We start from the raw sequence: 118,873 nt of genomic DNA, 5'->3' as shown, positions 1-118,873 counted from the left end.
CCCAAACTGCAAATTTTTCGCTTATTTGACATTTGTACAGTTTATTTATCATTATATCTTACATTATCAAAAAATTTCATGTTAATATGAGTGACTTTTTCCAGGTGTGTTATTCCACCTTAACTCTGAAGAAGAGCTCTATACAAAGGTAGATAATTGTAAATTGTCAAAATTATAGAGCTAAAATGTTATGATTTTTCTTGACTAATTGTTAGTTTGAGGCCAAAAATATCATGGTAAAGTTTAAGGCAGATCTATAATTATTAATTTGTCGACCACCAAGCCACCTTAATAAAATGATTCTGTTTTTCGGGGTATTTTTGGTTTTGTTTTGTTTTTTTGCTTAAAACTTGCTAAGATGATGATAATTATATATGTAATGTAAACCCTCATAATGAAATTAAGTCAAATGATTGATTTTTTTTTTTAAAAAGATTGAGGTACATTGAAATATACCAATTTAATTCATGGGCTTAATGAGGAAAATGTATTTTTACTTCAATCAGAAATCCCATAAATACTGATCAAAGGAAGAATTAGTCAATTCGATCTGTCATTGAAAATATTTTTAAAAAACCTTCTGTAATATTATAAGGTATTTACTCAAGACCTATTTATCGGTTTATCATATGAAAAAAGGGTTTTTTTTTGTTGTTGTTTTTTTTACAGTTATTCATAACTATTACTTGTATCTTAATGAGCTACAAGGAGATTGGAGGAACAAATATCATTTTAAATTGTTTTTGTATTTCTTTAAATAAATAATAATCAGTTTCTTATATTCAGAAGATGTTTAAGAAGAGTGCTAGAATTATAATTAGATTGATTTGTTGTATCCAACATAATGCTGATTTTCTGTAAATTTGCCCCCCTTTGAAGTTGTGTTGTGTGTATGGGTGGGGAGAGGTGTACAGTAGCTGGTTATGTGGGTCAGTAGACACCCTGTCTCGATGACCACCCTCTCCTGTACACGGTCTGTGTAGTAGCCCCCTCTCAGGTAGTGCAGCTCTTTTGATGTTGGAGGGAGGGATGAGACGGAGATGTACCCTGTCCAGTAGGACTCTGTAGAGATACACTGGGTCCCCTTTGATGTGTGGATAGAGGGGGGACTCTGTATATCTACCTGAGATTCACACCTGTCTACAGGTATACTAGCTACTGCAAGAGGGGGCTCTGTGTACCCACCTCCTATACACTCCTGACCTCCAGGTATATCACAGGTAAACTAGCTACCTCAGAGGTAGAGGTATACACACCTGGTATACATGCTTCCCCTGGGTGCATGAATTCAACACAACTTCAAAAGGATTAAACAGCTATTGGGATACATGAACAGGAAATACATAATAGACATGTTTATTTCATGAAATAAACCAATTTACTATTATTTTTTGATTCACAAGAAATAATAACTTCAGCCAGAATACAAAACTGTTCTATATTTTCAATTCAATATGATTTTCATTGTATGAAAACATTATTTTTGTCTGAACACCTATGGTCTAGATTACATTAAAAAAAATAAAAGCAATATTCATCTTACCTAGACTTATATTTATATATCATATCACTTTTCGTTTTATTCCTTATTTTTTTCTAACAAGGCTTTCTGAAATAAATATAAATTCAACTATGTTACAAAACAGAAGCACACTGTCCAATGGAAATAAATGGATACCTTTGGTGTTAAATACCCCAGTTAAATAGATTATATTATCATGCTATATGTATGAGCAGTACATATATAGCAAATATATCATTCAAACTTTTCATTATTAAAATGTACAAAAAGTACAATAGCAGCATCGATATTAAAAAGATAGAACATGTTGTAATTTTACACAGTTAAAGCGGCCTAAAATAACAGCGAGGTTGGCTGATACATTTATTTTATAGAATAATATTTGAACAAAATTACAACTATTGTGTTTTCAAGCATGTTCATAAAAGCACAAGGGCTTATAAGAAGTGGCCTTACAGTTTAAGTTTATTGTGTAGTTGATGAAATGCTAGTTTTAATTTGTTTAAGAATTAGGTACAAATTCAGTCATATTTTGATTTGTTTTAGAGTGATTATCAAAAATATCATGATAAATTAAAATGCAACATTTATTTACTCAAAAATACCCATAAACTAAGAATCTATAAAGAGTTACCTGATTAAACTTTTACATGGGTAATTTAAACACCATTAACAGTGCATTTCTGTAATTTTCATAACACTAAACTAAAGATACCAATTCTCCAGTGTTTTATTGAATAGAAAACTATGTCCGTAGCTGTCACCCAGGATAAACTTTATCATGTAATATCACATAAAATATATTCGTTTTGTTAAGGGTGACGGATACGGACACATTTTCCTCTTCAAAAAACTACAATAAAATGTGCCATTTTTCATCATTTTTGATTTAATCTAAGAAATATGTCAAAATGTCATAATCATGTTTTGAAACAAGATCAAATTGCATAACTTCAGGTACTTTATATAAACACATATTTAGGATGTTATATGTGTATTTTCATGAGATTTAAACAACTTTTGATATTTAGGTCAAATATTGAAAGAAACTACCTTCTTTAATTTGATTGCAAAAAAAATATTTTAAAGCAGGTAAGCAATGAATGTTTTTGTCATTGTCAATATTAAACTTATTTGTGTAGTGAAAGAGGGGAAGTTTTTTTTTTATCTTATATATTTAATTTTTATTTATTTTTTTTTTTTTTTGGAGGGGGGGATTTTCCTATGCATCAATGTTTTTATTTGATAGTTTCTCTCATTTTAAAAAAAAAAAATTTTTATTTATTTTCTAAAATTTATTCAGTAACACTGTATTTTTTGTTCATTTTCTGATGCAGCTATGTTTAATGTGATTGGTCAGTTAATTGACATATCTGGACTGTGATTGGTCACTACATTTTCTATATAAACTGGTGATGGTCCAGCAGTGGCACACTTACCTGTGTTTACCTGCCTACCTGTCAGAAGCCAACACCTGTCAACAGATGGTGAGTACCTACCTGTTACACCTTAGCCCCCACCCCAACCCCCACCATCTCTAAGGAAATGGCACTTAAAAATTTTATAAATATTATTTAGATCTAACAAACTTCAATTTGACCAAAATTCTCCGTATAATGAGTTTTATTTCAAAATTTGATTGATAATTTTATGATTTTTAATACTGATGAAGGAACAATGTGTTAAATAAAAAATGACATAGATGCTAATAAAATATACAATAAGGTATGATGATACCGAAATAATTTAATTCTGGTTGTAACACACTTTCTGATTGGCTAAAAAATTATTTTATATCCTATGAAGAATGTTGCATACATCATAGTAAGACTAACGTCAAAACATATTAATACGCCTGACATTACCTTTAATAAATTTTGTACAATGTTATGTAATTTTAAAGATTAAATGACCGTTTTTATTTACAATGAAAATAACTAAATTATAAGCAATGAATTCAATATTCATAGTTTTAAATATTGAATTCATTCCTTAAGTGAATTTAAATGAATGTTAACATAAAGAAATAAATATTAAATGAGAAATTAAATACAATAACATAAATACATATCATTATTATTTAGATAAGTAGATAGTGAAATAACTAATTTGTTCAAAACCAAAGTTCTTAATGAATGTAATTTATTTTTGTAATATAGAAGTTTTATAGGTTTTTTAAAAAAAAAGTTGGATTTTTTAAATCATGTATAAGCACGTGAATAGGTTTATAATTTAAAAAAGAAATTGAATCTCCCAAAAGTTATTTCCAAAGAAGGTGAGTTAACAACTTGTTTTGCTTAGTAGTGTATTAAATAAATTAAGGGTGTTTGTTAACAGTGTTGCATCTTTAAAAGTTTGTAATAAGTATTCATGGATTTGTGATCAGAGTAAACACATATAGAAAAGTTTTTAAGGTAAAGAGAAATCTGCTTGTTGAGTAATACCTGATGCTCCATTTTTTAAAAAGTGTTAAAACAGAAAAAAAAAAATGGATGTGTAGAATTGAAAGGAATGTAATTGTAAATTTATCTGACTTGATATTTAATAATTTCTTGAAATTATGGTGTCTTGTTGGTTTTATTTTTAAAAAGTCAGGGTAAAAATGAGTTTCAATTCAATCTTTTCTGAATTTCTAAAATGATTGTAAAATTCAAAGTTGGATTATTGATATAATTGGAATTGCTACACAAAAATGCGAACATGTAGATTGAAAATGTTACAAGTCTTTGAGGTGTAATGGGACACCTCCATACTTTGATGTATTTCAGATTGAAATACACAATGAAATCAAAAAAAAATTATAAATATTGTCTGTCCCAAAATTGTTACCTTACAGCAGTATTGGTTTGACTACCAGTCTGTAAGTCATAAATTCGAATCCCACTTAGGCTTTTAAAATTTTTACCCTTCCAAAATTTTTTGGATTAGATATTGTAAAATTTTAACATTCTAAAACGTTATTTGGAATAATGTTTTTTTTTTATCCACATTAATATTGACAGGTATCACAAACCTACTTAATCAAAAAAGAGAGGTATAAAATAACTGGTTAATAATCAAAATATATAGAACGTGTACGATTTTGTCATTCAGCCGTTGGGCGGACTGGAGTACTATATGTGAATATATGTAAATTTATTTTTAAAAAAGTGGTTATTAAAGTAAAGGGAAGGGTGCAGTAAGCTCATAGTGTTAAAAAGTTTTGAATATTATATTATAAGGGTGTAATTATAATAGTTTTGTATTGTTTTTTGCAATCCAATTAAAATTATACTAGTAAAAATCACTCCTTCAAAAGGCAATTGTTTTAACATTACATTCCAAACAACATCACCTCAGTGTTTGAGAGGAAAAAAATCAGAATCTTTACTTGATGGGGATGCTCTTACTTTAGGAATAAGGAATCATTCTTTGAGTACTATGAGGTGATAATTTTGGTCGGGGCATGGTCAAATCTAATATAGCACGAAAATATATTAATTCCAATTTGTACATTTTAAAATAACATTATTTTAAAACCCCTTTTTTTCTTATGTATCACATCTTATGTATTACTAGTGGCGCAGCCAATACCGTTTTCCGGTTATGCTATAAGACACGCCCATTTTGCGCCACTCATGTTTTATGAAGTTATTGGGTTTAAGGGTTAAAATTGATTCTTAATGTTATCACAGACAAAGACAGTTGAAAATGTAATTATAATGGAAGACATACAGTTTTTGTCAACTTTTTGAACTCTTTCATGGTGGTTGATCAAGGACTGGGAATATGGTCAATGATATTTATCATCAGTACTTGAGTCATTTCATTACATGGTATTGTTGTTCTAGAATGCAAACTTAAAGATGTGTCTTAATTTTGGGTACATTTTTCAGAAATGTACCAAAATAATATTTTTCTCTGTCCTACTTGGTATATTATAAGCAGACATTTAAGGCTCATGTTATGATGAGCAAGGTAGAATGCCTCAACCAAAATTGTAAAATTCACGATCCCTGGGTTAGTGGTTTTAATATAAGAGAGAACAACACATCCCTATTGTATGAATAGTAAAAACAATTCTTAAAAAGTCTTATATACTATGGGCCAGATCAAGTTTGTATACAAACTATTCATGTAATTAGGTTGAGTCAAACATTCAGCAGAGTTATTGCCCTTAAACAGATTTTTTTTTGCATTTTTTGCATCTGCTCTTCTTACATTATTATAATGAACATGTGCATTTTTTTATTTTTAAAAGTCACTAAAACCCATTTTATTAATCACATGCATGAACATTTTTCAAGTTCTGCTCTTGTTTGTTATGAACATTTAACAGGATTCATGATAGGGAGGAGGAATAAATCTTGTGTATATGCAGTAAATAATGCAAATTATTAAAATTCTTAAAATCTAATCAAATAATCTCCTTTTTAAGAAACCTTTACCAAATTTGTGAAGATATACTGGTATATTGATATTCAGAAAAGAAAAACATTTGGCAAAGTTAGTGCTTAGTCTCATGATTAAAATTATCCAATTTAGCTGTATTTCAGTTTTTGTAGAAATTCCTTTTTTTTTCCTCTTCAAAGGCTTCTATTTTCATGTAATGAACATGCATGAAGTCTTCTTTTCTTACTACAGATGAGCATAAAGAAAACTGAATTAAAAGTTACATCAAATGAGCAAATTATAATTTTGTTTTGAACAATGCTGTGTTTTGAACATGACTGTAAAATATACCACATGAAATCACCAGGACAAGATTGAAAATGTAGTAAACGTTCTACGTTTATGTCAAAATGGTTCAAATTCAGCATCTAAAACACCTAGGCTGTTAATACACTTTTAGATCTTGACTGGGTTGAGTGTAATTACGATTGAAAAAATAATAAAATAATATAGTTTATAGACTAGAGTTATAATTGTGAAACAGGTTTAACACTGTTTTATAAACTTTCTTTTATATTTGTAAAGAATTTTGAAGGGAATTTGTAACTATATCCTGATTCTGTACTTAATCAAGTTTAACTGTAATTAGAAATTAAGTTTCTCTGAACCTGTCCATAACTCTTCATTTTTTACAATAATTGGCAACAGTACCATATCGAAAAAAGGTCAAATGAATAAAGAGCCTTTTGTTAAGATATCTGTATATGTATCACTTGGTTAGTAGTTAATTTATTTCTGGTTAGAAGCTGACCAAATTGAATGCTTTATTTAGCAAGCTATTGAAGACTCTACCGGTATTTTGAAATTTGTTATATACCATTACAACAAATATTCCCACATCTGTTGTAATCAATTTTAGATACATTTCTTATAAAATGTTCATTATCCAAGGACAACTCAATTCCAATATGGGATTACATTAATCCAAATTCTGTGTATATTGTAATCATAAGTATCTATTCAGTGTCAAACTGTCAAAGTTGGTGCAAAATAATGACAGCAAAGAGAATAGAGAACAGCTCTAAAAATAGGATACCCAGACAATATAGAGTTTGAATTATTTAAAAAAAAAACAATTTATTTGATTGGCTTCAAAAAACAATGTAATTGATTGGCCAAAGTAAAATTTTTATTTTCATGTGGTCTATTGTCTCAATGATGTATGGTTCAAAAGTTGTAAGTGTTTTAAACAAAAGTAAGAATCTTACAGAGACAGCACCTGCATCAGATCCTTTTGGTATGATAAATTGAAAGATCTTCAAAGTCAACTTTTAAATTAGACATTGGTAAAAGTCTCTAACAGTTTAAGAGGAGTAGCAGTGATAACCATTTCATACAATAGGGGCATAACTCTATAACTATCAGTATAGAGGCTGAAGGGCTCTATTTTGGAATGTCATAAGAAGTCCTTCTCATCCATGGAAAAGTTTTTCTATACCACTCTAGACAAAATAGATATGAACAATTATTATTTTACGGATTTTTTAATTTGACCTTTGACCAGATGATATTTTATGTAGACTGGGCCGAACAAGGAAGTTACATAATATATAAATAGTGCCTGTTTGGGAGGGTAACAGTGGAAATTGACACCTCGAGGAAACCATTGTCAACCGACGCGAAGCGGAGGTTGACAATGGTTTTTGAGGGGTGTCAATTTCAACTGATATCCTCCCAAACAGGCACTATTTATTTTATTATACCGAATGTCTTAATTTTAGAGAATTTTTTACTACTTTTATATAGAAATGACATGAATTCTTTGGCGAACCGTACGCACATGATTTACGTGCATGTAACAATTCGATGTGTTACCCGTTGCTAAGTGTGTTGCTAACGCTAAGGGTAATAGAACGGATTATCAACTGCGTCTAAACCAATCAGATTTCAGTATTTAACATGAAAGTATAATAAACCCAATTGGTCCAGTGGCTCTAAGTTGTATAGTATAAAAGGTTTTAAAGATAATTTAATAGGATCTCTTATGATTTCTAATATTAAGAGGGCTCAATAGTCACAGCCTTTTTTTAGACTGTATTGATCTCCTTAAGAGAAGAGCTCTGTATAAGAATGTAGGAAAATGCCCAAATTTTAAACACAAAATATGTTTACTTTTTCTTCGCTTAAGGATTACGTTTACTCAGGGGCGGAAAAAAATCCACTAATAGGAACGAAAAACTACTTATTGCACATTGTAGCCCCACTATTGTGGTGCTATTTTTAACTTTCAAATAACTAGGTCAATGACCTACTTTTTCTGCTAGTGACCTCTGAATGTTTTTTTAAAAAATTGTCAAAATTTGTCAAAATTGTCCACCATTTTCAAGGTTTCCTTTATTTTGTAATTATTAGAACTAACAAAACAATTTGTAGGTAGGGAAATGATAAAATACGAATAGCTTTACTAATTTTATATTTGACTGAATCGTTTTAAGCTCATATTTTAAGTTTAATTTAGTCCGAATTTCCTCTATCAATTTCCAAAATTGCACCCATTTTTTATCGAGTTTTACAAAAAACTGACTATTAGGAGCTCCAAACCATTGATTACCTAAAACTGTTTTTGTTGTCTGAATTATGTTGACATTAACATTATATAAGGTCAATGATCAAAATTTCAAGATATTTTATCTTGAATCGATTTTATGTATTTTAAAGATTTTTCCAATTGTGTGCCAGCCAGTGAAATAATTTTATAGACGAGTAAATACAACCATAAAATATGTAAAATGATATGAAAAAACATATAGAAACTTAACTTTCGCAATTACATTGCAACAGAAAGTTTTTAAGAGAAAAAAAGAAAATGAAAAAATTAGTCCGAATTTCCTCTGTTTTAATATTAATCTACCTTTGTCGGACCATATCTTCCTCAAATAAACAAATCATGGATATCAATATCGATATTTGTTAATAACGTTGTTATTTTATGTTTTTAAAACAACTTTGGACTTCAGATATTGAACTCTGTAAAAATATTTTTTGAGATCTGAAACCCTGAGTAAACGTAATCCTTAAGAATACATTAAAGCTAAATGCATTATATCTAAATTTTTAAAAAATGGATCTGATGGTGAATTTGTTGTCAACCCAGCCTCCTAAAATGATTTATGTCCAATATTGTGAATGGATAAAAAACACACAAGTTGGCTAAAATTCACACATATTAATCATATTATTATAGGGAAATATTCTTTTTATAATATCTTTATGTTTTAAACCCATTTGAATTAGTAAATCCCTTTTTAAGGTGGCTCTTTACACCACTTTTTTATGAAGCAGTACGCAAAAAAGTAAATCTGGAAGATTCCGGTACTTGCTGATTAAAACTGAGGCAAATTGTATGGGGACCGCTCTTTTGAAAAATTTGTTATATGAATAGATTTAATTTGATTATTGGAAAATTAACTTACAAGTAATGTGGTATGTGACAACTTCACGTTGTGTGATATTATTTATCGAAATAAACAATAAAATCAAAAATAATTTTTTAAATAGTTTCTTTCCCATTATCGACATCTTACAGCATAGCGCAGTGGATTAGTTGGTTCACTACAAACTTTAAGGTCATGAGTTTGAATCCCGTTGAGAACAATAAAATTTTTAACTTTCCAAAATTTTGTAAAACATAATTTTTGATTGAATACAGTGAAAGAAAATTCTAAACAGGTGAAAGTATTTCAACTATAATATAATAATCCACATTAATATCGACAGATGTTCCTTACCACCTTAAGGGGATGGAAGGGTGGCTTTGAATTTCTCTCAGGTGGGGATACATAAATCCTATAACATTGTAGTAAAAGAGTAAGAAAATATGAAATTATGTTTTGGAGAAATACAAAAAAAAAATTGCAATAATAACATTTTTGAATGTTAAGAAGTGTTATTTTTTTTTGGTGTCCGAAGGAAACCATCATATGACAAAAAAATTCTCTTATTTGTTTATAGCTAACTTTTTAAAAATTATTTTATAAAAACTTGAAAAAACATTAAAAAATTCTTTAAAAATACAGAATCCCTATCATCATTTTAATATTTGATAAGTATATGTTTCGTGGTCTTCTATTGAAAATGGATTAAACTGTGGGTGTAAAGAGACGCCTTAATTTCATCAAGGTGCAAAATATTCTAATGTCATTTCAATGCAATAAAAATTTAAATGTGTTGTGACTTACCTTATCAAAGGGAAATATCGAAAACTGTTACAGTATTACAAGGGTGAAATCCACAACATAACTAATGTTATGTGTAATGTTAATGTAATAAATTGAACTATATATTACATGTTTTGTAATAGGAAGTATAACCGTTACAGCTATATATCAGCTAATTATGGTGTAAGTTACCCAATTAAGCTCATTAATTAGGCATGCAATGTAATTCCCTCAGGATTGTAATTTTATGAAAAAAATAGTCAATTTGAAGCTTCATTATAATTTCCTATAACGAAAAGGCCCTGTTCTACTATAGCAAACATCCTTGTCTGTGGCATATCTTCTCTTTCCTTTGTCCAATCTGGCTCATACTTCTTTCACAGAGTGTCTATGGGTGTGCAGTGATTCTGAATGAAGTTTGTGGGTCTAGGGTCAAGGTCATACCAGACCACGCAAAAATCCTTTTCTCAGAGCATAACTACTTTCCACCTAGCCCGATTTGGTTCATACTTTACACAAATAGAGCTCTTAAGTAAAGGGTGTACAGTGACCATAAACCATTTTCAAGGTCAAATTTGAAGATCATACCAGAATAATAAATAAATCATTGTCCGTAGCATATCTTCTCTCCCTTTGTGCCAATCTGGCTTATACTTCACCTATAGAGTGCCTTTGGATGAAGGGTGTGCAGTGACCTTGAATGATGTTTGTAGGTCAAGTGTCAAGGTCATATCAGACAATACAAAAACAGCAAGATCCATTTGGCTTATACTTTACAGAGCTCTTTGGTTAATGGTTTGCAGTGACTTTGAACCAAGTCAACATGAAGGTCGTAGTGGATCTCTTTATAATCATTTTTAGACCATAAATTATTTCCAATTTGATTAATCTTTATTGAATAAAAATGCCTGTATGCAAGGGCTAATGAGATTGAATTTGAAGTTCAAAGCCAGCTAGAAAATTATGTGTCAAGGTCAAGGTCAAGGCGAAATTCTATATCTTTTCATTCTATTGTCCACAATTTAAGCTGGGCCCTTTGAGATGGTCACCATCTCAATGTTAAGTTGCATCTAGAGTGCTGGATTTTTTTCTTCAAATTTTTCAAATTTTCTTGAATATATATAATTCTTCAAATTTTATATAAACAGATCTCTTCAGTAAAACTACACTCTGTTTGCACTTATATTCATTTCATTTTGCTGAAAGTAATTATGGTTCAGAATATCAACTCGCTTCTCTTTGTCATCTCTCATGCAGGTTACCTGAATTTATATCACTTTATTAGTTATGACACAAAATCAGTGTCTAGGTTTGGTAAATCCTATTTCGACTGGTTCCTCGGTATCTATTTTTTGCAAAAAGAACAAACAGTTCAAAGACGGCTGTTTGCAAAATAACAAGAAAAGGTGCTAAACCACAATTTTTTTGTGGGCATTTAGAGGATTTCTTAATATGATTTCTGATGTTAGGAGAACTCAATAGTTGTGGCCTTTTTCAGACTATTGATCTATCAAAGAATAGCTTTATATAAGAATATAGGAAAATGCCCAAATTTTAAATATAAAAAATATGGGCTTTTTCTTTGTTAAGGAGTACTTAAGGCATCATATCTATAAAAATGGATCTGATGGCTAATTTGTGGACCACCTAGCGTCCTTAAATAATTTATATCCAACTCTTGAGCCTGAATTGGGAATTGATAAAATCAAAAACATACATGTTGGTTAAAATTCACACATAATCAATCACGAGGGTTGTCAGTTTGCGGACAAAGTAATTTATGGAAAAATTACTAGGTTCTATGTAGGATTACATATGTTTTATTAAATGGCTATCAACTGAAAAAAAAGTGTGCAAAACACTATATGATTTTTTTATATTTTTTTTAAATATACACCATGTTTTTTTTTGTGAGAGAATTACAGAGCACTATTTCATTTTTCAACAACGTCAGGTGATGTTAAACAACTGGAAGTCAGACGTGTCATTCTTTTCAAAGTAAACATCTTTCAGTTCCACACACTTTTCATGTCATTAAACCCATTTATAAAATGCATTTTCATACCATTATTTTCAAGTATTTGTTACAATAAATAAATGTCTTTTGTGGCATATCTTGGATCATCTAGGCCCAAAGTCTGTTCACACACTTTGGATAAGAAAATAAAGCAAACTTCATATTAAAGTACAAGATCCAGGTTGTATGGTATGGGTACTCAAGATATCAGTGTTTCAATCTTTTAACCTCTGATTCCAGTTGTAAACCTTTGTTTTATAAAAATGGACACATGTGGCCATTTCCAGTAGCATCTAAGGACCTTAAGGTCTCCATGGAAGATGTTCTGCTTGCACACTATATTTAATGATGGTCCGGTGTTTCAAGATGTCCTTAGATGTTACTATTTTTGACTCAATTTTGGCCGTCCATATTTGATGATAAAACAGTAAAAAAGTTCTTCAAATTGAAACTTTAATAAGTTATTGTAAAGTGTTATAAAATATTGTGCAATTTTATGGTACATATTTTAAGAAGGAAAAATGAGTACAGAATATAAAAAATAAAATACCTTCATGCTACATGAAGCATATCTTATCATAAAACCATAATTAATCTGTACATTTTTTATGATGCATTTAAAAAAACTAAATCTTTACATTCTAAAAAAAATTAATGTTAAGTTTAAATCTGAAAAGTTCCGCTGGTATTATGCGAATAGTCCACTCACAATCATACTTATCTACAAATTTTTTTAACAATCCTCGTATGTTTTATACCCTCTTGAATCAGTAAATCCTTTAAATTGCACCCAAGGTGCAAAATATCCGAATGTCATTTTTTACCCAAAAAAAATGCATTAAATGTATCGTGACATACCACAACAGAGTGAAATATCAGAAAATTTATTCCACAACATTACTAATGCAAATATAATAAGACCAAATAAGATTTATTTGTCCTGCCTCTATATAGAATATATAGACTCACAGAGCAAAAAAAAAAACAGAGATTTTTTTCTGTTGAAGAAAAAATGGCAAGAAAAAAAGATAAGCATTAAATTTCCACTATTTATTGAATTTTTTTTTACAATTTTAAATTAGTTAAACTTTTAGTTTGAAAAATTTCCTTCCCCCATAACTTGATCTAAAAACCCCAAGATGCAACTCCAAGCAAATATTTTTTTAAGGATGGCCTAAACTGAAGTAATATACTCTACATGTTTTTTGTAAGAGGATGTAAAACAGCTATAGATCAGCTAATTATGATGCCACATGTAACCCAGTTAAGCACATTTATTAGGCATGCCATGTTATGGCTTCCTTCAGCTTTGTAATTATACTCAAAAACAGTGGAATAGGAATATATAATTTCCCATAACAGAAAATCAGTCACTGGATTTTTTTCTTCAAATTTTCTTGTTTGATTCTGAGTATGAATATGTTTAATATAAACAGATCTCCTCAGTAACACTATATACTCTGTTTACTCTTATATTCATTGCATTTTCCTGGAAGTTATTGCTGTTCAGAATTATCAGCTGACTTTATACACATGCAGTTCTGTATATTTCATTTTTCAATGCAGAATTCCTTAATACTTACACAATATTGACATGCTGACAAAATCAAAGTACTGATAGTTCTGAAAAGTTGTTAGGAATTTAAGTATCTGTAAAATACATGTACCGTATTTTTCGGGGCATAGGCCGGTATTTTTTTCCTCCGATGAGCGAGCCCCGGCCTATCCCCCGGGATCGGCTATTCTTAGACTCAAAGTTAAAAAAATTTAACAGTTAAATATGAAATCCACTGTTTTTATCCGTTGTACTGTTGTAGCAATTTATTATGAGGGTTGGTTTTTTTCATCCGTTTGAACTATTGTTCGATAGTTGTCCCGTTGATAAGTTTTGTAATGACATCGTGAGTAATAAAATGTACAGTACTGTACAAGGTATTTCTTTACAATCCCAATCAAAAGAATTTTTTCCCATGTTCGTGTATGAACCCTGGAAACTATTATTGCGTAGTAAAAAAGAAAACGAAACCGGGTAGAATGTAATATGACGGAATTTTGGTGAATTCTTCATTTCTGCGTTCGTAGGAATCACTGGTCTTGGGTGTAGAATAAATCAAATGCTATGTGTTTTTACAATTAATTATCTGTTGGATGAAATAACGGTATTCTGGTGTCGTGTGTATATTCAAAGGTGTGAAACCCGTGACTAAAACACATCCTGGGGGCACGTAGTGTACACCGTTACACTTCATTGCATTAACTGTGTTTTTAACATTACAACTTCTCTGCATAACGGCAAGTAATTAATTAATGGAAAGAACACAAATTAAATATTTTATGTTTGGTATTTCGTTTTCTCATTCATAGCGATTACGGGGGATAACTATATTTGGATATGAAACCACGTGTTGAGCTAATGGACGCCATACCCCGTATTTACAAGTAGCTTTCAAAGTATAACTTGATTAAATGAGATTTAGCAATAAGGTATTAATAAAATATAAAAGGTTTGGTAAAATATTATACTTAGTTCTACCAGACAGAACAGCGGAGGTTGGTGTTGCAATTAAATTTACACTATGTAAAATTACGATACACAACGATACACCGACGAATACGGAAGAGACCAAACAGCCACAAAACACAGATTAATTTTTAAAAATTGCTTGAAATATATATGTTAAGCAAATTTAATAACTTTAATTACTCTTTTGACTTTCTACATCGACATTCTGAAAGTATATACTTAATACGGTGACTTTCTTAATCAGCGGTCATACTTTCACTATAGTAATCATCGATTGAAAATCGGCTTATCCCCCAATTAGGCTAGTCTAAGGATTTTTCTTGAATTTTGTCTAAAAATTAGCAATTCGGCCTATGCCCCACATCGACATATGCCCCGAAAAATACGGTATTTGCAAGCACTGCATATAAATTTCATATCCTGAAAAAAGTCAACATGTGTGTTTTTTAATAATAATTGATTGATATACATGTATTGCCAATATATTGCCAAAAAGTACATTTCAAGTTATATAGCTCATAAAGTACTGAGTAGGGTACATCATGATCTACCTTGGAAAAAATCAGTTTGCTCATAAAATAGAGAGATCTAACCCTCCCGCTATAAATAAAACAATAATTAAAAGATAGTGTTTACTCAATAATATATATGTATATGTATATTGATAAAATTTGGCAGCTTTTTATGGAAGATCAACTGTACTAAGTTGTGAAGATATTTTGATTTTGATACTGTAAGGCTGGTTTATTCAGAGCTAGGGCATCTTCCCAAGTCAAGGGTTCTGATCCGCTCTGCTCTACATAAACCATTGACCGAAAAGACACATATGCGGGTTAATGATTACGCCATCTAGTGAGAGTACTCATTTTTAAACCTTTGTGACCTCTTGTTCTGACCAATCAGAGAATGGTTTATAAACAGAAACAGCATAGCAACATGGCTGCTCCCATGAACAAAATCAAATTCGTAGAAAATATGGATTCACTTGGACTAAAAACCGATAGCAATAAATCAAATACCTACTATTCTGTCTCAAAGGACTATATATGGTTTCAGCCTAAAATGGCCCCCTTAAATGATTATCATCATTTTACTGTAATTCTTTGTTTTATTTGTACACCTATACACTTTAAAGTTTTTTCATGATTTTTATTTTGATTTAAGTGCTCATAATTTAAAAATATGACATCATGACGTTTACCTTTTCCCGTCCTTTTTAGCCAAAAATGGCTTGTTTTCAAGTAGTTTTTCTTTAAGAAAACATTGAGCGATTGCTTGAACAAACAAAATTATTCACCGTTGTCACGTACTTATCAGTGACAAAAAGTTTGTTCTTGTTCAAAGAGTCGCTCTATATTTCCCATTCGAAAAAAAAGAAAAGAAAAATATAAATTTTTGACTGATGATGATTAAGTTATAAAAATAGGGTCACTTCTGACGTCACATACTGCCCGCGAGTGCATATAAATCGGTGAAAAACATAATAACACAACAAATTAATGGACCTGAAACCTGAAAATGGCGAATTATAGGGGCCAAATTTGACTTATATCATATATTGTTCTCTATTTGACAACTGTTCAACATTGATCAATTTACAATAAACATCATTATTGAAACGTTTTTCATTGGATCATGCAAACCTGTATGACAACAACCAGCGTGCGAGGTTTATAAGCCCGTCAAACTCTGCCTATTCAGTCAAGGGTTTATGTAGAGTGGAGCGGAATAGAAACCCTTTGGGAAGATGGAGCCAGGGTGGCCGTTCAGCCTCTTGTTTGCTATATCATCACTTTCAAGTTTTTGCATAAGAATTGCACCATGTTAAAATTAAAAGAAAAAAATCTGGCATCTTTTATGAGATAAAAAGAAAAATAAACTTCCCCACTGGTCCCATTTGCTTATCTTTTTATGCCCCGCCATGAAATGTAGTTCCGTCTTTCCATCTTTCTGTCTTTCTGTCATTCCATAATCATTCACTTTCTGATCATTATCTCAATAACCGTTGCACACATTCAACTCAAATTTGATATATTGATGTATCTTATAAATAATTATATAGATTGAGTTTGAATTTGGTTCCAGTCCGATAGTTTTTGACAGAGTTATGCCTCTTGAAATGGAAAAATCACTTTCTCTTCATTATCCAACAACCATTGCACATATTCAACTCATATTCAAATTTGCTATATGGATGTGTCATAGGAATATGCATGTAAGGTTTGAATTTGGTTCTGATCTGATGATTTTTTAATGGTGCCTCTTGAAATATAAAATCTCAGTTTCCGCTAACTTTTGAAGAGATGCATATTTTAAGTTGATATTTCATATGCATATGTAGTTATTATGCCCCCCCCCCCTTCAAAGAAGGGAGGGAATATTGCTCCTCTGTCAGTCTGTTTCTGTCTGTCTGTAGGTCGGTCCACAAGGATTCCTTGTATTTTCTTCATAGAGGTTTCAAGTACTGGAATGAAATTTAATTCACAGATTTATCATAACAATATCTAGTTCAAGTTTAAATTTTGGTATGATCGAATAATTTTTGACAGAGTGATGCCCCTTGGACTTCCAATGTTGAAATTCCAATAATCTGCAATTTTCTTCACAGTGGTTGCACTTACTCAAATGAAATTTAGTATACAGATTTATCATAATAATATCTAGGTGAAGTTAAATTTGGGGTACGATAGAGCAATTTTTGACTGAGTTTTAAACATTGGACTTTTTTCCACTTTTCATTCATTTTCTTCTTTGATATCGAGACTACAGGGAGGGGTATAAGTGTTTCACAAACATCTCTTTACAAGAAAATACAGATCAATTTAGAATTAAGTTCCTGTCCAATGATTTAAGATTTATGCTTCTTGAACTTAGTAAAAATGGGGAATTCATAGTTTCTGCCATCTAACTTTTGAAGTAATTCATATGTAAAGTTGATATTTTATATAAGGTTAATAAGAAAATACAGGTCAAGTTTGAACTTGGTTCTAGTCTGATAATTTTTGACAGAAATATGCCTCTTGAACTGAGTAATTTCAGGGATTTATAACTTATTCATTTTGCAATCAAATATATTTTATATTAAATTTTTGAGTAATTTTCAACGTAAGATATATAGGTGGCTTATTTTAAAAATCTGCTTACTAGTATTATTAAACTTGGCTGATTTTCAAGGTTTTAAGGAATATCAGTTAAAGTTGTGTTTAGAATTTTAATTGATTTATTTGTATTCCAGATGGATCATAACCAACCAAATCCTCCTCAGCTCCAACCAGCAGAGTCCGACCTAGAAAGCTGTGACCTTCACCCAATTGAGCCAGTGAAAGTGAGGCTGACAACCTACACCCGACATTCAAGTCCGTCCCCTCTCCGACTACCTGTGGAGGAGACTCCGCCAACCTCACCAGAACCCAAGCCAGTCCATGACTTGCAAAAACTCATCATCCCAACAAGACGACCAAGATACCGTGTTCCACGATCCCGCATCCTGTCTCGCTGCCAGGTTCTGGAATCTAGTCCAACTCCACTACGTCTTGACAGCAAAGCCCAGCATGCTCAGTATCTCACACGATCTCAGACCAGGCAACTGAGTCCATCTCCTCTCACCCTTATGAATATTCACCAGGATGCTCGGTATCTCACTCGATCTCGAGTCAGGTTGTGGAAACAGAGAGGGAAACAGCCATGTCCTGTCCATGGAAAGATCATCCGCAGACAGCTGCCACGGCACCAGTCAACCCCCAAACTCCAATCAGGACATGCCATGAACCATCACAGACACAGTCCTGGCAAAGTGAAAGCCAAACAAGACCTCTTCAGGGATTCATCCAGTGATGCCCGCCGAAATGGACAAGCTGCCAGCTATGTTCCTTCACCTTGGAGAATGAAGACCAAGCTGAAGGACAAAGACACAGCACCAAGAAGGATGGGCTTTGTGAAGAAGATGAGAAACTTTGCCTCTAGAGTGCAGAAGACAGTATCCAAGGCAGTGAGCAAAAGAAGAGCAGTGGATGTGACGACTTTCTCCAATGTTCAGCAGACGAGTGATGTCCAGTGGGTGGAGCTGAACTCTAGACAGAAACAGAACTATTTCACAGGATCCACCGAGGACCTGGACTCAACTCTACCAGTCACGTGCTTCAGAGCAAAGAAGGTCAAGGTCACCAAGCCAAACCCAGCCAAGGCCCACATCAAGCGACTGATGAAAGTGAAACAGCAGCGATCAATTTCTACTCCAGCTCGAGCCAAACGCCTCTCCATGTTACAGTCCACCAGTCAAGTCCCTCTCATTAGATCACAAGATGACTCTACAACAAGCACTGCCTCTTGTCAACAGGAAACCTCAGCTCTCAAACCTTCCACCAGTGTGGATGAACCAGCAACCCAAGGACGTCCAAACAGATCTGATGGTCAGTCACCCTCTGTTCCTCCAATCATCATAAAGAAGACATCCGTTGTGACAACCAAGCCCAGCTGTGTTACAGAGAGAGTTCCCCCAATTATCATTAGGAGGACCAGCACTGTGGTCAACCCTCTTTCTCCTCAGGATGTCAGCACAAGCACCCAGGAGTCATCTTGTGATTCCTCCTGTCTGACAGAGGCCAGCCAAGCATCAATGGACGAACCAACAGAGAATTCTAGCCAATCATCACAGGAGGAACCACTAGAGAATGCCAGCCAAGCATCACTAGACGAACCATCAAAGAATGCCAGCAACAGTTCCTGTAGTGGACCAGACACCGCTAGTACAGCCCACCAACAGCCTAACTGCACTTCTAAAGTTCAGCGTCCAAGGAACTACAAATGGATTCCAACCATTGTTCGATCCAAAATACAGAGGATAATTGAAGGGGCCCAAGCTGAGTCTGAATCCAGTGCAACTCATCAACCTACCAGCATTATCCCAGGAATGAACCAGGAGCCACACAACCCATCTCAATCACCGCCACCGACACACCAAGGATCATCAGTGACAAACAGGCCACAACCTGCTCCCAGGGTATCAGTTTCTGGAAAGGGACAGACTGCTAGATCTCCATCTCCTGTCCAGACATCTCATGTAGTCTCAGTCAGCTATCAGCCTCCTGTACAGACATCTCATGTTGTCTCAGCCAAGCAACCTTCCACAGCTATAGCTTCATCTAGAAAAGAACCAGTTCCAGCACCTCAGCAGCAATCTCAACTTGAGCCAGCTAAACAGGTCACAGCACCATCAAGCCAGGGAGCACCAGCAACACCTCAGCCTAAGAAATCATCCTCAAATCAACCTGGCTCTTCCATTACCCTGCAATTAAACCTTTTGCCAAACACCACACGGTCCATCAAAGAGGAGGCAGCTACTTTTCTAGTTTACTTCACAACATATGGACAGACCAGGGAACAGTTGAAGTCTTTGATAGCCAGAACCTTCAGTCAGCACCTCATGCGTGGTCAAGTTCTGAGGCGGGAGACACTGATTGTCATTTTCAACTACCTGCTGAAGAAGAACCTTCTGAGACGCCAGGATGTCTACTCCATCCAGCTCTACATTCGTCAGCAGTGGTTGATGATACAGCAGTCCTCTGATGGGAAGTCTTCCTCCAGCCAAACCACCAACTCTTCTACCAGCCACCAAGTTGGATCATCAGCACAGACAGTTCCTTCTTCCCAGAAGATGCCCTCCAATTCTGCTGAAGCCACTAGACCAAGTACATCTTCTACTTCAAAGTCAACCTTGAGCCAACCTTCTAAGCAAAGTCTTCTAAAAGCTCTGCCATCAACACCTGTCCAGAAGTTGTTGGGACCCACTCCAAAGATACCAGCACCACAGATATCACCCATTAGCCAAGAGTCTACACCTGTTTGGAAGATGTCAGCACGAACACTGCCACTTACAGAACTTGCCCATCAGATACCAGCAACAGGCCAGGATTACTCAGCAGCATCTGCACAGCAGATGTCAGCAACCACACAGCAGAAACCAGCAACGACAGAGAAGAAGTCAGCCACAACCCAGCAGATGCCAGCAAAAAACCAGCAGATATCAGCCACAAACCAATTGATGCCATCAACGACCCAGCAGATATCAGGCACGAACCTGTTGATGCCAGCAACAACCCAGCAGATGCCAGCAACAACCCAGCAGATCTCAGCCACAACCCAGCCGATGCCAGCAACAACCCAGCAGATCTCAGCCACAACCCAGCCGATGCCAGCAACAATCCATCAGATGTCAGCCATGAACCAGTTGATGCCAGAAACAACCCAGCAGATGCCAGCCAAAACCCAGCAGATGCCAGCAACCAAACATCAGATGCCAGCAACAACCAAGCAGATGTCTGCACCTACTCAGCCCTCAACAACAACAGTCCCAAGGTTGCTGTCATCATCTACACTGATGGCACCACTTTCCATTCAGATATCGGCACCTGACCTGCAAGTGTCAGCACCTGTAACACAGACGTCAGCACAAAGGTTATCAGCACCAAACCTGCAGTTCACAGCATCAACACTGCTGATACCAGCTACTACCCATCCATTGACAACTTCCACACTTGACAACCATGCTTCGACCCAGCAGGCATCCTTTATCCAGCCAGCAACTCTGTCGTCTGCTCCAGAGAATCCAGCCTCTCCTAACATTTCTGCCAACTTGGAAGAGCCATTAGATGTTCACCATCAGATGCCACCAAGCTCACCCACCAGTGTCACTTCAAACCCAGTGAGGGCCTTGATGTTTCACAGTACCTCTACGTCCCACTCACAGCCCCTCTGGAGCCAAGACAAACAACCCTCCAGCCTTGGCCTAGTCATTCCCAGCATTCGAGTCCACCAGAATGAGCGGAGTCTCCATGATGACATCCGTGAACTGGACATCCTGTCTGCCTCCAAGTCAAAGAAACGTTCCTATCCAGAGGACTCAGATGATGTTGATCTCTATCCACTGCAGAAGAAGAGGTTCAGCTACTCCGACCTCCTGCCCACTAACCGTGCCTGGTGTTCCTCCAGTGTCAAGTCTGACCCCAAGGTCTGCAAGAAGTGTGACGGCATCAACGAGATTCTCCATGAGACCCCAGCAAACTTGGACAAATATTGGATCAGCAGACCAACAGAACGCTCCCCTGAGAAGAACTGGTGCAACATCATCCCTAGGCTTTGCTCCCAGACAGACGGCAGACCTCACCTGTTGGCCAAGGGCTTGGTTTGGAGGCTGTTTACCATTGGACAACTCTATGGGAACAGGTTCCACAGCCTGGATGACGCTGTTACGTCCAAAATCCGCCTGATTGTCCAATCCCGCACCGGATGTGACGGTGACTACTGGCGGCGGAGGTGTGTTCCATTCATCAACTCGTCCATCCGACAACTGTTCAACAACAAACTCCGCAAGTACGAGCATCTCCTGAACCACACCTGTTGTCCTGGCAACGAGCAGATGTCGTCAGCCACTCCCAACACGTGTACAGACATTGTGCCTTACAGAAGTTAGAAGTCCAAGATACCACTAAAGGAGTCGATAGCAACCTACATGGACTGTGCTAATTCGTGTGAATTCAATTTGATGGAGATTTTGTGTAACTGTGTGATGAAGTGATTATGTTTCAATCTGAGAATGTGATGACATTGAAAACTGTTTTAATTAATGAGAAAATATTTCATTAATTACCATGTGTTCTGTGAATAGTGAAAATCAATGAGTTAAACTGCAAACTACATAGAACATTTTCCCAGATGAAATTGCATGATGTTGAATGTTATTTAATATATTTAGAGCAATATTTCTGTTATTATTTATTAATAAAGTTTAGTTCTTTGAGACTTGTGTTTTACTTCAATGACTGGGATTTATACAGTGGTTGTGGTTTCATCTCTATTCGTGTACATCAATTTTCATAGATTTTACAAAAATTAGTTTCATGAAAATGTAAATTCAGTAATAATGACTATGTTCCTTCCTATACCATTGATGATGACTTCGATGAATTAAATTTTGTCGATCCACTTGACAACAAAATGTATTAAAATTGGTATTCAATGAATATTGATGAAACCACAATATATAAGAATAGTCCTCTTGTGTCACATTTTAAAAAGGTTTAATTGATCAAAATTGATCCATTTTCAAATTATGCCCTGAGGTTATTAAACTTTGTTGAGTACGATCTCGTGCTCCAAACCGTACTCGTATTCAAGGTATTGAAATTTCTTGTACTCCGGCTGTTTTATATGCTATAATTTCATCATAATTCCATGCATAGAAAAATGTAGGTTAGTTTAAAAATTACAAAGGATGGGGGCACATAAATATAGTAAACTTTCTATTATGTTTATTCATCATTTTATTCATTTATATTTTGTGTCACAAACTTTGAGAGGGGGTTTATAATTTAAGAAGATGGTGGAATAAGATGGCGCAAATGCCAATTTGGTTTAGTCGTGAAACACAATTATGAATTTATTTTTTTCCAATTAAATCTATTCAAATATATTAATAAACGAGTTTGCCAAAAATCAAAATTTCTAACTATATTCAGTTTTTAAATGTATTTAACAAAAAATACCTGAACTTTTGATGGTATTCAACCCATACCATAAACACTCTAGATATATAAGGTTAGCTTATGTCAGGAACTCTAACCACTGAGCCATTTCAGACACAACAAAGTGGGCTCTTTAAATATTATGTGTCACTTTGGCTGCAAATATACGGACTTGTATTATTTTCTTCAAAGCGTTCAATTGTTGGGATACAAAATAATATTTTTAATGTATAGTGGGTCATCTCGCCACGTTTTTGTTGATTGAAATCGGTTTGTTTTCCATTAGACCTTAATTAGACTCTAAAAACAATATGGAGCCCAGACCCACTCTATACAAGAAAATGCCTTAAAATTCTAAAGATGACACTATTTGCTGGTTTTGACACGTATACGCCAGTTTGAGTCAACATATTCCGAGTATTGAACATACCGTATTTATAGGTTTAAAATCAATGATATGTTAAATATATATTGCTTTAATTGACTCTTTTTTTTTTTAGATAATATAAGATTTATTGATATTTTAATTTTTCAGTAACTTGTCCGACCGTGTATGGGCATATTACACGCCTTATCCACCCATCTTCTTTTTTATAAACCAGCTATTTTCTGTCGAAAAAGTTGTTTTTCTCTGTGGTGGTGAAAATGCTTTGAAATATGATAATTTAGAACAATTTTGTACACGGTCCAACAACAAGAGATAATCTCAGGGTTGGTCCAGTATTAGTCCAGCACGGGAGTGAGCACCCCCCCCCCCCCATAACAACATATTTTGGATTTGTTTACGTACAAAGTAATCCAAGCAGATTTATTTGTTAATTGTAAAATTAAAACTATAAACACATACAAACTTCGTAGTAAAGAAGGTGTTGCATTTCCTATGCTAATTTTCCCTAAAGGAGTTGCAGATAAAATGGAAAATTTAAAGTTATAGAGAATTTAATTTTATTCTTTTTTTCCCTTGCTTGGAGCAGTGTAGACTTTTATCTAGAAACTTTTATAAGAGCATTATATAAAATTGAAAATGGTTGCACAGACAAATGTGGCAGATTTCACACTTTATAAGAGGGAATCCTCATTGTTGTGAAAAACTACCTCATTGAAACAGAATTAATTTTATCTAAACGTTTAGAGTTAGACAATTTATTAAAAACTACCATTTCCGATTTATGTTTCATAGAGGCATATTTAAAAAAAAAATCTAACTTGGAAAATCATTAATACCTTTGAAATCAATGAACGCTGTCTTAAGTATCCTCATCCGTAAGTCATCTCCAGATTAGTCGAGTGGTAACGCAGTAAGAACGGAATGCAACAGTGTCCGACTTATTTGATTGGGTTCAATTCCCGAAACGGTTGTAATTTTTTAGTCATATTTTTTTAATCGCATGAAAAGGTAATGTATATAGATAATTCAAGAAAGTCAGAATAAAGTTATTTAAACGCTTAATTGTTAATGTAATAAATATTGTGCCTACTTTTGTTTCAAGATTTCTTACTGTGTGAAGTCCTCGTTATAAACTTAAATCATAAAGATTTTCTTCTTAACAAATCATTTTATAACTATAGAAAGTTGGGATTTTCTCTTTTCTATTGAATAGCAGAGTATACCGATTTCAAATAGACATGTACAGGTTGTTTAAAATACAGCAAAAAAGTATGAATCGGAAATGAAGCAAAAGGTTAATGAAAACATGTACGGATAAATTTGTTCCATCTTTTATCTGGACTAGGCGTTTATCTAGATAGTATTGAAACATGGAATGATTATACTACTACCCTGACGGTTTTGAAGAGCCAGAATCAGATTTATCCATGCAGCTCCAAAATACTTCAAAATACAGAATATATGGTTATCTTCCTAACTGTATATTTGGTGGTTGCCATGTTCGATAGAAATACGCGAAAAATGTTTGTATATACTGTACATGTATTTTGCAGACATGCGGAACAAACCCGCTATGTAAATATAGCCGTATACATAAGGTGTCTATCTTTAGATATGACTTCTTCAAGCGATATCAAAATCACGTTTGAAAATATTCCTGCTTATTTGCAACACTCTCTATAAAATACCGAAACTGAAATAATTCATCGTGGAATGATGTTGAACTGTGTTGTGTTATAAATATAAATTAACATTGATAATCGAGTTGCATGTATTATACATAAAATCACAAAACAAAAGGCATAGAATATGAGGTTTACACAAATTTATGTGTCACACCATTTCATTATGTGCACGAGTACCAGCTTTGCGGCTAATTTTGACATAAACAAAACATAAATGCACCACCAATTCTTTGACTTCTAGTTGCAATGGGGAAGAAGCGTATTCATCTTGACAAATTTCTAGAAAAAAAGACGACATTTTTTAATTAAAGAAAGTATTCAATGTTTTATCAAACATTTCGATTCAAATGTTGATCCTCTTGGTACAGTCTCCCCATACAATGAGTTATCTCCCTTATACCTTGTTTTCTTCTATTGTAGCTGCCCAGTCCTCCTTGACGATCTGTGGGATCGCCCTCAGGATCACGGCCGTGGCGTTGGCGGCGTTCGTCTGGAACGTTTTTCTCACATTTTGTACATTCACCTTTACCAAAAATATCAACAACTTCGATTTACATGTACATACCAAAAAAAATATTCAAACCCCTCAATGTTTTTTTTGGAAGGAGCATATAATAAATGGAAGTGAAAAGAAGGTATCCATCATGCAGTGAAATTAAAGTTGTAAGGAATACAACCCCCATCCCCCCTCCCCCGAATTTTTTGTGATGAGGCTGCCCCCTCCCCTTCATCTACTTTCAAAAACGATGGTACGCGCCTGTTCTCGTACAACAATTGATTTCTTTTTCAATAATATATTTTCGTTGAATGTAAAAAAAAATATCTTGCAGAATTTTTTTTTTTTTGCAAGACGCTAGTATACACTGCAAAAATCTCAATTACTACTCAACATATATATATATTTACATTTTTCAGTGTTTTTTCTGTGATAATACTACGAATCGAGTTTGCTATGAACAGTCGAATAAAATCAAATGACGTATTGTTAGAGCGCAAGCGGGCTTTGCATAAATATAAGAAATAAAAATAAGATATGTCAATATTCTAATATTTAATCGTGTAATTGCTGAAAATTATTTAAAGTTCAGTTCAGTTCATTTATTCGCTCAAAACCATTTCAAACATATGGTACATGAGGACAAAAAATAACATTAAAATATACATATAAATTGGTCAGAGGTAAACATATATAGATATAAGGGTTAGAGAGTTAGGAAAAGTTATACAAAATGAAACTCATGGAGGACAGACTACCTCGTATATCTTTGTTATAAATATACACAATTTTCTCAACAATTTCATATTACATGTTGTCATAAGATACGAAACTTTTAACACATTTGGTCTAAATATAAGTAATAACTAGACTCTTGTTGCTATAGCAACAAAAAGGTCTTCCGTTCCTCATGTATTAATCTGCACAAAAAATCCAGTTATCTTGTAAACAAAAAATGGATATAATATATATAAGCTTTGTGTCTTGATCTATCAGTTTCTGAGATCTTATTTATACTTTGTTTTTAAAAAAGAAGGCTATCTGAGATATATGAGATGTCTCACCGGAAGTAGAACTTTTTTTTTACCATGTGTAGATGACTTTTTGTATTTCTATAGCTAAATGTTACTTCAATGCTGAATAACCAAAATATTTTTAAAAAATCAAAATTGGGTGTACTTCCTGTGACGACCGGAAGTTACGCCGGATAAAACAAAATAGTGTTAACACATGTACATACATAGGTCTATCATCCCACAAAGTTTGGTTGTTCAAGTTGTTACTGTTTTTGAGATCTCGTCGAAATAAGGTTTATGGTTTCTGGACAGGAAACGGGCAAACGGAAGTGTTCAATCTGAATTGTATTCAATATTTCTTGTATACTTGCCATTTGTACATTATTTTTCATTTATCTAACTAAAAAATATCAAAGAAAAACAGTTAAACTGATAAACAGCTCAATTTTTTTAACTCTTCCGGTATGGACCGGAAGTGACGGAAGACAAAATGAAACCGGTTAAACACATCTTCAATCAAATGTCTATCATCCATGAAAGTTTCGTGTATTGATCGCTTATAGTTTCCGAGATCTCGCGGGTACAAATTGTGTTTTTAAAAAGCTACCTGAGATGATTGAGATATCTCACCGGAAGTAGAATTTTTTTGTTGATATAACATCGCATAGGTAACTTATGTATAGAATTATAGTTTTATGTTTATTCTATGGAAAAGAAATTTAATGCGTAGAAATAATAATTTTTGAAGTGCTTCCGGTGACGACCGGAAGTTACGACGAACAAAAAAAAAATAGTTTAAACACATCTACAGCTATAGGTCTATCATCCCACAAAGTTTGGGTGTTCAAAACTTTACCGTTTTTGAGATCTCGAGGTGACAAGCTTTTTCAACGCGGGACAGGAAACGCACGACCGGAAATAAATTTTGAAAAATGAAAAAAACGCCTCGAGATATTATCATTGTCTTTCATTCCAGAAAATTTCAAAAATATCTATCCAGCCATCTCCGAGAAATCTTGTGGACAAAAAAAGGAAAAAAAAAAAATAATAATAATAAACTAGATTCGATCTCGTTGCGAGCAACGAGTGGGTCTTCCGTTCAATAATTTATTTTCACATGATTTAAATTTTTTTTAAATTTTCAAAAAATTTAAAATTCATCCAATCATTTCGAGAAAGATGTCGTTAGACGCAGAATTCTAAGCGCAACTTAAATATTATGTTTAGAAATTATTCTGATGTCATTTAAACACGATTTAATTAAATTTAATATTATTTAAAAATTTAGAATTCATCCAATCATTTCGAGAAAGATGTCATTAGACGCAGAATTCAAAGCGCAACTTAGATATTATGTTTAAAAATTAGTCTGATGTCATTTAAACACGATATAATTAAATTTAAAATTTTCAAAAAATTAAAAAATCATCCAATCAATTTGACAAAGATGTCATTAGACGCAGAATTCTATGCGCAACTTAGATATTATGTTTAAATAAAAACAAAGATGTCATTAGACGCAGAATTGTAAGCGCAACTTAGTAATCATGTTTCAAAACTAGTCTGAGGTCATTTTAACGCGATTTAAATAAAATTAAAAATTTTGAAAATTTTTAAATTCATCCAATCAATTCGAGAAGGATGTCAATGGACGCAGAATTCTAAGCACAACTTAGATATCATGTTTTAAAATTAGTCTGAGGTCATTTTAACGCGATTTAAATGAGTTTAAATTTTTTGAAAAATTTAAAATTGATTCGATCAATTCAAAAAAGATGTCATCAGACGCAGAATTGTAAGTGTAATTTAAATATTTTGTTTTTAAATTAGTCTCAGCTCATTTTAACATGATTTAATTAAATTTAAAATTTTCAAAAAATTGAAAATTCATTCAATTAATTCGAGAAAGATGTCATTAGACGCAGAATTATAAGCGCAACTTAGATATTATGTTTAAAAATTAGTCTGATGTCATTTAAACACGATTTAATTAAATTTAAAATTTTCAAAAAATTAAAAAATCATCCAATCAATTTGACAAAGATGTCATTAGACGCAGAATTCTATGCGCAACTTAGATATTATGTTTAAAAATTAGTATGAGGTAATTTAAACACGATTTTATTAAATTTAAAATTTTCAAAAAATTTAAAAACCATTTAATCAATTCAACAAAGATGTCATTAGACGCAGAATTGTAAGCGCAACTTAGTAATCATGTTTCAAAACTAGTCTGAGGTCATTTTAACGCGATTTAAATGAGTTTAAATTTTTTGAAAAATTTAAAATTCATTCGATCAATTCAAAAAAGATGTCATCAGACGCAGAATTGTAAGTGTAACTTAAATATTTTGTTTTTAAATTAGTCTTAGCTCATTTTAACATGATTTAATTAAATTTAAAATTTTCAAAAAATTGAAAATTCATTCAATTAATTCGAGAAAGATGTCATTGGACGCAGAATTCCAAGCACAACTTAGACATTATGTTTAAAAATTAGTATGAGGTAATTTAAACACGATTTTATTAAATTTAAAATTTTCAAAAAATTTAAAAACCATTCAATCAATTCAACAAAGATGTCATTAGACGCAGAATTGTAAGCGCAACTTAGTAATCATGTTTCAAAACTAGTCTGAGGTCATTTTAACGCGATTTAAATAAAATTAAAAATTTTGAAAATTTTTAAATTCATCCAATCAATTCGAGAAGGATGTCAATGGACGCAGAATTCTAAGCACAACTTAGATATCATGTTTTAAAATTAGTCTGAGGTCATTTTAACGCGATTTAAATGAGTTTAAAATTTTTAAAAAATTTAAAATTCATTCGATCAATTCGAAAAAGATGTCATCAGACGCAGAATTGTAAGTGCAACTTGGATATTATGTTTTAAAATTAGTCTGAGATCATTTTAACACGATTTAATTAAATTTTAAATTTTTAAAAAAATTAAATTTCATCCAATTACTTGGAGAAAAATTTCATTGGACACAAAATTGTAAGCGCAACTTAAAAATTTTGTTTTAAAATTAGTCTCACGTCAATTTATTAAGATTTAATTAAATTTAAAATTTTTAAAAAATTTATAATTTATCCAATCAATTCGAAAAAGATGTCATCAGACGCAGAACTGTAAGTGCAACTTGGATATTATGTTTTAAAATTAGTCTGAGATCATTTTAACACGATTTAATTAAATTTTAAATTTTTAAAAAAATTAAATTTCATCCAATTAATTCGAGAAAAATTTCATTGGACACAAAATTGTAAGCGCAACTTAAATATTATGTTTTAAGATTAGTCTGAGGTCATTTTATTACGATTTAATTAAATTTAAAATTTTAAAAAAATTTATAATTTATCCAATCAATTCGAAAAAGATGTCATCAGACGCAGAACTGTAAGTGCAACTTAGATATTATGCTTTAAAATTAGTCGGAGGTCAGTATAACACATTTAATATGAGTTTTAAAATTTAGCTTCCCTACTCGGAATTTCCAGACATTGATTTTTCTCGTGATGCTAGACTATCATGTCCTCTATCATTCCTGAAATTTTCAGCTATCTATCTTTTCTCGCTTTAAAATAGATGTGTGGACAATGAAAACTCATCGAAAGTGTGTTCTATATCTTGACCCCGGCTAGCTTCCGTACTCGGAATTTCCGGACAATGAGTTTCCTCGGGAGGCTAGACGATCATGTCTTCTATTATTCCTGAAAATGTCAGCTATTTATCTTTGGACGTTTTTGAGGAGATGCGTGGACAAGACGTTTTCGTCAAAAATTTGTCCTATATTTTGACCCCAGCTAGCTTCCGTACTCAGAATTTCCGGACAATGATTTTCCTCGTGCGGCTAGACGTTCATGTCCTCTATTATTCCTGAAAATTTCAGCTTTCTATCTTTGCTCGTTTTTGAGGAGATGCGTGGACAAGACGTTTTCGTCAAAAACGTGTCCTATATTTTGACCCCAGCTAGCTTCCGTACTCGGAATTTCCGGACAATGATTTTCCTCGTGCGGCTAGACGTTCATGTCCTCTATCATTCCTGAAAATTTCAGCTTTCCATCATTGCTCGTTTTTGAGGAAATACCTGGACAAGAACTTTTTAAAAAATGACAAAATGGCGGATAAGTCCGAACCGGAAGTGATTTTTACAAAATAAAAAAAAGCGTATCAAGTTTATATAATAATAGATCGATGGTGAAAATTTGACCAAAATTGGACCACCCTTCTCCGAGAAATCTTCTGCACAAAAATTGTAAAGAAAAGAAAAAGAAAAAAAAACTAGAGCAAAGCTCGTTGCAAAGCAACGAGTGGGTTTTCCGCTAATGTCGAAAGCAACGCTAGAAGTACGTCTAAACCTAAGTACAAAAAGATAAAAAAAACGAATGATTTTTGGTACAACTTAACATAATCCGAATGGTTTTAAGCACGACTTAACCAAAAACCCTTAACCATTTCAAGAACGACTTAACAAAAAAATAAAACAATGTGTTTAAGTAGGACTTAACAAATTTGACTTCATTTTAGGTACAAGTTAACTTTACCTTGAACTAACATCTTTTTTCTTAACCCAGAATGCAAAATTAAAATTTACGTAAAAAATCAATTTTGTTTAAAACATAATTCTGAGCAACTTTTCCTCTTCACTGCTTTTCAAAAGGTTGACCTTTCGTACTATGTGCTCGTTGCGTCATTAATTGTCAGAAACTTATCGATGTTAAGTTTACTTTACTGTACTTCTGTGAATATTTTCTATGTAAAATTACTATGAACCAGACAACATTGAAATGGTGAACATTTCAAAGGGCCCCGCTTATGTTATTTCAGAGAATTTTGCTTTGACCTTGACCTTTAACTTGAAATTTTTCCAGCTGGCATAGAACTTTTAATTCAATTTCATTCCCCCTAACATACATGCATTTTTGTTCAATCTGACCAAGATTTAGCATATTTGGAAAATAATCTACTGTCTAAAACTAATTTTAAAAAGATCTGCTATGACCTTCACATTGACAGACTTGGTTCAAGGTCACTGCATGCCATTAACCAATAAACTCTGTAAAGGTAAAATATTAGCCAAATAGGGGCTAAAAGGAGAGTATATCTATGCTCTTAAAATATGGATTTTTGTGTGTTCTGATATGACCTTGACTCTTCATCTACAAATATCAATCGAGGTCATTGCATATATTTTGATCAAAGGCATCATGTGGGTGAAGTATGAGGCTGAATGGAGCAAAGGGAGAGAAGATATACTCCGGACAAGGATTTTTAAAAATATAATTCTGCTATGACCTTAACAGTTTCTTTTCACTGAAAATAGGTTCAAGGTCACTACACACCCTTTACTCAAAAGCTCTGCTTATGTGAAGTCTGAGCCAAATAGGGGTTAGTAGAAAGTATATATGCTCTCAAAAAAGGATTTTTGCATGATCCGATATGATCTTCACCCGTTACCTAGAAATTTCATGCAAGGTCACTGCACATCGTTTAACCATCGAGACACTCTGCGAGTATTAGCCAGATTGGACCAAAGGGAAAAAAGATATGCCCCAGACAAGGATTTTATATATATAATTCTGCTATGACCTAACCTTATACCTAAAAACATGGTTCAAGGTCACTGCGCATCCTTCAACCAAAGGAACCCTGTGGATGAGGTATGAGCCAGATTGGGCCAAGGGGAGAGAAGCTATGCTCCAGTCAAGCAATCTCGGATGGACAGACGGACAAATTGATCACTAGAAGGCGCCCGCATAAACATGCCTTTTTATCTGATTTAAAATAGTATCCATGCTATCTGCCCTTGGTGAATAGTCATCAAAACCATTCATCAGCAGAATTTGATTTCCCTCCTTTTTAAGGTGGTATGGGACATCTGTCGATATTAATGTGGATTAAAGTACTATATAATTGAAAAATTTTCACCAGTTTAGAATTTTCAAATTTTACAATATTTAACCAAAAAATAGCTTTTAAAAATATTTGAAAAGGTAAAAATTGTAAAAACCCCTGCGGGATTCGAACTCATGACTTACAGGATCCTAGTAAACCCTCTAACCCACTGCGTTAAGGAGTTAGGTGACCATTTTTGAAAAGAAACTACATGTACTTATATAATTACACTTTATTTTATTGTTTATTTCGATAAACAATACGTCACAACATGGAAGTGTCCCATATCACCTTAAACTCGGAACACCTCTGACCTAATAAGATCGCCGCATTAAATACAAAGTTTGATTTAACTCTAATTTGTTTATCATCAAGAAATTCTACATCGCTGACAAATAAAGTTTTCTTCTGTATAATGAAAAACCAATTAATTGACTATTCGGACAATAGCAAGTTTATTGTCCCACTCCACAGCAACTATTTCCCTTGGCTTTGCCTCATTAAATAGTTGCTGTCTTGGGGGACAATAAACTTCCTATTGTCCTCATACCCAGTAAATACTAAATAGGCATATAATATCCCATCCACCTACATTTCATGTTATATAACCTCCCGTTTGTAACCTTCAATTTCACTGTAAAGTCAACACATCTGTCATAGCCGCAAGTTTCACAATTTATTTCTGCTTCTCATGTACTTAAAATTAGGGGCCTTAATATTGCTTACCAATTCCAACAAGAGACATCCCTCTAACTATTGATAATCATTAAATTTCATTTCATGAATCTACGCAACAATGATAAACCTTCAAGTACAGTCACTCTCAATTTTACAAAAAGATTGACGATACTTTATCCGAAACTGTTCCTTGTACCTTTAACTTAGTACACTAACATTTTTATGAAAAGACGGTTTGTCTTAGAATAAGAAAGCTAAAGCAATTCTGAGAAAAAGAATACTACATATTGCCAATTCCATTGAGGTTTAATAAAAATATGGCCATTTAAGTGAACCCACCATTTCCAATTTCCTTTAGTAAACACAGATTTACAGGGTTCTCAATAGTAAAACATCTTTACCTGACCTTTTAGAGGTCAACTGTTGTTCAACCACCTTTAAAAAGAAACCTTATACAATACAACATATGCCTACATGATATAATCATGATAAAAGCTTCACATCACTTAGAAATACCCTTACATGTATACCCCCCCCCCCCCCCAATCTTTTGATTTTCATAAAAAGTCATGGTTTGAAATGTTTTACCTAATTTTATGAAACGTGTGGCAATTTCTTTGAGTAATTTCTCACACATATTTGAAAACAATCATCAATGATTCTAAAATTTGATCTTTATTTGTTTATTGTATGATTTGTACCATTTTAATTAACAAATAGACAGCTGTCCAATGCTTGTGATTTCTTGTTTTCATGAAAAAAGTAAGCTAACAATCATATTTAGTGAATATCTAATCTATTCTGATTTCTTAAGTCTCCTTCTAACCATGCTAAAACAGTAAGTTACAACCTACAAGTTAGACATCTGCCTTAGATTAGAATTAAATTATAACACACCCAGGTAGCTGAAGACAGAGTTGATTTCAATGAAAAATGTTCAAATTTGACATGTTTTTCTACTTTTTTTCTGCATATATACCTTAGAAAGGTAGAAATAGATTGTTTCTTGTTCATTTCAAAAGTAATTATCATAGCAGATGTTATTTCAAAGTCAAATGTACATTTACATATCCTACATGTAATCTTAATGCAGACAATTAAATAGAGGGGAGGGGGGGGGGATTTTTCAATTATGTAAACACATCTAAATATCTTTATGAAATAAAAAATAAAGGAAACATAATTGCATACTTTTATTGAAAAACAAATTTTCACAGCAATTATGAATTTCTTTAAACAGCCTTAATTTTGTTTTCATAATTTCTTATCAAACACAAACCACAACATGGCATGATGCTTTCTTCAAGTTCCATTATTGTTCATGCATTATCGGATTTAATTTGAATTACCGGTAAATAGTCTGTAGAACACAAGGAATATGCATGTGGATAGAGGTGACAGGTTAATCTCAGGAGCTGACCCACAAGAATCAACAGGTACCGGTAAAAGCCATGTGGTAACAAGAGGCTGTTTTGAGCTGAAATAAAAAAAAAAAAATAATTAGCTGTGTTTACATACATGTACTAGTAATAGCTGTGTTTACATTAACATATGCATAGTATTTCTGTAAAAAATACACTGACCATGCAGTGTAATAAGTATGACATATCCCAATACATGATATAACATTTAGGCAGTACAAGATCAAAAAATTGCATATCAAGTCATAATATAATATTAAAAAATTTTCATAGGTATAAACACTTATCAAATTGAGAGAGAGAGAGAGTTTGAGAGAGAGAGAGTTTATTACGGTACCGTACTTGAAGTGCAACAGTCAATATTTCAATTCGTAAATTACAAATGAATATTACCCACCGAACAGCGTCAAAGTACATGTACTGGTATTAGCTTCTGGTATACCATTTTTTATCAATTCTACTGTGTTTTGGTTTTTTTGGCAAATAAATTTAGCGAGGGTTTTTGTTTATTTTCTTATAAATTACATGTTTTAAAAACAATACTATGTGTAATAAGCATAAAACATGTATGAGTAAACTTAATGAAGAATTTTTAATAGATTATTTTTCACAGAATGTGGTACATTACATGTATGTCAATCTTTATAAAACTAGCGTATATTTCGTGCGCCATAAATTGCAAGTTTTTTGTAAATATCATTTACTTGCATGATAGGTATATATGGTCTAACCAAAATTTTCTTCATAAAGCTACAGCTGTATGTACCACATATATGTTTTGTCACAAGTATACATTTAAAAAAAAAATACCCAAATTCCAACAGTTGAAATAAACTCAACTCATTCTCTGATAAGTTCATTGTGTTTTGTGCGTGCATATCTTATTTGTCTGCTGCAACAGCAGCCAATCAGCGGTAAGCTGAATCCACAAAAAGAAAGTTTGTGTTTTAGGAGCGGGTAAATTGTTTATGCGACACTGTCAAGAAAACCACACCAAATAATAACAAGAAACATAAATATTCACTTAAATGTATTGTGTTGTAAAGTAAAGGTTTTTAACACTTATTGCATCTTGCAAAACATGTGATGACCTTAATCATCTGTCATATATCTGATATACATGTATATGTGAAAGATGGGAGAAATAACGATAGAACAAACTGGGATTCGAACCTGGCCCTCTGAATCTCTAGTCAAGTGCTCTACCAACTGAGCTACATGTATCTGGCACCGGTATTCAAACCAGTCTGACCGTCACATTCCTCCCCCCTTAAATGATCTTCACCCTCGAAGATCCCCCCTGGCAGGATCGAGTTAACATGTTAGTTCCAGGGGTTTGTCACAACACCAATATTGTAACAGGATGGTAGAAATAATGAAGGACCAAACCGGAATTTGAACCTGGGCCCCCTGAATCTCTAGTCAGGTGCTCTACCAACTGAGCTATCTGGCACTGGTATTCAAACCGGTCTGATCGTCACATACATAAAGAATTATTTTAAACAATGTTGTTCAATAAAAAATAACACTCGCAACCTTCAGTTTTTGTCTGTAATTAATCAGTATTGGCGTGCGATCAGTTCTCGCCGAGTACCATTTCTCACCAGTGCATTGTTACGTCATTTTATCAACACATAAAATTACATACGAAAATATGATGTAACAGTGCACCAGCGAGAAATGGTCCTCGGCGAGAACTGCTCGCACGCCAGTACTGCCAGTAGTCAGATTAAAAAAAGAGAATAAAAAATTACATTTAAAACATTAACAAAGACAATTTAAGTACACATCATAACTGCTAAACAAGAAAAATTATGTGAACTGGTAGAATGGTACGCATAGTTCTAACTTGTAACCTACATGTAGAAGTACATGTACCGGGTACCCGTTGGTCTGCTAAACCTCTCTAATGATACAATGATCGGCATCATAAAGATATTAAAGTCATGTTTTAACTCTGAAGTCTGAAGTATACAATTTTATTTACTTGAAGTTATGTCTACAGGGTATTCATGACTACATTTGGAGTCCTCTGCACAAGAATATATGATATGTTTCTAATTAGACCCTGCTTTGAATTTTGAGTTGAAAATTCACAATCTGTTATTTTTTTAAATAGATAAATTCAGTTACCCTTTCCAGTCCCCCATGAACCTCGAGCGAGTCTAAACACCCATGAAACATGTAAAAATTACACGTTAGTAAACAAACACCCACACCATAACAAAAACATCTAACAGTGTGCACGTACTTACATGTACATCTATACTATATACTAAATTTTAACCAGTTAACAAGAAACTTTAAAAGGAGTAAAAGCCTCACCTTCTTCAGTAACATCCACATAAATCACACACTTTAATGTCCATCTTTTCTCCTTTATTACTCGTAGCTTATCAACGGCTGATCGTCGACAGAAGTGTGGCTGTCAGAATTTCCTCGTAAACGATTCACACGAGAAAAATATCCTCCTTAAACAAATATGTAGTATTGTTCCCTGTGCATGTTCATATGTTTCACAGTAAATTGAAAATGCATGTATACACCGAAAGAATACACAACTTCTCTTCTGCATTACGGCTCTCTCTTTTCTACAATGCCGTTCGTTACTGTTTACATTCGGCGCGCGCGTGGGGGTTACATACAGGGGCGCCCCGACAAATAGTTGCACATAGAACGTTTAAATAATGTGTGTTCATTGAATTCATAAATGATATAGATGAAAAAAGTGAAATTGAATCACAACAATTTATCTAAGACGCAACACAACGTAATGCAGTAAATGCCTGGGCCTTAAAGTGGCATTTGTTCGCTTGTGTGTCTATGTAGACATATTAACTCGTTCATGTACGATTCTCACATATTTGTTTTATGAAATTTGAAAAAAAATATAGCACAGAACTTGTTTAATTTGATACCAAATGACATTATTTAATATATTAACAATAACTGAATTCATTTTTTTTCATAAAATGATAACGATTTTTGCTATCAGAAAAATACGTGTATGAGCTGCTGACCCCTAATTATAGGGGCCAGCCCTTTTTTCTTAATTTTAAATGAAAGCTCTCGTTATTCTAAACAACTTTTGTTCTATATGTATTAACAAAATATTTTTAGTTTAAAGGTTATAATACAAAAAGCAACAAAATTTCAGCCCCGAAAAAATCTTAAACTTTGGCGACAAATAGCTCAAAAACTAACAAAGAAATTACCAAAATTTTCATGCCAGCAAAATTATAAAATGTTACCGACAATTTAGCCAAATTTCATGCATCTATCATCTGTAGTTCCCGAGATCAACTCTGGACAAAAGACCCCCCAATTTTCAATTAAAGGGCAATAACTCATAACCGGAAGTGAATTTTAAAAATTTGAAAAAAACGTCTCGAGATATTAACATTGTCTACATACCCTGAAAGTTTCATAACAATCAGACAACAAATGTACGAGAAATGGCCTACACAAAATTTGCGGATAAAAAAAAATAATAATAACTAGAGCAAAGCTCGTTGCAAAGCAACGAGTGGGTTTTCCGCTAATGTCGAAAGCAACGCTAGAAGTACGTCTAAGAAGCAGAGTTCTTAATCTAGTAACAAAGAAACCTAAGTACAAAAAGATAAAAAAAAATCGAATGATTCTTGGTACAACTTAACATGATCCGAATGTTTTTAAGTACGACTTAACCAAAAACCCTTAACCATTTCAAGAACGACTTAACAAAAAAAACCAATGTGTTTAAGTACGACTTAACAAATTTGACTTCATTTTAGCTACAAGTTTACTTTACCTTGAACTAACATCTTTTTTCTTAACCCAGAATGCAAAATTAAAATTTATGTAAAAAATCAATTTTTTTTAAAACATAATTCTGAGCAACTTTTCCTCTTCACTCCTTTTCAAAAGGTTGACCTTTCGTACTGTGTGCTCGTTACGTCATTAATTGTCAGAAACTTATCGATGTTAAGTTTACTTTACTGTACTTCTGTGAATATTTTCTATGTAAAATTACTATGAACCAGACAACATTGAAATGGTGAACATTTCAAAGGGCCCCGCTTATGTTATTTCAGAGAATTCTGCTTTGACCTTGATCTATAACTTGAAATTTTTCCAGCTGGCATAGAACTTTTAATTCAATTTCATTCCCCCTAACATACATGCATTTTTGTTCAATCTGACCAAGATTAAGCATATTTGGAAAATAATCTACTATTTAAACCTAATTTTAAAAAGATCTGCTATGACCTTCACATTGACAGACTTGGTTCAAGGTCACTGCACGCCATTAACCAATAAACTCTGTAAAGGTAAAATATTAGCCAAATAGGGGCTAAAAGGAGAGTATATCTATGCTCTTAAAATATGGATTTTTGTGTGATCTGATATGACCTTGACTCTTCATCTACAAATATCATTCGAGGTCATTGCATATATTTTGAACAAAGGCATCATGTGGGTAAAGTATGAGGCTGAATGGAGCAAAGGGAGAGAAGATATACTCCGGACAAGGATTTTTAAAAATATAATTCTGATATGACCTTCACAGTTTCTTTTCACTGAAAATAGGTTCAAGGTCACTACACACCCTTTCACCCTTTACTCAAAAGCTCTGCTTATGTGAAGTCTGAGCCAAATAGGGGTTAGTAGAAATTATAAATGCTCTCAAAAAAGGATTTTTGCATGATCCGATATGATCTTCACCCGTTACCTAGAAATTTCATGCAAGGTCACTGCACATCGTTTAACCATAGAGACACTCTGTGAGTATTAGCCAGATTGGACCAAAGGGAAAAAAGATATGCCCCAGACAAGGATTTTATATATATATAATTCTGCTATGACCTTAACCTTATACCTAAAAACATGGTTCAAGGTCACTGCACATCCTTCAACCAAAGGAACCCTGTGGATGAGGTATGAGCCAGATTGGGCCAAGGGGAGAGAAGCTATGCTCCTGTCAAGCCATCTCGCATGGACAGACCGACAAATTGATCACTAGAAGGCGCCCGCATAAACATGCCTTTTTATCTAAAATAGTATCCATGCTATCTGCCCATGGTGAATAGTCATCAAAACCATTCATTAGCAGAATTTGATTACCCTCCTTTTTAAGGTTGTATGGGACATCTGTCGATATTAATGTGGATTAAGGTACTATATAATTGAAAACTTTTCACCGGTTTAGAATTTTCAAATTTTACAATATTTAACCAAAAAGTAGCTTTTAAAAATATTTGAAAAGGTAAAAATTGTAAAAACCCCAGCGGGATTCGAACTCATGACTTACAGGTTCCTAGTAAACCCTCTAACCCACTGTGCTAAGGAGTTAGGTGACCATTTTTGCGAAGAAACTACATGTACTTATATAATTACACTTTATTTTATTGTTTATTTCGATAAACATTACGTCACAACATGGAAGTGTCCCATATTACCTTAAACTCGGAACACCTCTGACCTAATAAGATCGCCGCATTAAATACAAAGTTTGATTTAACTCTAATTTGTTTATCATCAAGAAATTCTGCATCGCTGACAAATTAAGTTTTCTTCTGTATAATGAAATACCAATTAACTGACTATTCGGACAATAGCAAGTTTATTGTCCCATTCAACAGCTACTATTTCCCTTGGCTTTGCCACATTAAATATTTGCTGTCTTGGGGGACAATAAACTTGCTATTGTCCTCATACCCAGTAAATACTAAATAGGCATATAATATCCCATCCACCTACATTTCATGTTATATAACCTCCCGTTTGTAACCTTCAATTTCACTGTAAAGTCAACATATCTGTCATAGCCGCAAGTTTCACAATTTATTTCTGCTTCTCATGTACTTAAAATTAGGGGCCTTAATATTGCTTACCAATTCCAACAAGAGACATCCCTCTAACTATTGGTAATCATTAAAATTCATTTCATGAATCTACGCAACAATGATAAACCTTCAAGTACAGTCACTCTCAATTTTACAAAAATATTGACGGTACTTTATCCGAAACTGTTCCTTGTATCTTTAACTTAGTACACTAACATTTTTATGAAAAGACAGTTTGTCTTAGAATAAGAAAGCTAATGCAATTCTGAGAAAAAGAATACCACATATTGCCAATTCCATTGAGGTTTAATAAAATATGGCCATTTAAGTGAACCCACCATTTCCAATTTCCTTTAGTAAACACAGATTTACAGGGTTCTCCATAGTAAAACATCTTTATCTGACCTTTTAGAGGTCAACTTTTGTTCAACCACCTTTAAAAAGAAACCTTATTCAATACAACATATGCCTACATGATATAATCATGATAAAAGCTTCACATCACTTAGAAATACCCTTACATGTATACCCCCCACCCCCCAATCTTTTGATTTTCATAAAAAGTCATGGTTTGAAATATTTTACCTAATTTTATGAAACATGTGGCAATTTCCTTGAGTCATTTCTCACACATATTTGAAAACAATCATCAATGATTCTAAAATGTGATCTTTATTTGTTTATTGTATGATTTGTACCATTTTAATTAACAAATAGACAGCTGTCCTGCTTGTGATTTCTTGTTTTCATGAAAAAAGTAAGCTAACAATCATATTTAGTGAATATCTAATCTATTCTGATTTCTAGTCTTCTTCTAACCATGCTAAAACAGTAAGTTACAACCTACAAGTTAGACATCTGCCTTAAATTAGAATTAAATTCAAACACACCCAGGTAGCTGGAGACAGAGTTGAGTTAAAATTTGACATGTTTTTCTACTTTTTTATGCATATATACCTTAGAAAGGTAGAAATAGGTTGTTTCTTGTTCATTTCAAAAGTAATTATCATAGCAGATGTTATTTCAAAGTCAAATGTACATTTACATATCCTACATGTAATCTTAATGCAGACAATTAAATAGAGGGGGGGGGGTTCAATTATGTAAACACATCTAAATATCTTTATGAAATAAAAAATAAAGGAAACATAATTGTATACTTTTATTGAAAAACAAATTTTCACAGCAATTATGAATTTCTTTAAACAGCCTTAATTTTGTTTTCATAATTTCTTATCAAACACAAACCACAACATGGCATGATGCTTTCTTCAAGTTCCATTATTGTTCATGCATTATCGGATTTAATTTGAATTACCAGTAAATAGTCTGTAGAACACAAGGAATATGCATGTGGATAGAGGTGACAGGTTAATCTTAGGAGCTGACCCACAAGAATCAACAGGTACCGGTAAAAGCCATGTGGTAACAAGAGTCTGTTTTGAGCTGAAATTAATAAAAAAAAATAATTAGCTGTGTTTACATACATGTATTAGTAATAGCTGTGTTTACATTAACATATGCATAGTATTTCTGTAAAAAATACACTGACCATGCAGTGTAATAAGTATGACATATCCCAATACATGACATAACATTTAGGCAGTACAAGATCAAAAATTTGCATATCAAGTCATAATATAATATTAAAAAATTTTCATAGGTATAAACACTTATCAAATTGAGAAAGAGAGAGAGTTTGAGAGAGAGAGAGTTAATTACCATACTTGTAGTGCAACAGTCAATATTTCAATTCGTAAATTACAAACGAATATTACCCACCGAACAGCGTCAAAGTACATGTACTGGTATTAGCTTCTGATATACCATTTTTTATCAATTCTACTGTGTATTTTTTGTTTGCAAATAAATTTAGCGAGGGTTTTTGTTTATTTTCTTATAAATTACATGTTTTAAAAACAATACTACGTGTAATAAGCATAAAACATGTATGAGTAAACTTAATGAAGAATGTGGTACATTACATGTATGTCAATCTTTATAAAACTAGCGTATATTTCGTGCGCCATAAATTGCAACTTTTTTGTAAATATATTTACTTGCATGATAGGTATATATGGTCTAACCAAAATTTTCTTCATAAAGCTACAGCTGTATGTACCACATATATGTTTTGTCACAAGTATACATTTTAAAAAAAAATACCCAAATTCCAACAGTTTAAATAAACTCAACTCATTCTCTGATAAGTTCATTGTGTTTTGTGCTTGCATATCTTATTTGTCTGCTGCAACAGCAGCCAATCAGCGGTTAGCTGAATCCACAAAAAGAAAGTTTGTGTTTTAGGAGCGGGTAAATTGTTTATGCGACACTGTCATGAAAACCACACCAAATAATAACAAGAAACATAAATATTCACTTAAATGTATTCTGTTGTAAAGTAAAGGTTTTTAACACTTATTGCATCTTGCAAAACATGTGATGACCTTAATCATCTGTCATATATCTGATATACATGTATATGTAAAAGATGGGAGAAATAACGACGGAACAAAGTGGGATTCGAACCTGGCCCTCTGAATCTCTAGTCAAGTGCTCTACCAACTGAGCTACATGTATCTGGCACCGGTATTCAAACCAGTCTGACCGTCACATTCCTCCCCCTTAAATGATCTTCACCCTCGAAGATCATCCCTGGCAGGATCGAGTTAACCTGTTAGTTCCAGGGGTTGGTCACAACACCAATATTGTAACAGGATGAGGAAATAATGTGTTAGTTCCAGGGGTTGGTAACAACACCAATATTGTAACAGGATGAGGAAATAATGAAGGGATTTGAACCTGGGCCCCCTGAATCTCTAGTCAGGTGCTCTACCAACTGAGCTATCTGGCACTGGTATTCAAACCGGTCTGATCGTCACATATATAAAGAATTATTTTAAACAATGTTGTTCAATTAAAAATAACACTCGCAACCTTCAGTTTTTGTCTGTAATTAATCAATATTGGCGTGCGATCAGTTCTCGCCGAGTACCATTTCTCACCAGTGCATTGTTACGTCATTTTATAAACACATAAAATTATATACGAAAATATGATGTAACAGTGCACCAGCGAGAAATGGTCCTCGGCGAGAACTGCTCACACGCCAGTACTGCCAGTAGTCAGATTAAAAAAAGAGAATAAAAAATTACATTTAAAACATAAACAAGGACAATTCAAGTACACATCATAACTGCTAAACAAGAAAAATTATGTGAACTGGTAGAATGGTAGGCATAGTTCTAACTTGTAACCTACATGTACAAGTACATGTACTGGGTACCCGTTGGTCTGCTATACCTCTTTAATGATACAATGATCGGCATCATAAAGATATTAAAGTCATGTTTTAACTCTGAAGTCTGAAGTATACAATTTTATTTACTTGAAGTTATGTCTACAGGGTATTCATGACTACATTTGGAGTCCTCTGCACAAGAATATATGATATGTTTCTAATTAGACCCTGCTTTGAATTTTGAGTTGAAAATTCACAATCTGTTATTTTTTTAAATAGATAAATTCAGTTACCCTTTCCAGTCCCCCATGAACCTCGAGCGAGTCTAAACACCCATGAAACATGTAAAAATTACACGTTAGTAAACAAACACCCACACCATAACAAAAACATCTAACAGTGTGCACGTACTTACATGTACATCTATACTATATACTAAATTTTAACCAGTTAACAAGAAACTTTAAAAGGAATAAAAGCCTCACCTTCTTCAGTAACATCCACATAAATCACACACTTTAATGTCCATCTTTTCTCCTTTATTACTCGTAGCTTATCAACGGCTGATCGTCGACAGAAGTGTGGCTGTCAGAATTTCCTCGTAAACGATTCACACGAGAAAAATATCCTCCTTAAACAAATATGTAGTATTGTTCCCTGTGCATGTTCATATGTTTCACAGCAAATTGAAAATGCATGTGTACACCGAAAGAATACACAACTTCTCTTCTGCATTATGGCTCTCTCTTTTCTACAATGCCGTTCGTTACTGTTTACATTCGGCGCGCGCGTGTGGGGGTCACAAACAGGGGCGCCCCGACAAATAGTTGCACATAGAACGTTTAAATAATGTGTGTTCATTGAATTCATAAATGATATAGATGAAAAAAATGAAATTGAATCACAACAATTTATCTAAGACGCAACACAACGTAATGCAGTAAATGCCTAGGCCTTAATGTGGCATTTGTTCGCTTGTGTGTCTATGTAGACATATTAACTCGTTCATGTACGATTCTCACATATTTGTTTTATGAAATTTGAATAAAAATATAGGACAAAACTTGTTTAATTTGATACCAAATGACATTATTTAATATATTAACAATAACTAAATTAATTTTTTTTCATAAAATGATAACGATTTTTGCTATCAGAAAAATACGTGTATGAGCTGCTGACCCCTAATTATAGGGGCCAGCCCTTTTTTCTTAATTTTAAATGAAAGCTCTCGTTATTCTAAACAACTTTTGTTCTATATGTATTAACAAAATATTTTTAGTTTAAAGGTTATAATACAAAAAGCAACAAAATTTCAGCCCCGAAAAAATCTTAAACTTTGGCGACAAATAGCTCAAAAACTAACAAAGAAATTACCAAAATTTTCATGCCAGCAAAATTATAAAATGTTACCGACAATTTCGCCAAATTTCATGCATCTATCATCTGTAGTTCCCGAGATCAACTCTGGACAAAAGACCCCCCAATTTTCAATTAAAGGGCAATAACTCATAACCGGAAGTGAATTTTAAAAATTTGAAAAAAACGTCTAGAGATATTAATATCATCTACATACCCTGAAAGTTTCATAGCAATCAGACAAAAAATGTTCGAGAAATCTCGTGCACAAAATTTGCGGGAAAAAAAAAATAATTATTTTTGGTACGAGTTAGTTTTACTTTAAACATAACGCTATTTTTTAAACCAAGGACGCGGAATAAAAATTTCCGGAAAAATCAATTTTTAAACCCCGATATCTCTGTAATGCATCGTACGACTTAAAAACGGGTTCGGTTTTAAATTAAACTTAATGATAGCTTCTTTGCTACTTTATGATTAATATCAAATTATTGGTCAGAAAAGAGTTATTATGAAATGACTTAGCAGCCCTTCTGGCCCCTAATTTGAGGGGTCAGCCCCTTTTTCTTAATATCAAATAAAAGGTCTCGCTAATATAAACATATTTTGTTCTACAAGTGTTCATGAATTTTAAACCATTCTCAAGATATATGTACAAATGCGTTTTAGGGGCCGGCCCTTTAACCCCTTACCAGGGCTACTAACAACAAAATTTTTGGTATCATATTGTTAAGAACATTATTTTGAAGAACTTTTGTTCTACATTGCTTTTAAAAATATTTCTCCTTTTTCAGATATAAATGATCAGAGTTTTGAGTTCTGGCCCCTTGAAACCCCTAGTTACGTAATATATGACTTAGGTATGGTAATGTATAGATGAACAGCTGTACAATGAACACGTTTGCTTCTATAATTAATAACAAAATATTGTTCAGTAAAGAGGTATTGTAAGAAGACATTAGAGCCCTCTTGGCCCCTAATTTGAGGGACCAGCCCCTTTTTCTTGACCTCAAATGAAAGGTCTTGTAAATATAAACATATTTTGTTTAATAAGTGTTCACAAAATGTTTACCGTTCTTGAGATATCTGTACAAATGTGTTTAAGGGGCCGACCCTTTAACTCCTAAATGGGGTCATAAACAAAAACATTAAGGTAGCATATTGTACAAAACATTATTTTGAACAACTTTTGTTCTACATTGCTTTTTAAGATATTTCTCCTTTTTCAGATATTAATCATCAAAGTTTTGAACTTCTGGCCCCTTGAAACCCCTAATTACGCAATATATGACTTACGTATGGGACTGTATAGATAAACAGCTGTACAATGAACATTTTTGCTTCTATAATTGATAACAAATTATTGTTCACTAAAAAATTATTGCAAATAGACTTTAGAGCCCTCTTGGCCCCTAATTTGAGGGGCCAGCCCCTTTTTCTTGATATCAAATGAAAGCCCGTTCAAATTGAAACAGCTTTTGCATTACATGTTTTAACAAAATATTTATACGTCAAAAGATATTCCGGAAAATGTGCGAAAATGTTGTGAAAAAATTTGGTGCTAATTTTCAGGTTCAGGCGAGCTTCTAGGCCTTGCGCATTTTTCGCAATATGAAGCATGGAGGGAAATCTACAGACATTCATCTACAATCCCTGCAAATTTCAAGGTTTTATCATGATTAGTTTCAGAGGAGATGCGTGGACAAAATGACCCTTAAAAATTTACAAAATCGTCCATATCTGAAACCGGAAGTGACGTAATCATTTGAAATTTTAATAATTTGTAGCGACATTGATGCTTTATAACTCCTAAAAGTTTGGTGTAAATCGGTTGAATAGTTTCTGAGAAAAAACGATCCAAAAAAGTCAGAAAAAGAAAAAAAAGTATAACTAGACACGATCTCGTTGCGAGCAACGAGGAGGTCTTCCGTGCGATTTTTTGAAGGTTATATGACCTTGACTTTGACATTTGACCCTTTATCTCCTTATCGGGGCAACAACAAAAAAATTATGGTTTAATTTTGTTAGGAACATCATTCTTTGCATTTTATTCTATATTGATTTTCATACTTTTTAAAATATTTGTTCTGTTTGAGGTATGTTATCAACGTTTTGTACTTCTGGCCCCTTAAAACCCATTAAAAACCCCTTAATACGGAACACATGATAAAATAATTATAATATATTGTTAAATAAATGTGAAATGAACATTATTGCTTCCTAAACATATTACAAAATAATTTTCATTAAAGTGCTATGGAAGAAAGACTTTAGAGCCCTTTTGGTCCCTAAATTGAAGACCCAGCCCCTTTTTCTTGGCATCATACGAAAGTTCTTTTGATATCAAACATATTTTGTTCAACAAGTGTTTAGAAATTCTTTGCCGTTTTTGAGCTATCTGGGATATGACGTTTTATGGGCCGACCCCTAATCTCCTTATTGGGGCCAGATAACAAATCTTTTATGATTGAATATTGTTTAAAACATTATTCTAAGCATATTTTACTCTATATTGCTTTTCAAAATATTTGTCCTTTTTGAGATATATTCGATCGAAGTTTTGGACTTCTGGCCCCTTGAAACCCCTAATTACGTAACGCATTATAAAAATTTTATAATGTATAGTTTTATTAGTGAAAGATGAACATGTTTGCTTCTTAAACTTATTACAAAATATTTCTCAGTAAAGTGCTATAGAAGAAAGACTTTAGAGCCCTTTTGGCCCCTAAATTGAAGACCCAGCCCCTTTTTCTTGGCATCATACGAAAGTTCTTTTGATATCAAACATAATTTGTTCAACAAGTGTTTAGAAATTCTTTGCCGTTTTAGGGCTATCTGGGATATGACATTTTAGGGGCCGACCCCTAATCTCCTTATTGGGGCCAGATAATGAAACTTTTATGATTGAATATTGTTTAAAACATCATTCTAAGCATATTTTACTCTATATTGCTTTTCAAAATATTTGTCCTTTTTGAGATATATTCGATCGAAGTTTTGGACTTCTGGCCCCTTAAAACCCCTAATTACGTAACGCATAATAAAAATTTTATAATGTATAGTTTTATTAGTGAAAGATGAACATTTTTGCTTCTTAAACATATTACAAAATATTTCTCAGTAAAGTGCTATGGAAAAAAGACTTTAGAGCCCTTTTGGCCCTTAATTTGAGGGACCAGCCCCTTTTTCTTGTTATCAAACGAAAGCTCTTGTAAATATTAATTTTATTTGCTCTACGTGTTATGGTAAAATATTTTCAGGAAAGGAGATAAAGAACGAAAACACTTAAAAATTACGTTGTTTTTTCAAACTCGATTTTCGGGTCCAGGCGAGCTTCGACGCCTTTGAAGCCAGACAACCATAAATGCCTTTAAACACATTTACAATCTTTTGTCTACAATCCCTGAAAATTTAAATTCATTATCTTTTTTCGTTTAGGAGGAGATAGCCGGACAAAATGACCCTATAAAAATCACTAAAACGTCGATATCTCCCGAACGGAAATGACGTCATTAAAATAAAAAATTATATATAAGGTTTTTATCAATACCTACAAGATCTGAAATTTTCATGAAAATCGGTCAAGTCGTTTTCAAGAAATCGCTTGTACAAAAAAGCGTAAGAAAAAAAAAAAATAATAAAAGGGAAAAAGAAACAAAGCAATAACAATAAGGTCTTCCGTTGGAAACGGAAGACCTTAATAATAAAGAAAAAGAAACCGTAGAATAACAGAAGGGTTTTCCGTTGAAAACGGAAAACCCTAATAAGAAACAGTAGAATAACAGAAGGGTTTTCCGTTGAAAAACGGAAAACCCTAAAAACCTGAAAAAGAAACATTACAATAATAGAAGGGTCTTCCGCTGAAGACGGAAGACCCTAAAAACCTTACAATCACTATAAGGTCTTCCGTTGGAAACGGAAGACCTTAATTAATCTTTCGGGTTTGACTGGATTTGACCACGTCCAGACTGAAATTATCACCTCATTATACTCAAAGAATCATACTCCTTATTCCTTAAATAACTCACCGCTTCCTCGTCATCCTTCCAGCTGTCGTAGTCTGTTACCAGGGCGAGTGCTGCATAACACAATCCTAGCTCCTTGGCCAGGATCACCTGGAGTAACCAATTCTTTATATACTGAATTATCATTTAGTCAATGTTTCATCATTTCATTAGATTTATAAAGCTCACTAGCTTGTCTTTATTTAAGTCGTAATTCAGAAAGTGAAAATAGAAAGGAGACGAGGGAAGAACAGATAAATCAAGAGGGATAGACCACTAGATGGTACGGTTGTGATGGAGAGAGAGAGAGAGGTGTGGTTGATGGAGACCTCGGGTACTGTTGTCATGTTGATGCAGTGTGCCCCCCATGAGTTCCACAGCTTGCTCTCGGCCCGGGAGGAGAAGCGTGGACCCTCTATTGTTAAGATGGTTCCCTTCTCATGGCAAGATATACCGAGCTCTTTTGCACAGTTGTATAAAATCTGAGGTAAAAGAGGTTTTCTTGTGAATAAAGTAATATATTTTTGAACAGAGATATTTCTAGAATTAGAATTAGAGTAAGTAATTATTTCTGCACCTTTCTAGTTCTGGGACAAAACGGCTCCGCCATTGGTATATGACAAAGGCCTAGAGGAGATATTGGTTTCCCATCAAAAAATGTCTGCTCTCGTTTCTGAGTTCTATGTAAAACTAGACGCATAAGTTTGACATCATAAGTACATGTATTTCACCCACGAACGACAAAATATAACACTATTCAAGAACTCTCAAAATATGTCTCGAAGTCACTGTTTACATGTAATTTCTTTAATACTTGTATAAAATTACAAAACTGTAATTAACCCTTATAAATCAGTTATCAATAAAAAAAAAAACAAAAAAACAAAAACAAGACACCCGGTTTCAGTTCCCAATAAACTAATATTTAATAGGTGTCCCTCACCTGTCAATGAATTGGTCGATGACCACAATGTCCGCGGGGTGCATGTCTGGCTGTAGGGAGCCACATGCGGTGGTAACCAGGAGGTGGGTACAGCCCACCTGGTGGAGGGCCCAGAGATTGGCACGGTAATTCACGTTGGTCGGGTTTATCTTGTGACCACGCCCATGTCTGAGAAATCAAAAGAACTAGATGATATCTCGCACAAAGGCGGGAATTAACACTTTACACATTAATATGATACAATATTTAATCAACGTCATTGCTTTTTTAACCTATTCTTTAAGATTGAAATAAAACCAACTGCATGGTTGGATATTCATAGAGGTACATAGAGACTCACCAACAAAAATCGTGACAAGCAAAAAAAAAAAGAAGGGAAATTATAAGTTTCCAAAAATCTTCAAAATCCTAATCCGTGGGGGAGGGGGGGGGGGGGGGGGGCTGGCGTACTATATAACTTCAATTTCACTCCTCATTTCCTTATTTTCGTATCAATTTTATACATACTCCCAAAAAAGTGGGGGGCCAACTCCTTGATAATTTCAGCTTTTATATGTAAATTTAAAAAAAATTGTTGCTGCGGGAAAAAGTGGGGGGGGGGGGGCAGGCCCCCCCCTGCCCCCCCCCCCCCCGATGCTACGTGCCTGCAACATTCATAGACGTAGAACACAATCTGTATGGCATGCCAAACGTTGCAATGTTCTATCTTTTCAGACTTATCAGGTTTTTGCACCAAAATATAATTATAAAAAATACAGCTCACATTGCTTTAATGAATAAAATGGAACAATTTGATGCGATTTTTCAAAAAGTTTTGATGGAAAGAAATGCAACAAATGCATACACTAACTCTTTTTATACCACGACACATTATAAAAGTCTCAGACCAAATACATTAATTTGTGAGCAAGTAACAGATTGTATGGCATGCCAAAGGTTACAATATGTACAGGGCGTCACTAATTCAATTTTGTTCCAACTAAGGCTTCTTAATGGCTTTTCCCACAAAAATATGGCCAACAGAAATTTAAAATCCCTGATTTTTTTGTTATTTTAGTAGAAAATAACATTTTCGTAACAAGAATTTCAACATGAAAATTGCAGCTTATATTGCTTTCATTAACTTTTTTGTATTAACTAAATATGTCCAATCCAAAGTATCCGCTCGCGATGCATGATGAACCCGTCCTACATTTTTTACCATGACGATAACTTTCGTTCTTAGTACCTCTAGAGTTGAATCTTAACTCTGTGTTTACTCTAAGTAAGTTCCCAGTCAATATAGCCACTCTTTACGCAATCCAATATCATTTTAATTGCTATTATATATTTTGATTCCCACTGGCTTAATTGGATCCACCAAAATGCGTCCACCACCTTACTCTCGTTATTGCTATTTGGGGCTGGTTTATCGAAAATGAAAGAACGTTTTAAATTAATTTTAAATTAATTACTTATCAGGTATAATTAATTATAGGATACAGTCGTTTTACCGGTAACGAATATTTGCTAGTATCAAATAATTTTTAGAAAAATTATTGGTGAAAAACGAAGTTAAGGTTTTAAAAAATCCAAGCTAGGTAATTATAATATAGAAATAAATATTCTATCAGTGTGTGGAGTTGTTTGACATTTGCACGATTATTTACCGTATCATTTACAACTTAAAAAGGTGACCCAGATATGAACTGCCGGAAGTGCAAGGCAGAAAAAACGAAAGTGTGAAAACAATTAAACCTAACTATGAAAATAAGTTTGATATTGAACCCTTTTTAGTGGATAATTAGTAATTGTAATCCACTTCATGAGATTATGCATCATATCAAATAATAATTGAGCTTTGAATGAAATTACGACTTCAGATAGAACCACGTGTAGTTTTCCTAGTGTCGGTTCATTGCGACAGAAGTATTATTTGGCTGGATATATTGATAGATATACGGCAAAACAAAGGCAAATGGCAACTACTTATCATTAATTACTATTATAAAGTGTTTTCATGAAAATTCAATTTCATAAAGTAACACAAAATGAAAACTGTTCATGTCCAGTTTTAATTTGACGGGAAAACGTTGCGATAAAAATAACGATCATATTATTTGTTTAAATAACATATTTCCACAATTATTTTCCCCTCTTCATTAATAAGTCTATTGACATGTACCTCTAGTGCATTTTTGAAATTAATGCGCCCCAAAATATTCGGTCAGAAGTGATAGAGGGCGCTTGATTCGATACTGGAAAACGTATTCGAAACTAGGAAAATGGAGGGGGTGTTGAAATTACTATCTCCGTAATTCATCCTTTATATTTTCGGAAGTTTGATACTACAGTTTAGAAGGACAAAGAAACGTAATTTAAACAAAAACTAAAAACATTGGGAATTCCGAAAATAATAGTCGCATGCACGACGAAACCGCACACTGGTTCGTTAAATTATCGGTAAAACGACTGTATCAAATTACTAAGGATTAGCATATTCATTTTTTTTTTCATTTCACGTCGTTTGTTTACGTTTTACGGCGACGTAGTAATACACAGAGTGAGACAGGAAAATCGCACACTGCTGTCGGGCACTGGAAAAACCGATCTCACACCGGTAATAATGCGAGAATATCAGAACATTGACATATCATAGTGAGGAAAACGGCCCACAGGCAGCTGGAATAGGCCATTTTGGTAACACAAGAGCATGCACTCACGTATGACCGAAGCACTCACCTGGATAGGAGAATACAGGGTACCCCTTCTATTTCACCGCAGATCAAAGCATCGGAGGGCTGACAACGAGAGACCGGCATGACATCAGACAAAAAGCAAATTTTTCATTTTTATGCAATGATATTAAGCTTTGATATTGAAATTTATCTATCTCCAAACCAGAAAAATATCCCGCATAACTTTTTATCTTTATTTGTTTAAAGGGGCATGGTCACGATTTTGGTCAAAAAAATATTTTTTTGATTCTAATGTTTATTATTCTTAAAAAAGGCATTTTTAATAGGCGACCAAAATTTGATTGTCATTCATTGTGATATAAGCGAGTTACATAGCTTACAATTCTTTCCAAGGTAAACAATGCCTTTGTTTACATATTGAATGTTGAAGTGAAAATTCCAATTTTAGACTGTAAATGAATGTGTTTAGCGTTAGGAACCGTTTATAAATGTTATAAATGAATAAGAAGATAGGAAAATCCGTGTAAAAAAAAAGATCTTTTACTGGTATATTGAACATATTTAAACAAAAACAGGGCATGAGCCTTGTTTACATGACAAAGAATTGTGAGCCCTGCATGTGCTTTGCTTATAACTCAACGACTGTCTCTTAAATTGCATTTGATCATTAGAAATGCATTCCAAAAGCATTGTAAATAATAAAAACAGAAAAATAGAAAAAAAATTCTTCCATCGTTGTCCCCCCTCCCCCCCCCCCACTAGTATCTCCGCAGTAACAAGATATCCACTACATATTTTTATGTTATATGATATTTTTCTATTTGTATATATAGATTTAAATGAAAATATAATTATACTATGACTTTATTATTAAGCGTCTAATTGCATTTTGCATGCTATTAAAAGAAAAATTCAAAATTTTTTACCTTAAAAAAAAAATGTTGACATTCATATCATGTCTGTAAACATAATTATCTCGCATGTCAACATAAATAAGTCGCATGTTGTCATAATTACTAGTATATGTTGAATCTTGCATCTATGATGTCAGAGTACGGCATTAGTAAGTCATTTTATCCATATAAAAATCAATTTCTCTAAAAGGATTTGTAGCTTGCATGTCAACATAATTATCTAGCAGGTCGACATAATTATCTTGCATATCGACATAATTATCTTGCATGTTCACAGTTGACATCATTTATCTTGCATGTAGGGGACAGAAATAAGCCACCATATACATGTATTCCTACCAATAGCTAAAATATTAAGAAATAGGGATTTTGACAAATTATTTTTGGTTTACTTTAACGTTCCATTATTTTGCACAAAGATCTATAGATGCACTTGTTTAAAACAAGAATTGCATTTTGACGTCACATTTTATTTACACCCGGCTCAAGTAGGATGTATGGATATTTACTCCCGGCTTGTTAGCCAATGAAATATCGTGTTACACGCGACATAGGAAATAAGAAGATTTATTCCCCCAGGAATAAATCTTACATCCCGAGGGCACCGACCAAGGGAAATACTGGGTATGACTTTTCTGGGGGAATAAATCGTCATACTAACATTCTCCGAGTTTTCATGCAATAAACTGTTTTTTATACCGAGCGACAGTTATAGTTCTAGTCATAACGCATTAGGTTTTCAAATTGATAGAACCATGCAGTTTTGAAATTCATACAGTCATACACTAGTCATGCACACGCCTTAAGAACGTCAAATAGAGGGAAAACTCCAGTTGTCCCTTAAATAATTTGGTAATTGTGGACAATGTCTCTTTCTATTTAGCAGTTGCTAATTGATTGAGTCAGCAATTGTTCCACATTCCTAGATCATCCAAGGATTCTGGAATTATAACTGCATGCGTCCGATACCTTTCCGTATGGCGTGTCTAAGGACACCTCTTTTCCATTTTTCAGGATTTCTGGATTGGACATTCCCGACCCTCCTATGATCCCTATCATCACCTGTAGGTAAAAACCCATACTGAATGCATTCTAAAAACTTGAATTAAGACTGATATATAAACACATGGATGTGTACATGTAACAAGAAAAAATTAAACAATGGTCGTAGCTGGGAAAATGTGTTAACATGCAAGTTAAGGGTTCCTCCACTGCACTCCATATCCCCTACATACATCACCAACGGAACCATCCGTGGTTATTTAGTATTTACCACTATATTGTAGTGTGTCTAGCTAGTTAAGACTTCAAGTCTTTAAAGTTGTTTCGTTCACAATATACTGTAAACCAACTTTCATTTGTGACGACATTATTCCGCGATTTACTTAACATAAACTCGTTCCCATCGACAATGGCCAGAAATCATAATATACATTTTAATCACGTCAATTCTTAAATCACATTTACCAAATTTTAAAACATTTATCCAGAAAATAGTACCATTTTTAACATGATTTCTTAGACTATATTCTGTTTCATCAGGACTTTTTAGTCTGCAAAACATCTTGTATTTATAGATTTTTAAAGCAACGAAAGAAACGAGGCTGTTAATTAAGCGTGTCTTTTTGTCACATTCAAAATAGAACCCCCAATTTTCACTTTTATAAGTTGTATAAGAGTATGTTTCAAATGCTTTGTACATTTTTACACGTGAATACAAGATGTTGAATATCTTCAATTTCAGAACACAATGGTGACAATCTCTTGAAATACTGACAATGTTTTTCTTTAAGTGCAAACAAAAGTATACAAATCTAACTATTGGGCTGTGAAATATTTAGTTCCTACCTTGTCTGTTGACATATTTCAAGATTTCACTGACCGCTGTATATGTTGGAAATTTTGATTAATTTTCTCTGTCAACCTGCCTTGGAATGAAAACAAATCTTAAGTATTTAATATTATTGGTTGAAAATTCGGTATTTTTTTAAGGAAGTTAAATATATAGTTGAGTTTAATTCATAAAATCGTTGACAAAATAACGTATATCAGCATGTCATAAGTTTTGGTAGACTTTGTCAGCAAATAAAATACATGTATTTTCATTGAATAATGGTTAACAGTTTGATGATTTATAAACAATTGCAATATAATCAATTTTTATTTTTTTGTTTGTTTTTTTTTTGTTTGTTTAATTTGTTGTTTAATTTTTTTCTGATGGTAAATTTAATAGTTTGTTTCATTTATTTAATTTATAAGTGCATTATAAGTGTTTACTTTAAGTGAGGTTGAGTTAAAGATGTGTCAACTTTAAATGTGAACATGAGGAACATTTAAATAAAGTTTTGAGGAGATTTCACACTACGTAGAGGGGGTACAAGCCAAACATATGCGTACAGACTACTAGTATCAGATGGAAGGAGAGGATCTAATATCTAATTACGAGAAGCTTAAAGGCAATGGATTATCGTGTTAGACATAAATGCAATGTGTTAATGTGTTAGACATAAAGGCAATGGATTATCGTGTTAGGCATAAAGGCAATGGATTATCGTGTTAGACATAAAGGCAATGGATTATCGTGTTAGGCATAAAGACAATGGATTATCGTGTTAGGCATAAAGGCAATGGATAATCGTGTTAGGCATAAAGACAATGGATTATCGTGTTAGGCATAAAGGCAATGGGTTATCGTGTTAGGCATAAAGACAATGGATTATCGTGTTAGGCATAAAGGCAATGGATTATCGTGTTAGGCATAAATGCAATGTGTTAATGTGTTAGACATAAAGGCAATGGATTATCGTGTTAGACATAAAGGCAGTGGATTATCGTGTTAGGCATAAAGGCAATGGATAATCGTGTTAGGCATAAAGGCAATGGGTTATCGTGTTAGGCATAAAGACAATGGATTATCGTGTTAGGCATAAAGGCAATGGATTATCGTGTTAGACATAAAGGCAATGGATTATCGTGTTAGGCATAAAGGCAGTGGATTATCGTGTTAGGCATAAAGGCAATGGATAATCGTGTTAGGCATAAAGGCAATGGGTTATCGTGTTAGGCATAAAGACAATGGATTATCGTGTTAGGCATAAAGGCAATGGATTATCGTGTTACGCATAAAGGCAATGGATAATCGTGTTAGGCATAAAGGCAATGCATTATCGTGTTAGGCATAAAGGCAATGTGTTAATGTGTTAGGCATATACATGTAGGCAATGGATTATCGTGTTAGGCATATAGGCAACGGATTATCGTGTTAGACATATAGGCAATGAGTTATTGTGTTAGGCATAAAGGCAATGGATTATCGTGTTAGGCATAAAGGCAAATGGATTATCGTGTTAGGCATAAAGGCAAATGGATTATCGTGTTAGGCATAAAGGCAAATGGATTATCGTGTTAGGCATAAAGGCAATGGATTATCGTGTTAGGCATAAAGGCAATGGGTTATCGTGTTAGGCATAAAGGCAGTGGATTATCGTGTTAGGCATAAAGGCAATGGATAATCGTGTTAGGCATAAAGGCAATGGGTTATCGTGTTAGGCATAAAGACAATGGATTATCGTGTTAGGCATAAAGGCAATGGATTATCGTGTTACGCATAAAGGCAATGGATAATCGTGTTAGGCATAAAGGCAATGCATTATCGTGTTAGGCATAAAGGCAATGTGTTAATGTGTTAGGCATATACATGTAGGCAATGGATTATCGTGTTAGGCATATAGGCAACGGATTATCGTGTTAGACATATAGGCAATGAGTTATTGTGTTAGGCATAAAGGCAATGGATTATCGTGTTAGGCATAAAGGCAAATGGATTATCGTGTTAGGCATAAAGGCAAATGGATTATCGTGTTAGGCATAAAGGCAAATGGATTATCGTGTTAGGCATAAAGACAATGGATTATCGTCTTAGGCATAAAGGCAATGGATAATCGTGTTAGGCATAAAGGCATTGGATAATCGTGTTAGGCATAAAGGCAATGTGTTATTGTGTTAGACATAAAGGCAGTGGATTATCGTGTTAGACATAAAGGCAGTGGATTATCGTGTTAGACATAAAGGCAGTGGATTATCGTGTTAGACATAAAGCTTGGTTGCAGAAGCAAAACTTCTCAGAAAGATAAGGGTTTTGCCCAATGTCTGGAGTATTTGTCTCGACGAGAGCATCCCATGACTGTCGAAAGTATGTTCATTAATGAGTTTGATATTTCTGAATATTTGATGCAAATGAGAAGATACATTGCAAGAAACTTCTCAGAAAGATAAGGGTTTTGCCCAATGTCTGGAGTATTTGTCTCGACGAGAGCATCCCATGACTGTCGAAAGTATGTTCATTAATGAGTTTGATATTTCTGAATATTTGATGCAAATGAGAAGATACATTGCAAGAAACAGTAACGCTGGAGGAATGTAAGGTACGTGTGTATTAGAATTAGTGGCAACAAAACAAGGATTCTGAAACCTTGAAAAAGCATACAGTATATCAGGTAAACCAAAATAGTGCGAGCGAGTGACTTGTATGCATTGGCTGGAACAGGTTGTCGCCTTTGATTTTAATTCGTTTCACCCATATCAAATCAGGAGAAGAACCTTCTCCCTACACCGTTTTTGTACATGTACCATGTTATGCCTTTTGTAATGTCCCGGCGTCTTTTGGGCGAAATAATTATAGAAGTTTGCTCCTTAGGTTTTTGGTAGCCAATTTAAGTCACCTATAATCTTAAAATTCTGCATCACATATTAATTCTAGCAGTATACTTATATTTTACAATGCCAAATAAACTTCATTGAATAAAATTGTTTTTTTTTATAAATTACATTTTTACATAGTCTAGTAATTAAGGGACTATATTTTGTGGCGGAATGTTTTAAAGAAGGAAATGAACAATTTTCATAACTCACTAGTTTTAGAGTACTGTTACTTTAGCTTCCTAATTTTCAGTGCAGACCAAAGTCTTGGATAGTTTGTATAATACGATAAATTCATGATGTTCTAAAAACATATTTAAGCAATATTTTTATATTTCTATCGATATATTTTGTAATATTTAGCTTATATTTCATAGAAGTTAAGAAAAAATTAACTCCAATATTTTCCTAAAATAAGCTTATCTTACGCTTTATCTCATTTTTTTTTAGATGTGACCTTTACTTGTTTTACTTTTAAATGAGACATTAAATGTATGTCTGTTTGTTTGCAAAGTTTTGGAAAGATGACATTACTATAATTTGTTTAATTTGCGTTATAATTTGTTTACTACAAAATTTTGTAACATCTGTTGTTGTGTTTATTATGTTCTGGCCTTTAAAGCCACCAGTAAAGCAAGAATTCGCAAACTTAGACTTAAATTTTATTTTTATAGTCACTACATGTGTTCAATTTCATACTGTATTAAAATCATAGCTAAATAATAGTTCAAACTATAAATATTTGTTTGATTTCTTCATATTATCAATTTCCATGTCACACTCAAGTTTTAGCAAAAAATTCAGAAAAATTATTATTACTGTTTGGGGCCCTATATTTCCAAAAAATGCCATGTGACATCACATGGGTCACTTCCTTTCTCGGATGATTGACATAACTATTATTTCAGGAGCCAACCTCCTTAAAAAAAGGATAACAATCGAATATAGCGGGTTAATTTTTTAGATGACATAATATTCTAAACAAAAAATTGAAGAATTGAAAAATGTTAACCAATGCGAAAAGTTTATCCTCATTGATTTTAAAAGGAATGAACTTTTGATTAAAAAATTGACTGATGGTATTTATGATTTCATTCTTACCAGTCTGAGAAGTTGTTTATCCAATTTTAAGTTTGTTGATATGATAGAGGATTTAAAATAAAAACGTAAGCGTCTCACCTCCACCTAACTGCTGTCGGTATGTGGTATGAGTACATTTCAGTTCATAGTTCCGGTGTCGTATACCCAAAGGTCCGTCTTATTATGTTCCTTTTCCGTGATGATGTACATTAAAGGTTCGTTCTCTCCTTTTATTGATGATTAAAGCAATTTATTGAATTTTTCATAGACGTACTGTACCTCTTTTTCATTTTATATTATTTGAAGATGAGTTTGTAACATTCACCAGTTGGCAAATTTTGTATTACCAGAGACATAAATCACATGCATGTTATTTATGTCTCTGGTATTACTGAATTATTTTGTGGATTTAAACATAATTAGAGCGAAGTATGAAGTCGGACAAATAGTCTGCGAAATCAAAAGAATGTCGACAATATCTTGAACACGCTATTTATTTCCTATGTTTTCATATAACATAATGTGTATCAGGATTAGCGGAGATTTCTATGACAAATAAATAAAACCCAACTTTCTTACAAGAGTACAGCCCTGAACGAAGAAAAAGAAAAGTAGTCGCCGCAATCTACTGCTTAACACTTTTGGTTTATCTCACCAGAGCCGTAGGGATACATAGAGAAAATTTTAAAAAAAACTTCTTCTCAAAAACTGATGCAACAATATTTAATATCTATTTTGATATATTAATATTTATGAAACAATATGATACACAATGCAGTTTATGAGGTGTGACCATCCTAATGTTTAGATAATTAAAATAGCCCCAACAAGGTTCTATTAAATTAGAACAATTACCATGATTACAAGCTCCAAAAACAATTCATTCAAATAATGAAGCAAGGCTCTCTCAAAGTTCTTTGAACATTGCCAATACTATTTCATTTATAAAATTTTTAACAAATTCTAATTTTAAGGAAATCAATAACATGCAACAGAATAATTATGATGGGTAAAAGTGAAAGGTCAATATTTCACCCAAACTCGTTAACTTCCAAGAAAAAAACCCACTTTTAATTAAAATATAAGAGACTGTGCTCTCTTTATTGCAAATAATATGACATTTGAATAAGAACAAACATTAGAAATTATAAAATTTTATCTTATTATTAATGAGAACGAAGTCTCAAATTTTCATAACATTGGTAAAAAATGATACCCATTTAATCCTAAACCAAATCATCTTGAAAAGTTTATACAATATGTTCAAAAGAGATATCATTCACATTTTAATGATTTTTGATTAGGAACATATCATCAGGTAGTGTCCAGCCCCCCCCCCCCCCCCCCCACACCCCGCCCACTTCACTTTTCCTCGCAGCAAACAAAGTTGTTTGTAAATTTACTCTCTATTTTCTATAAATTTACTCGTAAATTCTTACTCTCTATGAGGATGTAGTTTTTGTATAGATTTAGTAGATGTTTCTCCAGTAAACATTCACAACGTTAACAGTATGCTGTCTTCTTTCTATTCACCATCTTAGCTAGCCAAGGATTTACGATCCACTCTGGCCCTCGGCACTGTAGAAGAGCAGGATGGATTATAAACCCTTATCTAGCAAAGATGTCTGTTCCTTTGCCTGATAATTCAACACTTTATGGGTAAAAAATATTTTTTCACACATCAGTGAAGGTCCTACATACATGTACTAGTATATTCTATGTACATGTAATGTTATTTAAAACACGTTTATAAAAAAGTTTAAAATGACAGCACAACACACGGTGTGATAATGAGATTTTATTAATAAAGTTTTGCTGTCAGATCATTACATAACAACGATTTACAATGGTTAAATACGAGTCAGAAATCAGAATCAACACGTTGATTTCTAGTAGCTGTGAGGAAGGAGTGTATTCATCTTGACAAATTTCTGAAAAAAAGGACAAAAAATTATCATTACACAGTAAACAAAAGTATAGCATTTACAGTATCTACAACGTACAGGTAATGAGCAGAAACTAAAAGATTTGTAAACAAAGTTATGCTTCTTGATGCACAGACTCCTCATTGACCAGTTATCTCCCCTTTACCTTGTTTTCTTCTATGGTAGCTGCCCAGTCCTCCTTGACGATCTGTGGGATCGCCTTCAGAATCACAGCTGTGGCATTGGCAGCGTTCGTCTGGAATGTCTTCATCACATTCTCTACATTCACCTGTAATACCACAGCCTCATCTTTAACAGATCTACATGCACCAGTCCAAAAATACTCACAGCCTTAAATCTTTGTCCTCATAAACTGCCATTACAAAACCAATCAACAAGTGGAATTATATCAAAGAGCAATTTCCTTCACTAAAAGAGTTCTAGAAGAAAATAACATCTGTTTTGCTGATGATCTCCATACGTTAGAGGATTCTGAATTAACAGGGTATTATTTTACTGAGTTAGACTCTCCGCTTCCTCAGATTTAACTCAGCGCTTCCTCCGATTAAACTCACCACTTCCTCAGGTTAAACTCATGGCTTTCTCAGATTAAACTCACCGCTTCCTCGTCATCCTTCCAGCTGTCGTAGTCTGTTACCAGGGCGAGTGCTGCGTAACACAATCCTAACTCCTTGGCCAGGATCACCTGGAGTAACCAATTCTTTATTATTCATCATATCACCTTTTGATATTACACTGCAATGATTTCAAAATAAAAAAAAACAAGGAGAGAAAGGAAGAGGTAGATCTCAGATACTGTTATATAATGCAAAGCATGAAGGAGAGAGAGAGAGAGAGAGAGAGAGAGAGAGAGAGGGGGGGAGAAAGAGAGTTCTGGTACTATTGTATTGTCATGTTGATGCAAAGCATTGAATGAGAAAGAAGAGGGAGAAAAGAGATAGAGAAAGGAGGGAGAGACAGAGGGCAGAAATAGGGGAGGAGTAGTTGATGGAGACCTCGGGTACTGTTGTCATGTTGATGCAGTGTGCCCCCCAGGAGTTCCACAGCTTGCTCTCGGCACGGGAGGAGAAGCGTGGACCCTCTATTGTCAACATGGTCCCCTTCTCATGGCAGGATATACCGAGCTCTTTGGCACAGTTGTATAAAATCTGCAAAAAAGGAAGTCTCCTCATGAATAACTAAATGCATAATACTCAACATTCTTAAACAGAGATATATTTTAATTGCCGTATAATTGGGTTTATAAGAAGGGAATAATTTCCCAGCATTTCTGCACCTTTCTTGATCTGGGACAGAAAGGCTCGGCCATTGGTAGATGGCAAATCCCGGGGGGAGATGTTGGCTCACCATCAAAGAATGTCTGCTGGCGTTTCTGTGTTCTATGTAAAACTAGAGGCATTAGTTAGACACAATAATAAAATACTGTAAAAGCATACATTACATTACATGGGGGGAGGCAAATTGTGCTGTTTTGTGATCTAAAATGGCTGTATAAGGTTCAGATTCACTGTTTCAAAATGAACAATAACAAACAAATAACCATACAAAAATTTTGTTGTAATTTTGTTGCTAATGAAATGTATTTTTTTACCAAACAAATATTTCTGCATTTACTGTGTCAAATACAAGCAAGATGCCTGGTTTAACAACAACAGATGTACCTCACCTGTCAATGAACTGGTCAATGACCACAATGTCTGCGGGGTGCATGTCCGGCTGTAGGGAGCCACACGCGGTGGTCACCAGGAGGTGGGTACAGCCCACCTGGTGGAGGGCCCACAGGTTGGCACGGTAATTCACATTGGTCGGGTTTATCTTGTGGCCACGCCCATGTCTGAGAAATCAAAAAACAATATGTCAGATAGATCTGGAAAGGATAAAATGATTCTCGGGCTAAAAGACCTCGACAAGCTCACTTTGATCTCAGTCTCACTTCTCCACTTTATGTTTCTATCAAAAAATGAGATTAAAATCAAGTGAGCTCATCTTAGTTTTATTGCCCTGGAGCCCATCCCTTCAGAGTAAGAAAAAAATGTTTAGGAGTGAAGAAGAGGATAGACAGGCAGTGGTAGTAGGTCACTCAGGTAACCTGTAAGTAAGTGTGTGTGAAAACCACTCACCTGGAGAGAAGAACACAGGCTACTCCTTCTATTTCACCGCAGATCAAAGCATCAGAGGGCTAACAACGAGAGACCGGCATGACATCAGACAAGAAGCAAAGGTTTCTGACTCAATATGCATTTACAAGCTTAAATCAAAGCAACAGAACTGGGAAAATTTAGCTTTCCTCTAATAAATATCTAGCTAAGCTTCAAGAAAAATAGTCACAGACGGCTTGGTAACAACTCATTGATTTAGGGAAGAAAAAACATAATGAACATTTATGGAAAATTTATTAAAATATTGGACAACTGAGTTGCATCCATGCTACTGTCAATGAAAAATGCAAATCTAGAGTTTCAAAGTTAGCTGCCTATTGTCAAGTCTTGGGTTTGAGCAGGCATTTTCAGAGTTTTCACCAATACCAAGCACAATCACAAAGAATGGCAACAAAATGTTAAGACCGGTGTAAAGTCACAGTACACCAATAACGACTCACGGCATGAGCTGCTTAGTTTTGTTTTGATGTTGCTATTGGTTCTGTTTACTCACAGAATACTTACTGATTCAATTTCCTCACATAAATGCAATGCTTAAGGAATAAAGAATCATTCTTTGAGCATTATGAGGTGATAATTTCAGTCGAGGCATGGTCAAATCCAATAAAGCCTGAAGGGCTTTATGATAGATTTGACCACGCTCCGGCCAAAATTATCCCATCATAATATTCAAAGAATGATTCCTTATTACTGATATTTATATTATTTTCAATTTGTACACTTTAAAATAACATTATTTTAAAACCCCTATTTTTCTTATGTATCACATGCTATGTATTACTACGTGGCACAGCCAATACCGTTTTCCGGTTATGCTATTAGACACGCCCATTTTGCATCAGTCATGTTTTATGAAGTTATTGGGTTTTAGGGTTCAAAATTGATCTGTAATGTTATCCCAGACAATGACAGTTAAAAATGGAAATACATGTTTATTAAATTAATTGCAATTCCAGATTGAATTTATTTATAAATATGTTTTTACTCATAAATATTGTATTCAAATACATGTAGTCATATAGAGCCTTAAAGGACCACATATGATGTGGGCCTAGCTTGGCCCCTTAAAATGAGCATCATCAATTTACTGCAGTTCTTTGCTTCTATTGTACAGGTATTTGTGAAATTTTTTCATAATTTTCATTTTGATCCCACGATTTTGAAATATGATATCAAAAAGTTAACCTTTTCCCACCATTTTCGTGTTTTTGGCATAAAATGGCTTGTTTTTAAGCAATTTTTCTTTTAAGTGGGACACCTTCATATTGTGATACTTTAAATAAAATTAAACAATATGTTTGCATTCGAAATTGTTACCTGGCAGCGTAGAGTAATTTGTTTGAGTGATAGCCGCGATGCTGCAAGTCATGAGTTCGAATACCGCTGGTCCTTCTATATTATTTTACCATTTCAAAATATTTTGAAACATATTTTTTGGCATCTTCACAACGTCAAGGTTTTGTGATTACGGAACTCCACACTCTTCACACACTCTTTGTGTGGAGTTCCGTAATCACAAAACCTTGACGTTGTGAAGATGATTTTTTGGTCAAATATTAACAATAATTGTAAAATTTAAAAATTCTGAAACGGTGGAGAGTATTTTGACTATAATTTACTTTTATCCACATCAATATCAACAGAGGCATGTGCAACACTCGTCAAAATTTGTGTTGCAGGTACATAGGGAATTTTGGCAAGCACTCGCAACCGCTCGCTTTGTTGAACATGCCTAAGGTGCGGCATACCACCTTATGAAAACATTAAGGGATTGGTTGAACAAACAAAATATTTTCAATAAAGATGTATATCTATTCAAGACTTTTAAGTGACAAAAAGTATGTTCTTGTTCGAAGCATTGCTCTATATTTCCCGCTCAAATAAAGATTAAAAAATGCCAATTTTTGACGATTTTGATTGTGTGTAATGATGTCAATTATGACATCATATTCTGCCACTGAGTGCAAATAAATCAAATAAATAGGTGAAAAACATATATTATATCAGCTATTTTTGAAAATAACAACAATTTATAGTACCTGAAACACTTTTGTACTTTTAAAACGTTACAAATTACCGGGGTCGTTGACTCATACCATGTAATATTATGGCCTGTTTGTTTTATTGCATGGCCAACTTTTACTCCAGAAAGATTTTAATTAGTTTTAGTGGGAGGGGGGCCTTTAATTAGTACTAAATGATTTTATAAGTCTTTATTTTCAGGAAAGGAGGGCAGGGAGCACAAACTGATATCTCAAACTCCGTAATAAGTACATCTACATACCTTTCCGTACGGAGTGTCCACGGACACTTCCTTTCCGTTCTTCAGGATTTCTGGATTGGACAGTCCAGATCCTCCTATGATGCCTATCTTCACCTGCAGAAACAAAATGAAAGTCCGAAATGCATCCCAAAATGTTGTCTCTTGAGGGTCTTTATAATTGGTCAATAAAGAAATTAAAATTGAAATTGGATATTAACAAAGATAATTAACTTTTCCACATGCCTGGTAAACCCAGATTTGGAAATTAAACAAGGTGTTTTAACATATAGAAATTAAATCATTAATACAGAGAAATTACTTCATTATCAGGAGATTGTTAGGAGGGCAACTACTATACCCATTTCCATCCAACCCCCATCCACACCTATCATTCTACATGCAATTATGCATCATCTCTACAGAATCATTGCCTGGTGGTGCTTGTATAAATAGTTGGATCCGCGCCTGGTTATACCCCGGTATTCACAACCTACTTTCACATGACCCGCATGCATTCAAAGACTCAAAAGAGGACAAAATCAGAAACAACGCCCATGTGGAAGAGCCATTCCGTAGACTGGAAAAGTGTATGTTGACCATGCATCCGCTCAATATCCTAAACATGTGGCCAATAATTTATAATAAGTTAATTGTTGCAGGTGCAGGACCCGTGCACCCCTGCATGTGCAATCGATTGTTAATTCAGTGACAAACCTTCGAGATACTGACAATGTCATCATCCATCGTCAACCAAAGTATACAGAGTCTACGACCCGACAGGCCGAGATCTTACACTTACCTTGTCTGTTGACATGTTTCAAGATTTCTCCGATCGCTCTATTTAATAGAGTTGCCTCCCTGAATAGTCTATTGAATTCAATAGTTTCAATGGCACATGCATGTATTATTAGAATGATTATGCAATATAAACCAGTTAAAAAAACCGGAAAAAAATCGACCTTCTTGCACGAACAACATTATTTGAAATCTGAGAGGTGATATCACCGATATCAATAATATACATTTAAATTTAAAAAATAATGAGGGGATTAAGTTTATCATTTCAAAATTATTAGTTTTTAAAATCCCGGGCCATTTTAACAAATAACACGCTTAGGGGCTTTAAAATCAGTAACGTTAAGTGTATAGAAAATAAATAACGTAGTTCTTTCTATAACTCCAGAACAGGGATCGTTTTTTCGGTTTGGCCGATCAAAACGCGGGCAGCGCTTTTATATAATATCACGTTTGATAGATGGTCAGTTGATTTGTGAATATTATGGGCCGTGATCAAAGATTCCCCACGTTGGTTTTACAATTTTTGACATTCACATCAACGTCAATGAATAATTCACTTGTCAATACAGGCCCAACTAGTTCTAAAAGATAAGTGATTAAGGAGAGTAAAATGCCTATGTGAGGACAGATAAGATACTGTAAAAATTAAAATAACAAATCTGATAAAAAAAAATTCTAAAATTATTGAAAACAACATAAAATGGACTATGACACATGATCTTGTAAACGGATTTAGACTTTTCACATCTGCGTATCCATGTCCATGATTATGAAATCCTCTCTATCTCTCTCTCTCTGTTATAGTACTTATTAACTTATTCATCCGAACAAATACATGTGTATAGCTAATTCGTTCGAACAAATCCTAATTCGTCCAAACAAATAACTTATTCCTCCGAACAAATAATTTAATTTTTTTTCATCCGAAAAAATCGTAATTCGTCAGAACAAATCGTAATTCGTCAGAACAGATAAGTTACTCGTCAGAACAAATAAGATTTATTTATGTTTTCATCTAGCCTTTCCACGCCGCCGTACAATCATTCATGTACTTGGTGGATGTAAATATAAATTATTATTCCGTTATAACAATTCGGATCGTTTTCACTTTCTCAGAATTTAGTGTTTAGGAAAATAGAAGTTAAAGAACTTTCATCTTTACTTCCGTGACCACATACATACTGGGATGTGTTTTTGCGAACAATAAGCCATTGTGGATATTGTGCATTGATAACAGTTATTTTTTCGTAGCTATTGAAGGGATTAAATAGTTACTTTCCCTCTGCTTAAACTCGCCGACATGATTTAAGCGAAAAATAAAGCAAGCGTTAGAAAAATAGCGTATATTTTCATTAAGAAAAATCCATCATCAGCGAAAATGAAAAACCGTGAAAAAAACACCCCGTGAAATTAAGACATTCGTTATAAAGACGTTCACAGTATGGAACGTTCTCTTTCTGTAGTCATGCCTACATGTACAGAGAAATAAATCCTTATATTATTAAAAATGGAGCAATTACAGATTTTTATTTTTATAAAAATATGCAGCTCATTTTGCTTGAAAGTATACAGAGGTCATTATTTCGCAGGTGTCATTTCTCGTCATGTAAGATGTGCGGATTTCAAAGGTCATGTTATTTTTTCTACAGTCTAAAGAGTCATATTTCAACATCAAATCATGACCCACCCGCTAACATTTGACAGGGGTCGTTATTCGTTTTGTACCGTCATTAAAGATGGTTTTATTTTCAAGTGAAAACTCGCGAACTCATTATTTTATTGGAACTCTCAAAGCTTTCATTACATAGATTGAAAATAAAACTGTTTTATATATTTCATAGTACCTCATGTACATGTATACATACTTATGAAAAATGTCTTTAATATTCAGTATCCTAACAAATAAAAACAAAGGCTATACATATATGAATACATATAAAACACTAGTACTTTTACTCATGTATTTGAAATATGAAAACAAGAGGCCCATGGGCCACATCGCTCACCTGAGGAACAATAGGTATGATAAAATCAGCTTAATGGAGTCTTATACAAACTATCAGGACAATGTATAATAATACATGTAGATCCTGTATAATTAAAAACCCTTTTTTCCTTTGAATATTCTTATGTTTATAATCATTAGTCCCTTTTCTAACAGGATGATTTTATAGTCATATTATATGTTGAGTATTGCAGTTCTCAAAAAGATCCTTAACAATATAATTTATATATGGGATATAAACGTACATCAAACTCTGAACCTTCTCGGGAGGCCAAAGAATTGTCCTGGGGCCAAAGTCTTAACAATTATGAAGAATCATCTGGCTGATTAGTTTCTGAGATTTACCCTATATATTCCTTTGTTAAACTTTGACCCCCCCCCCATTGTGGCCCCACCCTACCCCTGGGGATCATGATTTTCACAACTTTGAATCTACACTACCTGAGGATGCTTTCACACAAGTGTCAGCTTTCCTGGCTGATTAGTTTCTGAGAAGAAGATTTTTTAAGATTTACTCTGTGTATTCCTATGTAAAACATCGACCTCCCATTGTGGCCCCACCCTACCTCCGGGGGTCATGATTTTCACAAATTTGAATCTACAGTACCTGAGGATGCTTCCACACAAGTTTCAGCTTTCCTTGCCGATTAGTTTCTGAGAAGAAGATTTTTAAAGATTTACTCTATATAATCATATGTTAAACTTCGACCCCCCCCCCCCCCCATTGTGGCCCCATTCTACCCCAAGGGGTTATTATTTTAACAACTTTGAATCTACACTGCCTGAGGATGCTTCCGAACAAGTTTAGCATTGCCGGCTGATTAGTTTCTGAGAAGAAGATTTATAAAGATTTACTCTATATACTCCTATGTTAAACTTCGATCCCCCATTGTGGTCCCACCCTACCCCCGGGGGTCATGATTTTCACAACTTTAAATTTACACTACCTGAGAATGCATCCACACAAGTGTCAGCTTTCCTGGCTGATTAGTTTCTGAGAAGCTGATTTTTAAAGATTTACTCTATATATTCCTATGTAAAACTTCGACCCACCATTGTGGCCCCACCGTACCCCAGGGGTAATGATTTTCACAACTTTGAATCTACACTACCTGACGATCCTTCCACACAAGTGTCAGCTTTCCTGGCCGATTAGTTTCTGAGAAGAAGATTTTTTAAAATTTACTTTATATATTCTTCGATCCTTCATTGTGGCCCCACCCTACCTCCGGGGGTCATGAATTTCACAAATTTGTATCTACATTACCTGATGATGCTTTCACACAAGTTTCAGCTTTCCTGGCTGATTAGTTTCTGAGAAGAAGATTTTTAAAGATTTACTCTATATATTCCTATGTTAAACTTCGACCCCCCATTGTGGCCCACCCTCAGGTGAGCTAAAAAGGTGTTAAGTTTACAATACAATAAGTTGTTAAAGTTGGTTTCTGGAAGAACAGACTTTGAAAATTTTCTTCATAAATATTGACATTTTTTTTACTTTTTTAATCTTTAGTTTTTAAGATCTGTGTACAAACATAGAATTGTGAGCAAATCTATGTATCTTGCTTATAATTCGAAGTTTAACACTCAAATATGGTTAGTAAAAAGAAATTGTAAACAATTAAACACAAGAAACATGCACTACATGTATAACAAATAAAGAACACAATTTATTTTTTCGAAATGAATCATATATATGATACATGTATATACCTACATATTTCCGTCAGCGATATCAAACTCTATTTAAACTGAATAAACTCGAGAAAATGCCGAGCATCTCAACAAAACCTATTGCATTAATCTTCCATTACGCAAAAGATAATGCCGAATTACCGAGAGAATGAATTGTATTTTAGTACCCCTACATCAGATTTTGCTTAATTTGCGCAGGAAAACAGTTAACTGTTTGATTCACCGAAGTCTCTGTTTGATTTGATACGTAAAAATCACGAAATACAGACGATAGTTTCCAGGTTACAAAGCATAAATAATGAAAACGATACGAAAATCAGAACAAGCTAACACCAACGTCATGTGTGAAAACTGTCAACGCATTGAAATATTTAGCCTCAATTTACTTCACAAAATCGGCACCACTATATTTTGCATGTTTCAAAATTTCCCTTCATACGCGAACTGTTGCACAACAAGCAATTTCATCATAGTCCGATCGACCCTTTTTCGTACAATGTCATGGCTGCTTGAAACAAAGAACCTCGTTTTAGAAGTATGGAATCATTTTACCGGATGCCGAACCCGAAGCTATTAAACTGATTGAAACACGCCTTTCCTTTATTATTATTTTCGTAATAACTCAAATTTGAAACAGAATTACACCTTAATTTTTGCAATTTATATTTTCCTTCCCATAAGGATAATTTATGCTAAACTGCGTTGAATTTGCATCGGTAGTTCCTGAGAAGAAGATTTTTAAAAATGCACCCCCCTTTTTCTACAGTTTCAAGGTTTTCTCCGCTTTGAATGCAGATCGGACTTTTATTTCTGCAATTTATATTCGCCCTCCCATAAGGATGCTTTGTGCCAAATTTGGTTGAAATTGGATAAGCGGTTTTAGAGAAGAAGTTCAAAATGTAAAAAGTTTACAGACGGACAGACGGACAGACGGACGGACAGACGGACGACGGACAAAATGTGATCAGAATAGCTCACTTGAGCTTTCAGCTCAGGTGAGCTAAAAATGTCTGTACGTACATGTATGTTATTTCAAACAACATTTTATCAAAAACAAATGGTTACGTAAGAATATCATCAGGAACTTCGTTGCAATGATTTATCTGTGATACATTTCTGTTGTCATACATAATATTTCTATAACAAATTTTAATTTTATTTAATGACAGAAAATGATACATCTCAAACTTACAAGATACCCATACACACACAGTTATACTGCATATTCTAAAAATCAAATACAAGGCATCACGTACACTTATATAGGTACATGTAATTTAAACTCAGAACCAGAAAGTGTCCAGTAAGCACAGGTACCTCATGTTATCGGGAGAAACGTCTGTGAGAAGGTGAAGGTCAATGTCTGTAGTTATTTAACACCACTCACATTCTAACTCAATCTCAAGACACATACAAACACACACACACACACACACACACACATACACACGTAAGGCCGTAACAGACAACTAGGCTACAACAAAGGCTATGTATAGGAAGCTATTGCACTGGTTATTTGGTTTTTTATTACACTATATTTTACAACTTAGCACCAACACTGCTCCCATGGCACAAATTGCAGTACTGTACAAAATAGATAGAATACAGGCATTATTTATGTAACAGGGTAATATGTTTGTTTGTTGCTTAAATATTTTTAAAAATCAGCAATACCCTTTATTCCAAATCTTGAATCAGACACGTTGACATATGGACCTCCGTGAGATTATAAAGCAATGACAATGCTATCACAGAATTTGAAAATCAAATTGATAATCATTTTAAGCACATAATGTTGATGAGAAACATTGAAATTAAAGTACATTCTCTTATTTCATGAACCAGCATTAACCATGGAATGTAGAACTAGGAAAAATGGGGGGGGGGGGGGTGGTCAACGGTTATTTGAGTATGCACAGGATAGTCCGAGTCTTCTTTTTGGTAATTTTATAATGTAATTTTAAGAAAGATAAATTCTGCGGTTGGACCCCCTGACCCCCCTCCTACTAGATCCATGAAGAGTGATGACAATGAAGAAATTGAGCATTAGTTAGGCACTTATAATATATCCAGTAGTTCTTTATTCAGCCCCCCCCCCTCCCCCTTCAGAGTATTGGGATCACAATCTTTTATAATATCACAGGCTCCTTATAAACACACCACAACTGTTACATGCCTATAGTAATGTCAAACCCTATTAATCATTCAGGAAATGGAGTTACTGGTATGTGTACATTAACACCTATTAGGTAAAATAGAATCTTCAGTTGATTTTAGTACCCGTTAATCTTAATCAAGTCTTTTTGATCTAATTACGGTACTACATGTCACTGTAGATGAAAAAATTACTTTAAGGAAATGTCTAATTAATCGGTCCTCTTCCAAGTGAGTTGGAAAACCTTGAGAAACGGTAGGGTATGAAATGTCGCCGGCGTCTGATACAAATGATGCCGACAACAATAAATAGAATAAAGACGACTGCCGCCAGCCCGACGATGATGTAGATGTATGTTTTGCTCACTGGACGGCGGTGATGGGTGGGTGGAGAAGGATGTGGCATCTTTGTGGTTTTGGTGGGGTTGACGGTTTTACAGAGGTCAAAGTTCATTCGCTCCAGCTCGGTGATGGAGCAGATATGAACCATCTTACAGTCCAAGTCACACGCTGGATTCACAGCCTGGCTCACAGAGTTGTAAGTCAGGTATTTGGAAAACATCACAGAGTTATCACTGTTGAAGGAAAGAGCCAGATTAAGCATGGATTTTGGACTCAAGTCCCCTACATTATAGTCTTTCTTGGCGTCGTACTCTAGAGTCCAATTTGCCGTTCCCTTGATGAGGGAGGCCAGGTTGAGGTAGTATTGCTGGTAGTTGAGGACAGTGCCATCCATCCTGTTGTACGTGTACAGTCTGATGGACGGGTTGTTAGCTCCCACCCCAGCCAGACTACTGTTCCAGGGAGTGACTGCAGGGGCCAGGAACAATACACCAATGGGGGCACCTGTAAGTCAAAGTAACGACTGAGTAATCTGTCTACAACAATCTAATATACGACACGATAAGAAATTACTTTCTGTACCTTTTATGGCAAATGCAATGACCTATAAAGTCAGTTTAGTCACAACATACGAAACATACCATTAATTCATTTTCATGCTGTAACTGCTGCAAATTAAATTCATATAAGACAAATATTTCTAGAGCCTTTATTAAGGAGCTCTCCTATTGTAGATTACCTTTATCAAGGAGTTCTCCTATTGTAGATTACCTTTATCAAGGAGCTCTCCTATTGTAGATTACCTTTATCAAGGAGCTCTCCTATTGTAGATTACCTTTATCAAGGAGCTCTCCTATTGTGGATTACCTTGATCAAGGAGCTCTCCTATTGTAGATTACCTTTATCAAGGAGCTCTCCTATTGTAGATTACCTTTATCAAGGAGTTCTCCTATTGTAGATTACCTTTATCAAGGAGCTCTCCTATTGTAGATAACCTTTATCAAGGAGCTCTCCTATTGTAGATTACCTTTATCAAGGAGCTCTCCTATTGTGGATTACCTTGATCAAGGAGCTCTCCTATTGTGGATTACCTTGATCAAGGAGCTCTCCTATTGTAGATTACCTTTATCAAGGAGCTCTCCTATTGTAGATTACCTTTATCAAGGAGCTCTCCTATTGTAGATTACCTTTTGGATCTTTTAGAATCCTGTAGCTGTCTGTGTGTTCGTGCCCGTAGATCTGGGAGGTTATGACGTCCGAGAAATTCTGCAGGATGCGAACATATTGCGTGTTGAATTCGTTGTAGAACCACATGAGATCAGAGTACTTCTCAAACAATCCGGGCGGGACATGGGATAAAAGAATGACCTGGGGGGACAAGAAATGTCATCAGAATATATAACAATGAACAATAAAGGGGTGAGATAATAATATTCTATAATTACTGTAAATAAAATGGTGACATGTGGTGTGAGTATTATTCCAATTCTTATTTCAAATTTCATGTATATTACAATGAAATTAAATTTAATGTAAGATTAGTTAGTCTTTATTATTAACAACAATAATGGAAAGTGTCTTATTTAATTTCAGGTTACAATCCTGGTTTCATGTTTGTATGAAAATAAAAGATGTTGCTGGAGTAAGAACGATCCAGTTCCTCATACCAAGAACCTTTTCTCTTTGACTTTGTTTGGGGCTTTGGGGAACTGGCATCATGCTTACTCCCTCAGATACACATATTAACTGAGTACTAAGCACTGACCTTTTCATTGTTCTTTCGTGCATCACTGAGCGTGGCGGTCATCCACTGGAACTGCTGGGCTGGGTCGGCCGATTTACCGGTCAGCTTGTTCTGGGAGTACAGCAGGTTGGTGTTCAGTCCCATGACGCGAAGTCCAGGCCGAATCAGGGTCGAGTAATAGCCCCCTGTATTCAACCACCACAAAACTTATTAGAATAGTCTGAATTTACATTTCTTTTGTCTTTACATCTACAGCATTAATCGTTGGTTGTACAACAACATGCTTTATGAAATCAATAAACAATTCATGAGTAATAGGTTTAGGTAAAATAACATAAATTTCCATTATCATTTCCAAACCTAGCTGCAGGACTGTAGCTCCCGGTCTGAAAAAATTCAGATGGACGACCTGGGAGCTACAGTGCCTCCCATAGTAAAAAACTGCAATTTACGGCGCACAAAAAAATGCGCTAGGTTTGGACTGATTAACCTTATTTTCACACAAATTCTGTAAAAATAATTAGTACCATTAAATTCTTTAGTAAATTTACTACTGACGTCGTCACTTAACTTGTCTCAGATTTTCTCTTAACATGATAACCGACCTCGGAAAATGAAGTATGTTAATTTACGTCGAGATCGAGAGTCGCCATTTTTAAATGTAAACAAACTTGCACCACTTCAATTTACAAAGCTGGTGATGGTGTTTAAAAGACTATCAGAAGTAAGTGAAGTGACGATATCTGTAGTAAAATGTCCGAGGAATTTTTTGGGATCAAATATTTGTACAGAATGTGTTCATAAATGAGATTAATAAGTCCAAAACTAGCGCATTTTTTTGTGCGCCGTAAATTGCAGTTTTTTACTATGGGAGGCACTGTAGCTCCCAGGTCGTCCATCCGAATTTTTTCAGACCGGGAGCTACAGTCCTGCAGCTATTCCAAACCATGTTTTTTAAATATACATGTAGCGTATGTACATTTACCGATATGTCACCAGGAGTTTACAGGAGTGTACTACGTGACTGTTAGTCTTAAAATGGGCCTCAGAGGCCAGTGGTTAGAACATTGACAAGGTGCACCAGAGGCCCCATGTTTGAGTCCCAGTTGCATCTTAATTTTTAAACAACTTTTACATATGTGGTGCTGTTTTGGTGACATATATATATATCAAGATATCAATTGAGTGACAAGAAAAATCTATACTGACCTGTCTGGAACTGGGCAGCCGTGACATTTGTCAGAAGCTTGTCAAAGTGGGCTTGATGAAGGATGGTTGTGTAGTAGTCGGAGCCCGGGGCGGGGGGATAGGCGTCCGCGGGGTACTCGTCATGGTTACCCAGCACAGGGTAGATGGAGGTGTTGGGGAACACGGACCGCAGGAGCAGTGAAATGTTGCCAATGTTCTGTGCATTCTTTTGTAGGTCAAGGGTACTATCTGGCACATGTGGGACACTGTCTCTATGTAAAGGTGTAATCAAATCACTAATTAAAACACAAATGTAATTAAATGATGTTATCAATTAGCGACTACACTCAGCCTGGATACATCATCAATATATTAATGTATACAACAAATTCTATGAAGGCCAATTACCTAATCTCAATCAATCAGTTTTAACTAAATCTGTGCACCTTTACCTTTACCAACCTACAAAGTCATAATAAATACAGCACTCCAATACTAACCCTGTCCATAGTATAAAGTCTGGGTCTGGGTGGAGCCTCTTCATGGCTGCTGTGGCTGACAGGATCAGACGCCACGGTGAATCACACTGATAGTTTCCATAGATACTGTTACTATAGCTACCATCCGAGGAGTCATGACACATCTTCCAGGGATTGCCCTTGGTGCTGTAGTTTGCGTCATAGTGGAAGTCTGTCACTTGCCAGAAGAAACCTGAAATAAACAAAACATCTTCATCCTATTTACCGGTACTTTGCATTTGCAATACTGCATGCATGCATGTTTATGAATTTGTAAAGTTATTGAATAATTATAGTAAGCAAATATTTATTGTTTGATAGGCACAGATTATGCATTTGTTATTGTTTAACATGCAATCTGTATGTCGTTGTAGATTGAGACATGCAGGTGCTTCGTATGGCATTATGTACATTTAATCAGATATTTAATGACAGTTGAACGTCATAAAGGCTGGGGGATCATGGATTTCATCTATATTCTCTGATTCCCATAGAAATTACATACATGTTTTAGGTATCTGATTAAACAAAGAAAATATTAATTAACTTTGGTTTAGTCATTCTAGAGAAGAAACTGAAAACACTATAAGTTAATTACTTTGGACGTCATTCAGTAATGATTGACAAGTCAATAAAGATTATTTGAGAATGTGTTCCTTTCAAGTTTATTCCTGTGTTGACTTTTTTCCCTGATGAGTACATGTAGTTTTTCCACACCTTATTCGATAAGACAGTAAGATAGCATATCGTTTATTTCCAATCAACGGCCAACAGAGAGGAAATTTTACAAGTTTCTATATATTTATTATACAGAAACAGGGAAGATGTACAATGTAGACAACAATAAATCAATATATTACATAATAATTACAAAAGATGTTTGTACCAAATAAACAAATACCCAGGTTGGGTATATTAGGTACTGGTAGTTACCTTAAAAGATTTTACAAACGTAATTGAAGTGTTTATTTAACCACAATACAAGGTACATAATAATTAATAATTTCACTGGTGTTACATAACTATATATCATATACTAATGCCTTAATTATTATTCAATATGTTTGCATGATACCAAGATTGATGAAAAGTGGTTTCACGCTTTTCCAAATTACAAGAAAAGCTGTTAAAATTGCTCTTAGCACAATGACATATATTTTATTAGAAATAGTACATTATTTTATATAGTTTTACATATTTCCATAAGGGTACGACCTGCAACGAATTAATTAGCTGGTTATGTATCAAATACGTCAAACTTCATCTACAGTCTGACAGTTATATTAAAGTGTCTGTCAAGTGCCCCTGTATGATATGTATCTTGTTGAGCACATTAATAATATTGTACTGTTCATATAACGTGTTTCTGTAATTAATATTTTTGTAATAAAAATGTAGCAAAACTCTTTATTGGTAACTTATCCAATTATTCCTACACTCAACTTGGCAAACGGTTACAACAATGTTTTATTATAAATGTACACAGATATGGTCAGCTGATCAGCAGTTCAAAAATCCCTTTAAACATGTCGATAAAAACATTAGACCTACAGATTTTGTAGAGGATAAGATTGAAATTGTCAAGACTACCTGTGTTCCCAGTGGGCTGGCTGGAACAAACGTTAATGATCCAAACTAAGAAGAAAACTCTCTGAGTGTTCATTGCAGTCTTCTACTTTCACATTCCAGTTCAAAGTTCATTGAAGAGTTCGGCAAAGGGAGAAAACTCTTACGTGTCGTGCAAGCCAGTGAAAAAAATCAAATTCTGAAAAATTTCTGCCTCAAAAATGTTGAGTTAAAAGTACTCATTAAAACCATAAAGTTTGAAAATGTATTATGCCAAATAAACGGTAATTGATCATTTCTAATTAGAATAAAAATCAAAACACATCTGATTTGTAATCATTTTATTCAAAATTATGCACACATGATTGTATATCTAATTTCATGAGATTCAGTTCAAAATACACTTATATAGTAATTAGCCACACCAGGTGACAGGAACTGGCTGTACAGCATACAGATGATGTAGGTACATAGTAGAGTCCACTATACATTCCAACAAGAAACCACAGTCAATCACATCGCTAACATTTTTTTGTTGGCATACTCAAATCAATGCAGTGATGTACATAGCCACATTCTCATGATTGATATCATAAAGAATTCCCACCAGTTCCAAATACTGATAACTAACTGTCCACACTGATTTGCAACAGTTCGCAATCTTCCAAAGACATAACGTACATGATAGATGAGCAAACGGAACATGAGGACGCTAAAATCCCTTGATTATCACAGTGAATTCATCGCATGTAGAGGAGCATCAGCCCTGGGTTCTCTAGGTATGACTTCCACAGGTTTGAGAAACGAGCCATGGTGGCGCCCTCTATAATTCTGTGGTCGGCAGACCAACTCACGCACATGATCTCTTTACTGACAACATTACCTTTGTCATCAAAGCGAGGTAGCCTCTAAAAAACAATATCAATACAGTGCTTACCGGTATGTTCAAATCAGTGGGCTTAAATTGCTACCAACATTTAAATAATCAAAAATAAATATTTTTTAATTGTTTTTAAAGTATTTTTATAGATGATATTTATAGAAAAACTTAACAATGAAATCCATGATAATTAGCCAAATGATTGTATTTAACAAATATTGATGAAACCAGAGTTATTAGAAGCTGGGAGGGAACGAACCTGAAGTTTTCCGAGGGCTCCTATAGCCACCTCTGGGGGTAATATCACAGGTCGGGCATAGGTCCCTCCAATCTGTAAATACATTTCCAAAACGTGACAAAAAATAAAAATTCTGAAAAAATCATAACAGACAGTCACTTGTAGGGAGATTTACTAGAAATTATTGTTTATATCTGAAGTATATCTATTATAAAAAGTGAAATTAAAGCACAAAAAAATATTGAAAACAAATCTGACCAAGTCTTGTGATATATTCCTATTAAAAACTTTCATAGAATAAACTCAGAAGTTATACAGATTTATAAATCAATACATTTTTAATATAATATGCAGGTTAAACTCTTTCTCTTTAATAAAACATCTACATATTTTCGTTAGGTTAAAATTTTCGTTGTCTTCAAAAGAAATAAAATTTTGTTGGCATTTAAATTTGTCATATCATAATCTCTGAAATGTACATTGTATTATGTATCAACTCTGTATTTATTGATACTTTGTTTAAAATTCGTCTTGGAATTAATTTTGTTGATTTATACTGCCAATGAAAATAACAAAATTAAGTCCTCAACAAATATTTCTGCTTCTACAGTATATACATTGTAGTTACAGCTGAACATTATAGTGCTAATAAATCCACGTTATCTGCTGGTTACCACGTACCACTCCAATGTTGGACAGAGAGAAAGTCCCACCGGTCAACTCGGCATTGGTCAGCTTTCCCGCCGCCCCGAGGGTCTGCATACGATTAAGTTCAACAGCAATGTCGTAAATACTCAGAGTTTGGACGTTTTTTACGCTGGGTACTACCAAACCTTCTGGGGTATCCATGGCAATACCAATATTATGTGCTGCCTGCAAACAAAGAAAAAAAAATCATTACTTACCACTACTTTGCCAAACGAAACCCTCTGAATGTACCTCAAATCAATATTTAGTATGGCATTGTGTCACATTCAATGTGTACTGTGTTATAAAACTAATATAATCCTTTAACATAATTTGTTTAATTACTTGTGCATTACCAGCATAAATCACTTTATGATTTATACAGGTAAATGTACCTTGTAGGTAATTTGATTTTTACCTTACCTTCTATGTAATGCTTTGGTTTTTACCTTATAAGTAATGTTTTCACAATTGGCATCCACGATAGAGTTCAGGATGGGAAATTCAGTCAAGGCGAGGGAAACAGCCTGCAAACACATAATAATGTCCAACCAGTGACCCAGGTTACAAAATTTCAAAATATTTCTAATTTCAAAGAATGTGACAATTTTTGTATAATTGTCATGTAGAAGAACGAGAACAATGATATATTTCTCCCTACAATAATATAAATTCTCCCTACCTTCACAATGATGGGGATGTACATGTAGGAAAGTGACTCAGAGAAGTAATATAAATTCTCTCTACCTTCACAAAGATTGGCATGTTGGAGAGAAGTAAATTCTCCCTATATTCACAGCGACTATGATAGCTCTTTAGGAGAGAAGTTATTAACTTCTCTCCTAAAGGGCTATGATAATAAAAATTTTCCATACCTTAACAATGATGGGCATGTAGGAGAAACGGACACCGGCGCTCTCAGTGACACTCTTGATGTCCCTCCGGAGCTCTACCAATCGCGTCATATCAATCTCGTCGTTGTACCCGAATGTTGGAATGTGGGCGGCCTCAGTCATCGTCTTCACCATTGCCTTCCTGATTCCTTTGATGACCTCTGTGTGATCTTTTCCAACGGGAATCGTTGCCTCTCTTTTTGCTGGCATGGGTAGAGGTGAGGGTTTCTGGGGTGGGGTTTTCTGGACAGGAGACGGAGCAGCTGGTGCAGCTTTGTCAGCTGTAAATAGATTCTTTCATGAGTACATGTATTAAACATCCATCACTTATTCATCCACTATTTACAAGTACATAAGTGAGTATTTCTTGGCTTTTCTTGGAGTTAACAGCCATTAATTAATCAAGATTTGCAACTTCATGATACAATTAAGAAAATACAGAATCATCAATTTGAAATGAAATTAATTTTCAGTTGAACTTAAAGATCGACAATGCAATTTCTTAAGTACCTGGGCTAGGGGCCTTTGGTGTTTCTTGATCTTTAATGAAGCTAAGAATGTCCTCCTTCAGGACCCGCCCATCTTTACCTGTGGCAGGTACATTCCTCAAGTCAATCTAACAAAACATAAACATCTGAACAACAATCATCTGAAAACAGTTTACAAATTCAGGTAAAATACAGCAGATTGCTTTTACAGCACATTTACTTCTTATCTTTAAAAATCTTGTAGAGTTTTTAATGGTGTTTATGTACCTTGTTTTCCATGGCCAGCCTGCGTACAGCGGGAGTAGCCAGCACCGCTTGAGATTTCATTTTCTGACCAACCCCATACTCATCGTCTGACGAGGAGGTGCTGTCACTGTCGACCGACTCAGAGCTGGAACTGGCTGAAGCAACACACAAACCAACAGCTGATTATGATGCAGGGAAAACTCATACAAAATTTCAGTGCTGTTATATTCATGTGTTGAAAGTTTGTTTTATGAAATTATAAAACAATTTTAATCAGCAAATAATGTATACATCAAGTTAGTGGTTCTCAACAACATCACAAGCAATATTTTTTGTGTTCATTCAACTTCCAAAAACAAGTGATTTGTGTAGATTCTATTGTAGATGTATTTCAAACAAAAAGAAGTATCGGTAGAATAGATACAAAAACCTATAGCTAAGCTCACTTAACCAATTAGTTAAAAGTAGCAATGTTATGACAGAGTTTGTGGTGTTTACACTGACCTGACCCACTACTGAGTTCAATGTCCACCAGGGGTTTCCCAACAAGTGCCACATCATCCACATCATAGTACAGTCGCCTGATGTAGCCGTCGTATCGACTGGTGATCGTCACCGACGCTTTGTCACTCTGTACCTCACAGATACTGTCAAACTGGTTCACATGGTCCCCGACATTCACAAACCTACAGACAGACAGACCCACAGAATCAGACGGGCAGACATTAAAAGGTCATAGGGACACTCATTGGTCACATGGATAAATCCTTAACAAGGAGTGTACAAGGAATGTTGTATATCATGGGCTTGCAAGGAGTACATGTTTTTTATTCAGAACACAGAGAACAAGAGACACAGAGAACAAGAGACACAGAGAACAAGAGACACAGAGAGAGCTGGATACTGACCATTCCTTGATATGGACCTCTCGGATTCCCTCCCCAATGTCTGACAGATTGAACTGTTCAATGTCTCCAAATACCACTGAAATACCAAACAAAGTCTGCAATTTCAATCAATCTAAATATAATTAGACTTGAAAATCCCCTCCTCTATGATATGCTTTGCAAGATCCACTAATAACCCTGTGTTTTGTCATCTCATAGTGACCTTTCAATGCAAATAGCCAATGAAATTGCTGCTGCCAAAATTCTGGCTGGTAGATCTATATATATTACACAATTTTTGCAGAAAAAACTTAACTTAGCATGAAATAGACAACCTAGCATTAGAATCATAAGAGATAAATGAACCATTTTAAGACCTTGAATCTGATTGGGATGTTGTTAGATCTTGTATAGCGAATCACAGAGGAGCGGTTTACAAGTCAAATTTCAATTAGATTGCCATTTCAACTGTACAGGTTATTGAAGTATGTAAAGTAATCACTCCACAATAATTCCAAATCAAAGTGATAATGATAAAAATGAGTCAATGACAATGTATACAAATTAGCTTTTCTTTCTGGTTAATGTACCGGTGCATAAAAATGTGATATTCAATCAGACTAAATGACTTGTAAAAGTTGGTTTTAATACAAATTCTGAATGTAATTTGCCATTTTATAAGCTAACATGAGATGGTTCATGTAGAAGTCTAATCTACCCAGGTATAAATAATAAAACCCTGCACTTTTTGCTCTAAATTATTTACATTAGAGGTATTTCATAAATTAATTGTAGTCAGGACTTGTTATATTCCTGGACATGAATACCTGTACTGGAATGGAACCACTTTGAGTTCCATAGTGCCCGCTCCAGGCTTGGTCTCGCCCATTTTCTATTCACACAAGTTCTCAAATGTCTGCCTTGAATCTGGGGGAAAAGAGTTAGATTTAAATTAAAAATTTGTTAATTGAGCCAAGGCAAAGCTCAGCCTTCTAAAAACTTTAACAACTCAACAAATTCCATACACAAGAAGTGTTTTATAATCTTTATAACATACATGTAAAAAGAAATACAAAGACACATAAGAATCTAACAAGAGAATGCCATTCTAGTCTGAACCCCCCCCCCCCCTCCCCCAATATTTGATAAAATTTTCTAAATATCAAAATAATAATGAAACTGCCAAACAATAATACCGTGTATCCACTTTGGTGGTAATTGTCTAACACTTAAATTGATTTAATTAGGAAATAATGAGGACAGTTCAGAAGCTCAGACAGTTTTAATATTTATCAGTATTCTTCATTATCATGTTGTTCTCCGACCATGGAAATAGCATCAGTTATCTACCCTGCATGACAGTTACACGAAGCTCTACATAAATTATGACTCTATAAAACGAATATGTTTTCAACATCTGACATTCATCCATTATCCGATAATACATGTTTTCAAAACAACACGTTGCACGCTGAATGAATTGTGCTGGACCAGACCTGCCGTAACATAATTAATCGAACTCTCCCATACATAAAAATTGTCATTAGTATAGATTGTTGTAATGGGCAGGTACAAATCAAGTTGTTTTGACATACTTACGACGCATCGGCTTTGCTGCAGGCATTTTCTATATAAACTCCTTGAAACCAGTGAGGATGCCATTGATGAGGTATTCAATGTATGGAAAATAACAGAGGAGTTCCGATAAAAATTACACGGTTATAAAAACGCTTTATTAAACGATAATGTGTGTTTCATTTAAAGCACCAAATTAACATTGAATTGTTATATAAACAAAAATGGAAAAATATGAAAAAATTCGAGTGGTCGGGAGAGGAGCTTACGGGTAAAACGCAACATCACTTATGCTTTTGCGAACGCTTGATTTTTTATGCATTAATTATGCCAATGTATCATCTAAAATATGAGAAAACTTTACCCGAATAAGTTCTTACCAAGAATTTATTATTTTTCTGCAGAGGAAATTCTAACTGTTAATTAACAAATTGATTTAAAGTCACTCTGTTGAAAATGCTGTCCACAAATTTCATAAGCAATATTTCTTTTTTTCATATTTTATGAGTTGGGTTATGATAAATGTACCTGACAGTTGCAATGAAGTAAAAGAGATTACGGTCTTTCAGGACAGTGCACCTGTGCCAGAGATTGGCGGATAAAAAGATGATCATCATCAAACAGATTCCTGTGGAACAGATGACCAAGGAGGAGCGACAGGCGGCCTTGAATGAGGTCAAGGTCCTGTCCATGCTGTCCCACCCCAACATCATCCAGTACTATGAGAACTTTCTTGAGGATAAGGCGCTGATGATCGTGATGGAGTATGCACAAGGTTACCACTTGAAATCCTAGCTACTCTGATTTTCTTTCTTTTACATTGACTTTACCACAGATGTATTGTTTTTTTCTTGCTTCTTGTACTTCTTTATATGGTACAGTTTATGTATCAAGATGTTGATATATTGCTTCTTTAGGTGGTGTAGTTTATGCATCAAGATGTTGATATTTTGCTTCTTTAGATGATGCAGTTTATGTATGAAGATGTTGATTCCTTAGGTGGTAGTGATAATTTTGATATGTTGCTCCTTTAGGTGGTACAGTGATGGACTACCTGCAGTCAAGGAATGGGATTCTGTTAGAGGAGGAGGTAAGACAGATAATATTTAGTTTAATTTAATGGTAGTACATGTACTATTCTAATTTCTTCCCAACTTGTGTGCTACACTATCTTATTCAATGAAGTCTGTTCATCACAGTCCTTGGACTGGAAAAATTCATTGCAGACTTGTATACTGTATTTGTTTTTTTGTTACCACAGATGTATTGGATTTTTTTCTTGTTGCAATATGAAATCCGCACAATAAATTGTTGAAAAACAATAATGGGAAAAAAATTAATGCAAGACTAAATTTATCATGCATACCTGTTTGTGTTTTCCAGGAGATTCTGAAGTTTTTTGCACAGATGCTTCTGTCCATTCAGCATGTTCATTCCAAACAGATTTTACACAGAGACTTAAAAACACAAAATATCCTACTGGACAAAAAGAGAGAGGTGGTCAAAATTGGAGATTTTGGAATTTCTAAAGTTCTGAGCAGTAAAAGTAAAGCCTATACTGTAAGGACATATCTTTATATTTTTTGTTATTACTGATGCTTTGGAAAGTCTTTTCTGCTAATTTTATAACAGGCTTATGATCATTTTTAGGATTAAACTATCAGAAAACTGAGGATAGTCAAAGTACTGTAAACATATTACATGTGGCTGTGAAATCTTAGAAGATAGTTAAAAAATTTGGTATTAGCTCTTTACAGGGAAATATTTGCAGCAGTTTTATTTTTGTCTCTTTCACCCTTGTTGTCAGTTTATTCAAATTAAAAAAAAAATTAAAGTAGCTTTGTTGATAGGAAAGAGTTTATATGTCTAACTGCATGTGTCTGGGCAAATTTAAGTCGGTATGAAACCATTTCCAACTATAGTAGGGCCAAAAAAAAAGATATGCAAAAATTATCCTTTATACAGTTTGTGCACTGAAGTGCTTTATTTATTCCCTGTCCAATCATATTCTGTAATCTATTGTTTTGTAGGTTGTTATACTTCTGTAATCTGTTGTGCTGTAGGTTGTTATACTTCTGTAATCTGTTGTATTGTAGGTTGTAATACTTCTGTAATCTATTGTATTGTAGGTTGTTATACTTCTGTAATCTGTTGTGCTGTAGGTTGTTATACTTCTGTAATCTGTTGTATTGTAGGTTGTAATACTTCTCTAATCTGTTGTGTTGTAGGTTGTTATATCTCTGTAATCTGTTGTGTTGTAGGTTGTTACACTTCTGTAATCTGTTGTGTTGTATGTTGTTATATCTCTGTAATCTGTTGTATTGTATGTTGTTATATCTCTGTAATCTGTTGTGTTGTAGGTTGTTATATTTTGTAATCTCCTGTGTTGTATGATGCTATACTTTTATAATTTCCTGTGTTGTAGGTTGTTGGAACTCCATGCTACATTTCTCCTGAACTATGTGAAGGAAAACCGTATCCTTAATTACTCTAATTCAATAAATGTACAATTGAATATAGCTTAAATATAGATGAATGTTGATTAATCTATAATATCAACTTATTAATGATGGACAGAAATCAGTTAGTCATCTCAATCTCACTATGGAAAGTCTATCAGTTGCAGGAACATTGCTTAATTTTGCAGCGTATGATTCCTTAGTGTGTACAGATATAACCAGAAGAGTGACATCTGGGCCCTGGGCTGTGTGCTGTATGAGCTGTCCAGTCTCAAGCGAGCCTTTGAGGCAGCAGTGAGTTTTTACTAATAAACAGCATGCTGTTTTTGTGATAGAATCAGTCATAAGGAATTCCTTCTAGCTTTGGATAGTGGGTTAACTCTAGAGCTTGATTGATTAGTGAAGTTTATCATTTGTATGCTAGAGGGCCTGGGTTCAAACCCAAGCAGATACAATATTTGTCTTTTTGTGACATAATTAGGTAACATGGTCAGTCTGACCAGACAGCATATTCATTTATATTTTGTTATTTATTTTTCTGCTGCAGAATTTACCAGCTCTCATTCTGAAAATTATGAGAGGCACGTTTTCTCCAATCTCTGCCAGTTACAGTGAGGAGTTACGGGCCTTGATCCTAGGAATGCTGCATTTAGATCCCAACAAGCGCCCCAACATCAACCAGATAATGGCCCAGCCAATTGTAATCAACGCCTTGATGACCCTCCACACCGACCTTGGGCGGGTCCCCTGTACAAGGTGAGGGCCCAAGGTCAGGGCTTGATTCAGTTGTTATCATAAATATGTGTACAAGTGTAGAGTCTTCAATTTGAGAAAACAAATTATTTAACGAGGCCGAGTACAGAACGAGTACGCACGCTTTCGCGCAGCGTTTCATTTGTATTGTGACGTCATCTTTTTGCTTAGTTGACGCCATGGCGTGATAGTTTCAACTGCAGATATTCAGCGAAATTTGTTGAATATGGCTCGTTTAATGCGTAAAATTAATGTTATATTGTGGAATAAACATAACTGTCTCGAAGTATAAGCTATATTTGGGCTCGGGTCGAAAACGTGAAGAGGGTTCAGCAGGCCTAACCCTCTGTCGCGTTTTCTTAATCCGCCTAAATATAGCTTAATTCATATATTTCAAGACAGTAACCATGTATTTTATATCAATGACCCTTAATATGTGATGTTATATATTTTTTTATTACTTAAATATGTCTGAATGCTTTAATAATACAATAAAGATCACCTTTTCTGCCTTTGTCAAATAAAAAATAGCCATTATCTGACAAATCTGGGAAATTGGGCATACAAAAATCAACTTTGATAAGACCCCTGGAACAAACCAGGAGGTAAAAGGTTTTTTTTATTTGACCATTTGATGCCTTTTAGCAATAACTTTAATATGTAGAACAGAAAAAGAAATCCCTAGGGCAGAAGTTTAAAAAAATGTGCAAAATTGATACATTTCAAGCAAAATCCCATAGGGTCCTATGTTAAAAATTAACAAACTTTGAGATGACCCCCTAAACAAACGGTGTGGTAAATGTCTTATTTTTTAATCTTAAAATAATAATTATATCAGTAGAAATTTAGGTAAAAAATTTCATTAAAAAATCTAGGGCAGAACTAATTAGACCCGACCTCGTTAAGTACTATTATACTAGTATGTTTTTATGATTGTCTTTTAAATAAGTTCTTATTGTAATTATGGAGCTTTAATTTCTTGATATAGTGTAGTCCTTCCCCTGTTATTAAATCCTATCACAAGTTGAAATATAATACATGTATCTTACATATCTCATTGTGCCTGTATATATGGAGGATATCGCCCATGGTTTACTGTGGAATCATTTTTATTCGTGGGGGGTCAATGTTCGTGGGTACCAAAAATGTTCCTGGTTCGTTGGGATGTAATTTCGTTGGTAGCAATTTTGGGATTATTTTTATACATGTAAATTCATGGGCAAGGGTGTTACCCATGAAAATATTGGTCCCCTACAAACAATGATGATTCTACAGTAGATATCACTGATCTGACATGTGTACTTGTTAATTTCCCATTTGTATGTACTGTTGTGTTACAGAGTGAGCCGCCCCCTCCCCCCAGCCACCGCCGCCGCTAGAAGTCGACTCTCCACCCGCGGCAGTATGACTCCCAGAGGTCAGTCATACTCCTCGTTATGTAGTAACCAAGAACAGAAATAATATAATATTCTGTAATTCTTAATATTCAGTGAAACACTACCAGAGCTTGAAAAAATCTCAATTCTGTACAATATTGTTCATTATTTATGGATGTACATGAAATACACAATATTTATATCTAGTACAATATACATGTAATTGATGTTGACAATATTTATATCTAGTACAATATACATGTAATTGATGTTCAGTACACCACTGTTAACTGTTGTAGATGCTCTGTCAGCTAAGCCACCCGCCCTGAGTTCTGTCTTTTTCTGGGGGATAGGTGTTTCCTCCCCTGTAAAGCTTCCCCTCCCTAGCAGCGACACCCAGGTCACCCAGGTGTCAACCGGCCGCACCCAGAAGGCAGCAGTCACAAAGAATGGCCGCCTGTTTGTATGGGAGGTAATCTGATATCACATGGTCAATATCAGTACAATTATTTATATATATCCAATAAGTCAGTATCAGTACACACAGTCGATATCAGTATTAGTTAAATAAATTGTATGCAATGATTTCAAGTTTCTCATGAAACCTGTGTGACAATGATATCAACAAGGTCAATATCATGATTTTATACAACATTTTGAAAAATTTTATGAAGCCGTATTTGACATTGATAACAGACCAGCTTCACTCTGTTACAGTCATCCAATGTGGGAACAGACACCCTGATCCCTGGGGCCACAGAGAGCCACACCCTCACCTACGTCCCCAGGTATCTGGAGGGTCAGTCAGGGGTCAACATCCAACAGGTGGCGTGTGGTGACCTCTTTACAGCTTGTCTCACAGGTATACAAAATTCTTGTCTTACATGTAAAATTAAAAAGTTTTAAAGTAAGTTGTCAAGTTGAACACAAACTTCATTAAAAACTATATCAACAGAAGGAAATGGGCAAAAATAAAACGAAGACAATACAAGAAGCTAAATAAGATACACAAGTTTCATTATTTTGCAGATCGTGGGATTCTGATGACCTTTGGCAGTGGGGTGTATGGTTGCCTGGGACACGGTAACTATAACGACGTGGCACAGGTACCTGCAATTCTGTTCTCTGGAACAGCTTCCACACATATATAGAACTGAATGTACAATCAAATAATTATAATCATGATAAATAATTGTTTTCTCTTCCAGGCCAAGATAGTGGAGGATTTACTTGGTTATGAGGTGGTGCAGGTGTCATGTGGAGCCTCCCATGTTCTGGCGGTGACCAATGAGCATGAGGTGTTTTCCTGGGGTAGAGGCGACAATGGTAAATAGATCAAAGGCAGATTGAAAGTTAAACATGAAAGAAATACTACGCATAAAATACCTGACATGTGCTTAGTCAAGTACCATTCCAACGTGAAACTATTTTAGCTTGTTTGAAGTGGTAATTTTAGTATTATTGGTAGATATCTTCATTTGGTGCATCAAAAGTAACTTTCTACATGTTGTCAGTGTTGTGTACCCCAATGCTCTATGTGTTATCAGCTTTGTGTGACCCTTGTTCTTCAGGTCGGCTGGGACTAGGGGACCAGGAATCCCACTCCTCACCCCGCCCGGTTGTTATCCCCGAGCCTCTCCGTCCATCCTCCGTGCACTGTGGAGTCGACTGCTCCATGATTCTGACCCTTGACAACAAGCTGCTCTGCTGTGGCAGCAACAGGTAACAAAGAATAACAATACATGTACAACATCACAAAACAACAATATGTACAACAGGTAACACAAAATTAAAATACCTGTTCGAACAGGTAACACAAAATAACAAGACATTTCATTTTCAAGTGTACATACTAGAGTTGTGGTATACAGAGCAACATTTTAAATTCATGACATTGTAAGAATTGTGGAAGCAAATGTATAAGCAGAGATTTGGTTAGAGTGGATTTCAGTATCAGATGAAGTAATGACCTCTCCTGTACTGGCAGGTACAACAAGTTAGCTCTGGATGTAATTGCCACTGACGGCACATGCATGAAGCTGGTCGATGAAATTCATACTTTTGTTCAAACTGCCTCTCATCCAATCGGAAACCTACTTGTAAAAGGTGTTGCCATGGGAACATCCCACACAGCTGCTGTAACAGGTAACACACTTAGTATTGATTTGATTTATGATAACTATAATTATTATTAAATAATTCACATTACATGGAGAATTTTCGTCTTTTTGTTCACAATGTTCATGCCAACAATATTTGTTGAATTTAGATTGAGATAATTCAGTTGTGTTGGATTTATTCCTGACACATGGAGTTACTCCTGACACATAATGAATCTGTTTGTAGTTGAGGGTCAGTGCTACACCTTCGGTACGAACCAGTTCGGACAGCTGGGGAACCAGACTAACAACAGCAGACAGCCACAGGAAGTGAAGATTGCCCAGACTCAGAAGGTTGCTATGGTGGCATGTGGGGACACTTTCACTGTGATAGTCGCTGATGGTAACAATTGGTTTCAAAATATCTTCATTTACAGATTATTGAAAACAATTTTTTTCTATAATTATTCTCTTTTTATATCAAGTGTCTTAACAACTGTAAGAGTTTTTTTCTTCAACTTTCTCAGAAGGAGAAGTGTACTCCTTTGGGAACCAGTCAAGGGGGCGTCTAGGACGACCTGAGGAAGATCCGACTGAGCCTGGGAAAGTTCCCTTCATGGGGGAGGATCCCTTTGTGGTGGTCTCCTTGTCCTGTAGTCATGGCAACACACTCCTAGCTACCAGACGTATGAAACTTTTAACTCCAGTTCTTATTTTATCTTAACATGTCCTGTTTTAAGCACTTTCTAAATAAGTTCATTTTTTCAAAACTTACAAAACTGAATCACAAAATTCAGATTAAAGTAGTTATGGTAACCTTTGTTGCTTATAGCTATGCAGCAACTAAATGGAGAGAACATTTAACAATGACCAGGATTTTACGATAACAAAGATATGTGTTTGAGACTGAGACACAAGTCCACACTTAGACCCTGGTATCTGTGACACTTCATTACAGACACCACAGAGATCGCAGTGTGTTGAAATCTCACAGCTGTCCAGGGGATGGGACTTCATGAAGGATAGACAAAGTGTATATGTAATACATGGTACAATGTGATTATTTTGATACTCAGTGTTGTAAGTAAATGTATGTAAATCTGAGTTAATACTGTATACAGGGAAGTATTCGCCCCCATTTTATTTTCACCCCTTTCACCCTTGTTGCCAGCGGACAAATTTTAGACTGGGCAAATTCCTATGTCTCAAACCATCTTTACTTAATCACAACTTTGTATGGGCGAATTAAATTCGGGGCAAAACCGTTAGCAAATTTAAAATAAGGGCACACAGGGGCAAAAATAACCCTGTATACAGTACACCGTAGAATTATTTTCATTTTTAAAAAAATGTCATTATATCCGTCCATATTTTACGTGTATATTATGCATTTGTGCCAAATTTTTATTTGTAAGCAACTACAACAAAATATGTACTTGATAATGTTTTAATTTTTCTTGCATTTAAAGATGTGCCAATAATTTTGTGTGCAATAAATATCTGTACTTAGAAAAAAGATCTCCTTCATTATTGATGTACTAGAATGTTATCAAAATGCTGGATTGCTCATCTTACTTTATTTTAGATGTTAAAGAGTTACAGAGGTGGAGGTTTGCGAGTCATTTTTTTTAACTTTCTGTCTAATCTTTTAATTTATGCCAATATGGTGATTTTTCATAACAAAATTAGATACTCTTACCACTGTATTCAAAAAGAAATACAGTAAACTTACACAGTAAAGCTGTAAACTTATCTCAGTCAGTACTTTACATGCTGCAAATAGTCAGCTACATGGAGTTAAAATGCGTTAAGACATAGTAACATGTACAGTAAAACTCGTTTAGTATGAACACTGATAGGCCTATAGCGAATTCTCGGATAAAGCCATGTTTTTTTAGTCCCAGGTGAAATTCTTAACAATTCTTTGCAAAATTTTACGGTTATAACAAATTCAGATATAACGAATTTACGGATATAGCAAACTGATTTTGAGTCCTGTAGAGGTGAATAATAATGAAATTTAACACCTTTATAACGAATTTCCTTACAGTTTAAAAATGTTAGCACCACCATTTAACAAAATAGATTGAATGAATTTATTTTCATATAATTTATTCAATTCACAATCCGATTATTAAAGGTATCAAAGTAATGTATTTTGATTTTAAGCCTCAATTAGCAAAAATTATTGTTTGATGAAAGAAAGCATGTATTGATAGTGAATTCGCTGTAGATATTATTACGAATTTGTTATACTGATATAACGAATTATGTATATAACAAAGTAATTCCATTGGTCCCTATGACTTCGCTATAACCGAGTTTTACTGTAATTATTAATGGGATAATAAAGATTTTCTTTATCATTTCTTAACTTCCTGAGTATATAGTAATTGTAAAGCAATATAGTTTCACAGTTTGACGTAAAACAATGGCAGGCTTTCAGTGTTTGACACCATTTATTACTGATATATACATAACTATCATCTAACTATTAAATGACCTGTAGTACCTTATATGGTAAAAGTTCAGTAATGATGACATTTTCTCTGAAAGTACGCACTGACTTTGTTAACGATCAGACCAACCTTAGGATATTGTCTAATTGGTCAACACAGATGTTGAGGTTAATCCATAATTACAGAAATACAAGATCTAATGATGGCATTGTCTTGATTAACATGATCAGACCAAACTCGGGATTCAGTCTGTTAACAAGGTCACCACTGGCCTTGGGGCATGACAATATCTACAGGTACTTCTCAACAGACTGCTACACAAAATGAATACACACAATCCACAGAATGAACTCTGTAATACCCTCTGTCTTCTTCTCTGTCCCTCATTACAATGGGGGTTGTTCAGCTCATAGCACCATTAAATCAATTGTTCACATGGCTTTTTCACAGAAGAGGAACTCTTGCTAGTTCTGTACAAGTATTTCAAATTCAACAAGCCAAGCATTGATCCTCAGGTAGACATGGGCGGGGCCAGTGGGGTCATGGCTTCCTCCAGGTTGATGTGGGAGATAAATCTCAGACGTAAGGTCAGGGCCTGCCGGAAGTTACGGATAATCTTCTCAATCTCATTCTTCACACTGTCCCCCACAAACATGTACTTGATGTGGTATCTAAGTATGGGTCAAGGTCATCCAAGTAAAAAGAGAATTTATTTTTCTAGAATATGTATTGAATTAAACTCATACTTATACTCATAAAATATTGTTGGTGTGCCTTATAAATACAGCTGTAAAGGATACAGGAAGTCTGTAATTGGGTCAAGGTACCGGAGATGGTCACATGACTTGTCCACGTTGACCAGAATCTCGTAAAGCTCCACAACCAACTGCCAAAACAAGAAGTCAATATCATCTACACATACAAGCCACAAGGCTATAACACTTAGCCTAACTTTTCCACTATATGCTCCTATGTAAAAGTGAGACTGTGACATAAAAAAGAACTTGTCTAAGATTATAAGCCCAGAGCAAGAAGTTGATTAAAGAGTTAAAGCTCTGAATTAAGAATGGAAAAGCAAACTCTTGCTATGACCTTGACACAGATATAAGACTGACCTCCATCAGACTGCGGGTCCGCTCGGAGTCTCTGTAGGAGCGGCCCAACCAAGTGGCACACGTACAGGAACTGTTCCTCCATCTTCACTACCGTCTTTAGGTGGTCCGGCAGGAATCTGTAAACATCATAAGTAATTCATATACATGTATCATCAATTTGGCAAACGTAATATGTATATATAATTTAATAATTGTAATAACTCCTCATACATAAATCCTCGCACACAGAGTCAGGATATTTGTTATACAAATACATTGCCAGCCTAAATAAATGTTAGATAAAATCTCAAAACACAAGACGAGATAACTCTAATGCTATTAATACTTCAATACTGAGCTGAAAATATAGTGATCTGAGAAGACTCACTGAGCTGAGAATACTCCACATTGATCTGAAAATTGGCCATGGCTGTCAGAATCAATCAACAGTTAATTAGTATATGTACTATAAACAATGACAGATTACAACAGTCAGCTGTGATATCATTCTTATTATATTGGCCATGGCTGTAAAATCAATCAACAGTCAATTAGTATATGTACTATAAGCAATGTCAGATTACAACAGAGAGCTATGATGTCATTCTCATTTGCCATGACTGTCAGAATCAATCAACAGTCAATTAGTATATGTACTAAAAACAATGTCAGATTAAAACAGTGAGCTATGATGTCATTCTTATTGGCCATGGCTGTCAGAATCTATCATCAGTTAATTATAGTATATGTACTATAAGCAATGTCAGATTACAACAGTGAGCTATGATGTCATTCTCATTGGCCATGGCTGTCAGAATCAATCAACAGTCAATTAGTATATGTACTATAAACAATGTCAGATTAAAACAGTGAGTTATGATGTCATTTTCTTCGTCTACATGTAGAAGTGGCTGTAATAGTCCTTACAAACTATGGATCAGTAACTATAGTGACTCACTTTTCACTTTTTATACGTGGCCTCCACGTTGCGTTTGAGCGTGTTTTTGTCGTCTCGGTGTTGGGGCTGGGCCTGGAAGAACTCGGCCAGACTCTGGGAGAAGTTGGCCAGTGTTTGGGGACCAGTTGTGGGGCGTGTTAGCCATGATCTGATTCAGAATCTCTCTCGGCCAGGTGGAGGAAAAACTGTCCACACCTTCAATAACAGAAAATCTTTCATAACGTATAAAATATACTATTTGAAATCTACTTTTTACAATTCCATCATCTTTTATCTAGCAAAATTCAATGCATAATCAAGTCATTAGGAAATTAAACAAACTTAATAACACTTATAAAATCCAATTCTTAATAAATGTACTACTGTTAACAGTTCTGATTATTTGAAAACACTCCCCTTCAAAAATACACTCCATTTATCTGTTTATCACATGTGACACAATAAAATTAGGCCCTAGTACTTGATCTATTTAAATCCTGACCTGTGACATGCATGGCCCGGGCTATGGTGAGAACCAGCACCCTGTTCAGTTCCTCCAACTCATTGGACAAGAACCCCAGCCTCTCTGGTTCATTGAATATTCGGGACAGCTCTGGTTGAACCTCAAAACTCCCGAGTCCTGCTATTAACCTGAGGGCCTTACGTGCTCTCCATACTGAGAATAAAGTAAATAGACTAGAGAGGCAGCTAAAGGAATCCCCTATAGGAATGTAAGTATGAAGTTTAAAGATGTCTGAAGATAAGGATAGGTTATGTAAATTAAGACGATTTACAGCAAAATCTAGAGAAATACTTTGAAATCATTTTATAAAATACATGTAATTATTTAATGAATAAAACTTATTACAGTTGCAGCTGGTTCTGGTTGACTTACCAATGCTTAAGTTAGTTTTGGTTGACTAACCAGAGCTGTAGTTGGTTCTGGTTGACTTACCAGAGCTTAAGTTTATTCTGGTTGACTTACCAGAGTTGTAGCTGGTTCCTGTAGACTTATCAGAGGTGTAACAGGTTCTGCTCAACTATGCTTAACAGAGTTGTAGCTGGTTCTGGTTGACTTACCAGAGTTGTAGCTGGTTCTGGTTTGTCTGTAGGAACTGACTTAGGTGGTGTAGGTGGCTCAGCAGCTGTATGCGGTAGTGGGGCTGGGTGTGGTGCAGGCGGTAGCTGAACATCTCCAGCAGGGTGTGGAGGATGCCCCATGCATTGTGTGTGAACACAGTGGGCAGCAACTGACCTGTCAGAAAATCAATCAACAGTCATTACATCTGATTACCCAAAGTGTGTCTGTGAAATTCTTCTACATGCTATCTAATAAAAAAAAATACCAAATCTGGTAGCTTCATGTTCATATACAGTGATATAATTATTAATTAGATAACAACTGTATATAACATTTCTTAAAACAACAGGATAATAAACACTGCATTTAATAGGCTATGTTATCAAAGTGTAGCCAAACATTGCTCAATTCATGTGACCACAATAGCAATGTATTTGAAGGTTTAAAAAATTTTTTTGTAATTCCAGGAATTATCATTCTACTGAAACTAGGTCAATTTAAAAAGCAAAAATGAGGAAGTCTGATCTACAAAGCCAATATAAAACCAGAATGAATTAATTGTAATAAAAGTTCCAAAAATAAATGTAATAAGAAAGCGACAAAATCATGATCATATGTGGGCAGATGGAATAATGGATTACCAAAGTTAACATGATTCCAGAATTGTCAAAAAGATTATGAATGGAAGATATTTTTATAAAATTTAAAGGGGCAAGTGCTAGTAAAATGTTAAGGGGGTAAAGAGTGCAAAAATCAGCTACTGACGAGAACCTCACACCCCTAAACACTTTTCAGAAATCCTTTTATATTAGTATGTGATTCAATAATAAATGTAAAGATTTGATCAAGCTTGTAATATAATAAAGGAAATTTTTCATATTTTTGTCATTTTACATGTAGCCTATATTTTGTTAAAATATATTGCATATCTGCATTTAATTTCAATTGGTTTAAAGGTTTTATAAAATTTAATTTATTTTTATTTTCTGAGATATAAAATGATCAAAGAAATTAATTAACAAATGATTATTAATTTTTAATTCATTTCTTTTTTAAAAAGTTTGAAGTTTGTCCAGTGTGACACAATTTACATTAATTTATTTAAAAAATCCAAATAATGCACATGGCTGCAATAACAACAATGAAGGTGTCATAGTTGAAATATATTTATGGTTTTCCTTTCCTTGCGGATCAAATAAATACGGAAGTTTTTTTGTTTCCTTTTTTTTTTCTGGGAAATCCATGCAGGACATGGCCCGATTCCAAAAGTTCAAATAAATAAGAAGTTTTTTTTCTGAGAAATCCAGGACATGGATTCCAAAAGTTCATTATATCTCAAAATAGAAAATCAGGGAAGAAAACACAAAAAAATAAAAGAAAACTGAAAACATGGGGTTTTTTAAATTATAATTTTTATAATAATAAAAAAAAACCCAGCAACACGTAAACTCTAAATACAGTCAAACCTTGTTGCCCCGACGAACTAGATGGGACTGGTTAAAAGCCTTGTATCGAGATATCCGAGATATCATAATTATATATAACTTTTCAAAATTGAGAGAACCTTACAACAGAATTTTACATGACAACTTGAGATCAATTCTATGTAAGAATCAAAATTCGGTGGCCACACCGTCAGAGATATTCTTCATACTTGACAACTTGATAAACTTTGATGAGTAAAAAAGCCTAACATCATTTTATTTGATGCTAATAATATGTGGTCCCATTGTCATGGTAGTAGAGGGTAAAGATGTAAAAATGGCATTTTAATGCTTATTATAATAGACCGTTATATAGAATTATTACTGATCCTCCATGTATTTGCAAATGATTTATTCCCTGGGTTGTCATGTATATGTTTTGTAGAATCCAGAACTCAATTGAATAAAATTGAATTGGATTGAATTAAAAATAATCATCATTATCAAAGTGAAATATCTTATTTATTCGTGAACACTGCCTACCGCGGACCTATAAGGTTATATATTTGCTCAAGGGGACATAATAAGTGTTGCAAAAACATTTTTTTGTTATATATATGAAGAAACAAACCAAAAATTTAGAAACAGATGGGCCTAATTTTGTCTGCTCCACAGTCAAATTCCTATATATATCCTTGGCAACAAATTGTAGCAAGTCAGATATTCTGCCACTCAAAGGAATAAATCAACAGATGTTCCGATTTCACCCCAGTTCCCAAATCCTTGTATATGTTATGCTAGCAAACCGCTACACTGGGCTTCCATCTATATTTTAAAACAGTTGACCAGTCAATGTTTATCCGACAAGTTAATAAATCAATTTCAGGACTATATTCATCTATAGAGATTTATAGTGAGAATATACTTCTTCGTAATTAAATCAACAATAACCAACCAACAGAAGATGAAAGATCGAGCTCATAAACCCATGTAAATATTCTAACATTGCTTGACAATGCTGTACATAAAGATCGAGCTCATAATCCCATGTAAATATTCTAACATTGCTTGACAATGCTGTACATAAAGATCGAGCTCATTAACCCATGTAAATATTCTAACATTGCTTGACAATGCTGTACATAATAGAAATGTATGCATTAATCAATTGGAACAAAATTCTCATAAAAATCGATCGTTGAATAATTAAAAAAAATCTTTGTTTTAATATACAAATCTACAGAAATCATTATGTCCCAAACTGCGTCTAAAGTTCTTGAAATTGTGATCCCCATTTTAATAGCAGTTATGTAGACAATCTGTTTCAGTAGCATATTTATAACTGGCTAAACTTATATTAGACTAGACTTTGACCCGTGCGTGCACGGGTTGACATTGCATATCGGACACTTACGAATAGGTACATCGACACAGTTTATTATTGAAATTTGCATAACAAAGCTATAAGCCTACAATAATGGTATTAATTTCACTACACTTTCCTTAGTTTGGTAAATCTAACTGTGTCTAGGGAAAGGCACTCCCCACAGTTAGAATGCCTCCGTTATACCCGTAATGTAGCAGAAAATTGCAGAATCGCTCCGGAACGATTATGGATAAAGTTAATGAAGTTGCCTTGAAAATAACAGTCAAATTCATCACAACAAACCTTTTTCAGACTGCAAATACCTTTTCTCTAAAAATTTTAATCCACAGAATGGAAGAATTCAACACTTTTTCACCAATGTACACGTATTTTCTTTGTAAAACTGGGTCCGTAGGACATTATTCATTTTTACGATAAAACATATTCTATCTTCACTCTAACAAATATAATGTAACTTTTTATGTAATCAAATATTTTTTGTCATCACGAAGACAAAAGTAATTAAGTACTTACATGTACTTGAAATGTATATTTGTTATTTTATACTTTCTCTCATAAGAAATCATTAATATATATGAACAGAATATATAGCAAAAGTCCAATGAAAATTTACCCGTATATGTTTTATCATTTCTGAGTTTATTCATGCAGATGTGATATTGTGGAAACGTAAACTAAAGATCCCGTTAGCGTGAATGTATTGCGCAAGCGCAAGATTGTAAAATCCAAAAAATCCAAGTGATTTCCGGGAATTTTTGAGGAATTTTCGTTGATTATTAATTAGCGAAGCTTAACTGAGAAAAAATAAAAAGAAATTGGTAATCTTAAGTACCAACTATGTTTAAAATATATAAAACAAAAGACAGTATTCTTCCGATTTCTCGACCCAGATAGCATGCATATGTTGGGACAACGTTGGCCCAATGTAACACACTTTGTTGGCCCAACGTTGGCAAGATAACATTGGCGCAATGTATAAGTGCACTGTGGCCCTTTGTTGGCCCAACATGTTGGGCCTACGTTGGTCCAACATGTTAGACCAACGTAGGGCCGATGAGCAAATTTACATTGGCCCAACGTAGCCCGCCAACATTGGTCCAACTTAGTTAACAACTGAGGGTCAACGTTGGCCCAACGTAAATATTACGAGGAAAATTACATTGGCCCAACGTCCTCTGTCAACGTTGGTCCATCCTAGTAAACAGGTGAGGGCTAACGTAGTGACAACGATCAAACTTCCAATGGCTAAACGTAGCATGTCGGCACTTATTCAATGTAATCCCAATTTAAATTCAACACTCATGTCCCAATTAATTCCTGTTGCTTTTTGGCTATTAAGATGCAGGAGTTCAAATATTCTATGCAACGAAAACATAGTATACAGATTTTATTCTTTCTTAGTAAAAATTTACAATACATTTAAACACTTTTTAGAATTAAAAAGAATCGCTAGCATATTTCTTTGTCTATGTAAATTCCTTAGTAACAATCGAACTGTAGGGTCTGATCACTGTCCGGGTCACTGGCTTCAGTGGCTTGGGTTACCTCCTTGCTTTTTTTCTTTCTTCCCTTTTTTCCCTTCACCTTCACGGTCTTTGAAAAACGGAACCTGTCCTAATTCCCTATCTCTACATCTGTTGCAGAGGCACACAGTCTGTTTTTTTCTTACTGCGGCTGAAAATGTATTTTAGTTGTTATTTTTATTGTGCAATATGAATCAACATAATCTGTTATACTGTAAAGGAATGTATAATATGATTATGAATACTTCTATATTGTTTTAATTTAACTCACTGACAATTCAAACATTATATAATTGATATAAAGAAACATTGCACAAGCATTCGATTTCTTGAAAGAAAATCATTACTTACATAAGTTAATATAATAATTTATCATGTACTTACTTTTTGTAGCATATATATCCCAAATCTTCTAATGTATAATTTGTACAGTAGAAAAAGCACTATTTACTATAGGTGTACACGCACAACGGTTGCAATATATTTGAAATAAAAAGTGGCAGTTTTGACCATCCTGGTTATATCAGATGACCGATCTCCAAGGAAACTGGCCAGACCCATGCTGTGAGAAGCACTGACCCAGATACTTGGGCAGTAAAGGAGCTCCGTCTGCCTCTTAATTTCGACACTTTAAGATTCGTTATGCAATAGGCGCTCCAGCTACACATGTACATACAGCTAGCTCATCAGATTTATATAAACAATAAACATCCCTCAACAGAGCAACAATGGCCAATATCTATGACCCAACAGTTTTAAATAACTAAGCCCAATACAATTTACAATCCTCCACTAAATTTCTCTAAAAATAAAAAAATTCATTGTCGGGTTTAAAATCTAACAACGAACCAACGTTGGGCCAATGTTTGACAGTTTAAAACTTTTTATATCAATAACATATATTAACTATTTTTCATCCCAAATTACTGAGATCTATATGCATACAATGTATCATATGTTATGTATTCCAAAGTAAGAGAAATAGATTAAACTCAACTAGTTATACATGCAAACGTTTTAATCAACATTTTCATGTGTTCAAACATAATTAAGACACTATAAATTCCTTATAATTGCAATCAAAATTAACAGAGCAAATCACTTATTTACCAACCTATACCTTAAATTTTTGTGGTTGTGTTTATGTTATCTGTTTGTTTGTTTTAACTCTGTCATAATTCGTAGCATGTAAAAATAATGACCCAATGTTGGCCCAACTGCGCATTACCAACAATTAAATGAGATCACATGTTTTACCTACGTTGGCCCACCCATGGCCCAACAATGTTACGCCAACAAACACTAAGTTGGAATTCATAGCATATTTAGATGTTGGCCCAACGTTACAAGTAAATGATTACGAGTTAAATATTAGCCATTTTTGGCATAGAACTACAGGAGAAAACTTTAGAGAGCATTATGGGATGTTGCCAAAAAAATTCTTGATGAATCCGTAGGTTTAGCTCGTTATTTTTACCATGCACTGGTTCTTAGCGCTTGCTTCGCTCGCCAGAGCTGTGCTACAAGCAACAAAAAATAGCAAATCAATCGTAATAATAAGCAACCAACAGTGAATAACAAATCAAAAACAAATAACCAAACAATTATAAATAACAACCTCCTTAGCTCAGCACAAAACAGAGTTACATGAATTGTACAGGAAAGGTCTGGCCAATGATAAATAAATAATCGACCATCAGTGAAAAATGAACTAATGATAAATAACCAACTAATAATAATGACCAACCAACAGTAAATAACCAACAACCCGCAAATAACCAACCTACAAGTCACAGATATATATAGTTGAATTTAGAGCTTTATCTAATGAACTCTACTAGTATAGTTAATAAAATCAAATTAGGTTAATCAAGACATAAATAATAATTATAAAAAGATCACAGGAAAAAGGAAATACAACCTGATACATAAATTTGAATTTGCAAACAGAACTAAGGAATAGGGAAAAACGAATTTGAAACAAGAGAATGACTGGAGCGTTTCAGCTACAAAATAATAACATTTAAATTTTTTTTGAAAAATTAACATTTACATATCTGGAAGAGAAAAGATGGAGTCGGTCTCATCAAATATTTAAGTAAATTACTTAAAAGGATTTGTTTCTAGGGTAAAATGTTTTCCATGGTTAATTTGAAAATTTCATTTTCATCCTGGGGGTTTATATAGATCTTTAATCTATTCCATTGTCTTTAACAGCTGAAATAAATTTTGAGTTCAAAAGGGCCAAAATTCTAAGGAAAAAAATGTAATCTAATATCTTTATTTGTTTGACACGTAATTTTCTTTAACTTACGATAGAACTTAATATTAGTTGTGGAGACAAATAAAATAATACTGTAAATTCCTAATTAAACATGAGGAATTAATATCCGCGTAAAATCGTGACAAGCCCGTCTCGCGAATTTTTAAAATCTCGCTTTTAATTTTCAAACATATGTAAACTATATGAAACTATGATAAAACTTCGACATTCGCGATTTTATGTTCTCGCAATTTGATGGAAAACCATTGAATCGCGGAATTAAGTACTCGCGTAAATTAAGGAATATACAGTAGTCTAATCCACACTTTGCAAAAGCTGTTTTCCTTTGCGGGGTCAACCCAAAGGTCAAAGGGGAAAAACCAACTTTTTCCTTCTTTATGCTACCAAGTTATTGGGCGTCCAGTGATGAACTCTTTAGGTATTCAATTTATTCCTTCGAGATGTTTGTTGCTCCATCTTGGGGCAATCAAAATACACAAGGGAAACAAATTTTTAATGTCAAATGAAAAAGTTACAAACCTTCAACCTACAAAGGCTACTGTGAGAAATCTATTGGTTTTTCCCCAAAGATGGCGGCCAAGGGACATGACTTCTGTAAAGTGTGGATTGGTCTATTGGTATGTGAATCTTTATATCTAAACAGCGCATGTACATTATTCTGTTAATGCATGCACTTGTTTAATATGCAAATGACCTCTGACACTGGTCCAATACCCAACCCATTACCTGGAGCTCCACAGTGGTCAGTCCAGTCTTTACCAAGTACCCGTTTACATCTATTTTGTCTTATCTATGATGTATCAGCTACCATGCATATTCCGTGTTCAACTTAGGAAGGAGTCCTATTGTTATCAGACATATTCTTATGTTAAGAAATTCATGGAATTTCTACGCATGCGTGAAACAGATCATATAACCAAATGATTATGGTATTAGTTTAATCAAATTTGACCATCTTGATTCCCCATCAAGGTCAGGTCAAGGTCACTACCTTTTTTTCTCACCTTTCAGGATGATAAAAATAAATGTAGTTACCTGCAGTTATGCATACGTCACGTCTGTTTGAGATATATTTCTATTCTTCAATGAAATGATAGAATACCATAATGTTTATCAGCTTATCTACCTTAATTGAAATATATTTAAACCAAAATAGTTAATACTCATTGTTAAGTCCGAATTTCATCTTAATTTCTTAAATTTTAAAGTTAATTTGATTATTTTTTTTTACTTCTCATATTGAAATATTTTTGAATTTGACATATTACGAAGACTTTACATAAAGAAAAAATTTTACAGAAAAGCTAATAAATTGACCATGCATATATAAATAAGAGAGAAAATCTGATTTTAGTGATTTTTTCACACAAATCAATTTATAGAATGAGTTCTTTAAAAAGATAATAAATACCGTATGTAATTTGATAGGCAAATCAAGTGTTAAAAACATATTCTGATACCCAAGTACCTTATCATTAAACCACATAAGTTAAAAAAAATCCAGCATTAATGTTATTAATTTGATTCACATACCATTATTTTATTTGTCCCCACAACAAATATTAAGTTTTATTGTAAGTAAAAGAAACTTTAGTGTATAAAAATGAAGATAATGCATAATCTACACTAATATTTCTTTTACATAAGAGTTGATGTTTATGTAATCATGTTCCCTATAGAGGAATTAACTGTATGAAATACATGTAAATTTGTTACCTTGTTCCTAAATATTTCAATTTTACACATTCCATATTTCCATTATTGTACATAAATGATTAAAGTTCTAATGAATGTTTTTACAATGGAGAGGAATGCGTATCGTATTTCCATTTTACAGAAAACTAAGGGAATTATTGCTTAATTTTAATTGGGGAATTGATAAGCTTGATTGCCTTTATTCAACATGTTAAACTTGTCTTTCTTCCTTGACGCTAATATGATTATAATAATGTATCAAGATCAGATGGATACTTGATATAGACTGATTACAAAATCATGCAAAATTACTCGACAAATCAAAGGATTAAATAAATTTAAATACTAACAATTTAACGACGAAAGAGAGAGTATTTTAAAAAGATTAGTGCTGACATTGGTACACATATTTAAACAATTGATAATATTCTTCTATAAAAAAAAAACTTTACAGTCACATTGTTGCGTTGTTTAAAAAACTACTTGTTATTTATTATATATTGAATAACGCGCGTTAGCGCGTTATGATAATTTGTCTGCTCACCTGACGGCAGTTATTGACACACGACGTCAAAATAAATCATTTAATGCTTATATTTACATTCCCTTACTGATAATATTAATTTTTTACTTAAATAAATCGATATAAATTGCAGATAACGGAGGGAGTAAATTAGTAACAGCAAGAATGGTTTAAACTGGTTATCTAAAAGACTGTTGAGATGAGATCTACGAGCATAAAGTTACAAAACGAAAAAATCCACACGCAAATCAATTTTTCTGTTACACGCATGATCCTGCACGATACATGAACTATTAAGGTGGTATGGGACACTTCCCTGTTTTGACGTATTGTTTATCTAAATAAACAATAAAATGAATTGTAAGTATGTAAATAGCTTCATTCCCACCATTGTCACCTAACGTATAGGGTAGTTGGTTAGAGGGCTTACTTCGAATCTGTAAGTCATGAGTTCAAATCACGCTTGGGATTCTACAATTTTTACCTCTCCAAATATCTTTAAAAGCTATTTTTAGGTTAAATATTGTAAAAATGTGAAAATTTTAAACCGATGAAAGTATTTCAATTGTAATGTACTTCAATCTACATTAATATCAACAGATGTCCCATACCATCTTAACACGATTCGCTCGTCAATTATAACATACGTGTTACCACTGTAACTTATTACATGTATCACTGAATAATAAGATATCCTTGAATATACCCTCAAATGGGGTGCAAAGAATTTATCAAAACATTACTTCTTTAAAAAATTAATATAAAAAATTCAAGAATTAAGGAACTGTCGTTAAATATCAACCACATTCATGCATCAGCAAATCAACATATATTATAACATAATTGAATGAAAATTTATTCTTCTCAATTTAGATTAGTTAAATTCCAACACATGTCAGAGTCAGTGTTTGTGGGACTGTGTGAGATAGTGGGGACCTCACAACTTGTGGCCATTAGGAGGGAGACATGGGACATCAGGGAGATGATGGAGAGACGAATAGCGCCTTATGATGGGACCATTAAGATGATGAGTGGAAGTTTCAGAGAAGGATTAAGACTGAATGGATCAGATATGGACATGATGTACTGGCCAAACAACCACCGAGTGATCATGGACATGTCTCAGTCTGAGTATTACAACACAGCCAATACAACCTTGATTCTCTCTGACAGTTCTGAGAGTCCACCAGGATTCACTCTACTTCAGTTACTGACATCAACAACAAAGAGAAATATCCAATCAGCATGTGTCATAATGAATAACAGAGTCTGTATATCTAGTTCTATACACAGAGGGTTAATTTGCTCTGATATATTTCCTTATTATAATACTACTGTACATGGACCCTGTACCAGTGGTATTCTACCATGGAGACAAGAATTTGACTCTGCCTGGTGTTTTGTTTGTGACTTTTGGCCTCCGTTTGCCTCCTCATGGATAGACAGGTGTCACTCATGGCCTGATCCTGAAGTTGTTGATGACATTGTCAGAAATGGATGCCACTTTGTAGCAATAGGACATCCATTAGGACCCCATGAAAAGGAAGAATGGAGATTTTCTTTTTCTCAGGTAGAATGTAAACTTGTGTACTCAATGAACCACAGTCAGTTTTTGACATATGGATTGTTAAAGCTGTTCCTAAAAGAAATTATAAATCAACAATCAGAAGAAACCAATAAACTGTTGTGTTCCTATCACATGAAGACAACAGTTTTCTGGGCAATTCAACAAAACACACTACCTCACTGGTGTCCACAAAATCTCCTGGTTGGTTTCTGGGTTTGCTTTAAACTCCTCCTTAAATGGGTGTATGAGGGGATCTGTCCTAACTTTTTCATCCCACAAAACAACCTGTTTCTGACAAAGATCCATGGCTCAGCACAAAACAGATTGTTCCTAGAGTTACATGAATTGTACAAGAAAGGTCTGGCCTGTCTGTTACAGAGTTCCTCTATCAGGTCCTGCATCATTGATGTCCTGTACAATCCTAGAGCTTTTGTTTGTACAGATGATAGTGTAATGAGGTGTGAGGCTGATTTTGACATAGACCTTTTTGGTAACATCTCTTCAGTTCCCTTAATAAAACTAAGTCATGCAAAATTCGTAGACACAGTAGAACAGTTAATACACTCACCCCTGACACAGTATCAAGTGCTCATGTTACAGAGACTTACAACCTCCAACCTTCTGAACACTGCTTTTATGTTACACAACATGCACATGTACACATGTGTCAACAAACAGATGTATATTGCAGAAAAAATATCCTGTCAAATGTTGAAATTAGCAGCCAAGTTTGGGTGTGTTTCTGATATGTTATACATTGCCATGTATTATTACAAGACACTCAGATACAAGGAAGCTTTATGTTATAGAGATGACAAAGGTCGAGTTAGCACAGCCTTATCTGATGTATGGGGGTCAAGTAGATAGAGAGAGATATACTGAGGCTGTAGGGGGACAGTCCTGGTCTACAAAGATGAGACAGGCTGTAGCAATGGGTATAAAACTTGACAACAACATTTGTTTTATCAGTGAACTAATACCAGACCAACAGTCTTCTCTACAGAATGGAGAGTCTGCGTTATCTATCCCAGTGTTTGTAATGTTACACTTCCTAGAGTTCTTGTGTTACAGACACATTGATACAATATCATCACAAGCAGCTCTAGATGAGCTTCAGTTCCTAGTCCACCATGATCGGGGACTGTATGTACCTAAACTATTCAGAGACATCTCCTGGGAGATCCTGGGGATCTGTCAACAGATCACAGGGAACCACCAAGCTGCTCTTTACTCATACCAACAGTCACTCACACAGGATCCATGGAACAAAATACAAATTGCTACACAAAGAAGAATTCAGGATATAGTATGAACAGCTATGAATTAGTTCATATCAATGTTATATTAATTCAGAATTTAATTAGCCTGATTACAATTAAATCTTCCACTAGTTTCTTCATTCTGATACCAAGTAAACAACAAGTTCCACTTTTGTGTCATTGCCTGGTTCTTGATATAAACATAAGTAATCACAGATTACAAAGCTCACCGAGACGAGGCATCACCTTTTTGAGACGTCACCTTTATGAGACCACCTTTATCATATTAAATGAAAATCATACTTTATGATCTTGGATATTCATGGATTCTGTTTTGACACAATATCGTATATCATCTGTTAAAAAAGTGTATGATAATCACATGTTTATATGTTAATCAATACAATAATATGAAATTAAATATTGCATCCTATCATATTTACAACATATATCATATAATACAATAAAATACCATAATAAACAATGATGAGATATGATATTGTAAAGTATGATATGACATTGTATTGTGTTATACGTTATTGTATTTGATCACATAATGCAATATCATAATATATAAAACAATATAGTTATATATTACAATATCACATTACATAATACATCATAACATTGAAACATATGATAGTATATTGTATAATATAGTGTGATATTGTATGATACTGTATCAGTTTTGTTACATAATATGATATTGTATCATATGATACAATATAATTTGATACATCATTGTATCATATCAAATGATACAATATAATATGATATTATATAATATTAGAGTATTATATTATACAATTTCATGTGATATAATTCTATATTACAGAAACTAATATCATATCATACTATATCATATGATACAATATTAAAGAATATACAATATTGTATCATAGGATACAATATTATATTTTGCAATATCTTATGTAATAGTATCACGAGATAAAATAATAAATTAATAGTACAATATAATATCATACAAATATAGCCCTTTCATGAGGTCGATCCATAGATATATCGACTTCACAGAAAAGCATATCGACCGAGCACGAAGTGCGAGGTCGATATGCTTTTCTGTGAAGTCGATATATCTATGGATTGACCGAGTGAAAGGGCTACATTCGTTATATTATTTTCCAAAGAAGAATTGGCAAGATTAAAACAAAATTATTTCTATATTTAGAAAGTACAGGTCAATCTGAGTTTTTAAAGCTTATTTTTAGAAAGTACAGGTCAATCTGAGTTTTTAAAGCTTATTTTTAGAAAGTACAGGTCAATCTGCATTTTTATACTTTGACACGTAATGTCAAAAGAACCAATGATATACTTCGTTACAATGCATGAAAATAATATTATACAATATTGTATCATAATATACAATACTATACATAACGATATCATGATACAATATCATAACATAAAGTATCAAAAAATTGATACAATATCATATCGTATCATATAACTTTTTATAATATTACATATGATATTATATTGTATTATATTAAACAATATTTTTTCATACCATACAATACTATATCAAAGGAATCATGTTTTGTCATTTATCAACAAACACATCTATCTATCAAGCAGGTTTGAGTGAGGTAGGAGATTTCTTTAGCATCCTTGATAATGGAGATCAGGCTCTGCATCTGAAGCAACCTCTGCATTTCATTTATAATATAGTTAAATCAACTATGCAAGCTATCATCTATAAAACATGTGACCTGTTCCAAAAAAACTAACCCTCATCCAGCATCCAAAACCTATGGCTTAGATTCAGCATTCAAGCCTGTCAGGTGCATCAGTATACATAAGACGCATCTCCATGCAAGTTTGGTGAAGTTCAGACCAGTAATAACTAAGATATCATCATCAGAGGGCACTAGTAATTAAAACCTTAACCTGCTCCAGCATCCGCAACCTTTGGCTCAGATTCAACATCCATGCCTGTCAGGTGCATCTGTATCATAAGACACACCATCCATTCAAGTTTGGTGAAGTTAGGACCTGTAATAACTAAGATATATTTTTTAGCATCCTTGATAATGGAGATCAAGCTCTGCATCTGAAGCTTCCTCTGTGATTCATTCGTATTACAGTTTAATCAACTATGCAAGTTTGAAATAGTACTATTATCTATTAAACATGTGACCTGTTCCAAAAAACTTAACCATATCCAGCATCTGAAACCTATGGCTAAGACTCAGCATTCAAGCCTGTCAGGTGCATCAGTATCATAAGACGCACCATCCATGGAAGTCTGGTGAAGTTAGGACAAGTAATAACTAAGATATAATAATCAGAGGGAACCTGTTTTAAAAACTTTAACCAGCTCTAAAAACCTTAACCTCCTCCAGCATCCGAAACCTATAGCTCAGATTAAGCACTCAAGCTTGTCAGGTGCATCAGTATCATAAGACGCACCATCCATGCAAGTTAGGTGAAGTACGGACCAGCAGTAACTAAGATATTGCTATCAAAGGGCACCTGCAACAAAAACTTTAACCTGCTCCAAAAACCTTAACCTCCTCCAGCATCCGAAACCTATAGCTCAGATTCAGCATCCAAGCCTGTCTGGTGCATCAGTATCATAAGACGCATCATCCATGGAAGTCTGGTGAAGTTAGGACAAGTAATAACTAAGATATAATCATCAGAGGGCACCTGTTTCAAAAACTTTAACCAGCTTTAAAAACCTTAACCTCCTCCAGCATCCGAAACCTATGGCTCAGATTCAGCATTCAAGCCTGTCTGGTGCATCAGTATCATAAGACGCACCATCAATGGAAGTCTGGTAAAGTTAGGACAAGTAATAACTAAGATATAATAATCAGAGGGCACCTGCAACAAAAACTTTAACCAGCTCTAAAAACTTTAACCTCCTCTAGCATCCGAAACCTATAGCTCAGATTCAGCACTCAAGCTTGTCGGGTGCATCAGTATCATAAGACGCACCATCCATGCAAGTTAGGTGAAGTACGGACCAGCAGTAACTTAGATATTGCTATCAAAGGGCACCTGCAACAAAAACTTTAACCTGCTCCAAAAACCTTAACCTCCTCCAGCATCCGAAACCTATAGCTCAGATTCAGCACTCAAGCCTGTCTGGTGCATCAGTATCATAAGACACACCATCCATGCAAGTTTGGTAAAGTACGGACCTGCAGTAACTTTGATATTGCTATCAAAGGGCACCTGCAACAAAAACTTTAACCTGGTCCAACAACCTGAACCTCCTCCAGCATCTGAAATTTAGGACTCAGATTCAGCATCCAAGTCTTTCAAGTCCATAAGTAGGTCCAGATGCATCATCCATTCAAGTTTGGTGAAGATAGGACAAGTAATAGCTTAGATACAGGACCTGCAACAAAAACTTTAACCAGGTCTGGACGCCGACGCCGAGGGTATAGCATAAGCTCCCCCTGACTTCGTCTCGGTGAGCTAAAAAGTTAAAATTGTTTGATGGATAAATATTAAAGATAATTGGAGTTTATACTTGATGAATTACTTCTGTTACAATGTGTGCAACCTGAGGCAGCAAGGCAGGACCATTCCCCACAAGAAGAAACTTTTAAGGTGGAATGCATAATCAAAATTTCATTTTACAAATAATTTAAGTATCATTTCTGAAACATAATTTTGTTATACAAAGGAGGCTATCAATTTTATAAGGAAGTGGAAAATCTATTTTGGTTGCAAGTAAGATAGTGTAGAACTTAAAATTTGCTGTTAATAAAAGTATGATCTTGATTTCTTATAACTCATGTCCAGAAAATTCAATAAGATTTTTCGTTTTCTTTAATGAAAGAAAATAAAACTCTTCTTTTTTTCCATTCTATGTAAAAAAAATCACCCCAAAACATATATTACCATTTGGTGTACACATTGGAAATCTGTGACGTTCTTTTCTATAACAAATAAGTAAGTGTCATCATGCGTTTTGAAAAGAGTTATTATTGTAAGATGAAAAGAAACCTTCAGAGTTACATAACCAATAATACATGTACAAATAAAATTTTAAATCAATACAAATAAAAATGTAAGCATTGAATGCTTATTTTTGGATATCATCAGACCAATAACACACAAGGCTGTGTAGACAAACCCACATATCCACGGTATTAATATGTCTGTTTGTTGAATCCCAGCACATAACGTACCTGTTTATTGAGTCCGAGCACGTAACATATTAAGTCTCAACATGTTACGTAATTGTTTATTGAGTTCCAGCATGTTATGTACCTGTTTATTGAGTCCCAGCGTGTTACGTACCTGTTTATTGAGTTCCAGCATGTTATGTACCTGTTTAATGAGTCCCAGCATGTTATGTACCTGTTTATTGAGTCCCAGCCTGTTACGTACCTGTTTATTGAGTCCCAGCCTGTTACGTACCTGTTTATTGAGTCCCAGCATGTTACGTACCTGTTTATTGAGTCCCAGCCTGTTACTTACCTGTTTATTGAGTCCCAGCATGTTACGTACCTGTTTATTGAGTCCCAGCATGTTACTTACCTGTTTATTGAGTCCCAGCATGTTACATACCTGTTTAGTGAGTCCCAGCATGTTACATATCTGTTTATTGAGTCCCAGCATGTTACATATCTGTTTATTGAGTCCCAGCCTGTTACGTACCTGTTTATTGAATTCCAGCATGTTACTTACCTGTTTATTGAGTATAAACATGTTAATTACTTGTTTATTGAGTCCCAGCATGTTATGTACCTATTTATTGAGTCCTAGCATGTTACGTACCTGTACATTGAGTCCCAGCATGTTACGTACCTGTTTATTGAGTCCCAGCATGTTACATACCTGTTTATTGAGTCTCAGCATGTTACTTACCTGTTTATTGAGTATAAACATGTTAATTACTTGTTTATTGAGTCCCAGCATGTTATGTACCTATTTATTGAGTCTCAGCATGTTACTTACCTGTTTATTGAATACCAGCATTTTACGTACCTGTTTATTGAGTTCCAACATGTTACGTACCTGTTTATTGAGTCCCAGCACATTACGTACCTGTTTATTGAGTCCCAGCATGTTACGTACCTGTTCATTGAGTCCCAGCATGTTACATACCTGTTTAGTGAGTCCACGCATGTTACATACCTGTTTATTGAGTTCGAGCATGTTACGTACCTGTTCATTGAGTCCCAGCATGTTACATACCTGTTTATTGAGTCCCAGCATGTTATATACCTGTTTATTGAATCCCAGCATGTTACATACCTGTTTATTGAGTCCCAGCATGTTACGTACCTGTTTATTGAGTCCCAGCACATTACGTACCTGTTTATTGAGTCCCAGCATGTTACGTACCTGTTCATTGAGTCCCAGCATGTAACATACCTGTTTAGTGAGTCCACGCATGTTACATACCTGTTCATTGAGTCCCAGCATGTTACATACCTGTTTATTGAGTCCCAGCATGTTATATACCTGTTTATTGAGTCCCAGCATGTTACATACCTGTTTATTGAGTCCCAGCATAATATTTACCTGTTTATTGAGTCCCAGCATGTTACGTACCTGTTTATTGAGTTCCAGCATGTTACATACCTGTTTATTGAGTCCCAGCATGTTACGTACCTGTTTATTGAGTCCCATCATGTTACATACCTGTTTATTGAGTCCCAGCATGTTACTTACCTGTTTTTTGAGTCCCAGCATGTTACTTACCTGTTTATTGAGTCCCAGCATGTTACATACCTGTTTATTGAGTCCCATCATGTTACGTACCTGTTTATTGAGTTCCAGCATGTTACATACCTGTTTATTGAGTCCCAGCATGTTACGTACCTGTTTATTGAGTCCCAGCATGTTACATACCTGTTTATTGAGTCCCAGCATGTTACTTACCTGTTTATTGAGTCCCAGCATGTTACGTACCTGCTTATTGAGTCCCAGCATGTTACATACCTGTTTATTGAGTCCCACATAATATTTACCTGTTTATTGAGAGCCAGCATGTTACATACCTGTTTATTGAGTTCCAACATGTTACTTACCTGTTTATTGAGTCCCAGCATGTATCATACCTGTTTATTGAGTCCTAGCATGTTACAGACCTGTTTATTGAGTCACAGCATGTTACGTACCTGTTTATTGAATTCCAGCATGATACACAAATTTGTTCAAATTGCCTCTCATTCAGTCGGAAGTTCCCTGGTAAGGTTGTTCCCATGAGAATCGTCTGCATCGCTGCCGTAACTGGAAACATACCTTTAGCATAGATTATATATTAATATGATATTACTATATAATTGGAAAAAAACCCCTAAAAACACCAAATACTGCATGGTCACCCACAGTTGAAGGTCACATCTTCGGTAAGAACTAGTTTGGACAGCTTTGGAACCAGTACAACAACAGCATACAGCTACAGGGAGTGAAGATTGCTTAGACTCAAAAGGTCGCCTTGGCGATGTGGGAACATGTTCATCATGATTGTCCCTGATGTTTATGTCCAAACTTTTTTTTCATCATATCCAGAATGTATAAATCTTAAAGCTTATAGTAAGTTATTTTCCCATCATTACAGTAAAACTCGTTTAGTACGAACACGGATATAGCGAATTTTTGGATATAGCGAACTTTTTTGGAATCCCCGGTAAAAATCTTAACAACTCTTTGCAAAAGTTTACGGTTATAACGAATTCGGATCTAACTAATTTACGGATGTTAGCGAACTTATTTTGAGTCCCGTAGATATGAAATATAACGAAATTTACACCTTTATAACGAATTTCGTTATAGTTAAAAAAAAGGAAGCACTACCAATTAATAAAATAGTTTGAAAAAATTTATTTTTATAGATTTTTTTTAAATTCATAATTGGATTATTAAAGGTATCAGAGTAATGAATTTTTATTTTAAGCCTCATTTAGCGAAATTTATAGTCTGGTGAAAGAAAACATATACATGTATATATATATATATATATATATATATATATATATATATATATATATATATATATATATATATATATATATATATATATATATATATATAGTGAATTCGCTATAGATAAAATTACGAATTCGCTATATGGATGTAACAAATTACGGATATAACAAAGTAATTTCATTGGACCCTAGGAATTCGCTATAACCGAGTTATACTGTATTATAAAAACTTTTTTTTTAACAGCACAGTACAGCTATTGCTGTTATTTTCTGCACAGGAGAAGTGTACTCCTCTGGAAACCAGACTAAAGGGCATCCTGGGTGACACAAAAAAGATCCCACGACGTCAGGGAAAGTCCCCGTCATGGGGAACGATCCTTCTGTAGTGGTCTCCCTGTCTTGTAGTCATGGAAACACTCCTAGCTAACACATGTATGCAACATTTAACTTATCATTAAAAATACCTTACTGTGGTTTCATCAATATTCGTTGAATACTAATTTTCGTTGATTTCGTTGATCCACCAAATTTAAAGTTCATTAAAGTGTAATTTCTATTAACATTTTGTATTGATGGGGTCATTGGACATGAATTTACGTATCCTTGAAATAGTGATATATTTTTACTTTATCCACGAAAATTGATACCCCTGAATATTAATGAAACCACCGTATCATATCTCACTTATCAATTAGTTTATTTTTTCAAAACTTACTCACAAGATTCAAGGAAACTTATAAATTAGCTAAGTTTTGTTTGCTTACAGCTAGGCAACAACTAAATAGAGAGGAAATTTAACATTGGCCAGGATTTAATTATCACAATTAAGAACCGAGTCCTCAGAGATTTCACAAAACATGAGTCCAGATCCACACATACACCCTGTTTTATGCAACACACCAGTACAGATACCAAGAAGAGAAATTAAAACTTTTATTTAGCTACGACAATCTGGAGTCAGCAGTGTGTTGGAATTTCAGAGCTGTCCAGGGGATTAGGACTTCATGAAGGACAGACAATGTGTACATGTAATACATTGTGATTATTTTGATATATCAAATGCTGTTTTAAAAAGTATAATAATCTAAATTCATCCAATTCAAATTTTTATCATTTTTCAGAAATATCTTTATATCACATATATTTCACATGTACAAGCTCGTATATGCATTTGTGCTAAATTTTCATTTGATATAAGAAACTACAACAAAATTTATATGTACCTATCAATGATTTTTAGAAAATTTTCACACTAATGATATGCCAATAGTTTTGTGTGCAATAAAAATCTGTACCTTAAGAAAAGGGCTAATTGTCTTCCTTAGTTGATATGCTGGATTTCTCAACGTACTTTGTCTTAGATGTTACAGAATTACAGACTGACTCAGAGGTGGAAATTTGAAGTCATGTTTTAAGGATGTCGTTTTGGGGGTTTTGTGTAAAAACTACAATTGCAAAACTCTTTATTTTTTAACAATAATTATTATGTAATATAAACCAACTCTGGTATATTTGAGATGTTTCGAGAAAATCTACCATCTTGTTCCTTTTGGGGGCCATCTCAAAATACAGGTACATCTACTCTAGGAATCTATAAGAAATTCTCAATTTCCGGACTTTAAAGCAGATTTTTAAAAACACGATAGCTATTTTCCTCAAATTGTTATTTATCATAGTTATATCATTTTCTACCTTATATGTGAAAAATACTAAATTCTACCAACTGGTTTTCAATAAGGGTCAACTCAAATTATCCAAATAAACCAATATTTGCTATATACCGGTATTTGAAGTTTCACATTAAATTGGTTCAATGGATTCCTTAAAAATTCAGGAAATTTAACTCACAGGAACAGCATGATTCTGGGTGTAAAATTTTAAAAGCGTATACTTTTTACTTTTTCTTTTATGTTATTTCTTATAACGTACTCCTAAAAAGCTATATTTTATCATAACATCATAAAAGCACAATGACAACGCTCACCTATTGAACGGAAAAATTGTGTAAGAAAGTTTTCTTTTAAAAATCTTAACATTTTTATCTGTTTTTTCTATTGTGTTCAATTTCATAAATAAGATTAAAACAATTTTTTAAAAAAGTATAAATACACTGTATTTTACTAGATTCCACAAAAACATGTGCTATGAAAAATAAAGTCAGCCACCTTAAATTTTCTGTGTAATCCTTTAATATACTGTATTATGATAACAAAAATTTTCTTAATCATTTCTTAACTTCCCGAGTATATATTTATTGTATAGCAATATAGTGTCACAGACTGACATAAAAGAATGACAGGTGTTTTAAAAGTGTTTGACACCATTTATTACTGACATACATGTACATATAACAATAATTAATCAATGTTTAGTGCCTCATATGGTACAAGTTTTTTATCCGTAACATTTTGTGTTTTAACAAAGTAAGGATTGACCTATAGGGGTCTGTTTACAATGTCAACACAGATGTTGAGACCCATCCATAATTACAGAAATACAAGATCTAATGTTGGCATTGTCTCCATTAACATGATCAGACCAAACTCAGGATTCTGTCTGTTAACAAGGTGACCACTGACCTTGGGGCATGACAATATCCACAGGTACTTCTCAACAGACTGTTACACAAAGTGAACACACACAATCCACAGAGTGAACTCTGTAATACAGGACAATAACTATCTCTCAACAGACTGCTACACAAAGTGAACACACACAATCCACAGAGTGAACTCTGTAATACAGGACAATAACTATCTCTCAACAGACTGTTACACAAAGTGAACACACACAATCCTCAGAGTGAACTCTGTTATACAGGACAATAACTATCTCTCAACAGACTGTTACACAAAGTGAACACACACAATCCACAGAGTGAACTCTGTAATACAGGACAATAACTATCTCTCAACAGACTGTTACACAAAGTGAACACACACAATCCACAGAGTGAACTCTGTAATACAGGACAATAACTATCTCTCAACAGACTGTTACACAAAGTGAACACACACAATCCACAGAGTGAACTCTGTAATACAGGACAATAACTATCTCTCAACAGACTGCTACACAAAGTGAACACACACAATCCACAGAGTGAACTCTGTAATACAGGACAATAACTATCTCTCAACAGACTGTTACACAAAGTGAACACACACAATCCACAGAGTGAACTCTGTAATACAGGACAATAACTACCTCTCAACAGACTGTTACACAAAGTGAACACACACAATCCACAGAGTGAACTCTGTAATACAGCACAATAACTATCTCTCAACAGACTGCTACACAAAGTGAACACACACAATCCACAGAGTGAACTCTGTAATACAGGACAATAACTATCTCTCAACAGACTGCTACACAAAGTGAACACACACAATCCACAGAGTGAACTCTGTAATACAGCACAATAACTATCTCTCAACAGACTGCTACACAAAGTGAACACACACAATCCACAGAGTGAACTCTGTAATACAGGACAATAACTATCTCTCAACAGACTGTTACACAAAGTGAACACACACAATCCACAGAGTGAACTCTGTAATACAGGACAATAACTATCTCTTAACAGACTGCTACACAAAGTGAACACACACAATCCACAGAGTGAACTCTGTAATACAAGACAATAACTATCTCTCAACAGAATGCTACACAAAGTGAACACACACAATCCACAGAATGTACTCTGTAATACAGGACAATAACTATCTCTCAACAGACTGCTACACAAAGTGAACACACACATCCACAGAGTGAACTCTGTAATACAGGACAATAACTATCTCTCAACAGAATGCTACACAAAGTGAACACACACAATCCACAGAGTGAACTCTGTAATACAGGACAATAACTACCTCTCAACAGACTGCTACACAAAGTGAACACACACAATCCACAGAGTGAACTCTGTAATACAGGACAATAACTACCTCTCAACAGTCTGTTACACAAAGTGAACACACACAATCCACAGAATGAACTCTGTAATACAGGACAATAACTACCTCTCAACAGACTGCTACACAAAGTGAACACACACAATCCACAGAGTGAACTCTGTAATACAGGACAATAACTATCTCTCAACAGACTGCTACACAAAGTGAACACACACAATCCACAGAGTGAACTCTGTAATACAGGACAATAACTATCTCTCAACAGACTGCTACACAAAGTGAACACACACAATCCACAGAGTGAACTCTGTAATACAGGACAATAACTATCTCTCAACAG

At 34.3% G+C, this 118,873-nt stretch overlaps 4 protein-coding genes, 1 long non-coding RNA gene and 2 pseudogenes across 5 annotated transcripts; 2 read left to right on the top strand and 5 right to left on the bottom strand.

Moving 5' to 3' along the window:
* Positions 1-25,392: 25,392 nt before the first annotated feature.
* On the bottom strand, positions 25,393-66,775 carry LOC128167426 (uncharacterized). Its single transcript, XM_052833144.1, has 17 exons — positions 66,666-66,775; positions 65,888-65,980; positions 63,565-63,623; positions 63,111-63,278; positions 62,721-62,823; positions 62,440-62,592; positions 62,043-62,129; positions 61,590-61,712; positions 60,354-60,431; positions 54,690-54,782; positions 52,850-52,908; positions 50,129-50,296; positions 49,763-49,865; positions 49,515-49,667; positions 49,210-49,296; positions 25,644-25,766; positions 25,393-25,522 (listed from the first exon to the last, which is right to left on the bottom strand). Exons 1-17 carry the CDS (start codon positions 66,678-66,680, stop codon positions 25,481-25,483), a joined length of 1,707 nt encoding a protein of 568 aa, XP_052689104.1. The 5' UTR covers positions 66,681-66,775; the 3' UTR covers positions 25,393-25,480.
* Positions 66,776-71,372: 4,597 nt separating this feature from the next.
* LOC128167831 (acid sphingomyelinase-like phosphodiesterase 3b) lies at positions 71,373-78,010 on the bottom strand. Its single transcript, XM_052833757.1, has 6 exons — positions 77,901-78,010; positions 76,293-76,503; positions 75,814-76,064; positions 74,626-74,789; positions 74,048-74,228; positions 71,373-73,364 (listed from the first exon to the last, which is right to left on the bottom strand). The coding sequence occupies exons 1-6, from the start codon at positions 77,971-77,973 to the stop codon at positions 72,727-72,729; spliced, it is 1,518 nt and encodes a 505-aa protein (XP_052689717.1). The 5' UTR covers positions 77,974-78,010; the 3' UTR covers positions 71,373-72,726.
* Positions 78,011-78,202: 192 nt separating this feature from the next.
* Positions 78,203-83,876, bottom strand: LOC128168231 (lipoamide acyltransferase component of branched-chain alpha-keto acid dehydrogenase complex, mitochondrial-like). Its single transcript, XM_052834419.1, has 11 exons — positions 83,795-83,876; positions 83,023-83,122; positions 82,217-82,292; positions 81,813-81,994; positions 81,330-81,463; positions 81,085-81,190; positions 80,557-80,855; positions 80,131-80,208; positions 79,676-79,867; positions 79,016-79,087; positions 78,203-78,784 (listed from the first exon to the last, which is right to left on the bottom strand). The coding sequence occupies exons 1-11, from the start codon at positions 83,855-83,857 to the stop codon at positions 78,617-78,619; spliced, it is 1,470 nt and encodes a 489-aa protein (XP_052690379.1). The 5' UTR covers positions 83,858-83,876; the 3' UTR covers positions 78,203-78,616.
* A 114-nt stretch (positions 83,877-83,990) lies between these two features.
* Positions 83,991-91,973, top strand: LOC128164447 (serine/threonine-protein kinase Nek8-like). The gene is made up of 17 exons (XM_052828258.1): positions 83,991-84,041; positions 84,340-84,545; positions 84,805-84,860; positions 85,154-85,330; positions 86,196-86,245; positions 86,442-86,523; positions 86,777-86,985; positions 88,323-88,399; positions 88,658-88,830; positions 89,076-89,220; positions 89,388-89,464; positions 89,567-89,684; positions 89,930-90,080; positions 90,346-90,503; positions 90,705-90,860; positions 90,985-91,143; positions 91,290-91,973. The coding sequence occupies exons 1-17, from the start codon at positions 83,995-83,997 to the stop codon at positions 91,319-91,321; spliced, it is 2,073 nt and encodes a 690-aa protein (XP_052684218.1). The 5' UTR covers positions 83,991-83,994; the 3' UTR covers positions 91,322-91,973.
* Positions 91,974-92,435: 462 nt separating this feature from the next.
* On the bottom strand, positions 92,436-94,128 carry LOC128165418 (mediator of RNA polymerase II transcription subunit 23-like; annotated as a pseudogene).
* Positions 94,129-98,806: 4,678 nt separating this feature from the next.
* LOC128165419 (uncharacterized) lies at positions 98,807-102,100 on the bottom strand. The gene is made up of 2 exons (XR_008241056.1): positions 100,747-102,100; positions 98,807-100,513 (listed from the first exon to the last, which is right to left on the bottom strand). It is a non-coding gene; the product is annotated as an uncharacterized LOC128165419 (long non-coding RNA).
* A 333-nt stretch (positions 102,101-102,433) lies between these two features.
* On the top strand, positions 102,434-107,743 carry LOC128165416 (uncharacterized; annotated as a pseudogene).
* The last annotated feature ends 11,130 nt before the right edge of the window (positions 107,744-118,873 follow it).

This window comes from Crassostrea angulata, chromosome 10, assembly GCF_025612915.1.
Source record: "Crassostrea angulata isolate pt1a10 chromosome 10, ASM2561291v2, whole genome shotgun sequence".
NCBI lineage: Eukaryota > Metazoa > Mollusca > Bivalvia > Ostreida > Ostreidae > Magallana > Magallana angulata.
Note: the sequence above shows the minus strand (reverse complement) of the source record. Positions and strands in the feature narration are given on the sequence as shown.

Excerpts from the sequence above, each read along its gene's own strand:
- LOC128167831 (XM_052833757.1), bottom strand. The coding sequence starts at position 77,973 with ATGAACACTCAGAGAGTTTTCTTCTTAGTTTGGATCATTAACGTTTGT. Across the intron at positions 76,504-77,900 it reads CCAGCCCACTGGGAACACAG|GTTTCTTCTGGCAAGTGACA; the intron begins GTAGTCTTGACA and ends TGTTTATTTCAG. Across the intron at positions 73,365-74,047 it reads GATTCTAAAAGATCCAAAAG|GTGCCCCCATTGGTGTATTG; the intron begins GTAATCTACAAT and ends TTTGACTTACAG.
- LOC128168231 (XM_052834419.1), bottom strand. The coding sequence starts at position 83,857 with ATGGCATCCTCACTGGTTTCAAGGAGTTTATATAGAAAATGCCTGCAG. Across the intron at positions 80,209-80,556 it reads ACATGCCCATCATTGTTAAG|GCTGTTTCCCTCGCCTTGAC; the intron begins GTATGGAAAATT and ends ATGTGTTTGCAG. Across the intron at positions 79,088-79,675 it reads CTCTGTCCAACATTGGAGTG|ATTGGAGGGACCTATGCCCG; the intron begins GTACGTGGTAAC and ends ATGTATTTACAG.
- LOC128167426 (XM_052833144.1), bottom strand. Across the intron at positions 62,130-62,439 it reads ACATGACAACAGTACCCGAG|GTGATCCTGGCCAAGGAGTT; the intron begins GTCTCCATCAAC and ends TGGTTACTCCAG. Across the intron at positions 52,909-54,689 it reads TAGACACGCCATACGGAAAG|CCCTCCGATGCTTTGATCTG; the intron begins GTATCGGACGCA and ends TCTCGTTGTCAG.
- LOC128164447 (XM_052828258.1), top strand. The coding sequence starts at position 83,995 with ATGGAAAAATATGAAAAAATTCGAGTGGTCGGGAGAGGAGCTTACGG. Across the intron at positions 84,042-84,339 it reads GTCGGGAGAGGAGCTTACGG|GACAGTGCACCTGTGCCAGA; the intron begins GTAAAACGCAAC and ends ACGGTCTTTCAG. Across the intron at positions 84,546-84,804 it reads CGTGATGGAGTATGCACAAG|GTGGTACAGTGATGGACTAC; the intron begins GTTACCACTTGA and ends TTGCTCCTTTAG.